General features: G+C 42.4%; 1 protein-coding gene across 1 annotated transcript; it reads left to right on the forward strand.

Moving 5' to 3' along the window:
- Positions 1–48,462: 48,462 nt before the first annotated feature.
- Positions 48,463–119,069, forward strand: UBE2E3 (ubiquitin conjugating enzyme E2 E3). The gene is made up of 6 exons (XM_069733229.1): positions 48,463–48,660; positions 49,987–50,212; positions 53,864–53,914; positions 113,549–113,681; positions 116,746–116,893; positions 118,454–119,069. Exons 2-6 carry the CDS (start codon positions 50,019–50,021, stop codon positions 118,549–118,551), a joined length of 624 nt encoding a protein of 207 aa, XP_069589330.1. The 5' UTR covers positions 48,463–48,660; positions 49,987–50,018; the 3' UTR covers positions 118,552–119,069.
- The last annotated feature ends 25,110 nt before the right edge of the window (positions 119,070–144,179 follow it).

Consider the following 144,179-nt stretch of genomic DNA (forward strand, 5'->3'; position numbering starts at 1 on the left):
CCCCCCCGATGGTAACAATTTCAGAATTTCCTAATATGCCATAACATTCAATGAGCAAATAAACAAAATAAAATTTTGGTCATCTCAATAGCGACTATCATCTGTTTATAAAGACATGAGAAGCGCTGAAAAACCTCTTTAATATGTAGTTATTGGGCAGCACCACCTTAGAAACAAGTTTGCCTTATGTTATTTAGGCTTTTAGAATAAAGGGAATCTGACAGCAGGTTTTTGATACGTAACCTGAGGACAGAATGAGGTAAAGGCTGAGATACTGATTTTAGGGATATGCCACTTTCAGGCTGTGTGATGTTGTTTCCATACAATGAATGTTTTATCACCAGGAGATTATCATTGCCTGGACTACAGCTTTGTGAGCTCTTAACTGACCACACCCCCTTCTCTAATAAGCAGCTCACTGTCAATAGACACAGATGGCCCAGTGTGGGCGGGGTTAGCTTTCTCAGCTCTGCTACAAGATAAATCTAAAAGCTCCGATTGTGTCAGAACTGCTGCACCGAGTAAACTAAGTGATACATCGTTGGATTCAGGGTCTCTGCCCCTAAATTATGCTGCTTTCAGATGAGGTAACAAAAACCTGGTGACAGATTTCTTTTTAAGACCACATTAAACATGAGGAAAGAAGTAAAATGAAAGATTGGCAGTAATAAAAAGAGGCTTTTTTTTCCTGCATTTACTATTAATATTTTTTTTACTAAAATATATTTCCTATGCGGGTAATCCCTTACATAACTATGGGGTACACAGGTCTAGAGAAGACGGTGGATTGCCATGTACATGAAGCATTTGTTTTGAGCCCTTGCTGTGTTATATTTTATATCGAAGCCGCCCCAATACATCATGGTTTTTCGTGATGTTAATTACGGAACATAGAAAAAAAATTCTGCAGCGTCCTTTTCCAAGCAGTTCTGCCCGATCAGTAGGAAACAAAGTAAATTGTTGGCTTTTTATGCACTGCTGATGCATTTCTCAGCGTGTCCCTATGTGAACCTGATTTCTAAGGCTGCCGTGCGAGTGATGCTGCTGACCTAGTCGAAGCTCAGGTGTTACTGACTATAAGGCTGCTGTCCTTGCAGACAATTGCATTTTACATTTATTGCTGTGAGTAGAAGGAGGTGGAGGCCATTGGCAGCCAGCAGGGCGATGCAGGCAGAGTTTCTCAGGAAGTAAACACATGTTAGGCTGCCCCAGGCACGGAGCAAGCGCAACGTATGAGGAGGCGGGGAGGATGATATACCGTAGATATGAGCACTGGGAATAAGTAACACGCAAAGTTTGGACAACGTTAGTAAAAATATTATCAAGCTCGTTGGCAACGGAATGATACTAATATACATTAATGTGGATGATCCTAGTAATATTCATAAGCTACTGAATGATCAGGTGAATTAATGAGGTTTTGATAAAAAAAATGACAGATTTAATTATATAGCTAGTACTTTAGATAAAAAAAAAAATCCTAAAATTTTCATCTGAAGTAGGTTATGCTGTAAATGTTTAATTTTGGGATTCTTTTTAAAGGGTTGTCCAGTAGTGTTGAGCGAGTGTACTCGTTGCTCTGGTTTTCCCGGGTGGTCTCCGACTATTTTGTAGTGCTCAGAGATTTAGTTTTCGTCGCCGCAGCTGAATGATTTACAACTACTAGACAGGCTGAATACATGTGGGGATTCCCAAGCAACCCCCACATGTATTCAGCCTGGCTAGTAACTGTAAATCATTCAGCTGCGTCAACGAAAACTAAATCTCTGAGCACTTACAAATACTCGGGAGACCACCCGAGCGTGCTGGGGAAAACCCGAGCAACGAGTATACTCGCTCATCACTATTGTCCAGGAGTGAGATATTGATGACCTTTTCTTACCTAACCTTAGGATAGGTCAATAATGTAGATTGGTGGGGGGTCTGACATATGGCACCTCCACCTATTAGCTGTTGCCAGGTCCTGTGGCCACCAGGAACTTCATAGCACACAGACACCAAACACCACAGCTCTGTATGCTGCATACTGGCCATTCCCATGTAGGTCAACTCCCTTTCACTTGAGCGTTCAGTGTCCCTCACTTTGTTACCTGGGGACTGCGGCCAAGAACCTCAAATACAATATCATAGTCCATGATACCACTCATTGTGGCAAGGATGACTCCGCAGCCGGTTTCTCAGGCTGGAAGCAGGCATGTAAGAAAATCTCTGCAGAACTCAGACATCCGTATTTCACAGTCCATGTATAGACCACGATACCAAGACCAATTTCAGGTCTCCTGAGCCAAAACTGGAGTCTAATAGACATATATGAGCTGGTCAGTTCAGGACAGGACACTTGAAGTCAGTGAAACACGGCTGCCTGAATTTACCCTCATAAGTGATCCTCCACAGTCGGCCATTAAAGAGCCTATTAAGTCCATAGCCTGGACTGTTCCGAATTAAATGGAGCCTTTTTTTTTCTTCGAACGCCATTCAAGAAAAAAAATATCACAAAGAATTCTGCATTTTAATAGTAACGCTGCAATAAAGCCACAGGGGCCGATTCATCAAGACCGGCATAGCGCACGGTCTTGCAACGTCAGCCTTCAAAGAGCACACAATCCCAGATTAATTGAGGCACATGCCAATTAATGAATTTGACGCCTCTAGTAAGTGGACTGTACTGGGGTAGCATTTTTCATGTAGCAAATGTCAGCATATTTGATGAATTTGATGGGCAGTATAGCCATGCCCCATACCTTTCCCAGCTCCGCCGTGAAAATGGCTAAAGTCACAATTTTTTGCGGAGCTACCAACTTTGCAAAGCTATTATGACATTCTATTGGGTTCAAGTCTGGAGACTGGCTAGTCTCAGCAAAGGAGATGTGCTCACTAACACAGATTTAGATACATTAGTGAATAATAGTGGTGAGAAAAAGTCTTAGATCATTGAGTTCGGCTCATGAAAAATGGGAGCAAAAACAAAAGTGAGTTTGTATTTTTGTTCAGTATATTTTGTCCTGATCTCTAGGTTTAGGTGTAGCGGTGCTTAGACCTGCGTATCTTGGCAATGCCCACCTTTTGGTACTATTAGAGGTGGTGTGTGCAGGGGTGAACCTAGCCTCTCTGCTGCCTGAGGGGAACGGAAAAATGGCGCCCCCCCCACACAGTCCCTGCTGAAGGGGGGGGGGGGGCAGGAAGGAGGGAGGAGGGGGGCGGGCACTTGACCCAGGAGTTTTATTAAAAAAAAACAAAACCTAGCAGCGCAAATCCAAATACCGTATATAATTGAGTATAAGCCGACCCGAGTAGTATAAGCCGACCCCCCCTAATTTTGCCACAAAAAACTGGGAAAACTTAATGACTCAAATATAAGCCTAGGGTGGGAAATGCAGCAGCTACTGGTAAATTTCAAAAGTAAAAATAGATACCAATAAAAGTAAAATTAATTGAGACATCAGTAGGTTAAGTGTTTCTGAATATCCATATTGAATCAGGAGCCCCATATAATGCTCCATAAAGTTTGATGGGCCCCATTAGATGCTCTATATTAAAATATGCCCCATATAATCCTGCATAACGGGTAATAAGGGCCCCATAAGATGCTCCATAGAGATATTTGCCCTATATAGTGCTGCACAAGCGTTATAGCCCCATAAGATGCTCTGTACAGTCACTTGCCCCTTATAGTGCTGCACAAGTGTTATGGCCCCATAAGATGCTCCATACAGCCACTGCTCCATATAGTGCTGCACAAGTGTTATGGCCCCATACAGATGCTCCGTACAGCCACTGCTCCATATAGTGCTGCACAAGTGTTATGGCCCCATAAGATGCTCCGCACAGTCACTTGCCCCTTATAGTGCTGCACAAGTGTTATGGCCCCATAAGATGCTCCGCACAGCCACTTGCCCCTTATAGTGCTGCACAAGTGTTATGGTCCCATAAGATGCTCCATATAGTCACTTGCCCCATATGCTTTTGCTGCGATAAAAAAAAAATCACATACTCACCTCTCTTCGCTCAGGACCCCGGCACTGGCAATATTTACCTGCTCCTCGTGCGGCTCAGTCTTCGGCACTGACTTTCAGCAGAGGGTGCGCACTGACTACGTCACCGCGCCCTCTGACCTGAGCGTCACTGCCAGAGGACGCTGAAGACGGAGCAGCACTGGAACGAGGAGAGGTAAATATCACGCAGCGCTGCGCTCCCCCTTCCCGTATACTCACCTACTGCTGGCACTGTGTCCCTGCTTCTTCCACCACTGCATCTTCTTCCTGTATTGAGCGGTCACAGTTACCGCTCATTACAGAAATGAATATGCGGCTCCACCTCTTTGGGAGGTGGAGCCGCATATTCATTTCTGTAATGAGCGGTACCATGTGACCACTCAGTGCAGGAAGAATCTGCAGCGCTGGAAGAAGCAGGGACGTCCAGGGAACGCGCCGGGAGTAGATAAGTATAATACTACAGAATCTGCTGTCCCCTCTCTTCTGTCGCCTGAGCCAAAGAGCTCAAATCGCCTCATGGTAGCAGCGTCACTGGGTGTGTGGTAGGACCACTAGCTTCAATATGTCAGCAGTGTGTACCTGAATAGGGGATATCCTCCCTGGACAAGCTCTGCTTCTATTTTAAAGGAGAATGTCCCTTTGTTGGATCATAAAGCATTTATGTATAGCGGGGTTGTGTCCCTGTCCTCATTATTTATGGAAAACATTCTGCAGAAAATAAAAAGGTTAGTTCATTTATGTTTGCTTTATGCATCATATTACAGTGTCAGAGGGGGCCCCTGTCCACAGTGCACAGAACACATGCTGCTCCATATTACATGTATGTTATGGGTTCCTTGTCCACAGCATATGGAAAAATGCTGCTATTTATAACATTTACATTACAGGGTCAAGGGGGTGCCCTTTTTTCAAGTTCTTCCAGACAAGTTGTTCTTACATGCCAAAGGAAACTACCATTCTCCTTAAGGAATTCCTGACCAAACAGATCTTAGGCTACGTTCACACATTCAGTATTTGGTCAGTATTTTACATCAGTATTTGGAAACCATATCCAGGAGTGGGCGAAAAATGCAGAAGTGGTGACTGACGTGTTTCTATTATACTTTTCCTCTGTTTCTCGCTTGGTTTTAGCTTATAAATACTGATGAGAAATACTGACTAATATACTCTCGTGTGAACATAGCTTTATCATCAAAATGGAAAATGAGTTTTTCCAGGGCTGAAACCCATGGTCGAAATCTTGTAGCCTAAAGACTTTATGATCAATCTAGACCTGTTGGACACCTATTTGCACATTCCTATTTCAGTGGAAGAGAGTAAATTTTTCAGGAATGATGTGATTCAGGGAAAAGTTTCCACTTCCAATTTAGAGCTCTCTTATCAGCGACAGCGCACGGTGAGAGATCAGAAAGGGAGTTCTGCCACTAGAGAAGGAAACAAGGGGCACTCCTGATTCTTTCCCTGTGCCACCCTCAGCTCCCCTGGCGTCTCTAGACTAGTTCATTCACCCTGTGCGGCGATCACGTTCTTATCCCTGTCTTACCCTAAGTATCACCCTGGCTAGTGAGTAGGATAGCAGGAACGCTAATCCTGCATTAATGTAAAGACACATAAGGGATCACACAAGGATAAAAGAAAACTGCAATCACAAAAAATACAAACAAATGAAATATAGCAAAGGAGAAGGGGAGGCAAACAAAATGGGAATAAGGATAGAGAGACACACACGAATCCATTTCAGGCAGATATCTCCTGATACAACTCCAAACGCCTGCTTCAATCTCGGCACACTCCTCCAACTCCAAACCAGGAAGTTGAAAGCTATCACTGGCAACTCCCAAGAGCAAGTGGTGAACACACAGTGGGAACAGAAAGTATTCAGACCCCTTTAGATTTTTCATTTTGTTTCATTGCAGCCTTATGGAAAAATCAAAGTTCATTTTTTTCTCATTAATGTACACTCTGCACCACATCTTGACTGAAAAAAAACTGAAATGTGAAAATGTTTGCAAATTTAATAAAAAAGAAAAACAAATATCATATGGTCATAAGTATTCAGACCCTTTGCTCAGGCACTCATATTTAAGTCACATGCTCCATTTCCTTGTGATCCTCCTTCAGATGGTTCTACTCCTTCATTGGAGTCCAGCTGTTTTTAATTAAACTGATAGGACTTGATTTGGAAAGGCGCACACCTGTCTATATAAGACCTCACAGCTCACTGTGCATGTCAGACCAAATGAGAATCATGAGGTCAAAGGAACTGGCCAAGGAGCTCAGAGACAGAATTGTGGCAAGGCACAGATCTGGCCAAGGTTACAACAGAATTTCTACAGTGATCAAGGTTCTTAAGAGCACAGTGGTCTCCATAATTCTTAAATGGAAGACGTTTGGGACCACCAGAAGTTTTCGTAGCGTCCAGCCAAACTGAGCAATCGTGGGAGAAGAGCCTTGGTGAGAGAGGTAAAGAAGAACCCAAAGATCACTGTGGCTGAGCTCCAGAGATGCAGTAGGGAGATGGGAGAAAGTTCCACTAAGTCAACTATCACTGCAGCCTCCACCAGTCAGTCCTTTATGGCAGAGTGGCCCAACGGGAGCCTCTCCTCAGTGCAAGAGATATGAAAGCCCACATAGAGTTTGCTAAAAAAAAAAACAAATGAAGGACTACCACACTATGAGAAATAAGATTCTCTGGTCTGATGAGACGAAGATAGACCTTTTTGGTGATAATTCTAAGCGGTGTGTTTGGAGAAAACCAGGCACTGCTCATCAGCTTCCCAATACAATCTCAACAGTAAAACATGGTGGTGGCAGCATCATGCTATGGGGGTGTTTTTCAGGTGCAGGGACAGGATGACTGGTTGTCATTGAAAGAAACATGAATATGGCCAAGCCCTGGATGAAATCCTCTTTCAGAGTGCTCTGGACCTTGGCCGAAGGTTCACCTTCCAACAAGACAATGACCCTAAGCACACAGCTAAAGTAACAAAGGAGTGGCTTCAGAACAACTCGGTGACCATTCTTGACCGGCCCAGCCAGAGCCCTGACCTAAACCAAATTGAGCATATCTAGCGAGACTTGAAAATGGCGTCCACCAACGTTCACCATCCAACCTGACGGAACTGGAGAGGATCTAACGGAAGAATGGCAGAGGATCCCCAAATCCAGGGGTGAAAAACTTGTTGCATCATTCCCAAGAAGACTCATGGCTGTACTAGCTCAAAAGGTGCTTCTACTCACTACTGAGCAAAGGGTCTGAATACTTATGACCATGTGATATTTCAGTTTTTCTTTTTTATTAAATTTGCAAACATTACTACATTTCTTTTTTTTTCAGTCATGATGGGGTGCAGAGTGTACATTAATGAGAAAAAAATGAGCTTTTTTGAATTTACCAAATAGCTGCAATGAAACAAAAAGTGACAAATTTAAAGAGGTCTGAATACTTTCCGTACCCACTGTATACACCACAGGAAAGTGGCAAACACATTACAACTGAGACAACTCAAGGCAGAGACCACCAGGAGACAAACAGAAGTGATTAACCCTTGCAAATAACAGAGCAAGGGAAACTTGCACTGCAAATAGGAAGGTCAAGCAGTTCTAATAAAGCAGACATTCATGTAACAAGATGCCATGATCATTTGGCCCCTCTCAGACGCAGTATCCCCGTGACATCGCCTCACTGAATTATCACCAACTTCAAGGGTGATTCCAAAAATGTCCATTGTGGTCATAACAGCTTTATGTCTTCAAAGACTATGTACAGTATAATTAGTGATGAGCGAATATACTCGGTACTCGAGATTTCCAGAGCACGCTCGGGGGTCCTCCGAGTATTTGTAAGTGCTCGGAGATTTAGTTTACCTCACCTCAGCTGAATGATTTTCATCTCTTAGCCAGCTTGATTACATGTGGGGATTCCCTAGCAACCAGGCAACCCCCACATGTACTTATGCTGGCTAACAGATGTAAATCATTCAGCTGCGGCGATGAAAACTAAATCTCCGAGTACTTACAAATACTCGGAGGACACCCGAGCGTGCTCGAGAAATCTCGAGTACCGAGTATATTCGCTCATCACGATGTATAATTCTTATTTAGATGATTGGTTGTTTATGACATTTTTCTGCAGTTTCACCTGTGAAGGACTCTCCATTTTCTCGAGAAACTCAGGTTCCTTTTCAACCTCATCTATATCGAGCAACCAAGAAATTGTTGCTTGATTTCATGGATTACTCCATATAGAACCTTCCTGAGGAAAAGATTTCTAAATTCAAGAAAGTTGGCCATTCTTACTTATTCTCCGTCTCTCCCAATACAATCTGCCCTCAAAGTTCTGGGGCAGACAACTGCTTCCATATTTTCAGGCTCTGCAGCAGGAAATTATTTCTGTCTCAGATTCTCCAAGTTTTCACAACTAGTGATGAGCGAGTATACTCGTTGCTCGGGTTTTCCCAAGCACGTTCGGGTGATCTCCGAGTATTTGTGACGGCTCGGAGATTTAGTTTTTGTTGACTCAGCTGAATGACTTACAGCTACTAGCCAGCATGAGTACATGTGGGGGTTGCCTGGTTGCTAGGGAATCCCCACATGTATTCAAGCTGTCTAGCAGCTGTAAATAATGCAGCCGCGCAATGAAAACTAAAACTCCGAGCACTCACAAATACTCGATCACCTGAGCGTGCTCGAGAAAACCCGAGCAACGAGTATACTCGCTCATCACTATTCACATCAAATCTACTATTGGTCCCGTTCCTCACTAGAGTTATTGTGGTGGACACAGCATACCAACCTAATCGAGCAGCTGGTGAGATATTCCTGGTCTTTTCTAAAATAGAATACATTCATTAATCCCTAAGAAATTAAGGACATAAGACTTCCTCCGTTTCACTTCAAGAATCATGCAAAGACGAGGTCTGGTCAGATCTGGACAGAATAAGCAGCTTTGTACTCTGCATCAATACGGGAGCATGAGAAGTCTGAGGGCACAAGACAAGACTGAATTGGACAGAGTGAAATCTGACTGAAGAAGCCAGCATTTATTAGGTCCTGTGATTATTAAGATGATTTTCAGAGGAGTCTGAACCCAGCAGAGTAACCTTTCCATGAAGGATTTCCTCAAATAGACCTATGGCTGACCAAGGAACATTGCAAACTGACTCTCTCAGAAAGATGTCATAGATGCATGTGCCATTCCTGGAAAGTCCTGCTTCCTCTCATCTTCCCGGAAGTTCCACGCCAGTAAAAAAAAGTTTTGGCCAAAATCATGCGTAAAATTCTAGTAGTCCCGTTCGGTCTCTGAGGAACCTGGCTTCAAGCACAGTCACAACTATGGATTAACGAACACTGGAATCGTCTTCAGTACGAAGATCTTCTAATCCAGTCGATTTATTTGATCACCACTGCTTAAAGGCTAATCAAGCTAGACCGAAGGAAAGAGATATCTCTCAAAAAATGATTAACTTGATGTCTACTAGAAAGCCTTCCACTAATACGGTAGTTTGTTGTCAATGCAGGATTATTCTTTACAAATCTACCCATTGTGCATGGAATTCAGCAAAATGATGTCCATAAGACCTCCATACAGATGTCCGAATGTTACGTGTTTTTCAAGGATAGCACTCGTACCTGTGAATGTCCGATTTTTTCTTTTTCCTCCAAGTGGTCCGCATAAAATATCAGACATGTCTAATTTTTATCCGAGGGCTGGATCAAAATCAGCAATGAAAGTCAATGGGTCCGTGAAAAAAATGGACTGCACTCGGATGACATCTGAATGTGGCCCAAATTTAATGGACTGTCAGAAAGCAGAAGGTGGAGAAATTTTTTATAAGAATTTCTCTGTGTACAAGAAAATCGGATGACACTCATACCACACTCTGATCAGAATAATTGTCCAGTTTTCTGCACAGCTTGCTCCCGTTTTTATTAAAAAAAAAATTTTCTCTGCTGCAGATGTAGCAGTTCTCTGAATGCTGAGCTCTGTATAGCTCCACCCACACCACTGACTGCAGCTTTGAGTGTACCTTGTGCATAGGCAGAAAGATGCCAATCAATGGTGGCGGCGGGGTTATACAGAGCTCTTGAATATGGAGGACTACATGGAAGCAGATTTAATGGTTCTCTAGTGATAATCTCCTGATCGGTCTACTTGCAGTAGTTTTGATAAAATAAGTGATACATTGCTGGAATTAGGGTTTCTGCCCCTACATTATGCTCCTCTCAGATTAACCCACAGATTCTCTGAAAGGTATGCTTACTCGCTATAGACCTCAACGCAACATACGGGTGACTCGCTATAGACACAACATACAGGCGACTCGCTATAGACGTCAACGCAACATACAGGTGGCTCTCTATAGACACTACCTACAGGCGACTCGCTATAGACACTACCAACAGGCGACTCGCTATAGACATCAACGCAACATACAGGCGACTCTCTATAGACACTACATACAGGCCACTCTCTATAGACACAACATACAGGCGACTCGCTATAGACACTACATACAGGTGACTCTCTATAGACACTACATACAGGCGACTCTATATAGATGAGAACACAACATACAGGCGACTCGCTATAGACGTCAACGCAACATACAGGCGACTCGCTATAGACGTCAACGCAACATACAGGCGACTCGCTATAGACGTCAACGCAATATACAGGCAACTCTCTATAGACACTACATACAGGAGACTCTATAGACACTACATACAGGCGACTCTCTATAGACACTACATACAGGCGACTCTATAGACACTACATACAGGCGACTCTCTATAGACACTATATACAGGCGACTCTCTATAGACACTACATACAGGCGACTCTAGACACTACATACAGGCGACTCGCTATCGACACTACATACAGGCGACTTGCTATCGACACTACATACAGGCGACTCTCTATAGACACTACATACAGGCCACTCTATACACACTACATACAGGCCACTCTCTATAGACACTACATACAGGCGACTCTCTATAGACACTACATACAGGCGACTCTATAGACACTACTTACAGGCGACTCTCTATAGACACTATATACAGGCGACTCTCTATAGACACTACATACAGGCGACTCTCTATAGACACTACATACAGGCGACTCGCTATCGACACTACATACAGGCGACTCTCTATACACTACATACAGGCGACTCTATAGACACTACATACAGGCGACTCTATAGACACTACATACAGGCGACTCGCTATAGACACTACATACAGGCGACACTCTATAGACACTACATACAGGCGACTCTCTATAGACACTACATACGGTCCACTCTCTATATACACTACATACAGGCGACTCTCTATAGACACTACATACGGGCCACTCTCTATATACACTACATACAGGAGACTCTCTATAGACACTACATACAGGCGACTCTCTATAGACACTACATACAGGCGACTCTCTATAGACACTACATACGGGCCACTCTCTATATACACTACATACAGGCGACTCTCTATATACACTACATACGGGCCTCTCTATATACACTACATACAGGAGACTCTCTATAGACACTACATACAGGCGACTCTCTATAGACACTACATACAGGCGACTCGCTATAGACAACATACAGGCGACTCTCTATAGACACTACATACAGGCGACTCGCTATAGACACAACATACAGGCGACTCTCTATAGACACTACATACAGGCGACTCTCTATAGACACTACATACAGGCCACTCTCTATAGACACAACATACAGGCGACTCGCTATAGACACTACATACAGGTGACTCTCTATAGACACTACATACAGGCGACTCTATATAGATGAGAACACAACATACAGGCGACTCGCTATAGACGTCAACGCAACATACAGGCGACTCGCTATAGACGTCAACGCAACATACAGGCGACTCTCTATAAACACTACATACAGGAGACTCTATAGACACTACATACAGGCGACTCTCTATAGACACTACATACAGGCGACTCTATAGACACTACATACAGGCGACTCTATATAGATGAGAACACAACATACAGGCGACTCGCTATAGACGTCAACGCAACATACAGGCGACTCGCTATAGACGTCAACGCAACATACAGGCGACTCGCTATAGACGTCAACGCAACATACAGGCGACTCTCTATAGACACTACATACAGGAGACTCTATAGACACTACATACAGGCGACTCTCTATAGACACTACATACAGGCGACTCTATAGACACTACATACAGGCGACTCTCTATAGACACTATATACAGGCGACTCTAGACACTACATACAGGCGACTCTCTATAGACACTACATACAGGCGACTCTAGACACTACATACAGGCGACTCGCTATCGACACTACATACAGGCGACTCGCTATCGACACTACATACAGGCGACTCTCTATAAACACTACATACAGGCCACTCTATACACACTACATACAGGCCACTCTCTATAGACACTACATACAGGCGACTCTCTATAGACACTACATACAGGAGACTCTATAGACACTACATACAGGCGACTCTCTATAGACACTATATAAAGGCGACTCTCTATAGACACTACATACAGGCGACTCTAGACACTACATACAGGCGACTCTCTATAGACACTACATATAGGCGACTCTAGACACTACATACAGGCGACTCGCTATCGACACTACATACAGGCGACTCTCTATACACTACATACAGGCGACTCTATAGACACTACATACAGGCGACTCTATAGACACTACATACAGGCGACTCGCTATAGACACTACATACAGGCGACTCTCTATAGACACTACATACAGGAGACTCTCTATAGACACTACATACGGGCCACTCTCTATATACACTACATACAGGCGACTCTCTATAGACACTACATACGGGCCACTCTCTATATACACTACATACAGGAGACTCTCTATAGACACTACATACAGGCGACTCTATAGACACTACATACAGGCGACTCTCTATAGACACTACATACGGGCCACTCTCTATATACACTACATACAGGCGACTCTCTATATACACTACATACGGGCCACTCTATATACACTACATACAGGAGACTCTCTATAGACACTACATACAGGCGACTCTCTATAGACACTACATACAGGCGACTCGCTATAGACACAACATACAGGCGACTCTCTATAGACACTACATACAGGCGACTCGCTATAGACACAACATACAGGCGACTCTCTATAGACACTACATACAGGCGACTCTCTATAGACACTACATACAGGCGACTCTCTATAGACACTACATACAGGCGACTCTCTATAGACACTACATACAGGCGAGTCGCTATAGACACTACATACAGGCGAGTCGCTATAGACACAACATACAGGCGACTCTCTATAGACACTACATACAGGCGACTCGCTATAGACACAACATACAGGCGACTCTCTAAAGAAACTACATACAGGCGACTCTCTATAGACACTACATACAGGCGACTCGCTATAGACACTACATACTGGCGACTCGCTATAGACACAACATACAGGCGACTCGCTATAGACAACATACAGGCGACTCGCTATAGACACTACATACAGGCGACTCGCTATAGACACTACATACAGGCGACTCGCTATAGACACTACATACAGGCGACTCGCTATAGACACAACATACAGGCGACTCGCTATAGACACTACATACAGGCGACTCTCTATATACACTACATACGGGCGACTCTCTATAGACACTACATACAGGCGACTCTCTATAGACACTACATACAGGCCACTCTCTATAGACACTACATACAGGAGACTCTATAGACACTACATACGGGCGACTCTCTATAGACACTACATACGGGCCACTCTCTATACACTACATACGGGCCACTCTCTATAGACACTACATACGGGAGACTCTCTATAGACACTACATACGGGCCACTCTCTATAGACACTACATACGGGCCACTCTCTATAGACACTACATACGGGAGACTCTCTATAGACACTACATACGGGAGACTCTCTATAGACACTACATACGGGAGACTCTCTATAGACACTACATACGGGAGACTCTCTATAGACACTACATACGGGCGACTCTCTATAGACACTACATACGGGCGACTCAATAGACACTATATACAGGCGACTCTCTATAGACACTACATACAGGAGACTCTATAGACACTACATACGGGCGACTCTCTATAGACACTACATACGGGCCACTCTCTATAGACACTATATACAGGCGACTCTCTATAGACACTACATACAGGAGACTCTCTATAGACACTACATACAGGCGACTCTCTATAGACACTACATACAGGCGACTATAGACACTCAATACAGGCCACTCTCTATAGACACTACATACAGGAGACTCTCTATAGACACTACATACAGGCGACTCTCTACAGACACTACATACAGGCGACTATAGACACTACATACAGGCCACTCTCTATATACACTACATACAGGCGACTCTCTATAGACACTACATACAGGCGACTATAGACACTACATACAGGCGACTCTCTATAGACACTACATACAGGCGACTCTCTATAGACACTACATACAGGCCACTCTCTATAGACACTACATACAGGAGACTCTATAGACACTACATACAGGCGACTCTCTATAGACACTACATACAGGCCACTCTCTATAGACACTACATACAGGCGACTTTCTATAGACACTACATACAGGCGACTATAGACACTACATACAGGCCACTCTCTATATACACTACATACAGGCGACTATAGACAATACATACAGGCGACTCTCTATAGACACTACATACAGGAGACTCGCTATAGACACTACATACGGGCCACTCTCTATATACACTACATACGGGCCACTCTCTATAAACACTACATACAGGCGACTCTCTATATACACTACATACGGGCCACTCTCTATATACACTACATACAGGAGACTCTCTATAGACACTGCATACAGGAGACTCTCTATACACACTATATACAGTCGACTCTCTATAGACACTACATGCAGGCGACTCTCTATAGACACACTACATACAGGAGACTCGCTATAGACACTACATACGGGCGACTCTCTATATACACTATATACGGGCCACTCTCTATAGACACTACATACAGGCGACTCTCTATATACACTATATACAGGCGACTCTTTATACACACTACATACAGGCGACTCTCTATATACACTATATACAGGCGACTCTCTATAGACACTACATACCGGCGACTCTCTATATACACTATATACAGGCCACTCTCTATATACACTACATACAGGCGACTCTCTATAGACACTACATACGGGCGACTCTCTATAGACACTATATATAGGCGACTCTCTATAGACACTATATACAGGCGACTCTCTATAGACACTACATACAGGAGACTCTCTATAGACACTACATACGGGCGACTCTCTATAGACACTACATACGGGCGACTCTCTATAGACACTACATACGGGCGACTCTCTATAGACACTATATACAGGCGACTCTCTATAGACACTACATACAGGCGACTCTCTATAGACACTACATACAGGAGACTCTCTATAGACACTACATACAGGAGACTCTCTATAGACACTACATACGGGCCACTCTCTATAGACACTACATACGGGCCACTCTCTATAGACACTATATACAGGCGACTCTCTATAGACACTACATACAGGAGACTCTCTACAGACACTACATACAGGCGACTCTCTATAGACACTACATACAGGCGACTATAGACACTACATACAGGCCACTCTATAGACACTACATACAGGAGACTCTCTATAGACACTACATACAGGCGACTCTCTATAGACACTACATACAGGCCACTCTCTATAGACACTACATACAGGCGACTATAGACACTACATACAGGCCACTCTCTATATACACTACATACAGGCGACTCTCTATAGACACTACATACAGGCGACTATAGACACTACATACAGGCGACTCTCTATAGACACTACATACAGGCCACTCTCTATAGACACTACATACAGGCCACTCTCTATAGACACTACATACAGGAGACTCTATAGACACTACATACAGGCGACTCTCTATAGACACTACATACAGGCCACTCTCTATAGACACTACATACAGGCGACTCTCTAGACACTACATACAGGCGACTATAGACACTACATACAGGCCACTCTCTATATACACTACATACAGGCGACTATAGACACTACATACAGGCGACTCTCTATAGACACTACATACAGGAGACTCGCTATAGACACTACATACGGGCCACTCTCTATATACACTACATACGGGCCACTCTCTATATACACTACATACAGGCGACTCTCTATATACACTACATACGGGCCACTCTATATACACTACATACAGGAGACTCTCTATACACACTATATACAGGCGACTCTCTATAGACACTGCATACAGGAGACTCTCTATACACACTATATACAGGCGACTCTCTATAGACACTACATACAGGCGACTCTCTATAGACACACTACATACAGGAGACTCGCTATAGACACTACATACGGGCGACTCTCTATATACACTATATACAGGCCACTCTCTATAGACACTACATACAGGCGACTCTCTATATACACTATATACAGGCGACTCTCTATAGACACATACAGGCGACTCTCTATATACACTATATACAGGCGACTCTCTATAGACACTACATACAGGCGACTCTCTATATACACTATATACAGGCCACTCTATATACACTACATACAGGCGACTCTCTATAGACACTACATACAGGCGACTCTCTATAGACACTACATACAGGCGACTCTCTATAGACACTACATACAGGCGACTCTCTATAGACACTACATACAGGCCACTCTCTATAGACACTACATACAGGCCACTCTCTATAGACACTACATACAGGCGACTATAGACACTACATACAGGCCACTCTCTATATACACTACAACAGGCGACTCTCTATAGACACTACATACAGGCGACTATAGACACTACATACAGGCGACTCTCTATAGACAATACATACAGGCGACTCTCTATAGACACTACATACAGGCCACTCTCTATAGACACTACATACAGGAGACTCTATAGACACTACATACAGGCGACTCTATAGACACTACATACAGGCCACTCTCTATAGACACTACATACAGGCGACTCTCTATAGACACTACATACAGGCGACTCTCTATAGACACTACATACAGGCGACTATAAACACTACATACAGGCCACTCTATAGACACTACATACAGGAGACTCTCTATAGACACTACATACAGGCGACTCTCTATAGACACTACATACAGGCCACTCTCTATAGACACTACATACAGGCGACTATAGACACTACATACAGGCCACTCTCTATATACACTACATACAGGCGACTCTCTATAGACACTACATACAGGCGACTATAGACACTACATACAGGCGACTCTCTATAGACACTTCATACAGGCGACTCTCTATAGACACTACATACAGGCCACTCTCTATAGACACTACATACAGGCCACTCTCTATAGACACTACATACAGGAGACTCTATAGACACTACATACAGGCGACTCTCTATAGACACTACATACAGGCCACTCTCTATAGACACTACATACAGGCGACTCTCTAGACACTACATACAGGCGACTATAGACACTACATACAGGCCACTCTCTATATACACTACATACAGGCGACTATAGACACTACATACAGGCGACTCTCTATAGACACTACATACAGGAGACTCGCTATAGACACTACATACGGGCCACTCTCTATATACACTACATACGGGCCACTCTCTATATACACTACATACAGGCGACTCTCTATATACACTACATACGGGCCACTCTATATACACTACATACAGGAGACTCTCTATACACACTATATACAGGCGACTCTCTATAGACACTGCATACAGGAGACTCTCTATACACACTATATACAGGCGACTCTCTATAGACACTACATACAGGCGACTCTCTATAGACACACTACATACAGGAGACTCGCTATAGACACTACATACGGGCGACTCTCTATATACACTATATACAGGCCACTCTCTATAGACACTACATACAGGCGACTCTCTATATACACTATATACAGGCGACTCTCTATAGACACATACAGGCGACTCTCTATATACACTATATACAGGCGACTCTCTATAGACACTACATACAGGCGACTCTCTATATACACTATATACAGGCCACTCTATATACACTACATACAGGCGACTCTCTATAGACACTACATACAGGCGACTCTCTATAGACACTACATACAGGCGACTCTCTATAGACACTACATACAGGCGACTCTCTATAGACACTACATACAGGCCACTCTCTATAGACACTACATACAGGCCACTCTCTATAGACACTACATACAGGCGACTATAGACACTACATACAGGCCACTCTCTATATACACTACAACAGGCGACTCTCTATAGACACTACATACAGGCGACTATAGACACTACATACAGGCGACTCTCTATAGACAATACATACAGGCGACTCTCTATAGACACTACATACAGGCCACTCTCTATAGACACTACATACAGGAGACTCTATAGACACTACATACAGGCGACTCTATAGACACTACATACAGGCCACTCTCTATAGACACTACATACAGGCGACTCTCTATAGACACTACATACAGGCGACTCTCTATAGACACTACATACAGGCGACTATAAACACTACATACAGGCCACTCTATAGACACTACATACAGGAGACTCTCTATAGACACTACATACAGGCGACTCTCTATAGACACTACATACAGGCCACTCTCTATAGACACTACATACAGGCGACTATAGACACTACATACAGGCCACTCTCTATATACACTACATACAGGCGACTCTCTATAGACACTACATACAGGCGACTATAGACACTACATACAGGCGACTCTCTATAGACACTTCATACAGGCGACTCTCTATAGACACTACATACAGGCGACTATAGACACTACATACAGGCGACTATAGACACTACATACAGGAGACTCTATAGACACTACATACAGGCGACTCTCTATAGACACTACATACAGGCCACTCTCTATAGACACTACATACAGGTGACTCTCTATAGACACTACATACAGGCGACTATAGACACTACATACAGGCCACTCTCTATATACACTACATACAGGCGACTATAGACACTACATACAGGCGACTCTCTATAGACACTACATACAGGAGACTCGCTATAGACACTACATACGGGCCACTCTCTATATACACTACATACGGGCCACTCTCTATATACACTACATACAGGCGACTCTCTATATACACTACATACGGGCCACTCTCTATATACACTACATACAGGAGACTCTCTATACACACTATATACAGGCGACTCTCTATAGACACTGCATACAGGAGACTCTCTATACACACTATATACAGGCGACTCTCTATAGACACTACATACGGGCCACTCTCTATATACACTACATACAGGCGACTCTCTATATACACTACATACGGGCCACTCTATATACACTACATACAGGAGACTCTCTATAGACACTACATACAGGAGACTCTATAGACACTACATACAGGCGACTCTCTATAGACACTATATAAAGGCGACTCTCTATAGACACTACATACAGGCGACTCTAGACACTACATACAGGCGACTCTCTATAGACACTACATATAGGCGACTCTAGACACTACATACAGGCGACTCGCTATCGACACTACATACAGGCGACTCTCTATACACTACATACAGGCGACTCTATAGACACTACATACAGGCGACTCTATAGACACTACATACAGGCGACTCGCTATAGACACTACATACAGGCGACTCTCTATAGACACTACATACAGGAGACTCTCTATAGACACTACATACGGGCCACTCTCTATATACACTACATACAGGCGACTCTCTATAGACACTACATACGGGCCACTCTCTATATACACTACATACAGGAGACTCTCTATAGACACTACATACAGGCGACTCTATAGACACTACATACAGGCGACTCTCTATAGACACTACATACGGGCCACTCTCTATATACACTACATACAGGCGACTCTCTATATACACTACATACGGGCCACTCTATATACACTACATACAGGAGACTCTCTATAGACACTACATACAGGCGACTCTCTATAGACACTACATACAGGCGACTCGCTATAGACACAACATACAGGCGACTCTCTATAGACACTACATACAGGCGACTCGCTATAGACACAACATACAGGCGACTCTCTATAGACACTACATACAGGCGACTCTCTATAGACACTACATACAGGCGACTCTCTATAGACACTACATACAGGCGACTCTCTATAGACACTACATACAGGCGAGTCGCTATAGACACTACATACAGGCGAGTCGCTATAGACACAACATACAGGCGACTGTCTATAGACACTACATACAGGCGACTCGCTATAGACACAACATACAGGCGACTCTCTAAAGAAACTACATACAGGCGACTCTCTATAGACACTACATACAGGCGACTCGCTATAGACACTACATACTGGCGACTCGCTATAGACACAACATACAGGCGACTCGCTATAGACAACATACAGGCGACTCGCTATAGACACTACATACAGGCGACTCGCTATAGACACTACATACAGGCGACTCGCTATAGACACTACATACAGGCGACTCGCTATAGACACAACATACAGGCGACTCGCTATAGACACTACATACAGGCGACTCTCTATATACACTACATACGGGCGACTCTCTATAGACACTACATACAGGCGACTCTCTATAGACACTACATACAGGCCACTCTCTATAGACACTACATACAGGAGACTCTATAGACACTACATACGGGCGACTCTCTATAGACACTACATACGGGCCACTCTCTATACACTACATACGGGCCACTCTCTATAGACACTACATACGGGAGACTCTCTATAGACACTACATACGGGCCACTCTCTATAGACACTACATACGGGCCACTCTCTATAGACACTACATACGGGAGACTCTCTATAGACACTACATACGGGAGACTCTCTATAGACACTACATACGGGAGACTCTCTATAGACACTACATACGGGAGACTCTCTATAGACACTACATACGGGCGACTCTCTATAGACACTACATACGGGCGACTCAATAGACACTATATACAGGCGACTCTCTATAGACACTACATACAGGAGACTCTATAGACACTACATACGGGCGACTCTCTATAGACACTACATACGGGCCACTCTCTATAGACACTATATACAGGCGACTCTCTATAGACACTACATACAGGAGACTCTCTATAGACACTACATACAGGCGACTCTCTATAGACACTACATACAGGCGACTATAGACACTCAATACAGGCCACTCTCTATAGACACTACATACAGGAGACTCTCTATAGACACTACATACAGGCGACTCTCTACAGACACTACATACAGGCGACTATAGACACTACATACAGGCCACTCTCTATATACACTACATACAGGCGACTCTCTATAGACACTACATACAGGCGACTATAGACACTACATACAGGCGACTCTCTATAGACACTACATACAGGCGACTCTCTATAGACACTACATACAGGCCACTCTCTATAGACACTACATACAGGAGACTCTATAGACACTACATACAGGCGACTCTCTATAGACACTACATACAGGCCACTCTCTATAGACACTACATACAGGCGACTTTCTATAGACACTACATACAGGCGACTATAGACACTACATACAGGCCACTCTCTATATACACTACATACAGGCGACTATAGACAATACATACAGGCGACTCTCTATAGACACTACATACAGGAGACTCGCTATAGACACTACATACGGGCCACTCTCTATATACACTACATACGGGCCACTCTCTATAAACACTACATACAGGCGACTCTCTATATACACTACATACGGGCCACTCTCTATATACACTACATACAGGAGACTCTCTATAGACACTGCATACAGGAGACTCTCTATACACACTATATACAGTCGACTCTCTATAGACACTACATGCAGGCGACTCTCTATAGACACACTACATACAGGAGACTCGCTATAGACACTACATACGGGCGACTCTCTATATACACTATATACGGGCCACTCTCTATAGACACTACATACAGGCGACTCTCTATATACACTATATACAGGCGACTCTTTATACACACTACATACAGGCGACTCTCTATATACACTATATACAGGCGACTCTCTATAGACACTACATACCGGCGACTCTCTATATACACTATATACAGGCCACTCTCTATATACACTACATACAGGCGACTCTCTATAGACACTACATACGGGCGACTCTCTATAGACACTATATATAGGCGACTCTCTATAGACACTATATACAGGCGACTCTCTATAGACACTACATACAGGAGACTCTCTATAGACACTACATACGGGCGACTCTCTATAGACACTACATACGGGCGACTCTCTATAGACACTACATACGGGCGACTCTCTATAGACACTATATACAGGCGACTCTCTATAGACACTACATACAGGCGACTCTCTATAGACACTACATACAGGAGACTCTCTATAGACACTACATACGGGCGACTCTCTATAGACACTACATACGGGCCACTCTATAGACACTATATACAGGTTACTCTCTATAGACACTACATACAGGAGACTCTCTACAGACACTACATACAGGCGACTCTCTATAGACACTACATACAGGCGACTATAGACACTACATACAGGCCACTCTATAGACACTACATACAGGAGACTCTCTATAGACACTACATACAGGCGACTCTCTATAGACACTACATACAGGCCACTCTCTATAGACACTACATACAGGCGACTATAGACACTACATACAGGCCACTCTCTATATACACTACATACAGGCGACTCTCTATAGACACTACATACAGGCGACTATAGACACTACATACAGGCGACTCTCTATAGACACTACATACAGGCCACTCTCTATAGACACTACATACAGGCCACTCTCTATAGACACTACATACAGGAGACTCTATAGACACTACATACAGGCGACTCTCTATAGACACTACATACAGGCCACTCTCTATAGACACTACATACAGGCGACTCTCTAGACACTACATACAGGCGACTATAGACACTACATACAGGCCACTCTCTATATACACTACATACAGGCGACTATAGACACTACATACAGGCGACTCTCTATAGACACTACATACAGGAGACTCGCTATAGACACTACATACGGGCCACTCTCTATATACACTACATACGGGCCACTCTCTATATACACTACATACAGGCGACTCTCTATATACACTACATACGGGCCACTCTCTATATACACTACATACAGGAGACTCTCTATACACACTATATACAGGCGACTCTCTATAGACACTGCATACAGGAGACTCTCTATACACACTATATACAGGCGACTCTCTATAGACACTACATACAGGCGACTCTCTATAGACACACTACATACAGGAGACTCGCTATAGACACTACATACGGGCGACTCTCTATATACACTATATACAGGCCACTCTCTATAGACACTACATACAGGCGACTCTCTATATACACTATATACAGGCGACTCTCTATAGACACATACAGGCGACTCTCTATATACACTATATACAGGCGACTCTCTATAGACACTACATACAGGCGACTCTCTATATACACTATATACAGGCCACTCTATATACACTACATACAGGCGACTCTCTATAGACACTACATACAGGCGACTCTCTATAGACACTACATACAGGCGACTCTCTATAGACACTACATACAGGCCACTCTCTATAGACACTACATACAGGCGACTATAGACACTACATACAGGCCACTCTCTATATACACTACAACAGGCGACTCTCTATAGACACTACATACAGGCGACTATAGACACTACATACAGGCGACTCTCTATAGACAATACATACAGGCGACTCTCTATAGACACTACATACAGGCCACTCTCTATAGACACTACATACAGGAGACTCTATAGACACTACATACAGGCGACTCTATAGACACTACATACAGGCCACTCTCTATAGACACTACATACAGGCGACTCTCTATAGACACTACATACAGGCGACTCTCTATAGACACTACATACAGGCGACTATAAACACTACATACAGGCCACTCTATAGACACTACATACAGGAGACTCTCTATAGACACTACATACAGGCGACTCTCTATAGACACTACATACAGGCCACTCACTATAGACACTACATACAGGCGACTATAGACACTACATACAGGCCACTCTCTATATACACTACATACAGGCGACTCTCTATAGACACTACATACAGGCGACTATAGACACTACATACAGGCGACTCTCTATAGACACTTCATACAGGCGACTCTCTATAGACACTACATACAGGCGACTATAGACACTACATACAGGAGACTCTATAGACACTACATACAGGCGACTCTCTATAGACACTACATACAGGCCACTCTCTATAGACACTACATACAGGTGACTCTCTATAGACACTACATACAGGCGACTATAGACACTACATACAGGCCACTCTCTATATACACTACATACAGGCGACTATAGACACTACATACAGGCGACTCTCTATAGACACTACATACAGGAGACTCGCTATAGACACTACATACGGGCCACTCTCTATATACACTACATACGGGCCACTCTCTATATACACTACATACAGGCGACTCTCTATATACACTACATACGGGCCACTCTCTATATACACTACATACAGGAGACTCTCTATAGACACTACATACAGGCGACTTTCTATAGACACTATATACAGGAGACTCTCTATAGACACTATATACAGGACACTCTCTATAGACACTACATACAGGCGACTATAGACACTACAAACAGGCCACTCTCTATATACACTACATACAGGCGACTATAGACACTACATACAGGCGACTCTCTATAGACACTACATACAGGAGACTCGCTATAGACACTACATACGGGCCACTCTCTATATACACTACATACGGGCCACTCTCTATATACACTACATACAGGCGACTCTCTATATACACTACATACGGGCCACTCTCTATATACACTACATACAGGAGACTCTCTATACACACTATATACAGGCGACTCTCTATAGACACTGCATACAGGAGACTCTCTATACACACTATATACAGGCGACTCTCTATAGACACTACATACAGGCGACTCTCTATAGACACTACATACAGGAGACTCGCTATAGACACTACATACAGGCGACTCTCTATATACACTATATACAGGCCACTCTCTATATACACTACATACAGGCGACTCTCTATATACACTACATACAGGACACTCTCTATAGACACTACATACAGGACACTCTCTATAGACACTACATACAGGCGACTCTCTATAGACACTACATACAGGAGACTCTCTATAGACACTACATACAGGCGACTATAGACACTACATACAGGCCACTCTCTATAGACACTACATACAGGCGACTCTCTATAGACACTACATACGGGCGACTCTCTATAGACACTACATACAGGCGACTCTCTATAGACACTACATACAGGCGACTCTATAGACACTATATACAGGCGACTCTCTATAGACACTATATACAGGCGACTCTCTATAGACACTACATACAGGAGACTCTCTATATACACTACATACAGGACACTCTATAGACACTACATACAGGCGACTATAGACACTACATACAGGCCACTCTCTATAGACACTACATACAGGCGACTCTCTATATACACTACATACAGGCGACTATAGACACTACATACAGGCCACTCTCTATAGACACTATATACAGGCCACTCTCTATACACACTACATACGGGCGACTCTCTATACACACTACATACAGGAGACTCTCTATAGACACTATATACAGGCCACTCTCTATAGACACTACATACAGGAGACTCTCTATAGACACTACATACAGGCGACTTTCTATAGACACTATATACAGGAGACTCTCTATAGACACTATATACAGGACACTCTCTATAGACACTACATACAGGCGACTCTCTATACACACTACATACGGGCGACTCTCTATACACACTACATACAGGAGACTCTCTATAGACACTATATACAGGCCACTCTCTATAGACACTACATACAGGAGACTTTCTATAGACACTACATACAGTCGACTCTCTATAGACACTATATACAGGAGACTCTCTATAGACACTATATACAGGACATTCTCTATAGACACTACATACAGGCGACTCTCTATACACAGTACATACGGGCGACTCTCTATACACACTACATACAGGAGACTCTCTATAGACACTATATACAGGCCACTCTCTATAGACACTACATACAGGAGACTCTCTATAGACACTACATACAGGCGACTCTCTATAGACACTATATACAGGACACTCTCTATAGACACTACATACAGGAGACTCTCTATAGACACTACATACAGGCGACTCTCTATACACACTACATACAGGAGACTCTCTATAGACACTACATACAGCCGACTCTCTATACACACTACATACAGGAGACTCTCTATACACACTACATACAGGCCACTCTCTATAGACACTACATACAGGCGACTCTCTATACACTACATACAGGAGACTCTCTATAGACACTATATACAGGCCCCTCTCTATAGACACTACATACAGGCGACTCTCTATAGACACTATATACAGGAGACTCTCTATAGACACTATATACAGGACACTCTCTATAGACACTACATACAGGCGACTCTCTATACACACTACATACAGGAGACTCTCTATAGACACTACATACAGGCGACTCTCTATAGACACTACATACAGGCGACTCTCTATAGACACTATATACAGGAGACTCTCTATAGACACTACATACAGGACACTCTCTATAGACACTACATACAGGCGACTCTCTATACACACTACATACGGGCGACTCTCTATACACACTACATACAGGAGACTCTCTATAGACACTATATACAGGCCACTCTCTATAGACACATACAGGAGACTCTCTATAGACACTATATACAGGCCACTCTCTATAGACACTACATACAGGAGACTCTCTATAGACACTACATACAGGCGACTCTCTATAGACACTATATACAGGAGACTCTCTATAGACACTATATACAGGAGACTCTCTATAGACACTACATACAGGCGACTCTCTATACACACTACATACGGGCGACTCTCTATACACACTACATACAGGAGACTCTCTATAGACACTATATACAGGCCACTCTCTATAGACACTACATACAGGAGACTCTCCATAGACACTACATACAGGCGACTCTCTATAGACACTATATACAGGACACTCTCTATAGACACTACATACAGGAGACTCTCTATAGACACTACATACAGGCGACTCTCTATACACACTACATACAGGAGACTCTCTATAGACACTACATACAGGCGACTCTCTATACACACTACATACAGGAGACTCTCTATAGACACTACATACAGGCCACTCTCTATAGACACTACATACAGGCGACTCTCTATACACAATACATACAGGAGACTCTCTATAGACACTATATACAGGCCACTCTCTATAGACACTACATACAGGCGACTCTCTATAGACACTATATACAGGAGACTCTCTATAGACACTATATACAGGCCACTCTATAGACACTACATACAGGAGACTCTCTATAGACACTACATACAGGCGACTCTCTATAGACACTATATACAGGAGACTCTCTATAGACACTATATACAGGACACTCTCTATAGACACTACATACAGGCGACTCTCTATACACACTACATACGGGCGACTCTCTATACACACTACATACAGTAGACTCTCTATAGACACTATATACAGGCCACTTTCTATAGACACTACATACAGGAGACTCTCTATAGACACTACATACAGGCGACTCTCTATAGACACTATATACAGGACACTCTCTATAGACACTACATACATGAGACTCTCTATAGACACTACATACAGGAGACTCTCTATAGACACTACATACAGGCGACTCTCTATACACACTATATACAGGAGACTCTCTATAGACACTACATACAGGCGACTCTCTATAGACACTATATACAGGACACTCTCTATAGACACTACATACAGGAGACTCTATAGACACTACATACAGGCGACTCTCTATACACACTACATACAGGAGACTCTCTATAGACACTACATACAGCCGACTCTCTATACACACTACATACAGGAGACTCTCTATACACACTACATACAGGCCACTCTCTATAGACACTACATACAGGCGACTCTCTATACACACTACATACAGGCCACTCTCTATAGACACTACATACAGGCGACTCTCTATACACACTACATACAGGAGACTCTCTATAGACACTACATACAGGCCACTCTCTATAGACACTACATACAGGCGACTCTCTATACACAATACATACAGGAGACTCTCTATAGACACTATATACAGGCCACTCTCTATAGACACTACATACAGGCGACTCTCTATAGACACTATATACAGGAGACTCTCTATAGACACTATATACAGGCCACTCTATAGACACTACATACAGGAGACTCTCTATAGACACTACATACAGGCGACTCTCTATAGACACTATATACAGGAGACTCTCTATATACAGGACACTCTCTATAGACACTACATACAGGCGACTCTCTATACACACTACATACGGGCGACTCTCTATACACACTACATACAGTAGACTCTCTATAGACACTATATACAGGCCACTTTCTATAGACACTACATACAGGAGACTCTCTATAGACACTACATACAGGCGACTCTCTATAGACACTATATACAGGACACTCTCTATAGACACTACATACATGAGACTCTCTATAGACACTACATACAGGAGACTCTCTATAGACACTACATACAGGCGACTCTCTATACACACTACATACAGGAGACTCTCTATAGACACTACATACAGGCCACTCTCTATAGACACTACATACAGGCCACTCTCTATAGACACTATATACAGGCCACTCTCTATAGACACTACATACAGGCGACTCTCTATAGACACTATATACAGGAGACTCTCTATAGACACTATATACAGGACACTCTCTATAGACACTACATACAGGAGACTCTCTATAGACACTACATACAGGCGACTCTCTATACACACTACATACAGGAGACTCTCTATAGACACTACATACAGGCCACTCTCTATAGACACTACATACAGGCGACTCTCTATAGACACTACATACAGGCCACTCTCTATACACACTACATACAGGCGACTCTCTATACACACTACATACAGGCGACTCTCTATACACACTACATACAGGCCACTCTCTATAGACACTACATACAGGCGACTCTCTATACACACTACATACAGGCCACTCTCTATACACACTACATACAGGCCACTCGCTATAGACACTACATACAGGCCACTCTCTATAGACACTATATACAGGACACTCTCTATACACACTACATACAGGCGACTCTCTATACACACTACATACAGGCGACTCTCTATAGACACTATATACAGGACACTCTCTATACACACTACATACAGGCGACTCTCTATACACACTACATACAGGCCACTCTCTATAGACACTACATATAGGCGACTCTCTATACACACTACATACAGGCCACTCTCTATACACACTACATACAGGCCACTCGCTATAGACACTACATACAGGAGACTCTCTATAGACACTATATACAGGACACTCTATACACACTACATACAGGCCACTCTCTATACACACTACATACAGGCGACTCTCTATATACACTACATACAGGCGACTCTCTATAGACACTACATACAGGCCACTCTCTATACACACTACATACAGGCGACTCTCTATAGACACTACATACAGGAGACTCTCTATAGACACTATATACAGGACACTCTCTATACACACTACATACAGGCCACTCTCTATACACACTACATACAGGCGACTCTCTATATACACTACATACAGGCGACTCTCTATAGACACTACATACAGGCGACTCTCTATACACACTACATACAGGCCACTCGCTATAGACACTACATACAGGAGACTCTCTATAGACACTATATACAGGACACTCTCTATACACACTACATACAGGCGACTCTCTATATACACTACATACAGGCGACTCTCTATAGACACTACATACAGGCGACTCTCTATATACACTACATACAGGCCACTCTCTATAGACACTACATACAGGCGACTCTCTATACACACTACATACAGGCGACTCTCTATATACACTACATACAGGCGACTCTCTATATACACTACATACAGGCGACTCTCTATAGACACTACATACAGGCCACTCTCTATACACACTACATACAGGCAACTCTCTATAGACACTACATACAGGAGACTCTCTATAGACACTATATACAGGACACTCTCTATACACACTACATACAGGCCACTCTCTATACACACTACATACAGGCGACTCTCTATATACACTACATACAGGCGACTCTCTATAGACACTACATACAGGCGACTCTCTATACACACTACATACAGGCCACTCGCTATAGACACTACATACAGGAGACTCTCTATAGACACTATATACAGGACACTCTCTATACACACTACATACAGGCGACTCTCTATATACACTACATACAGGCGACTCTCTATAGACACTACATACAGGCGACTCTCTATATACACTACATACAGGCCACTCTCTATAGACACTACATACAGGCGACTCTCTATACACACTACATACAGGCCACTCGCTATAGACACTACATACAGGAGACTCTCTATAGACACTATATACAGGACACTCTCTATACACACTACATACAGGCGACTCTCTATACACACTACATACAGTAGACTCTCTATAGACACTATATACAGGCCACTTTCTATAGACACTACATACAGGAGACTCTCTATAGACACTACATACAGGCGACTCTCTATAGACACTATATACAGGACACTCTCTATAGACACTACATACATGAGACTCTCTATAGACACTACATACAGGAGACTCTCTATAGACACTACATACAGGCGACTCTCTATACACACTATATACAGGAGACTCTCTATAGACACTACATACAGGCGACTCTCTATAGACACTATATACAGGACACTCTCTATAGACACTACATACAGGAGACTCTCTATAGACACTACATACAGGCGACTCTCTATACACACTACATACAGGAGACTCTCTATAGACACTACATACAGCCGACTCTCTATACACACTACATACAGGAGACTCTCTATACACACTACATACAGGCCACTCTCTATAGACACTACATACAGGCGACTCTCTATACACACTACATACAGGAGACTCTCTATAGACACTACATACAGGCCACTCTCTATAGACACTACATACAGGCGACTCTCTATACACAATACATACAGGAGACTCTCTATAGACACTATATACAGGCCACTCTCTATAGACACTACATACAGGCGACTCTCTATAGACACTATATACAGGAGACTCTCTATAGACACTATATACAGGCCACTCTATAGACACTACATACAGGAGACTCTCTATAGACACTACATACAGGCGACTCTCTATAGACACTATATACAGGAGACTCTCTATAGACACTATATACAGGACACTCTCTATAGACACTACATACAGGCGACTCTCTATACACACTACATACGGGCGACTCTCTATACACACTACATACAGTAGACTCTCTATAGACACTATATACAGGCCACTTTCTATAGACACTACATACAGGAGACTCTCTATAGACACTACATACAGGCGACTCTCTATAGACACTATATACAGGACACTCTCTATAGACACTACATACATGAGACTCTCTATAGACACTACATACAGGAGACTCTCTATAGACACTACATACAGGCGACTCTCTATACACACTACATACAGGAGACTCTCTATAGACACTACATACAGGCCACTCTCTATAGACACTACATACAGGCCACTCTCTATAGACACTATATACAGGCCACTCTCTATAGACACAACATACAGGCGACTCTCTATAGACACTATATACAGGAGACTCTCTATAGACACTATATACAGGACACTCTCTATAGACACTACATACAGGAGACTCTCTATAGACACTACATACAGGCGACTCTCTATACACACTACATACAGGAGACTCTCTATAGACACTACATACAGGCGACTCTCTATAGACACTACATACAGGCGACTCTCTATACACACTACATACAGGCCACTCGCTATAGACACTACATACAGGAGACTCTCTATAGACACTATATACAGGACACTCTCTATACACACTACATACAGGCGACTCTCTATAGACACTACATACAGGCGACTCTCTATATACACTACATACAGGCCACTCTCTATAGACACTACATACAGGCGACTCTCTATACACACTACATACAGGCGACTCTCTATACACACTACATACAGGCGACTCTATATACACTACATACAGGCGACTCTCTATAGACACTACATACAGGCCACTCTCTATACACACTACATACAGGCGACTCTCTATAGACACTACATACAGGAGACTCTCTATAGACACTATATACAGGACACTCTCTATACACACTACATACAGGCCACTCTCTATACACACTACATACAGGCGACTCTCTATATACACTACATACAGGCGACTCTCTATAGACACTACATACAGGCGACTCTCTATACACACTACATACAGGCCACTCGCTATAGACACTACATACAGGAGACTCTCTATAGACACTATATACAGGACACTCTCTATACACACTACATACAGGCGACTCTCTATATACACTACATACAGGCGACTCTCTATAGACACTACATACAGGCGACTCTCTATATACACTACATACAGGCCACTCTCTATAGACACTACATACAGGCGACTCTCTATACACACTACATACAGGCCACTCGCTATAGACACTACATACAGGAGACTCTCTATAGACACTATATACAGGACACTCTCTATACACACTACATACAGGCGACTCTCTATACACACTACATACAGGCGACTCTATATACACTACATACAGGCGACTCTCTATAGACACTACATACAGGCGACTCTCTATAGACACTACATACAGGCCACTCTCTATACACACTACATACAGGCCACTCGCTATAGACACTACATACAGGAGACTCTCTATACACACTACATACAGGCCACTCGCTATACACACTACATACAGGCGACTCTCTATACACACTACATACAGGCCACTCTCTATAGACACTACATACAGGCGACTATAGACACTACATACAGGCCACTCGCTATAGACACTACATACAGGAGACTCTCTATACACACTACATACAGGCCACTCTCTATATACACTACATACAGGCCACTCTCTATACACACTACATACAGGCGACTCTCTATAGACACTACATACAGGCGACTCTCTATATACACTACATACAGGCCACTCTCTATAGACACTACATACAGGCGACTCTCTATACACACTACATACAGGCGACTCTCTATAGACACTATATACAGGACACTCTATACACACTACATACAGGCGACTCTCTATACACACTACATACAGGCCACTCTCTATAGACACTACATATAGGCGACTCTCTATACACACTACATACAGGCCACTCTCTATACACACTACATACAGGCCACTCGCTATAGACACTACATACAGGAGACTCTCTATAGACACTATATACAGGACACTCTCTATACACACTACATACAGGCCACTCTCTATACACACTACATACAGGCGACTCTCTATATACACTACATACAGGCGACTCTCTATAGACACTACATACAGGCCACTCTCTATACACACTACATACAGGCGACTCTCTATAGACACTACATACAGGAGACTCTCTATAGACACTATATACAGGACACTCTCTATACACACTACATACAGGCCACTCTCTATACACACTACATACAGGCGACTCTCTATATACACTACATACAGGCGACTCTCTATAGACACTACATACAGGCGACTCTCTATACACACTACATACAGGCCACTCGCTATAGACACTACATACAGGAGACTCTCTATAGACACTATATACAGGACACTCTCTATACACACTACATACAGGCGACTCTCTATATACACTACATACAGGCGACTCTCTATAGACACTACATACAGGCGACTCTCTATATACACTACATACAGGCCACTCTCTATAGACACTACATACAGGCGACTCTCTATACACACTACATACAGGCGACTCTCTATATACACTACATACAGGCGACTCTCTATATACACTACATACAGGCGACTCTCTATAGACACTACATACAGGCCACTCTCTATACACACTACATACAGGCGACTCTCTATAGACACTACATACAGGAGACTCTCTATAGACACTATATACAGGACACTCTCTATACACACTACATACAGGCCACTCTCTATACACACTACATACAGGCGACTCTCTATATACACTACATACAGGCGACTCTCTATAGACACTACATACAGGCGACTCTCTATACACACTACATACAGGCCACTCGCTATAGACACTACATACAGGAGACTCTCTATAGACACTATATACAGGACACTCTCTATACACACTACATACAGGCGACTCTCTATATACACTACATACAGGCGACTCTCTATAGACACTACATACAGGCGACTCTCTATACACACTACATACAGGCCACTCGCTATAGACACTACATACAGGAGACTCTCTATACACACTACATACAGGCCACTCGCTATACACACTACATACAGGCGACTCTCTATACACACTACATACAGGCCACTCTCTATAGACACTACATACAGGCGACTATAGACACTACATACAGGCCACTCGCTATAGACACTACATACAGGAGACTCTCTATACACACTACATACAGGCCACTCTCTATATACACTACATACAGGCCACTCTCTATACACACTACATACAGGCGACTCTCTATAGACACTACATACAGGAGACTCTCTATAGACACTACATACAGGCCACTCTCTATACACACTACATACAGGCCACTCGCTATAGACACTACATTCAGGAGACTCTCTATAGACACTATATACAGGACACTCTCTATACACACTACATACAGGAGACTCTCTATAGACACTACATACAGGCCACTCTCTATACACACTACATACAGGCCACTCGCTATAGACACTACATTCAGGAGACTCTCTATAGACACTACATACAGGACACTCTCTATACACACTACATACAGGCCACTCTCTATATACACTACATACAGGCCACTCTCTATACACACTACATACAGGCCACTCGCTATAGACACTACATTCAGGAGACTCTCTATAGACACTACATACAGGACACTCTCTATACACACTACATACAGGACACTCTCTATAGACACTATATACAGGCCACTTTCTATAGACACTACATACAGGAGACTCTCTATAGACACTACATACAGGCGACTCTCTATAGACACTATATACAGGACACTCTCTATAGACACTACATACATGAGACTCTCTATAGACACTACATACAGGAGACTCTCTATAGACACTACATACAGGCGACTCTCTATACACACTATATACAGGAGACTCTCTATAGACACTACATACAGGCGACTCTCTATAGACACTATATACAGGACACTCTCTATAGACACTACATACAGGAGACTCTCTATAGACACTACATACAGGCGACTCTCTATACACACTACATACAGGAGACTCTCTATAGACACTACATACAGCCGACTCTCTATACACACTACATACAGGAGACTCTCTATACACACTACATACAGGCCACTCTCTATAGACACTACATACAGGCGACTCTCTATACACACTACATACAGGAGACTCTCTATAGACACTACATACAGGCCACTCTCTATAGACACTACATACAGGCGACTCTCTATACACAATACATACAGGAGACTCTCTATAGACACTATATACAGGCCACTCTCTATAGACACTACATACAGGCGACTCTCTATAGACACTATATACAGGAGACTCTCTATAGACACTATATACAGGCCACTCTATAGACACTACATACAGGAGACTCTCTATAGACACTACATACAGGCGACTCTCTATAGACACTATATACAGGAGACTCTCTATAGACACTATATACAGGACACTCTCTATAGACACTACATACAGGCGACTCTCTATACACACTACATACGGGCGACTCTCTATACACACTACATACAGTAGACTCTCTATAGACACTATATACAGGCCACTTTCTATAGACACTACATACAGGAGACTCTCTATAGACACTACATACAGGCGACTCTCTATAGACACTATATACAGGACACTCTCTATAGACACTACATACATGAGACTCTCTATAGACACTACATACAGGAGACTCTCTATAGACACTACATACAGGCGACTCTCTATACACACTACATACAGGAGACTCTCTATAGACACTACATACAGGCCACTCTCTATAGACACTACATACAGGCCACTCTCTATAGACACTATATACAGGCCACTCTCTATAGACACTACATACAGGCGACTCTCTATAGACACTATATACAGGAGACTCTCTATAGACACTATATACAGGACACTCTCTATAGACACTACATACAGGAGACTCTCTATAGACACTACATACAGGCGACTCTCTATACACACTACATACAGGAGACTCTCTATAGACACTACATACAGGCCACTCTCTATAGACACTACATACAGGCGACTCTCTATAGACACTACATACAGGCCACTCTCTATACACACTACATACAGGCGACTCTCTATACACACTACATACAGGCGACTCTCTATACACACTACATACAGGCCACTCTCTATAGACACTACATACAGGCGACTCTCTATACACACTACATACAGGCCACTCTCTATACACACTACATACAGGCCACTCGCTATAGACACTACATACAGGCCACTCTCTATAGACACTATATACAGGACACTCTCTATACACACTACATACAGGCGACTCTCTATACACACTACATACAAGCGACTCTCTATAGACACTATATACAGGACACTCTCTATACACACTACATACAGGCGACTCTCTATACACACTACATACAGGCCACTCTCTATAGACACTACATATAGGCGACTCTCTATACACACTACATACAGGCCACTCTCTATACACACTACATACAGGCCACTCGCTATAGACACTACATACAGGAGACTCTCTATAGACACTATATACAGGACACTCTCTATACACACTACATACAGGCCACTCTCTATACACACTACATACAGGCGACTCTCTATATACACTACATACAGGCGACTCTCTATAGACACTACATACAGGCCACTCTCTATACACACTACATACAGGCGACTCTCTATAGACACTACATACAGGAGACTCTCTATAGACACTATATACAGGACACTCTCTATACACACTACATACAGGCCACTCTCTATACACACTACATACAGGCGACTCTCTATATACACTACATACAGGCGACTCTCTATAGACACTACATACAGGCGACTCTCTATACACACTACATACAGGCCACTCGCTATAGACACTACATACAGGAGACTCTCTATAGACACTATATACAGGACACTCTCTATACACACTACATACAGGCGACTCTCTATATACACTACATACAGGCGACTCTCTATAGACACTACATACAGGCGACTCTCTATATACACTACATACAGGCCACTCTCTATAGACACTACATACAGGCGACTCTCTATACACACTACATACAGGCGACTCTCTATATACACTACATACAGGCGACTCTCTATATACACTACATACAGGCGACTCTCTATAGACACTACATACAGGCCACTCTCTATACACACTACATACAGGCGACTCTCTATAGACACTACATACAGGAGACTCTCTATAGACACTATATACAGGACACTCTCTATACACACTACATACAGGCCACTCTCTATACACACTACATACAGGCGACTCTCTATATACACTACATACAGGCGACTCTCTATAGACACTACATACAGGCGACTCTCTATACACACTACATACAGGCCACTCGCTATAGACACTACATACAGGAGACTCTCTATAGACACTATATACAGGACACTCTCTATACACACTACATACAGGCGACTCTCTATATACACTACATACAGGCGACTCTCTATAGACACTACATACAGGCGACTCTCTATATACACTACATACAGGCCACTCTCTATAGACACTACATACAGGCGACTCTCTATACACACTACATACAGGCCACTCGCTATAGACACTACATACAGGAGACTCTCTATAGACACTATATACAGGACACTCTCTATACACACTACATACAGGCGACTCTCTATACACACTACATACAGTAGACTCTCTATAGACACTATATACAGGCCACTTTCTATAGACACTACATACAGGAGACTCTCTATAGACACTACATACAGGCGACTCTCTATAGACACTATATACAGGACACTCTCTATAGACACTACATACATGAGACTCTCTATAGACACTACATACAGGAGACTCTCTATAGACACTACATACAGGCGACTCTCTATACACACTATATACAGGAGACTCTCTATAGACACTACATACAGGCGACTCTCTATAGACACTATATACAGGACACTCTCTATAGACACTACATACAGGAGACTCTCTATAGACACTACATACAGGCGACTCTCTATACACACTACATACAGGAGACTCTCTATAGACACTACATACAGCCGACTCTCTATACACACTACATACAGGAGACTCTCTATACACACTACATACAGGCCACTCTCTATAGACACTACATACAGGCGACTCTCTATACACACTACATACAGGAGACTCTCTATAGACACTACATACAGGCCACTCTCTATAGACACTACATACAGGCGACTCTCTATACACAATACATACAGGAGACTCTCTATAGACACTATATACAGGCCACTCTCTATAGACACTACATACAGGCGACTCTCTATAGACACTATATACAGGAGACTCTCTATAGACACTATATACAGGCCACTCTATAGACACTACATACAGGAGACTCTCTATAGACACTATATACAGGACACTCTCTATAGACACTATATACAGGACACTCTCTATAGACACTACATACAGGAGACTCTCTATAGACACTACATACAGGCGACTCTCTATACACACTACATACAGGAGACTCTCTATAGACACTACATACAGGCCACTCTCTATAGACACTACATACAGGCGACTCTCTATAGACACTACATACAGGCCACTCTCTATACACACTACATACAGGCGACTCTCTATACACACTACATACAGGCGACTCTCTATACACACTACATACAGGCCACTCTCTATAGACACTACATACAGGCGACTCTCTATACACACTACATACAGGCCACTCTCTATACACACTACATACAGGCCACTCGCTATAGACACTACATACAGGCCACTCTCTATAGACACTATATACAGGACACTCTCTATACACACTACATACAGGCGACTCTCTATACACACTACATACAGGCGACTCTCTATAGACACTATATACAGGACACTCTCTATACACACTACATACAGGCGACTCTCTATACACACTACATACAGGCCACTCTCTATAGACACTACATATAGGCGACTCTCTATACACACTACATACAGGCCACTCTCTATACACACTACATACAGGCCACTCGCTATAGACACTACATACAGGAGACTCTCTATAGACACTATATACAGGACACTCTCTATACACACTACATACAGGCCACTCTCTATACACACTACATACAGGCGACTCTCTATATACACTACATACAGGCGACTCTCTATAGACACTACATACAGGCCACTCTCTATACACACTACATACAGGCGACTCTCTATAGACACTACATACAGGAGACTCTCTATAGACACTATATACAGGACACTCTCTATACACACTACATACAGGCCACTCTCTATACACACTACATACAGGCGACTCTCTATATACACTACATACAGGCGACTCTCTATAGACACTACATACAGGCGACTCTCTATACACACTACATACAGGCCACTCGCTATAGACACTACATACAGGAGACTCTCTATAGACACTATATACAGGACACTCTCTATACACACTACATACAGGCGACTCTCTATACACACTACATACAGGCGACTCTCTATAGACACTACATACAGGCGACTCTCTATATACACTACATACAGGCCACTCTCTATAGACACTACATACAGGCGACTCTCTATACACACTACATACAGGCGACTCTCTATATACACTACATACAGGCGACTCTCTATAGACACTACATACAGGCCACTCTCTATAGACACTACATACAGGCCACTCTCTATACACACTACATACAGGCGACTCTCTATAGACACTACATACAGGAGACTCTCTATAGACACTATATACAGGACACTCTCTATACACACTACATACAGGCCACTCTCTATACACACTACATACAGGCGACTCTCTATATACACTACATACAGGCGACTCTCTATAGACACTACATACAGGCGACTCTCTATACACACTACATACAGGCCACTCGCTATAGACACTACATACAGGAGACTCTCTATAGACACTATATACAGGACACTCTCTATACACACTACATACAGGCGACTCTCTATACACACTACATACAGGCGACTCTATATACACTACATACAGGCGACTCTCTATAGACACTACATACAGGCGACTCTCTATAGACACTACATACAGGCCACTCTCTATACACACTACATACAGGCCACTCGCTATAGACACTACATACAGGAGACTCTCTATACACACTACATACAGGCCACTCGCTATACACACTACATACAGGCGACTCTCTATACACACTACATACAGGCCACTCTCTATAGACACTACATACAGGCGACTATAGACACTACATACAGGCCACTCGCTATAGACACTACATACAGGAGATTCTCTATACACACTACATACAGGCCACTCTCTATATACACTACATACAGGCCACTCTCTATACACACTACATACAGGCGACTCTCTATAGACACTACATACAGGCGACTCTCTATATACACTACATACAGGCCACTCTCTATAGACACTACATACAGGCGACTCTCTATACACACTACATACAGGCGACTCTCTATAGACACTATATACAGGACACTCTCTATACACACTACATACAGGCGACTCTCTATACACACTACATACAGGCCACTCTCTATAGACACTACATATAGGCGACTCTCTATATACACTACATACAGGCGACTATAGACACTACATACAGGCCACTCGCTATAGACACTACATACAGGAGACTCTCTATAGACACTATATACAGGACACTCTCTATACACACTACATACAGGCCACTCTCTATACACACTACATACAGGCGACTCTCTATATACACTACATACAGGCGACTCTCTATAGACACTACATACAGGCCACTCTCTATACACACTACATACAGGCGACTCTCTATAGACACTACATACAGGAGACTCTCTATAGACACTATATACAGGACACTCTCTATACACACTACATACAGGCCACTCTCTATACACACTACATACAGGCGACTCTCTATACACACTACATACAGGCGACTCTCTATAGACACTACATACAGGCGACTCTCTATACACACTACATACAGGCCACTCGCTATAGACACTACATACAGGAGACTCTCTATAGACACTATATACAGGACACTCTCTATACACACTACATACAGGCGACTCTCTATATACACTACATACAGGCGACTCTCTATAGACACTACATACAGGCGACTCTCTATACACACTACATACAGGCGACTCTCTATAGACACTACATACAGGAGACTCTCTATAGACACTATATACAGGCCACTCTCTATACACACTACATACAGGCGACTCTCTATAGACACTACATACAGGAGACTCTCTATAGACACTATATACAGGACACTCTCTATACACACTACATACAGGCCACTCTCTATACACACTACATACAGGCGACTCTCTATATACACTACATACAGGCGACTCTCTATAGACACTACATACAGGCGACTCTCTATACACACTACATACAGGCCACTCGCTATAGACACTACATACAGGAGACTCTCTATAGACACTATATACAGGACACTCTCTATACACACTACATACAGGCGACTCTCTATATACACTACATACAGGCGACTCTCTATAGACACTACATACAGGCGACTCTCTATATACACTACATACAGGCCACTCTCTATAGACACTACATACAGGCGACTCTCTATACACACTACATACAGGCGACTCTCTATATACACTACATACAGGCGACTCTCTATAGACACTACATACAGGCCACTCTCTATAGACACTACATACAGGCCACTCTCTATACACACTACATACAGGCGACTCTCTATAGACACTACATACAGGAGACTCTCTATAGACACTATATACAGGACACTCTCTATACACACTACATACAGGCCACTCTCTATACACACTACATACAGGCGACTCTCTATATACACTACATACAGGCGACTCTCTATAGACACTACATACAGGCGACTCTCTATACACACTACATACAGGCCACTCGCTATAGACACTACATACAGGAGACTCTCTATAGACACTATATACAGGACACTCTCTATACACACTACATACAGGCGACTCTCTATATACACTACATACAGGCGACTCTCTATAGACACTACATACAGGCGACTCTCTATATACACTACATACAGGCCACTCTCTATAGACACTACATACAGGCGACTCTCTATACACACTACATACAGGCCACTCGCTATAGACACTACATACAGGAGACTCTCTATAGACACTATATACAGGACACTCTCTATACACACTACATACAGGCGACTCTCTATACACACTACATACAGGCGACTCTATATACACTACATACAGGCGACTCTCTATAGACACTACATACAGGCGACTCTCTATAGACACTACATACAGGCCACTCTCTATACACACTACATACAGGCCACTCGCTATAGACACTACATACAGGAGACTCTCTATACACACTACATACAGGCCACTCGCTATACACACTACATACAGGCGACTCTCTATACACACTACATACAGGCCACTCTCTATAGACACTACATACAGGCGACTATAGACACTACATACAGGCCACTCGCTATAGACACTACATACAGGAGACTCTCTATACACACTACATACAGGCCACTCTCTATATACACTACATACAGGCCACTCTCTATACACACTACATACCGGCGACTCTCTATAGACACTACATACAGGCGACTCTCTATATACACTACATACAGGCCACTCTCTATAGACACTACATACAGGCGACTCTCTATACACACTACATACAGGCGACTCTCTATAGACACTATATACAGGACACTCTCTATACACACTACATACAGGCGACTCTCTATACACACTACATACAGGCCACTCTCTATAGACACTACATATAGGCGACTCTCTATACACACTACATACAGGCCACTCTCTATACACACTACATACAGGCCACTCGCTATAGACACTACATACAGGAGACTCTCTATAGACACTATATACAGGACACTCTCTATACACACTACATACAGGCCACTCTCTATACACACTACATACAGGCGACTCTCTATATACACTACATACAGGCGACTCTCTATAGACACTACATACAGGCCACTCTCTATACACACTACATACAGGCGACTCTCTATAGACACTACATACAGGAGACTCTCTATAGACACTATATACAGGACACTCTCTATACACACTACATACAGGCCACTCTCTATACACACTACATACAGGCGACTCTCTATACACACTACATACAGGCGACTCTCTATAGACACTACATACAGGCGACTCTCTATACACACTACATACAGGCCACTCGCTATAGACCCTACATACAGGAGACTCTCTATAGACACTATATACAGGACACTCTCTATACACACTACATACAGGCGACTCTCTATATACACTACATACAGGCGACTCTCTATAGACACTACATACAGGCGACTCTCTATATACACTACATACAGGCGACTCTCTATAGACACTACATACAGGCGACTCTCTATACACACTACATACAGGCGACTCTCTATATACACTACATACAGGCGACTCTCTATATACACTACATACAGGCGACTCTCTATAGACACTACATACAGGCCACTCTCTATACACACTACATACAGGCGACTCTCTATAGACACTACATACAGGAGACTCTCTATAGACACTATATACAGGACACTCTCTATACACACTACATACAGGCCACTCTCTATACACACTACATACAGGCGACTCTCTATATACACTACATACAGGCGACTCTCTATAGACACTACATACAGGCGACTCTCTATACACACTACATACAGGCCACTCGCTATAGACACTACATACAGGAGACTCTCTATAGACACTATATACAGGACACTCTCTATACACACTACATACAGGCGACTCTCTATATACACTACATACAGGCGACTCTCTATAGACACTACATACAGGCGACTCTCTATATACACTACATACAGGCCACTCTCTATAGACACTACATACAGGCGACTCTCTATACACACTACATACAGGCCACTCGCTATAGACACTACATACAGGAGACTCTCTATAGACACTATATACAGGACACTCTCTATACACACTACATACAGGCGACTCTCTATACACACTACATACAGGCGACTCTATATACACTACATACAGGCGACTCTCTATAGACACTACATACAGGCGACTCTCTATAGACACTACATACAGGCCACTCTCTATACACACTACATACAGGCCACTCGCTATAGACACTACATACAGGAGACTCTCTATACACACTACATACAGGCCACTCGCTATACACACTACATACAGGCGACTCTCTATACACACTACATACAGGCCACTCTCTATAGACACTACATACAGGCGACTATAGACACTACATACAGGCCACTCGCTATAGACACTACATACAGGAGACTCTCTATACACACTACATACAGGCCACTCTCTATATACACTACATACAGGCCACTCTCTATACACACTACATACCGGCGACTCTCTATAGACACTACATACAGGCGACTCTCTATATACACTACATACAGGCCACTCTCTATAGACACTACATACAAGCGACTCTCTATACACACTACATACAGGCGACTCTCTATAGACACTATATACAGGACACTCTCTATACACACTACATACAGGCGACTCTCTATACACACTACATACAGGCCACTCTCTATAGACACTACATATAGGCGACTCTCTATACACACTACATACAGGCCACTCTCTATACACACTACATACAGGCCACTCGCTATAGACACTACATACAGGAGACTCTCTATAGACACTATATACAGGACACTCTCTATACACACTACATACAGGCCACTCTCTATACACACTACATACAGGCGACTCTCTATATACACTACATACAGGCGACTCTCTATAGACACTACATACAGGCCACTCTCTATACACACTACATACAGGCGACTCTCTATAGACACTACATACAGGAGACTCTCTATAGACACTATATACAGGACACTCTCTATACACACTACATACAGGCCACTCTCTATACACACTACATACAGGCGACTCTCTATACACACTACATACAGGCGACTCTCTATAGACACTACATACAGGCGACTCTCTATACACACTACATACAGGCCACTCGCTATAGACCCTACATACAGGAGACTCTCTATAGACACTATATACAGGACACTCTCTATACACACTACATACAGGCGACTCTCTATATACACTACATACAGGCGACTCTCTATAGACACTACATACAGGCGACTCTCTATATACACTACATACAGGCGACTCTCTATAGACACTACATACAGGCGACTCTCTATACACACTACATACAGGCGACTCTCTATATACACTACATACAGGCGACTCTCTATATACACTACATACAGGCGACTCTCTATAGACACTACATACAGGCCACTCTCTATACACACTACATACAGGCGACTCTCTATAGACACTACATACAGGAGACTCTCTATAGACACTATATACAGGACACTCTCTATACACACTACATACAGGCCACTCTCTATACACACTACATACAGGCGACTCTCTATATACACTACATACAGGCGACTCTCTATAGACACTACATACAGGCGACTCTCTATACACACTACATACAGGCCACTCGCTATAGACACTACATACAGGAGACTCTCTATAGACACTATATACAGGACACTCTCTATACACACTACATACAGGCGACTCTCTATATACACTACATACAGGCGACTCTCTATAGACACTACATACAGGCGACTCTCTATATACACTACATACAGGCCACTCTCTATAGACACTACATACAGGCGACTCTCTATACACACTACATACAGGCCACTCGCTATAGACACTACATACAGGAGACTCTCTATAGACACTATATACAGGACACTCTCTATACACACTACATACAGGCGACTCTCTATACACACTACATACAGGCGACTCTATATACACTACATACAGGCGACTCTCTATAGACACTACATACAGGCGACTCTCTATAGACACTACATACAGGCCACTCTCTATACACACTACATACAGGCCACTCGCTATAGACACTACATACAGGAGACTCTCTATACACACTACATACAGGCCACTCGCTATACACACTACATACAGGCGACTCTCTATACACACTACATACAGGCCACTCTCTATAGACACTACATACAGGCGACTATAGACACTACATACAGGCCACTCGCTATAGACACTACATACAGGAGACTCTCTATACACACTACATACAGGCCACTCTCTATATACACTACATACAGGCCACTCTCTATACACACTACATACCGGCGACTCTCTATAGACACTACATACAGGAGACTCTCTATAGACACTACATACAGGCCACTCTCTATACACACTACATACAGGCCACTCGCTATAGACACTACATTCAGGAGACTCTCTATAGACACTATATACAGGACACTCTCTATACACACTACATACAGGAGACTCTCTATAGACACTACATACAGGCCACTCTCTATACACACTACATACAGGCCACTCGCTATAGACACTACATTCAGGAGACTCTCTATACACACTACATACAGGAGACTCTCTATACACACTACATACAGGCCACTCGCTATAGACACTACATACAGGACACTCTCTATACACACTACATACAGGCCACTCTCTATATACACTACATACAGGCCACTCGCCAGTGACTATTTTTCCCCCATTATCACAGCTCTACATCAGCAGGTGACAGACGAGTTGCACAGATGTTTGGCCGTGAGACACGTGCGGATCCAGACTAATAATGTGCATGGTCGGTTAATAAACGCGCCCTGATCGGGATCCCCCCTCTTCTCACCAGCTATAAGGGATTAATGAAGCCCCCTAGATCTGTATCCCTGTCTGTCCGGTGCTGTGGAGGGTTAATGCGCGCCCCCGGAGCCGCGCGCACACAGCACAGGCCCGTGCACGCTCGCAGGTGGACGCGCCGGGACTCGCTGACTTCACCGTTCTGCAGCGGGGAAACAATGGGCGGAGCTTTAGTCACCGGGAGAAAGCAGTAGGGGGCGGAGCCTGTTGATGGGCGTGGCTTGTTTCCCTTGATTCCTCTCGTTCTTCCCCCCGCCCATGTCTCCGCCCACCTCCGACTCGCCAGCGCCACCAGCAGCCCGTAGCGGCGCAGTACAGGCGGCTCCCCCTTCCCTCCTCCCCCTCCGCCTCCTCCTTCTTCTTTCTTCCGACTCCAATGTTCGGCAGCCGGCCGGAGCCTGCTCGTTTTCCCCCCCCGGGCTCGGTGTCTCCAGGATTCCCCCCCTTCCCCGGCACGGCGGCGGCGGCATCCAGCGGGCGCGAGAGCAGGGAAGGGCAGAGCTGCTGAGGTAAACGAGAAGCGGGGGAGGGATCCGGGGCAGAGCCGGAGCTTTGTTCTTGTTTTCAGCCCCGGAGAAGGCGACGAGGGGGGGGCCGGGACTGACTTCACGCATCACTTGGTACAGACGCCGCGGAGTGCCCCTCTCAGCGCCCCCGCCGTACCTGCCGACACCCCCCTCCCGGCCAGTGATAATGGTTCCCCCCAGGTCTGTCCTTACAGCGCCCCCTGTCCTCGGTGAGCGCCCCCACTCTGACACGGGGGGGAATCCCTGGTGGGACTGTGTGACCCGCGCTGCCCCCACGGACAGACGCCTCATTGTCAGTGACCCCACTCGGGTTCTCTCTGCTCCGTGGGTCCCCGCTGTCCCCGGCCGGGAAGGGGTTACACCGTCAGCCCACATTCCTCCGCTGCTGCTGCTGCTGTGTAAATATTTACATCTGAGACTTGTCCTATTTACACACATGTCAGAAGTTCTTCCTGGAGTCCCCCATACTTTACACTGCCATTATTATCTTCGCAGCACATGTGATTGTTGTGTGTTTATTCATTTTTTGTTTTTCTCTGTATAAATCCTCAGTATTTATCTGGCGGATTTCAGCGCTGTTCACACATCCGATTGTGATCGGTTTTTAAACGGATCCGGTAGGAAAAAAGAGAAATGGACGTGTAAAAAAAGAAAGAAAAAAAAAAAAAGATACCAAAGTCTCCGGTTTTGGAAGCTTTGTTTTTTTTTTATTTCTAGCGATGTCTCTAATGGTCGGGGCATGAACAGCTGTTATCACCAGCTTCCCATAGGCCTTAATGTTAAAAAAAATAAATAAATGACATCCGTCTTTTGAGGATGGACAAAAAAAGAAAAAAATTCTGCAGTCGGAGCGGATGCGTTTAAAGGAAACCTAAAAGCCCATGAATGTGTCGCGTAATGCTCCGGTTAATAAAGCACGCGTGTGAACACGGCCTTAAAGCTCGGCCCCGTTGCCAGCCTGTGAGCCAGAATTTGCCACATAGTGGCCAGTTGTCTTGTCCTTGTGCATATACTAAATAACCATTCCCCCCCCCCAAAAAAAGATAAATATTGATATTTAGAGGAGTGGGTAATTTTTGCACCGGATTTTTCCTCTGTACTTATTCCCAGAGTATTCTGTGTCACCAGGATCAAGGGTTTGATATCACAATCTTGGAAAGTTACAAGAAACTTTTCTCACTAGTTCCATTTGGAATTTCCAAGAGTTCTGGAACTTTTTTTTTTTACTTTTTTTTCGAATGGACTCTTTCATGTTTTCTTCAATCGCTGTCATTTTCATCTAAAATAATACAAATTTTATGTCCGCAGGATATCGATAAGGAATAAGTCAATCTCCCAAGATGTCCAGTGATCGGCAGAGGTCAGATGATGAGAGTCCTAGTACCAGCAGTGGAAGTTCAGATGCTGATCAAAGGGATCCCCCGGCCCCCGAACCCGAGGAGCAAGAGGAGAGGAAACCTTCCGCTGTCCAACAGAAGAAAAATACCAAATTATCCAGTAAAACCACTGCAAAGCTGTCTACTAGTGCTAAAAGGTAAAATCATGGCCTGGACGTGTAGTGAATAATATTACCATATTAAACAGTCACGGGGAATTGGGGTAGAAGTCCTGATTTTCTAAAAAAAAAAAAATCCTATAAACTATGCCTGTTGTAATGGGATGGGATCTGTTTGGTTATCAATGAGATTTTGTGTCTTTTTAATTTGCATTAAAGGGATTGTCACCCAACTTTCCTGAACGTCTGAATGGCTTGTTATATTAGTAGCTATATAAGAGTAAGCTATTCTACTACATAACTAACCAGACAGATGATATTCCAGAGCCTAGAGAAGGGTCTTTTGTGTAATGTGGCCATATCGGTAGTCATTCAGTTTATATAGATCACAGTTTTAACCAAGCAATATACTTAATGAGTTTACAAAATAGGGCATCGCTTTTATCTATGTTTGGTGGAAAACATTAGAGGTTTTCCAAGACTTTAACATTGATGGCCCATCCTTAGGATAGGTGATCACTGTCTGATCAGTGGGGGTGCGACACCCAGCATCCCCGCCGATCTGCTGTTCCTCTCCCTGGCAGAAGCAACTGCCCGACTGTACAGTGGCCGGGTACTGCACATCCACCCCCTATGGATTTGAACAGGGGCAGATGTGCAGTGGCCACTATACAGTCCATGGAGCCGTGCAGCTCCAGAACTGAGTAGTTTTGGACATCGGCAACAGCTGAATGGCGGGGTGCCCCCCCACCGGCCAGACATTGCTGGCCTAGTCTAAGGATGGGCCAACAGTGTTAAAGTCCTGGACAACCCCTTTAATTATGTGTTTACATATTTGAATTGATACCCACTTTTTCCATCTATGGAGCTCAATCATATATGAATAAACATTGCATATTAAGCTTTTAACCTCTGGTACCCTCTAACCTTATTGCACAGTATGTGCGATACCCTAGACCCTTTGGGCTTTAGATCTATAATTAAAGGGACTCTGTCACCTGAATTTGGCGGGACTGGTTTTGGGTCATATGGGCAGAGTTTTCGGGTGTTTGATTCACCCTTTCCTTACCCGCTGGCTGCATGCTGGCTGCAATATTGGATTGAAGTTCATTCTCTGTCCTCCATAGTACATGCCTGCACAAGGCAAGATTGCTTTGCGCAGGCATGTACTATGGAGGACAGAGAATGAACTTTAATCCAATATTGCAGCCAGCATGCAGCCAGCGGGTAAGGAAAGGGTGAATCAAACACCCGAAAACTCCGCCCATATGACCCAAAACCAGTCCCGCCAAATTCAGGTGACAGAGTCCCTTTAAAGGGGTTGTCTTGCATTAAAGAAATACATCTCCCTTTTTTTCCATAGGCTCTATTTGGTATTGCAACTGATCCATATTAACCTGAATAGGGATCAGCTGCAGCACATGGACAAGAGTGGCACTGTTTCTGGGGGAAAAACACTTTTTTTTTTTTTTTTTTACGCTGGTGGAATCCGCACAAAAAAACACGGTAATTATGCTGTAAATCCACAGTGCGGTTTTCCTCCTGATTTACTAAAATCAGTGCGGAAAAATCTGCGCACCATTTTGCAGCGTGTGCACATACCCTCAGAATGACTGTAGTTGTAAGTTGTATCACACTTGAGATTCACCAGATTGTCTGCTTCATGCTCGATTCCAGAACTATTCTACAAAGTCCGTTTCTGACTCAGACTCCATATTGTATCGGAGGGTTGTTAGTGGGAAGGTTTTATTTGTCATATTTCTGCTGATGTGTTATTACCTCTTATGGATGTGGATAGACATCCACTGAAAGTCTATTTACAGGCTAATCCATGTAGGATTTATCTGCTAGAAACCCTTCCTCTTCCTATTGATTGCTCTGGGGTTATTGATTGTGATAAGTAAGCAATACTTCACTATGGGGCTGTTGTTTGCACACTGTCACTTGCCTTATTGGCAGATTATGAGGTGGCTGGCCCACGGGAAAGTTTGGGGCTTTTTCTACCCAGGCTGGAATCCTCCCTTATGCCAGGGACCTTCTGATGTGTAGATGATTATTTTACATTTGAGTCCTGAATGTAACATTAGCCGATGAGAAAGTTATTCATGTCTCTCTAGGAAATTCTGAAAATGACACAGATGACAATATAATGAAAATAATTAATTGCCCATTACTGTCTTGTGCTTTTTCTTCTGACTGTAGTCTGAATTGTCCATTGTTTTTTTAGGAGAGAAATTCTACACTGGTGGCAAAACCCATAAGTTTATATGTGCGGGCTGATCTTATAAGGGTCACTTCTTGATGTTACTGTAAAACTTGGCGATGTGGAATTTTCTTATACTGTCTTAGTTTGGGAATAATACCATAACTGGAACATGATATGACTTAATTAATTTTGGAAATCCACATGCCAGAGTTTAATCTATTCTCCTTCATATTGGAGATGTATGGGCTCGAGATGCCTTGTGCATGCTGCTTAATCGGGAAGACCTCCTTTTGAGGTTAGGCTTTCACAAAAGCGTCTGTTACCTTATGTTTTTGTGTCTTTAATGCTTTGAGTAAAGACTCTTTAACGTCTGCACATAAGTGTGAATGCATTATTCCATTTTTGCAGGCTGTACGTGTAAACCAGGGAGATGTCTTCAGCTGTGATTGTGAATCATTTTGAGTTTTAGTGCAGTCACCCCTGCATTTCCTGACCATGATGTATTCAACAGGGGTCTGTGCAGCTAATATATGGCGAGACTTGCTAAAAAAAAAAATAATTACATTTATCCCGATAGAGGCAATATTGGGGAGTCTTATTAATATGGGGGCAGTAGAAAAGTGGTATAGTTGACCATAGTAATTTATCAGTTTCTAGCTCTCATCTTTCTTTCCGAATACCCTTAAAAAAATTCTTAAATAGATGTCATGTAGTTTATCAACAGAATTAAAATGTAGCTCATAGGACGAGAATGTATCTCTAGGGATGTCTATCATGTCCAAAAAGCAAATTGTGCATACATCTGTTTACTTCTAAAATCATCAATTATAGACTGAATTATAAATTGGATTTTTTTTTTTTTTTAGAAAGTTATAGATTCTCGTTAATTATTGTACAGAGATATGTTGCATTATTTTTTACTGTTTGTACTCCAATGAGATCTTACCAGTCGCTGTCAATAGTTGGGGAACTTTTTGATCAGATGTGTGGCTGCAGATCTGTCGGAGCTGGAAGTTTTTCTTGTTCTTCATGTTTATGGCCGAATGATGTGTAAAATGATCATGTACATGGAGCCTCGGTCACAGCATTGGTTTAAAGTCGTTGTAAAAAAAAAAAAAAAAAAAACCCGCTGGGGTTCACCCCTCCCTTCTCTGCCTCATTTGCATATTAGCTAGAAAGGGAATTCTCCCCTGTAAAAAGTGTCTGGCACCAAAACATTTTCACTTTTTCAAGGACGTGGTGGGCTCTCCTTGCTTCCTCCGGGGTCTACATGCGGCATTTCTGCCTGGTCGCCCCCTGGAATTGAGCCGCTAAGTTCCTGTGTTCTAGGATTTGGGTTATGCCTCTGAGAACAAAGAGGAAGCAGCCATGTTAGCGTTACTGAAGGCAAAGCCAATGTTGCATTTAACAACATGATGGTAGAGGGCAGTGTATTCCCTGATTCATTCCGCAGAGTGTCTGAAACCTTCTCATTTCACTTCCAGAATTCAGAAGGAGTTAGCCGAAATAACCCTTGATCCTCCTCCAAACTGCAGGTAGGTAACCATTCCTGTTTTGTAATTGCTTTGTTTCCACAAGAAATTAGCAATCTAATGGCCTCTTAGTTTAGCAGTAAAGGAGATGTTTGGGCTTTAAAACTGCTTTTGATGTGTAGGGAGAATCATTGATAAAGGAGATGGTGCAGCAGTAATTCACACCTTGCATGCTTTATCTCCTGACTCCGGCAAAGTTTTTTTTTTTTTTTAGTTTGTGAATTCAGTGGCGATGAGATCATTATTTTATATTTATTTTTTAATACGTGCAGTTAATTTCTACTGAACGCCTGCATCATTGTACTCGTATTAAAGGAAGCTTTATATGCTTTGTGTATAGTCTGCGTGCAAGGTCGAGTACTTCTTGTTGCAAAAAGAGGATTTTCATCGCTAAAAAGTTCTTGAATGCATGTAATAGAATGTACGGTATTATCGTCAGGGTTACAGTGTGAATAAGGGAAAGTTTTATAATTACTTTTGTTTCCTGTGTTTATACCTTGTTTGTCGTGTTTACAGAAAATATAAATATCCAGCAACTTGATACTGTTGTTTCTGTAAATGTGTTTTCTACGATCATCTTCTAAAATCCATATACGGTATACTATTTGTTTGTTTTTTATTTGCAACATTCTGCCACCTTGTACAACACAAAGGGAAGAATTAATTTCTATTTTCCTCTACCAGAATCAATTTGCCATCGACATCTTAATAGCCAGTCAACTCAAACGTTAATATGTAACAAAAATGTGCATTTTTTTTTTTCAATACATACATAGAAAAAAATTAAGCTCCAGTCAAATTTTTCAAACTTACTGATTACCTGTAATAATATACAGTATATTTTAAAAATATGATTTTTTTTTTTGTTTTTCTTTTTATGGTCAGTCTCAAAATAAACTACACCCTAAGGCTGTGTGTACACGTTCTGGATTTTTCGCTATAAAAACTCGATAAAACCGTGAAAAAAAACGCATCCTATTAATAGAATGCAATCCACAATTTTTGTGCACATGTTGCATTTTTTCCACGCCAAAAAAAAGCATTGTGGTAAAAAACGCAGCATGTTCATTAATTTTGCAGATTTTTCGCGTTTTTCCCTCTATATTATACAATTGGGGAAGCTCTGGAAAAAATGTGAAAAATCTGTATAAAAAAAAAAAGCGCAAAAACCACGAGAAAAATGCAAAAAATACTCGTGCGGATTTCCTGCGGGAAAAAGTCAGTTTTTTTGTCAGGAAATTTCTGCAAACATTCCTGACGTGTGCACATAGCCTAAATGAAATTTAGAAAATTGGCGCAACTATAAGTTTAGTGAGACAAAAGTTTTGATCACACAATTATCAATGTCTTGTCTGTTGTACTAGATCAGTGGTCTTCAACCTATTGTTCTCCAAGTGTTTTGAAACTACAACTTCCAGCATGTACTGACAGCTGCTGAGTGTTGAGGCTTGCCGAGAGCTCGCCCATGGTCATTTTTCAATTTACATTTTTTTTTTTACTTTATCACAGTTTTTCTGAATTCTATTTTTTGGTCTTTTATGACAATATAAATATCACTGTCAGGTTGACTTTTCATAGTACATGATTGGTATGTGTTGTGTATGCGGTGTTTCAGCAGCGCTTGCCTTACTTTGTCGCTGTAACAGTTGATTTACTACATAGTAGTATAAGGCTTAAGTGAATGATTGTTTTAAGATGTAAAGCAGAGCTGGCTAAAGTTGCGATGTATTAAACTTTACTATAATTTTATGTTTTCACATGAGCGAGATTGTGTGTTTTATGTTGAGACTTGATTTTTTTTTTTTTTTAAATCCACTCTATGAAATCCCACCTTCAAGACAGAAAAATATTTAGAATTGAGAGTCCTCAGTGGTTGATACCTTTTTAATGGCTAACTGAAAAGATGGTAACTAATTGCAAGCTTTCGAGACTACATGGGTCTCTTCATCAGGCAAAGACTAAAACAAATTCTGAAGAATCACATATTTATGCACCTTCAAGACAGTATTTTAGAATATAATGTAACATGATTTTATCCTGAGCCCATGCTAATCACGGATGGTCGTATGATTTACCATATCACCTGTAAGGTATGGTATTACTTCAGATGACACATGCCTTTTACTGGACATAATATCTATTTTTTTTTTGTTTGTTTGTTTTTCCAGCTGCATTGAAGGCACCATTATTACTTTTTGGAAGGCTTGTGCTATTTTCTCGCAGTCCTGCTGCTTACATGGTTTCGCAATGTATTTCAATTTAGTCTATATTTCTCAGGGTTAAATGTTTTTGCCTTTGAAAAGGTAAAAAGACAACTGAGCATGGCAAAAAAAACATATTCTGTGCAAAATCCATCGTTTGGATTTTTGTAGATGATTATGTTCATGTTCAAACTTTTGAACGGGGGTTTTCACTAATCGTAAAACTCTTTCAAAGTGGTTGGCTTATCTCATGATTTTTTATTCATTTCTACAAAATGTTATCATTTTTATTTATGGGGGAGAAGAGGGTTTTCTACAAATGAAGTGGAACACATGTAGCCTTATAGTTAAAGATAATTGTAATTATTTTTTTTTTTCTCCTACTTTTAAGCCTGTAGAGCTTGCATGTAATAGACTACAGTTCATGCTGCTCAATGCCTCCCTGATGGCATTATCGACAGCCACTCTCTAACCGCTCCTAAAATTAATCTTTTCGGAATCAAATCTAAAAATGTAATATGCAAGTAACGCAAATAGTTTGTTCTTAGATTTTAATAGAAGGTGATTCTGAACATAATAGCACTTTATAAAAGCAAAGCATAATTTACTAGAGGTCAGAGACCGGTTGTAGCCATTCTTGGAGGACCAAGAACTGGATCTAGCTGCGTGGTGTATAACATGCAAGATTTACAAGCCACCTTTTATATGGGTTGCACAGTATTTTGACATTGATCACTAGTATATACTATGATATTGAACACTAAGTTGTGTACTGAGCTGATAACGGCTGGGTTGTTGGATACTTGATAATCTGATATTGATGGCTTGTGGCATCCTGTAGAGGTAAGTGGACATAGATGTACACTTGTGTGGCCACCTCTATTCACTCTGTGGCTCAATATGGCTGCTACCAACCACCTTGCCTCTAGAGCCACAATAAAAGTTTTGAAATGGGGGATCCCCTATCTTGTATTTCCTATTCACCTTGATGGACAATGGCCCTCACCTACATCAACTCTTTCCTTTTTGCGGAATGCCCCTCCAGACTAAGGTTTGTAAGGGCTATCCCAGTAATTCGCAAGTGAAACCATCAGCCATACAGTTAAAGGGAACCTGTCACCCTGAAAATCGCGGGTGAGGTAAGCCCACCGGCATCAGGGGCTTATCTGCAGCATTCTGTAATGCTGTAGATAAGCCCCCGATGTTACCTGAAAAAGGAGAAAAAGACGTTAGATTATACTCACCCAGGGGCGGTCCCGCTGCTGGTCAGGTCGGATGGGCGTCTCCGGTCCGCTGCGGCGCCTCCCATCTTCATTACAAGACGTCCTCTTCTGATCTTCAGCCACGGCTCCGGCGCAGGCGTACTTTGCTCTGCCCTGTTGAGGGCAGACAAAGTACTGTAGTGCGCATGCGCCGGGCCTCTGACCTTTCCGGCGCCTGCGCACTGCAGTACTATCCTCTGCCCTCAAGAGGGCAGAGCAAAGTACGCCTGCGCCGGAGCCGTGGCTGAAGATCAGAAGAGGACGTCTTGTAATGAAGATGGGAGGCACCGCAGCGGACCAGAGACGCCCATCCGACCTGACCAGCAGCGGGACCGCCCCTGGGTGAGTATAATCTAACGTCTTTTTCTCCTTTTTCAGGTAACATCGGGGGCTTATCTACAGCATTACAGAATGCTGCAGATAAGCCCCTGATGCCGGTGGGCTTACCTCACCCGCAATTTTCGGGGTGACCCTTTAACAATAGTGGAATTTAAAGAAGCTGTCAAGTTTAAGAAAAAGATAAAAAAAAAAAAAAAAAAAAAGGTTCTCGGCTACTTCTTTATTTACAGGGGAACAACAGCAGTGCGGGCTTCTTCGGAGTCACTGCTGACCTCTTTAAATATCACTTGCCATTCATTTATTACATCATTTTCTTATCAGTAGAACATGCCAGGTAAGATTTTTTTTCTTTTTCTCTTTTCCTTCTTTCAGCACAAGTTATTATTGTAGTGAACACACATTCTGCCTGTTGACACTGCAACCCTAGTAATAACAGACGTGGGACATAGTGCAAATACTTATACAGTGTGTTTGGGAATGTATCACCTGAGTGAACTTGTAAAGCTATCAGAAATTGTGTCTGGATTCTCACGCTGCTGCATGTGGAATATTAGGATTTATTTATTAATTTTATTTGTGCTGTAAATTTTAAAAGTTAAACACAAATTGCCCCTCGGCAGTAGCTGACACAAATAAACTATTCAGTTATCAGCCCTTCTACAGCCTGAGAGCTGAAAAGGGTATGGTCATGTCTTCATATTATCATTACAAGCCATGTAAGGACTTATGCACATACAGAACAGGCTCCTTCATACTCTTATTTGTACAGAGATCATTTTCCTCTATAAGCAATGCCTCCAGTAGAGCGAATAACAAGCGAAGTGTGGTGTATATGTATGTATTTTTATGTGGGTGTGTATGTATACACTGTGCAGAATTATTAGGCAAGTTGCATTTTGATCACATGATACTTTTTATACATGTTGTCCTTCTCCAAGCTGTTCAGGCTTGAGAGCCAACTACCAATTTAGTAAATCAGGTGATGTGCATCTCTGTAATGAGGAGGGGTGTTGTCTAATTACATCAACACCCTATATAAGGTGTGCGTAATTATTAGGCAACTTCCTTTCCTTTGGCAAAATGGGTCAGAAGAGAGATTTGACGGGATCTGAAAAGTCCAAAATTGTGAGATATCTTGCAGATGGATGCAGCAGTCTTGAAATTGCCAAACTTTTGAAGCGAGATCACCAAACAATCAAGCGTTTCATGGCAAATAGCCAACAGGGTCGCAAGAAGCGTGTTGGGCAAAAAAGGTGCAAAATAACTGCCCATGAATTGAGAAAAATCAAGCGTGAAGCTGCCAAGATGCCATTTGCCACCAGTTTTGCCATATTTCAGAGCTGCAACATTACTGGAGTAACAAAAAGCACAAGGTGTGCGATACTCAGGGACATGAGCAAGGTAAGGAAGGCTGAAAAACGACCACCTTTGAACAAGAAATATAAGATAAAACGTCAAGACTGGGCCAAGAAATATCTTAAGACTGACTTTTCAAAGGTTTTATGGACTGATGAAATGACAGTGACTCTGGATGGACCGGAGGCTGGATCAGTAAAGGGCAGAGAGCTCCACTCCGACTCAGATGCCAGCATGGTGGAGGTGGGGTACTGGTATGGGCTGGTATCAAAGATGAACTTGTGGGACCTTTTCAGGTTGAGGATGGAGTGAAGCTCAACTCCCAGACCTACTGCCAGTTTCTGGAAGACTTCTTCAAGCAGTGGTACAGGAAGAAGTCGGTATCGTTCAAGAAAAAACATGATTTTCATGCAGTACAATGCTCCATCACATGCCTCCAACTACTCCACAGCGTGGCTGGCCAGTAAAGGTCTCAAAGAAGAATAAATAATGACATGGCCCCCTTGTTCACCTGATCTGAACCCCATAGAGAACCTGAGGTCCCTCATAAAATGTGAGCTCTACAGGGAGGGAAAACAGTCCACCTCTCGGAACAGTGTCTGGAGGCTGTGGTGGCTGCTGCACGCAATGTTGATCGTAAACAGATCAAGCAACTGACAGAATCTATGGATGGAGGCTGCTGAGTGTCATCATAAAGAAAGGTGGCTATATTGGTCACTAATTTTTTGGGGTTTTGTTTTTGCATGTCAAAAATGTTTATTTATTGGAACAAGAAATGTTTATTTCTAAATTTTGTGCAGTTATATTGGTTTACCTGGTGAAAATAAACAAGTGAGATGGGAATATATTTGGTTTTTATTAAGTTGCCTAATAATTCTGCACAGTAATAGTTACCTGCACAAACAGATATCCTCCTAAGGCTGGTTTCACATTTGCGTTTTTTTTTTTTTTTTTTTTTTTTTTGCGGTAAAAACGCAAAAAAAAGCATGCGTTTTTTCCCCTATATTTAACATTAAAAACGCATGCGTTTTTTGCATGCGTTTTGATGCGTTTTTGCAACGCATGTGTTTTTTCTCTGCATGCGTTGTTGTAGAAATGCAACATGTAGTAATTTTTGCTGCGTTTTTTTTGCCGCAAAAAAAAACGCATGCGTTTTTTCGCGGCAAAAAAACATATTGATGTCTATGTAAACACATGCGTTTTTAAGCACATGCGTTTGCATGCGTTTTTATAGAAAAACACAAGAAAACACCCAAACCGTTTGGGTTTGGGTCCCTAGGTTTACTAGGGATTCTAACCCTAGGTATTTCTGTTTATAGTGGGTTTTCTAGTTGATTTTGATGATTGGCAGCTGTCACACACTTCTCATCATGCGTTTCAAAAACGCAAACGCAGGAATAAACGCGTCAAAACGCCGCGTTTGCGTTAAAGCATGCAAAAACGCATGCGCCTAAAAAACGCAGCGTTTAAACGCGTTTTTGCACCAAATGCGTTTAAATGCGTTTGCGTTTAAAACGCTGCAGATCAAAACGCAAGTGTGAAACCAACCTAAGATAGCCAAATCTAAGAAAACCCCACTCCAACTTCCAAAAATATTAAGCTTTGATATTTGAGTCTTTTGGGTTGATTGAGAACATAGTTGTTAATCAATAATAAAAATAATCCTCTAAAATACAACTTGCCTAATAATTCTGCACGCAGTATATATGTATATATATATATATATATATATATATATTTGTAGTTGAGCTTTTATAAAACATTTTGTTAAGTGTCAATCATCATTTATTCGAGATAGAAGCTAATATCGTAAAAACCATAGTTTTTTCATTCTTTACTGACTGCTTGGGTTTTTTATGTGTCACAAGTGATTGTGTAGAGCTACAACTCTGCGTTCATACAAATCTTTCAGATTACATATACATTTTTTTTTTTTTTTTTTTACATCTAATCTAAATTTTTACAATGTTTGCTAATTATCCTCCGACATAGTAACGACTAGCTTTCCATCTTGCTACTGTCTCACATAGAATATCGTATTTATATACAAATGTGGTCAGCAGTGGAGGAAGCCATTGGGGAGAAGAAGGCATTTGACCCTGCAGAAGAGAGGAGATTAAACTACTTTCACACTACCGTTTTCTGCAATCCGTCACAATGCGTCGTTTTGCAGAAAAAAACGCATCCTGCAAAAGTGCTTGCAGGATGCGTTTTTTTCCCCATAGACTTGTATTGACGACGCATTGCGACGGATTGCCACACGTCGCATCCGTCGTGCGACGGATGCGTCTTGTTTTGGCGGACCGTCGGGAGCAAAAAACGCTACATGTAACGGTTTTTGCTCCTGACGGACCGCCCCCACCTCCCCGCACCTCACAATGGGGCAGCGGATGCGCCGGAGAAATGCATCCGCTGCCTCCGTTGTGCAGTGCGTTAAACGCTAGCGTCGGAATCTCTGCCCGACGCATTGCGACGGGGAGATTCCGACGCTAGTGTGAAAGTAGCCTTAGTAGAGCCTATACTGTAGTCTTGCACTGTATCTTGATCATTCATTTGAGAAAATTGTCTGCTGGAATGAAGGGCTGTGGAGCTGAAGTTGGAATAGAGTCAGTATAAAATGGACCAACCTCGACTCCTAAAACATACAATACTGGGTACAGTGGTACAATGCAGGATGTGCTGTAAATGCTTTCATAAGAATTTGGGAAAGTTATGAAACTTCTGTTTTATCCCTGATCTAAGGCTCTGGGCTTTTAGTTGAGATGAATCTGCGCTGCACTTTATGTACACGCTCAGTAGTGACCAGTGCTGTGGAGCCAGAGCGGAAATGAATCTATGCTGCACTTTATGTACATGCTCAGTAGTGACCAGTGCTGTGGAGCCAGAGCGGAAATGAATCTATGCTGCACTTTATGTACATGCTCAGTAGTGACCAGTGCTGTGGAGCCATAGCAGAGATGAATCTGTGCTGCACTGTATGTACATGCTCTGTAGTGATCAGTGCTGTGGAGATGAATCTGTGCTGCACTTTATGTACATGCTCTGTAGTGACCAGTGCTGTGGAGCCATAGCAGAGATGAATCTGTGCTGCACTTTATGTACATGTTCTGTAGTGACCAGTGCTGTGGAGTCAGGGGAATTTAGGAGTCAGAGGTTTGGCTTACCGACTTCACAGCTGTGCTTGAATGTCCACAGAATAGGTGATAACTTTCTAACATGAGAATAACCCTCTCAAAGTTGATAATTTGACCCCCCCTGCCCACCCCGAGGTTTCGTTGAAGGAGGTTGTCTGGGCTTACTATCTATCAGATTAGTGGGGGTCCAACACCCTGCAGCTCCACCAAATAGGTTTCTTTCAGCTCCAGCAGTGGTCAGGTGTAGCAATGAACCTAACCAGGACATTACAACTCCCTTCACTGTACAGTGACCGCTGCCAAAATCTACACTTCAGCTTCTATAGAATTGAGTGGCAGCTGAGCCGTTCTTATAAACAGCTGATCAGTGTGGTGAACTACATGTTTGATTGCCTGTAATCTGATATTGATGACTTATTCAAGGGTTGGGCCATCAATGTCAACCACACTGTTACCAGATAACAAAAAGTGCCCAAATTTTGTTCTCAATTTATTCCTACTGCTCCCCTGAGTGTTCTGTTTTTGCCCTTTTTTTTAAATTAAATCTGCTGTTTAATATATGGGCCTTTACGGTGTTTTCCAAGGGGGCGTTGCTCACAGGGTATTGATAGAGCCATGTAAAGACCTGCCCAAGAGGATCCTGTAAGCACCACCCTATTGAAGACCATAAAAAGCAGCATTAAATAAAAAGGCCCATAACTGGGGAAGAAAAGGAAAACTCAGGAGAGCAGGAAGCACGAAACAAGAGTAAGATCTGACCACTTTTGACCTGGTGACCGGTCCTTTTTAAGCTGTTCTCTCTCCTATGAGAAGATCTCTTGGCTTATGGATATCCTTTAGGAGGTTTCTCAGCTCAGCACTGTTCTAGGAGTAATAAGAAGCCTACAGGTCTGGAAATTCTTCCTATGCTAAAGGGGTTGTTTATGCAGAGACCACCCGTTATTAATGTAACTAATTCTGTATAGGTATATATTGTACAAACTTTGTAATAGGCAGCTCATCCAGAATCCTTTACCTTGACTGTAAGTTATTTCATTTATCGTTTGCCGCTGTGCACCGTTCTCAGGCCATTGGTTATATATTGTCCCATGCAGGCAGTTTGTACGTATGCAACTCGCACTCGCTTTTACATCATCTCACAATGCACCAGTTCGCTCGTAGACTTTGGCCTTGGCTCCTAACTTTTATAGACATTTATCTACGACTGATTATTAGGTAAAATTAAATTTCTCCTGCTAATAGCCGGAGCAGACAATGCGCTTTCTGCTTGGCTGGAAAGTAAGGAACTAATGACAGGCCAGCGATAGCGGAGCAAATTGAACGTTAACCTCAGTGAATGCTCTCACCTAGTCCTTTCATCCTTTTGTCATTGTCACTGATCATGGATATTACTGAGCGGCCTTCTCACTAACAATGACTGGCTGTGGGTTAACTGGAGATAAATCACTGAATTGACATCAAATGGGTATTAATCTCAATTGTAAGTCCAGTCCTGGGAGATTCAGAGGAATATATTTTGTATTTAATTGTTCGGAATGCCAGCAGTTATAAAGAGATGAAGATCCACAAATATTTAATAAGAACTGTAAAGATTAGGGAAAGCTGAGGTTTAGGGTGTTCACCATTGATTCAAAGATTTCCTGCATGTGAATAGTGTGGATCTGCGGGTCAGATGGGGCCATTGTTTATGGTTGTACCTTGATATGACCCCATCTGGTGTCCTGAAAAATATTTGTCTGCTTAACCTTTTCATGATTGTGCCGCAATCTTCGTTTTGACCAATGGGGTGATTTTACGCCTATTATTTAACAAGGTGACATACATGTAGAAACCAGAAAAATAAAATGTAACTTTTTTTTTTTTTTAATGCTTGCTTGATCTTGGCCTTAGGGAGGATTTCAGACGCACCAATAAATCATAAGTTAATGCTCTTTCCTTGCCAAGCACGAGCTTAATTTATTTTGCTTGTTTCCTAACAAGATACTGCTACTAGGTCATATCATTGGTGCAGCCACACAGGGGCCCCAGGGATAAGAGGGACACATCCACCTCCAATGCAGTAGGGATTGTGCATAATGGTGAGCTTTTGGATGGCAAAGGGTCCATATATTCTTGCACAGGGGCCTCTTCTGTCTGTGTCTGCCAATGTGCTAGTGGGCGACTGCGCTGCCGCTCTCGGTTCATGTGGCTACTTCTGGTTTGTTGGACACTGTTTGCCAACTAGGTTTCTATGATTATATTGTCCATAAAATAAATAAATAAGAAGAGTTGTATGCTATTAGAGTAGTCATGGGTGAGCTAGACATTTTTTTTTTTTGAGCCTCCATATGGTAAAGAGGTTGAATGTTGGAAAAATGTACCCTATATACTCGAGTATAAGCCGACCCCCCCCCTAATTTTGCCACAAAAAAACTGGGAATTTATTGACTCGAGTATAAGCCTAGGGTGGAAATGCAGCATTTACCGGTGAATTTCAAAAATAAAAATAGATCATTATTTCCCCATAGCTGTGCCATATAGTGCTCTGCACCGTTCATTATTTCCCCATAGCTGTGCCATATAGTGCTCTGCACCGTTCATATCTCCCCATAGCTGCCATATAGTGCTCTGCACCGTTCATTATTTCCCCATAGCTGTGCCATATAGTGCTCTGCACCGTTCATATTTCCCCATAGCTGCCATATATTTCCCCATAGATGCTCCATTGAAAGCTCTGCCATTGCTGCTGCTGCTGCAATAAAAAAACAAACAAAACAAAAAAAAACACAGTCACCTCTCTTGCTTGCAGCTCCCAGCGTCCGGTCCCAGCGTCTCTCTGCACTGACTGATCAGGCAGAGGGCGGCGCGCACACTATATGCGTCATCGCGCCCTCTGACCTGCACAGTCAGAGGGGAGAGACGCCGGGAAGACAGAGCGGCGCCGGGAAGATGGAGCGGCGCCCGGCATGTGGATTGTCGACAGGTAACTATGCGATACTTACCTGCTCCCGGCGTCCGGCTCCTTCTCCCGCGCAGCTGGTCTTCGGTGCCGCAGCCTCTTTCTCGATCAGCGGTCACCGACACCCTCCCTCCCTATGGGAGGTGGAGCCGCCTATTCATTTCTCTAATGAGCGGTCCCACGTGACCGCTGAAGAGGGGGAGAGCTGCAGCACCGAAGACCGTGGGACGGCAGGGGGAGCGTCAGGATCGCTGGAAGCAGGTGAGTATGCCTCAGCGCCCTCACCCGCCGACCCTGCCACCCACCTTGACTCGAGTATAAGCCGAGAGGGGCACTTTCAGCCCAAAAATTTGGGCTGAAAATCTCGGCTTATACTCGAGTATATACGGTAATCCTAATTTAACTTTTTAAAAAGGACTGGTTGCAATTTTCTTTCAGATTTTTGCTGTAGTCTTGGAGGGGTTTTCTCAAGACACCACTTCTGCATATAATAGTAATAATCTTTTATTTTTATGTAGCGCTAACATATAGCGTAGCCCTTTACAGTTTTGCACACATTATCATCTCTGTCCTCAATGGGACTCACAATCTAGATTCCCTATCAGTATGTCTTTGGAATGTGGGAGGAAACCGGAGAACCCGGAGGAAACCCACGCAAACACGGAGAGAACATACAAACTCCTTGGTGGGATTGATAGCGATGCAAGCCTGCAGTGCTAACTAGTGAGCCACCGTGCTGCCTAATATGAGCTATTAGTGCACATGAATGTTATAGGGGAGGATCCTGAGGAAAAAACAAGATGGTTAATTTTCAGCCATTTTCGTATTATCGTGGGTGGGAAAAATACTTGTCAATCCAGAGCAAGCCACATTATACGAAACAAACAGTAATATTATTATTTATTATTATAGCGCCACTTATTCCATGGCGCTTTACATGTGAGGAGAGGTATACATAATAAAAACAAGTACAATAATCTTGAACAATACAAGTCACGACTGGTACAGGAGAGAGGACCCTGCCCGCGTGGGCTCACAATCTACAAGTATGAAAACTACCGAAATGTAGCAAGGAATGTAACTCGGTGCAATTCATAGTCTTTGTCGCTTCTTAGGCTGCTGTCAGGAGATCATTAGCCTAGTGGCGGATTCCTGTTATGCTGATGGTGAAAATATACAGACATTGTAATCCTATTTGTTGGAGGACTGTGCCAAGTTTTGTAGTGTTTCTTAGAAATCTAATGTCTAGTGGTTATAAACCCTATCCCAAGCTCTCATGACCAGATTTAATAATGAATGTGGGGCTATCCGACAGTCCCTCATCCATAGAGGTAACGTGAATGGTGAACATTACTGCAGATATTATGGTAGCCAAGTATTCAGTTTTTTTTTGTTGTTTATTTTTTTTTTTTTACATAATGGGGCATAAATAAGAAGGGGAAAAGGGAGACGAAATCAAACAGTTGCTAAGGCATCAAGTAAAGACAATGTTTGCATAGAATCATAGAATGTTAGAGTTGGAAGGAACCTCCTGGGGCATCTGGTCCAACCCCCTGCTCAAAGCAGGATTCACAAAATCATCCCAGACAGATGTCTTTCCAGCCAATACAACAAGTCTTCCAAACTATCTAAAGCGATATTCTTAAAGGGGTTCTCTACTACTAGGACAACCCCTTGTTCAAAATGTTTGGCCCATATATGATAAAGCCTATACTCCACTCCAGTGCCGGCGCCGTTCACGCGACGTTGGCATTTGTGGTCCAGAGTTTCTCGTGTGGTGATGTGACATACGACGCCCGTGCCCAATCAGTGCTGACGTCACTGTCCCAATCTTTGGACAAATCGAACATGAGAGGAAGTCTGGGTTGCATCTGATCTCGGACTTCCTCTTCATGTTTGATTTGTCCGAAGGTGAAGACTAACGCCAGCGCTGATCGGGCACCGGCATCACAACAACAGCAGCACGAAAGCCCAAGGGAGAGCAACTCTTGACACCGCGGGAACGGTGCCGGCACGGAAGGTGATTATAGGCTTTATTATTTTATAGGGGCCAGTCAAGGGGTATGACAAGAACTTTACCAAGTTGTGGACAACTTCTTTAATTACACTGCTTGCCTACAGTTCAGTGTGTGCTTCCTATACCCTCTCAGGTATGTGTAGTAAATGTCTCCTCGTTTATGCATAGGACTAATAAAGTGTGAAAAGAAAAAAAGTGCCAACTAAGGCTACTTTCACACTAACGTCGTACTCGGCCCGTCGCAGTGCATCGGGCCGAGGTACCGACGTTAGCAGTGAATGCGCCGCACAACGGGGGGGGCATTGGATGCATTTTTCCAGCGCATCCTCTGCCCCATTGTGAGGTGCGGGGAGGTGGGGAAGGAGTTCCGGCCGCGCATGCGCGGTTGGAAATGGCGGACCGTCGGAAGCAAAAAACGTTACATGTAACGTTTTTTGCTCCTGGCGGTCTGCCACAACACGGCGCAACCATCGCACGACGGTTGCGACGTGTGTCAATGCGTCGCTAAAGTTAATCTATGGGGCAAAAACGCATCCTGCAGACAACTTTGCAGGATGCGTTTTTCCCCCTAAACGACGCATTGCGACGTATTGAAAAAAACGCTAGTGTGAAAGTAGCATAAGCCTAGATGCTGCCTGCACACCAGTCTGCTCTGCTTACTCCTTCATACCTTGTACAAGCAGCAGTTTATATGTATCCACGTACGTATGAATGAGCAGAATGGCCTAATGGCTTATTTGAAAGTGTAACATGGAAGGGCTGGAGCTCCTCGCAGACTGAATTCCATTAGGAATTGCATCACTTGCTCAGCGTGTAAACAATACTAATTCCATTTATAGTCTGGACATCTCCGAGAACACATTTTCTGTGTTGTACTTTAGGCCACAGTTTATAGATCTACTGTGCATACAGATCTGGTTTTAATTTTTCTCTAATGTGAAGAAAAACATCAGCATCTGGAAAAAATGTGAATTAACTCTGTGACAACATCTCTCTGTAAAGGGAAAAAAAAACGGATTGGCAGACCTGTGGCGTGTGTGGCGGCTGCCTGATGATCTTTTTCTCCCTGGTACTTATTATTTCTGGTCTTTGGTGTACTTGGAAAGCATCACTTTATGGAGAGGCTTTCTAGTAAGCTTTGTGCCCCCTACCAAGTCTGATTAGTCTTAGTCATAGCTGACATTTCTTAACTATTAAAAAATAAATAATAAAAAATGGGTTCTTGCTTACTGCTGTAATGTCCTCTTCAACTCTTTCCTGAACCATGGATTGAATAACAGTTATGCTGTGAAATTCTGACACTCGCTGTGCGATTTGTGTTGGTCCGTCATCACACGGCTTTGTGGTTTTTCAGTATGCCGTTAATTACGCTAAAATAAAAGCTTGTCTGCGGCAATGCCTGGGTTCCGTGAGCAACACCCCCCACTAAATAAATATATCTTTTTTTTTCTGCCTAGAAAAAAGCATTTTAATAACCATTTTCTACTATTTTTCTCGTTTAGAGCTACAAACTGTAACTGAGAAAAAGGCTCAGTTTGGTTTATACTTATTGCACCCTCACTCACTTTTTGACCGGCTGTGGACATTTGGAGCAATACCACTAATGTTTAGGATTCTTTTTGTTGCCAACTGTAGAGATTTATTAGATTTTCTTATTCATGCGTCCAAGGCTCATGAAGATGTTAGTTTTCGTATACCATCTGTCATCTTTATGTAAAGGCTTGCCTTCATTCATTGACTGGAGCTTATTCCTAATATTATTAGCTAGTAAACAGAAGATTGGTATTTTCATATGTCCATTATATGAGCGTTATCGAACTTGTGTCCTTTCTGCCTTTTAGCCATACTTCTACTGGCATTGGGTATTGTAATGATCTATGAGGACAGTGACGATTAGGCTGGATTCACAAGCAGTCGTTTGGCTGTGCTTTTTTCCTTCTATAGCCAAAACCTGCTTTCTTGGCAGTAAAGACCATGCTTTCAAAACGCAAATTTTGCAATTTTTTTTTAGCTGCATTTTATTTTGTGCAGATAATATGTGATTTGTCTACTCTACATGTTTAAAATGATTTTTTGTTTTCCCCAAAAAGGAAACAAAAAATGCACAAAAAACATGCTTGTAGCTTTTTTATACTTTCTATGGTTGAAAAAACTGAAAGAATTGATGGGATGACAATTTTAAAAATATTCTGCAGTTGTCCAATTCGGTCAGGAAAAAAAAACAAAACCAAGCATGTGCATGAGATTTCCGAAATCTCATAGCTTTTCTCAATACTGTAAAATCCAGCTTATTTGTATGAAAAACCCACTGCATGTGAACATTGTAGTGACATGGGGACAGTGTCACCGGGGTTTAGGCCAGGGGCGCTAGCCGAGAACGCGAGCCGATACACACGGAGACAGAAGACCGAGGTGTGTAGAGCGCACAGGGCCTGAGCTAGGCAGATCACGTGATCACAGGGCGGAGCTAAGCCGGTCACGTGATCACAGGGGCGGAGCTACCCGTGAGTGGACGGAGAGCTGACCATGGAGCGGAGAAAGGTGCGCAAATTGAATATCGAAGTCAAAGCAAAGCCGAGGGTCAGAAGCCAGACAAGTACAAGGTAACCAAGGGCAAAGCAGACAAGTAAGGCTACTTTCACACTTCCTTCTTTTTAGATCTGTCAAAATGCGTTGTTTTTGGAAAAAAAAAACGCATACTGCAAATGTGCCCGCAGGATGCGTTTTTTTCCCATAGGCTTGTATTGCCGATGGATCGCTAGGCTTGTATTGCCGATGGATCGCGATGTATGGCCATACGTCGGGTCCGTCGTGCACTGGATGTGTTGTTTTTTGGTGGACCGTCGTCACGAGAAAACGTTCAAGGGAACGGTTTTTCTTACTTCACATCCTGTACTTTGGAGTGCGCATGCCCAGGCGGAGATCTCTAGCTCCTCCCCCAGACTTTAGAATGGGCAGCGGATGCGTTGAAAAACTGCATCCGCTGCCCACGTTGTGCCGAATTTTAACAACGTCCATCGGTACGTCGCGCCGACGCTTAGCGACTGCCGCGTACCGACGGAAATGTGAAAGAGGCCTAAGCAGGGCCGAGCCAACGGGTCAGAATACCAGGAGGGACAAAGCAGTACCAAGCAGGAAGACAGAGACAGTAGTAAAGGGACAAATCGGGTCATACACAGCGATACTCACACACGCAGGGGAACAGCGATTACAGAACAGTAATCTGGGTGAGAAATCTCTAGCCGAGTAAACAGAAGTATCACCGACACTGGACCCAGGAACTACCAGCATTAAATAGCCACCCCAGAACCAAAGAAAGGCAGCCAAACTTAACCCTGACCAGGACGGAGCAGAACCGCCTCGTCCTGAGTCATGACAAACATAGCCTAATGGAGCTGTTGGATGTTATGATCCATGGTAGGATAATGCCAACATAAACTAGGTCTTACCCTTCGAATTTGCTCTTGGAGAAGCTAAGCCCTGAGCATTTGCAAGAAAATGAAGACTCCTCTGTATCTGACACTATTACAGAACTTGCCAAGAAAAAGGATGGGATAAGTCTCCTTTATAAATCCGGATACCCCATATGAGGAGTCTTTACGCCAGTAATCTGTGTACAAATCAATAGTCCGATGGGCGATTTCTGGTGGTGTGCTGTACTTCTGTATCATACCCATCAGGTTGTTTTAGTTGTGATCTTATCTTGTTGTGACTGTCGAACTTCAAGATATTTGGGAAAGGTAAAGACTTTTCTGCCAAATGTAATTTAGCTTTAGCCTATTTATTCGTTATATTAATCATTTGGGCATTTAATTAAAGTAAAACCCACACCAAAAAAAATCCTTCCGCTTAATTCAAGACATTTATTTTCTGGGAGCTGGAAAAAAAAAATATTCTATTAAGCAGCATCTCAGGCAGATCCCGGCTCTTGCATTTTTCATGGGAAGCCTCTTCTGGTCAGGGCCGCGCTGGTTATTTCTAGCTTGCATTACTACCCCGAGGCAGGTGCTGCACAATCAATATCATTGCTCAATTTCCCACTAGGCTGTTATTTTAGAGGCTGTATTCATTGATAAGTGTGTACATAATAAATTCTGCATGCTATATATAATATAATATATGTTTATTGCCTTTTCCAGTGTTGCTAGTTCAGTGTTCTATGTGTTAATTTTTCTATAAAATATAAATGTAAAATTGTGATAGGATTAATGAGCATCTGTCAGCGAGACTTAGTGACTGTCTGCAGCCTACCTGACAGTATTAGCTAATTGCTAGGGATTTCAGCAGCTGTACATGTGGCTTGCTTCAGGGAAGTGGTTGCCCTCTTTTTAAATATGACCCGTCCGTTCTAATATCAAGTCCATTTTAGTAAATACTTGTATTTCCCACCAGATAACCATTCCGGATTATCTTTTCTTATTTTTATCGTAAGCCAAAGCATAGGAAGAAGTTGTAACTTACTTGAGGAGTAACCCTTTTTGGCTGTTCTAAAAACTTTTATACTGAATTGTTTCCACCATTTTCCCCCTTTTTTGTCCCCTCAATTTCTGTCAATATTCCCAGAGCTCTGCTCCAAATTTTGTGGAACCAAGATGCTATGTCTTCTTCCGTACACTAAGAAAAGAAGCGATCCCACTCCCCGGTATTCCTGATATTAACCTAGTGCCTCATATGTTCTGGAATTATATTGTGTCCTGGATAAAATGGAAATTATATATACGGTACCTGTAATCCAGATTCATGGCACCTTCTGATCAGATCCCGACATGGATGATGGATTATAGGACCAGAAAGAATCAAAATCTTCTCTACCTACCTGGGAGGACTCTGAATGAGCTCATAAGTAAAGGCTGAACACCTTCATTATTTCAGGTTATCAGAGATTTGTGTGTCCATCAGTAATAAGTGCCTGAGTCTACATCTCTGCCTTGTAGAGAAGCCATGTGGACAGTATACATGATTGCATTATAGAGGACGTTCTGGATCTGGTGTGACTGGCTCATATTCATCCACATTTATTCAAGGAGAGAAGACATCTCATTAAAGTTGGTGCGAGTTGATTTGCAGGATCCAGGTTAATCGGCCAGCTCGGTAATCTATGACCGGCACACGGGAGCCCTGAGAACTTCCTCTTGCCATCTGGCATCCATGGCTCTTTTGATTAGCCGGTTTGGCACGACATCATTGTTGCAGCGTGACTCGCATGTGACGGTGCAGTATGCAGGCTAATCAAAAGAAAAGCCACCGGTGCCGAAAGGTTAGAGGTGATTCTCATGTTTCCCATTCAGTGAGCACTAGTGATGGGTGAGTATACTCGTTACTTGAGATTTCCCGAGCATGCTTGGGTGTTCTCCGAGCATTTGGGCGTGCTCAGAAATTTAGTTTCCTTCCCCACAGCTGCATCATTTGCGGCTGATGGACAGCCTGAATACATGTGGGGATTCGTTAACAAACAGGCAATCCCTGCATGTATTCAGGCTGTCAAGCAGCTGTGGTGACGCAAACTAAATCTCCGAGCATGCCCAAATACTTGGAGAACACCCGAGCACACTCGGGAAATCTCGAATAACGAGTATACATGCCCATCTCTATTGGCCAGAAAAAAAAAGAAGCCTATTACCTGATGGATCATGTGACATTCTATTAGGAGGCTAATCAAAAAAGAGCCATGGACATTGAGAGGAGGATGGGCAGCATGGTGGTTCAGTGGTTAGCACTACAGCCTTACAGCACTGAGGTCCTGGGTTCAAATCCCACCAAAGATAGCATCTGCAAGGAGTTGGTATGTTCTCCCCATGTTTGTGTGGGTTTCCTCCGGGTTCTCTGGTTTCCTTCCACACTCCAAAGACATACTGTTAGGGAATATGGATTGTGAGCCCCAATGGGAACAGTGTCAATAATTTCTGTAAAGATCTGTTGAATTAATGGCTCTATATAAGCAATGCATAAAAAGCAAGGTAAGAGGCTGTTCTTAGACTTTTGTCTAGCAGCACTTTTGTCTAGTCAGATTACTGACTAGATAGATGGACTAGGTTCTGTGAATTGATTCGCACCATCTGTCACCAAAGCCTGGTTCACACGGTTTCTACTTATATGCCCTTGCTTTTCTAGTTACATTCTGTTTTTCTCTGCCTGTCTGGTTGAGTTGACCAATGTGTATTATTTGTGTGTATGCATATCTAAGAGAGGGATGTTCAAATGTCCTGTATCCTCCCAAGTGCTATGTGCCTGCATTGTGTGTCCACCCCTGACCAATGTAAGCCATTGCTGCGGTACTGGATTATGGCATAATGCCTGCCTTGGATGAGTGGCAACGCAGTCTCTGGAGTCTTTAGCTTTGATATCCTGTAAATTTCTGTCATCGGGGCCCGTACCTGTACACATATGTGGCACTAATCTGGTGTTCTGCAGTAATCATGTAAAAAGCCAAGAAATAAAAAAAAAACAAAAACTGGCATTTCTGTAATGCGTTTTGATAAGTGACTTGTCAGTATAATATGACGGCTTTTAATCTTTTTGCCTTTTGCATGGTAAAGGCTGTAGCTTATTAGATTCTAAAACTGATTTTATGTGTGCCAGGTTCTCTTTAAATTAACATCACTCCATTATCGAGTTCAGACTTGGCTGCCAAAATAGCCGTGTGTGCTGTCTAGCAGTGTGACATCGAAGGCCTGTCCCCCCTCCTCTACCCTACTGGCACTTTACCAGCTCTTTAATTGAAGTAATGTTTTCCGCATGTCACTCAAGCAGAGAAAAGACTTCAACAGCTTACAGAAGTGAATTTCAATATGCTACCATTTTTTAATAAGGGTAGACTGGGATTGTAAAAACACTACAGTGTTTTTATTCCCCAGAAATGAGACATAGTCTATCCCACGTGGACTCAAATTGGTGATGACGCTTTTCATTATAGGGGATCTTTCTAAAAAAAAAACAAAAAACAAAAAATAGATAATCTGCTCTGCGGCATTTATGTTGAAAATCAATTGGTAGCACATGATTGCACACTACGAGGCCATATACTGTATGTCAGAAGATATTCTCAGCATGTAGACCAAACTTAGTGAGCTGATCTTGTGTAGCGACTTTTGCTTGTACTGTAAACTGCAGCTGAAAATTTTCATTAAAAACGCAAAAACGCTTAGTGTGAACTTAGCCTTAAGGTACCGTTACACTAAACGATTTACCAAAGATCACGACCAGCGATACGACCTGGCCGTAATCGTTGGTAAGTCGTTGTGTGGTCGCTGGGGAGCGGTCACACAGACAGCTCTCCCCAGCGACAAACGATCAGGGGAAAGACTTCAGCATCGTTGAAGACAACGATGCCGAAGTCCCCCTGCAGCATCCGGGTAAACATCAGGTTACTAAGTGCAAGGCCGCGCTTAGTAACCCGATATTTACCCTGGTTACCATTGTAAAAGTAAAAAAAAAAAAAACAAACAAAAAAAAAAAAAACAGTACATACTCACATTCTGATGTCTGTCACGTCCCCGGCGTCCACAGGGATAAAACTGCTTTCGGCAAGAGCGCTGCTAATGCACGCACTCCGGCCGAGAGCTTCCCTGCACTGACTGTCAGCGCCGGCCGTAACAGCGGTGACGTCACCGCTGTGCTCTGCTTTACGGCCGGCACTGACAGTCATTGCAGGGAAGCTCTCGGCCGGAGCGCGTGCATCCAGCGATGACAGCGGGTGATCAGCGACCAAAAAAAGTCCTGATCATTCCCCAGCGACCAATGATCTCCCAGCAGGGGCCTGATCGTTGGTCGCAGTCACACATAACGAGATCGTTAGCGGGATCGTTGCTACGTCACAAAAAGCGTGACGTTGCAACGATATCCTTAACGATATCGTTATGTGTGAAGGTACCTTTTAAAGCAGGGGTGTCAAACTGCATTCCTCGAGGGCTGCAAACATGTCATGTTTTCAGGATTTCCTTGTACTGCACAGGTGATAATTTAATCACCTACACAAATAATGAGTTGGTGATTAAATTATCACCTGTGCAATACAAGGTAATCCTGAAAACATGACCTGTTTGCAGCCCTCAAGGAATGCAGTTTGACACCCCTGTTTTAAAGTATAGTTCAGGCTTTTTACTTCCCATTTTTGCAGTTTTCAGAGCTGAAATCTCGCAATTATCCCTGCTGTGTTCTCTATTGATAACACTGGATCGCTACAAAAAGAATGACCTCATATAACCAACAGGCCAGACCGCATATCAAATATAAGGGTTGGGGGTCACTTGGGGAATAGTGATCACAAAATAATAAGTTTTCATGTATCCTTCAATAAGATGTGTAGTAGAGGGGTTACACGGACACTAAACTTCAGGAGGGCAAATTTCCAACGGATGAGAGATGATCTTGGTGCAATTAACTGGGATGATATCCTGAGACATAAACATACACAAAGAAAATGGGAGACGTTTATTAGCATCCTGGATAGGACCTGTGCACAGTATATACCGTATGGGAATAAACATACCAGAAATAGGAGGAAACCAATATGGCTAAATAGAGCTGTAAGGTGCGCAATAAGTGACAAAAAGAAAGCATTTAGAGAATGAAAGGAAGTAGGTAGTGATGAGGCATTAAATAAATACAGAAAATTAACGTATATGTATATGCCATATAATATATAATAAATATATATTATATACATATACCGTATATACTCGAGTATAAGCCGACCCCCCCCCCCTTAATTTTGCCACAAAAAACTGGGAAAACTTACTACTCGAGTATAAGCCTAAAGTGGGAAATGCAGCAGCTACTGGTAAATTTCAGAAATAAAAATAGATACCAATAAAAGTAAAATTAATTGAGACATCAGTAGGTTAAGTGTTTTTGAATATCCATATTGAATCAGGAGCCCCATATAATGCTCCATAAAGTTCATGATGGGCCCATAAGATGCTCCATAAAATATTATGCCCCATATAATACTGCACAAAGGTTGATGGCCCCATAACATGCTCAATAGAATAATGTGCCCCATATAATGCTGCTCCATAAAGGTTGATGGCTCCAAAAGATGCTCCATAGAATATCATGCCTTATATAATGCTGCACAAAGGTTGATGGCCCCATAAGATGCTCCATACAAAAATATGCCCCGTCTGCTGCTGCTGTGATTAAAGAAAAAAAATACATACTCACCTCTCGTCTGCTGGGGGTCTGGTGCCGATGGTGCCACTGGCTCAGGCCCCGACACTTGCAATATTTACCTGTCCCGTTCCACTGCCGTGCGCCACTGTCTTAGGGGTCTCTGCAGTGACTGTTCAGGAAGATGGCACCCACTAACCACGTCATCGCGCCCTCTGACCTGAACGTCACAGCCAGAGGACGCAGAAGACAGAGCCCAGCGGTGGAACGGGGACAGGTGAATATCACATGGCTCTCCCTGCCCTACTTGCCCCCTGGCGCGCTCTCCTCCATGTCCCTGCTTCTCCGATGGTCTCTGGCGCACGCCAGCAGCTTGTTCCTGTGTTCAGCGGTCACATCGCTCATTAAAGTAATGAATATGCGCTCCACGCCTATAGGAGTGGAGTCGCGTCCATATTCATTACTTTAATGAGCGGTACCACGTGACCGCTGAACACAGGAAGAGCTGCAGGCACCAGAGACCATCGGGGAAGTAGGGACGAGGAGAGACCGCGCCGGGAGCAGGTGGTATGATGTGACAGCCGCCGCTCCCCCGCCGACCCCCTGGGACAATAACTCGAGTATAAGCCGAGCGGGGCACTTTTAGCCTAAAAAAAAAAATGGGCTGAAAATCTCGGCTTATAATCGAGTATATATGCAAGAGAAAAAGAATATATATGCAAAAAAAAAAAATAAAATATATATATATATATATATATATATATATATATATATATACATACATACATACATACATACATACATACATACATACATATATATATATATATATATATATATATATATATATATATATATATATATATATATATATATATTATATATATAATATATATATATATATTTTTTTTTTTTTTTTTTGCCCCCGTCTTCTTGTTATTGTGCCTTCTTTTTGGTTTTCCTTCCCCTCTACCATTTGGTATATTTATTTCTAATAAATCTATTTAATTTATTATTTGGACATTTGTTCGGTTTCTTTGTTCTTTTTCTTTTGCATATATCTCCTTCCGATTTGTCCGTTATTTCGTCCACTATGGGATATATATAACATCATATATACACAAATTGCATATTTTATGTCTACTAAGAATATTATGAATCTTTGTATCCCTTGCCTTGAGCTTTTATCCTAATCGAGTATATATGGTATATATTTTTATAAACCTAATAAACTCTTATTCCAGGTTAAATTAAAGCTATAAAATGGATTAAGAAAAAAAAAGTATGTATGCCAAAAAGACAAACAAAATACCCAGTGTATAGTAACTTGAATTTAAGAAAGTTTTTGTTTCTGTTGATATTCCAATTGTCCATTGGCATATGCCAGCAGGGCGATGGGGATAAGTAAGGATACAAATTCTCCCTTATAGAAAAGGAAATAATTCAGTTCAAGCTATTTTTGGTCAAGTGTGTCTACGTTAAAAATCCACTTTTCAATCAAATCCAGACTTTTATTTTTTTTAAGAAATTCCCTTTTCTTTTGCTGACAAAGATTTTTTTCCAAACCAAAAACAGATTTGCCTTTTTAACCCCCTTCCTTGTGTTTTAAATATCATGGAACCAAGAAACGTTTTCATAACATTATTAAAATGGTCTTTAAATGGAGTCTGTCAGTAGGATCAACCCTCTTAAGCCGTCTGTATGGGCATGTAGGTCATAGACAGTTACGGTAAATACATTGGTACTTGGGTATCTGCAATCCGATTATTATTTCAGAGAGATCGAAGTTTTTCTTTATATTTAAATGAGCTGTTAAGATCCATGGGCTGGACATAACCTCTAGAGCCAGATTCTCAAGGAGATCGATCATAGATGAAAGGAGGCATTACCAGTATGAGACATGTAATGACTGACAGTCTGCTCTCCTGATCTACATGTCTCACACTGTTAAGGCCTCCTTTCATTTAAAATAATCCTTGCGTGCACGTTCTCAGGGAGAGCTATGACCAGCCCATAGATATTAACAGCTCATTTACATATTCAGAAAATGTGGATTTCTCAGGAATAAATCAAAGGATTATAGATATCAAGGTATCATTCTGTTCAACTTCCTATGACCTACATGTCCATATAGATGGTGAAGGGATCAGTCAGGAGGCTGTATGAACTCAGACGGAGATCGCAACGCAATGCTCATACTGGCCTGGTGGGTCTCCCAACCTGAGCATGATGGCTGTATTGAAATATATGAACCTGCCACTCTCAGGATGGGAGAGCCACTGGCCAGTCCGAGCATTAAGTTCCGATTTCTGTACGATTTATATGGACGTCTGAATGCACCCGTAGGAGGGTTGAATATTCTGAAAGGTGCTCTTTGATTCTTCTCTGAATATTTTTTTTTTTTTTTTGTATTTATACAAAAACTTGAATAATGTCAACAAATGGCATAGAGTACACATTTTGTGTAAAGTGTGATTGTATCTTTGATAGTAACGAATACTTACAATCTATATCCCTTGTAAAGACAATGTGGTTTCTGAAAATGGTGTCAAATTTTGTACTGATTTTTTAATATATACTGTTTTCCCCAATTGCCGTATATACTCGACTATAAGCCGAGAATTTCTTCCTGTAGTGAGCGGTCACATGGTACCGCTCATTACAGTAATGAATATGGACTCCCATAGTGGTGGAGCCGCATATTCATTACTGTAATGAGCGGTACAATGTGACCGCTTACTACAGGAAGAAGCTGCGGTGCTGGGGGAACCAGGGACCGCGTCAGGAGCAGGTGAGTATAACGCAGTGCGCGATATTCACCTGCTCCTTGTTCCACTGCCGCCACGTCTTCCCCGTCCTCTGCACTGATGCTCAGGTCAGAGGGCGCGGTGATGCGATTAGTGTGCGCCGTCTGCAGGCGTACTTTGTCTGCAAAGTACTGCAGTGCGCAGGCACCGGGCCTCTCTGACCTTTCTGGCGCCGGCGCACTGCAGTACTTTGTTGTGCCCTCAACAGGGCAGAGCAAAGTACGCCTGCGCCGGAGCCGTGGCTGAAGATCAGAAGAGGACGTCATGGAAAGAAGATAGGAGGCGCCGCAGCGGACCAGAGATGCCCATCCGACCTGACCGCAGCGGGACCGCCCCTGGGTGAGTATAATCTAACGTCTTTTTCTCCTCTTTCAGGTAACATCGGTTGCTTATCTACAGCATTACAGAATGCTGCAGATAAGCCCCTGATGCCGGTGGGCTTACCTCACCCGCGATTTTCGGGGTGACAGGTTCCCTTTAACAATAATGCCTGCATGTTTAGGGGACTAATTCTCATACTCTGGGGAAAAAAAAGCGCACTGCCTCAGAGCCTTTCATCTGTTTATATAGAGGGAGGTGATGTCTACCGTCATCATTCACTCTGTACTCTCAGGAATCTCTAAAATGTGTGATCTGTCCTTGAGGAAGGCTAGCAAGCCCCTGATGCATTTTTGTAGATATAAGTCAATATATTTGGATAGATTTTCAGTTACTCACTCTTTCTACAAGTGTTAATAAAGTTATCTGATGACTTTACAAATCTTATCAGTGGGGTCACTGCCCAGCAATCGGTTTGTTTGTCTCTTGGTTTCTCACTCAGAATTCGTATGGATTAATTATAACCTTTCTTGTATGAAATTACTATCACATCGCCTTTGACAGCCATTCAGATTTTAATGTTGTTTTTCTGTAACACGATAATAGCATATTGTTATGAGAAAATAAGATTTAATTTTAGGGTATGTGCACACTAATTTGTTTTTGCTAAGTTTTTTGGAGCGGGAACTGAGCAGAATCTCCCAAGTTTTTGAGGATGATTTGGAAACTTTCCACCTAGTTTTTGCTTCAAAAACTCAGCAAAAAGACTTGATGTTCACGTAACCTTAAGTGAGTGCCGGCAGCAGCGTTGGGTATTAACATGCGAGACTCGGATGAGTCTCGCGCAAGTGAGCATGAGCCCTTACTTTGATTTTTTTCACACATCAGCAATGACTAAATTCTAGAAGGTCTTGAATGCCTCGGAATATTCATCCTGATGATTAAAGTTTGATTTTATTTGCTAGAGATGCTTGAATGTATTTTATTTTATTTACATTTTCTTTTTCTCTTTGGATGTACAATAACAAATTGTATGGTGGTACTGTGTTAGCCAGAAAAATCGATGTGAATACTTTTCTGCCCAAGGATGACAGAAGTATTCTAGGAGTGATACCTTTATTGGTTAACCAGTAAATATGTTTGCAAGCTTTCAGAGCACAGTGGCTCCTTCTTCAGGCATTTGTAATCTGCCTGAAGAAGGAGCTACTTTGCTCTGAAAGCTTGCAAACATATTATTTTCTGGTTATCCAATAAAGGTATCACTCCTAGAATACTTCTGTCATCATTGGGCAGAAAAGTATTCACATCTATTTTTCTTTTATAATTGTTATAAATTAAGTTTAAATTATGCATACATTTCAATATGCCCACAAACAGATCAAATTCATTAATCTTAGAGACCGGGAGGTTTTTCATTTTTTGCAGGACGAGTTGTACTTTCTGAATGATCCCATCCATTTTATCATGTGATGTAATGTAAAATGGGGACAATAAAATTCTAGGCGTGGTGAAGTGGCAAAGAAAAGGAAATTCCACAGTTGTTATGAAGGTCTTTTTATTTACAGCGTTCATTTTATGGTAAAAAATGTCCAAGCAATATGATTATCCAGGTCCGTACGATTACATGGACACCAAACATGCAAATACAGTTTTTGTTTTATTAATGTGGCGATAGCACTTTTTTACTTTTTATTAAGTGGCAATTTGTATGGCCTTTTACAAGGGCACATTGCCCATAGGGTAAGGGCTCATTTAAACATCAGGGTTTTTTCTATGTATGAGAAAAACTAGTGAATTTCATCAGTGATTTTCATCATTACTATCTGAACTTTCAGTGTTTGGTCCAATTTTTATCTATTTTTCTTGCATGTGAAAAAATTTTTTCGTCCCTCTGCTATCTAAAAGTCTGTGAAAATCAAGCCGCACTCAGATGTCATCCAATTTTTTTTTTTATTTTTTTTGTAATGGGCCCTTAGACTTGCATTGCCGATTTTGATCTGGCCCTTGGATCAATATCGGACGTGCCTCTACGATTTCACGCAGACTGGACAAAAATCAAAGACTTTGTCATCCCCATTCACTTATCATAAGCCTGATTGCTATCTGGAAAAAAATGTGGATAGCGCTTGAACGTAAAAACAGATGTGTGAATAAGCCCTAATGATGCAGAGCCGCCTAAAGCTATGTCTACAGAGACTCCTGTGAGCACCAGCCGCTAGGCATAAACATTATTAAAATCTGCACAAATTTAAAAGGCCCAGATCTCTGGAACACAAGCTTGCCACTTTGACCTTGTGGCACGTCCTCCAAGATTCTCCTTCCTCCTTTAACTAATACAGGTCCTTCTCAAAAAATTAGCATATAGTGTTAAATTTCATTATTTACCATAATGTAATGATTACAATTAAACTTTCATATATTATAGATTCATTATCCACCAACTGAAATTTGTCAGGTCTTTTATTGTTTTAATACTGATGATTTTGGCATACAACTCCTGATAACCCAAAAAACCTGTCTCAATAAATTAGCATATTTCACCCATCCAATCAAATAAAAGTGTTTTTTAATTACAAACAAAAAAACCATCAAATAATAATGTTCAGTTATGCACTCAATACTTGGTCGGGAATCCTTTGGCAGAAATGACTGCTTCAATGCGGCGTGGCATGGAGGCAATCAGCCTGTGACACTGCTGAGATGTTATAGAGGCCCAGGATGCTTCAATAGCGGCCTTAAGCTCATCCAGAGTGTTGGGTCTTGCGTCTCTCAACTTTCTCTTCACAATATCCCACAGATTCTCTATGGGGTTCAGGTCAGGAGAGTTGGCAAGCCAATTGAGCACAGTAATACCATGGTCAGTAATCCATTTACCAGTGGTTTTGGCACTGTGAGCAGGTGCCAGGTCGTGCTGAAAAATGAAATCTTCATCTCCATAAAGCATTTCAGCCGATGGAAGCATGAAGTGCTCCAAAATCTCCTGATAGCTAGCTGCATTGACCCTGCCCTTGATGAAACACAGTGGAGCAACACCAGCAGCTGACATGGCACCCCACACCATCACTGACTGTGGGTACTTGACACTGGACTTCAGGCATTTTGGCATTTCCTTCTCCCCAGTCTTCCTCCAGACTCTGGCACCTTGATTTCCGAATGACATGCAAAATTTGCTTTCATCAGAAAAAAGTACTTGGGACCACTTAGCAACAGTCCAGTGCTGCTTCTCTGTAGCCCAGGTCAGGCGCCTCTGCCGCTGTTTATGGTTCAAAAGTGGCTTTACCTGGGGAATGCGGCACCTGTAGCCCATTTCCTGCACACGCCTGTGCACGGTGGCTCTGGATGTTTCCACACCAGACTCAGTCCACTGCTTCCTCAGGTTCCCCATGGTCTGGAATCGGTCCTTCTCCACAATCTTCCTCAGGGTCCGGTCTCCTCTTCTCGTTGTACAGCGTTTTCTGCCACATTGTTTCCTTCCAACAGACTTACCATTGAGGTGCCTTGATACAGCACTCTGGGAACAGCCTATTTGTTGAGAAATTTCTTTCTGGGTCTTACCCTCTTGCTTGAGGGTATCAATGATGGCCTTCTTGACATCTGTCAGGTCGCTAGTCTTACCCATGATGGGGGTTTTGAGTAATGAACCAGGCAGGGAGTTTATAAAAGCCTCAGGTATCTTTTGCATGTGTTTAGAGTTAATTAGTTGATTCAGAAGATTAGGGTAATAGGTCGTTTAGAGAACCTTTTCTTGATATGCTAATTTATTGAGACAGGTTTTTTGGGTTATCAGGAGTTGTATGCCAAAATCATCAGTATTAAAACAATAAAAGACCTGACAAATTTCAGTTGGTGGATAATGAATCTATAATATATGAAAGTTTAATTGTAATCATTACATTATGGGAAATAATGAAATTTAACACTATATGCTAATTTTTTGAGAAGGACCTGTATTTACTAAGGTTAAAGATCATTTGATCATCGATTCTGCTTGGATCGAAGTTTCACATTAGTGTTCGCTTTATTTGTAATAACCCTAATTGCTCTCTACTTTTGACCCTTCTGATCCCGTCTATTTCCAGATTATCAGGTCCTGCTTGGTCCCTCATTATTTCCACATTTTTGCTTCTTTTTTTTCATGATCTAATATCAGTAATTGATCTCTAGAGGTTCAGATCTATGAATTGTCAGGAAACATGGAGTATGTGTTTGTCGGTATTCTCTATTTTTATTCCCAATGTTTGTGTCTGCATTAGAGTATCTATCATTGTTCTTACATCTACTATATAATTGTCTACGGGTCACTTCCGTCTGTCTGTCCTTCTGTCACGGTTATTCATTCGCTGATTGGTCGAGGCAGCTGGCGAGACCAATCAGCGACGGGCACAGTCCGGAAGAAAATGGCCGCTCCTTACTCCCAGCAGTCAGTGTCCCCGGCGCTCCGCTCCACGCTTCCCGCAGTCACTGTCCCCGGCGCTCCGGTCCATACTTCCCGCAGTGTCCCCGGCGCTCCGCTCCATGCTTCCCGCAGTCACTGTCCCCGGTGCCCGCTCCATACTCCCCTCCGGTCACCAGTAACACAGGGTTAATGCCGGCCGTAACGGACCGCATTATGCCGTGGGTAACGCACTCTGTTACCGCCGCTATTAACCCTGTGTGTCCCCAACCTTTTACTATTGATGCTGCCTATGCGGCATCAATAGTAAAAAAAGAAAAAAGTAATGTTAAAAATAGTAAAAAAACAAAAAACCTGCTATACTCACCCTCCGTTGTCCGCTCGCGCCTGCTGCCATCTTCCTTTCCCAGCGATGCTTTGCGAAATTACCCAGAAGACCTAGCTAAGTCATCTCGGTAATTTCGCAATGCATCCTGGGAACGGAAGATGGCGGCAGCCGCACGCCCATCGACACAGCGCCGTTGGATCCCAGGAGGCGGAGAGACGGGATGCTGAGGAACAGCGACAAGAATGGTGAATATGTTAACCTACAAGGGGCCCTCGGATCGTTAGGTGAGTATATGTTTTTTATTTTTTAACCTGTGACATACGTGGCTGGGCAATATACTACGTGGCTGGGCAATATACTACGTGGCTGGGCAATATACTACGTGGCTGGGCAATATATTACGTGGGCTGGGCAATATATTACGTGGGCTGGGCAATATATTACGTGGGCTGGGCAATATATTACGTGGGCTGGGCAATATACTACGTTACTGGGCAATATACTACGTCGCTGGGCAATATATTACGTGGGCTGGGCAATATACTACGTCGCTGGGCAATATATTACGTGGACATGCATATTCTAGAATACCCGATGCATTAGAATCGTGCCACCATCTAGTCTAATCATAACCTGCTAGTGGTTTAGATGCTATAAGACCTTTTATATACGGGGTTATCCCAAAAGTTATTTCTCAAGCTTTGTGAGCGTGATTGTACAGACCCAAATACTTTATTTATTGAGCCCATAAACTGCTCTGTACATGCAGCTAATCCAAGAGCCGTGGACTTCAGAGCATTCTGATTGGTGGGACACTATACAGCACTTAGAATGTATAAAAGTTTTACTAAAATGATGATTACCATTTAACAAGTGGTGAAATCACTTTCGCTCCCCCACCACCGTGGGATATTTTGAATGTTCAAAGAAATGTTACCTATTCCTATTCCTATCCTTACGATCCAGCCATAGGTTGCATGAAGCCATAATTTTCACTAATGCATGTCCAAACGAGAGTAAAGGAGGCAACTAATGGTGGAAATAGTGTCCAAAGAAATACTAAATATGAAAAGCACACCCATTACACTAGTGCCACAATTACTAATCAATGAAAAAAAATCTAGGTGCAGCCTCTCTAGCCTGCTAAACCACACTGAAACGCAAGAAAAGTATCATTAAAAATTACCTGCTGCACCGTTACAAATTCCACAGTCATCATAAATGCTAGAAATAGGAGATAACAATGTAACAGCAATGTATTCCCAGTCTGATATGTATGTATTTTATTATTTTTAGCAGCAAAATATGTCCTATAGTAAATAAACACTGGACGGCTGTAGGAAAAAGTAGCAATCAAACCTGATAAACCTGATAAAGTATGCCTAAAGCCATTCCTTTGTTAATGTAGAAGCCCTCAATACCTGCATTCATATCCAGTGATGGCGGTTCTCGGTTCTTCGTGGATTATTACACAAGCTGATGTAGATCTTTATTTCTGTTAATGTTAATGATTATGGCTTACAGCCAATGAAAACCCAAACGTTATTATCTCAGTAAATTAGAATAATTAGGAAAAAAACACCTGCAAAGGCTTCCTAAGCATTTAAATAGGTCCCTTAGTCTGTTTCAGTAGGTTCCACAATCATGGGGAAGACTGCTGACTTGACAGATGTCCAGAAGGCAGTCATTGGCACGCTCCACAAGGCGGGTAAGCTACAAAAGGTCATTGCTGAAGAAGCTGTCTGTTTACAGAGTGCTGTATCCAAGATTATTAATGGAAAGTTGAGTGGAAGGAAAAAGTGTGGTAGAAAAAGGTGCACAAGCAACCGGGATAACCGCAGCCTTGAAAGGATTGTTAAGAAAAGGTCATTCAAAAATGTGGGGGAGATTCACAAGGAGTGGACTGCTGCTGGAGTCATTGCTTCAAGAGCCACCACACACAGACGTATCCAGGACATGGGCTACAAGTGTCGCTTTTCTTGTGTCAAGCCACTCATGACCAATAGACAATGCCAGAAGCGTCTTACCTGGGCCAAGGAGGAAAATAACTGGACTGTTGCTCAGTGGTCCAAGGTGTTGTTTTCAGATGAAAGTAAATTTTGCATTTAATTTGGAAATCAAGGTCCCAGAGTCTGGAGGAAGAGTGGAGATGCCACAATCCAAGCTGCTGGAGGTCTGGTGTGAAGTTTCAACAATCAGTGATGGTTTGGGGAGCCATGTCATCTGCTGATGTAGGTCCACTGTGTTTTATCAAGACCAAAGTCAGCGCAGCCGTCTACCAGGAAATTTTAGAGCACTTCATGCTTCCCTCTGCCGACAAGCTTTTTGGAGATGGAAATTTCATTCTCCAGCAGGACTTGGCACCTGTCCACACTGCCAAAAGTACCAATACCTGGTTTATAAATAACAGTATCACTGTTCTTGATTGGCAGCAAACTCACCTGACCTTCTATGGGGTATTGTCAAGAGGAAGATGAGTGACGCCAGACGCAACAATGCAGACGAGCTGAAGGCTGCTATCAAAGCAACCTGGGCTTCCATAACACCTCAGCAGTGCCACAGGCTGATCGCCTCCATGCCACGCCGCATTGATGCAGTAATTGATGCAAAAGGATCCTCGACCAAGTACTGAGTGCATTTACTGAACATACATTTTAGACCAACATTTCAGATTTGAAAATCATTTTTCAAGCTGTGTTAAAAAAAGTATTATAATTTACTGAGATAACGACTTTTGGGCTTTGCCATTAAATGCCTTCGCCTTAAGGAAGCAGTCTTGTGAATCTTTTTATCTTCTTTAAACCTGTGTATATAGTGTGAATGTATTATTGTACTCACTTACCACTGCTATCTCCGGTGTGAAGCGCTGTTCTGCCCCTCTTCAGTGATGTCACCACTCTTCAGTCTCTATGGATCACACTACACGTGAGCCTTAAGTCTATGGTGCCTCGTTCTGGCGCTCCATAGACTTAAATTGTAAAAACCACTTCTAGGTCACACAGAACACAGAGTGATCCTGATAATCTGAAGATCGCTGACGTCCTATAGAAAAGGAGCAGAACTCCACTTGATACCTGAGAGGCGGTAGGTGATTCTATTAATACTCTGACACTACAGTATATACACAAGTTTAGGGTAAAAGAAAAAGTTCATGATAGGGCTTCTTTAGTCATGGGTTCTGAAAATGAAACATGGGGAAAACGTACAAACTCCTTGCAGATGTTGTGCCAGGTGGTATTTGACCCGAGAACCCCAGTGCTAATCAATGAACCACCATGCTACCCTATATATTGAAGGTATACATCCTCCATATCAGTGTTCCTCAAGAGCCACCAACAGGTCATGTTTTCAGGATTTCCTTAGTATTGCACAGGTGATAATTGCATCACCTGGACAGGCAAGCATTCAATGACCTATGTAATACTAAGGAAATCCTCAAAACATGACCTGTTGGTGGCTCTTGAGGACCGGACTTGGGGAACACTGGTCTATATAAAGCTAGAATTTCAGGTACAGAACAGTCTATAATGCCCAACATCCATTCTATTTTTGACCATTTAGAAGTGGTTGTCAGACAATACGTGCCCATGCCTTCTATAGGAGGTCAGGCAAATTTGTCGCCATTGGTAAAAAGCCTTTATCATGTTCGCTTGCTATAACATGTGCATTACATCAAAAGTGCAGATCGTTCAAAGCAACTGCCTGGTTAATTTTAATTAGAGGATTTCTCAAGATAGAAGCTTTGTCATAATAATGTGGATTAACTTTGAGTGTTTCAGATATGAAGGCTATAAAACTCTCAGTGAATAGCAGGGGAATGATTGATACATTTTATTTTGGAGAAATTGCTTAAAGTAGGCAGCGAAGCATTAACCTCACTAATCCTTTGTGATTTTTAGCGTAATAGAAACACATAGTTTCGTCTTGCTTTAAATAACTCAAAAGGAAAATTTGCTTTATCCGGAATGGTTTGCGGATTATTCCATCATAGGAATGAGCCCATATTTTACATGGTAATGTGCCGCTCAGTAATATCCATAATGTCTATATCATTCATCTTAATGAGTTACTTAATCACTTCACACAAGCACTATGTCAAGGTCATTAGGAATCCCTTTTTCTCGGTGGTGGTGTATTATCTCCGATTATTTTTTTTAACAGAATACTAATAGTAAAATGTAAATGCGCTACAGAAATTGATGACTTTTTTTTTTTTTTTTTTTACTAAATGTACTCTTTTATTCCTCCGAGTGGTTTGATGCCCCAAGAGTCTTTTATTATTTTCAAGAGAAGTCCTGCTGCGATATGGCAACTTTCCCTGTATTTGGAAAATCAAATAATAGAAAACGTAATACCGCCTAATTAGAGGGAAGCCGTGCTTCATCCAGTCGGCGCAGTTTTAATACAGGGACTTCATTTTATAAGTGCTATGTTACCAGAGTCAAGTTACTTTTCTTCCCCCAGTTTAAACATTTTTAGTGGATAATAATTTGCTTGAGAAATCTAGGCTGTAACTGTAATTCATATTTTGAAATTGTTGTAGTATTAATATATCAAAGATAATCTTCCAATTATTTTATTAAAGAGGTTATGATTAGCAACTCGTGTAGGTACTTTCTATGTAGGTATGAGATTACATCAATGATTCAGTTCCTCTTGGACTCTTTTCCAAGCCTATATATCAAGGTTCTGTTGCAAAGAAACATATGTATATGTGTAAAGGGAATCTGTCAGTAGGATCTCTCCCCCCCCCCCAAGCCATCTATATGAGCGTGTAGGTCATAGCTGAATAAAATGATACCTTGATATCTGCGATCTGATGTCTTATTCCAGATACATCCACGGTTTTCTTTTCTTATATGTAAATGAGCTATTAAGATCTATGGGCCGGACATAAATCTCACTGAGAATCTGCCTCCAGAGCTTAGTTTAAAGTAATGTCTCTATGTATTGCTTTTATGCACAATGCAGTCTTTTTTTTTTCCCCCTTCTTATTATAAAGGCCTCCCGCCGATGTTAGGTTTGTGGGCATGGCATTTATTTTGTGGGCTGGACAGATGGTCATTTCCGGTTTCCTCGTGGTAAATATTAATTGTAACCGGTGAGCTGCACCGATTGCTAGACTCATGGACCCTGTATGTTAACCCCTTTCTGACCTCGGACGGGATAGTACGTCTGAGGTCAGATTCCCTGCTTTGATGTGGGCTCCGGCGGTGAGCCCACATCAAAGCCGCGACATGTCAGCTGTTTTGAACAGCTGACATGTGCCCGCAATAGCGGCAAGTGGAATCGCGATCCACCCGCCGCTATTAACTAGTTAAATGCTGCTGTCAAATGCTGACAGCGGCATTTAACTACCGCTTTCGGTTGCGCGGCCGGAAATGCGCTCATCGCCGACCTCCGTCACATGATCGGGGGTCAGCGATGCATTGGCATAGTAACCAGAGGTCACCTTGAGACCTCTATGGTTGCTGATGCCGGCCTGCTGTGAGCCCCACCCTGTGGTCAGCGCTTATAGCAAGCCTGTAATTCAGCTACATAGGAGCGATCTGATGATCGCTCCTATGTAGCTGAGCTGTTCAGGCTATGCCAGCTTCTAGCCTCCCATGGAGGCTATTGAAGCATGACAAAAGTTAAAAAAAAAATGTTTAAAAAAATATGAAATAAATAAAAAAAAAAAAAATTATAAAAGTTTAAATCACCCCCCCCCCCTTTCGCCCCATTCAAAATAAAAATAAAATCAAATATACAGATATTTGGTATCGCCACATTCAGAATCACCCGTTCTATCAATTAAAAAAAGGATTTACCTAATCGCTACACGGCGTAGTGAGAGAAAAATGTTGTTATGCCAAAATTACGTATCTGCACCAAAATGGTATCACAAAAAACGTCAGCTTGGCACGCAAAAAATAAGCCCTCAACCGACCCCAGATCACGAAAAATAAAGACGCTACGGGTATCGGAAAATGGCGCAATTTTTTTTTTTTTTTGCAAAGTTTGGAATTTTTTTTCACTACTTAGATAAAAAGTAACCTAGACATGTTTGGTGTCTATGAACTTGTAATGACCTGAAGAATCATAATGGCAGGTCCGTTTTAGCATTTAGTGGACCTAGCAAAAAAGCCAAACAAAAAACACACATGGGATTGCACTTTTTTTTGCAATTTCACCGCACTTGGAATTTTTTTCCCATTTTCTAGTACACGACATGGTAAAACCAATGATGTCATTCAAAAGTACAACTTGTCCCGCAAAAATAAGCCCTCACATGGCCATATTGATGGAAAAATAAAAAAGTTATGGCTCTGGGAAGGAGGGGAGCGAAAAACGAACATGGAAAAACAGAAAATCCCAAGGTCATAAAGGGGTTAAAGAACTAAGCGCATACAACAATATATAACTGATGTGACATTTTGCTTCTTTCTTCAACAAGCTGAGAATATTTTTACATCACAAGCACTTTTTAAATCGTGACATGCTCAATGCAAGAAATCTGCTGGCAGTGCAGAGAACTAGAGGCTCATTATTTGTGTATTGTATGGCTATAAGGGTACGTTCCCATGAAAAAGCGCAGCTAAATCCGTAGCCATAGATTGCAAAGAGTGAAATTCTTGGTGATCTCTTCTTCTTTATGCTAAAATTTACTTTTCCAGAGTGTGATTGAGATTTTCTGAATTCTGTACTATGCAATGGATTTTCTGCACGCAAATCTGTAGGAGAAAATCCATTAACCTCTGGGAATGTACAGTTAAAATCTAGGCTGCAGCTCACAAAATTCATGGGAAGTGAAACACTCTGTATCAGTATTTATAATTATGGATGCTAAACAAATGGTATGTGAGCCGCACATATACACATACTGCTTTTTACACATACAAAGAGCACATGTTTACAAAAAGCGCATACGAACATACAGATATATGTATACAGAGCACACACACACTTGTGCATGCACAGAGCGCACACACAAACACCCCCACACTCGTGAATGCACGTAGCACACACACTCGTGCATGCACGGAGCCCACACCCACGTGTGCATGCACGGAGCGCACACATACAGAGACTTAGTATAATTTGCCTCCACACAGCTCCACAAACAGTATAATGACCCCACCTAGCCCTACATATAGTATAATGGCCCCCACCTAACCCTACATCTATAATATAACGCTGGGAGCGTCACTCTGTCCGAAGCCTTTATAGACTGCGCAAGCGCCGGCGCAGTCTGGGCCTCACAGAGTGACGCTCCCAGGAGATCGCGGTATGCGTAAGCACTGAACGCACGCCGCGATCTCCACCGGAGGGTCAGGGACCGCCAGGAGGGTAAGTATGAGCTATATTCACCTGTCCCGTTCCACCGCTGCGCACCGCCATCTTCCCGGTCCTCGGCCTGTGACCTTCAGTTCAGAGGGCGCGATGACGCGCTTAATGCGCGCCGGTGCCGCCCTCTGACTGACCAGTCACAGCCAGAGGACCAGGAAGATGGCGGCGCGCAGCGGTGGAACGAGGCCAGGTGAGTATAGTAAGAGCTGGGGGGCCTGAACTTGCGACGATACCGGCACCTGACCCCCACAGCGCGCCGGTGTCCCCGCCTACTCAGGCCCCCCAGCACTCTGCGCCCAGCGACCATAGGTGAGTATGGTATTTTTTTTTTTTTATATATTGCATCAGCATACGGGGCATATAATACTATGGAGCATCTTATGGGGCCATAAACCATAATGGAGCATCTTATGGGGCCATCAACCATAATGGAGCAGTGTACGGGGGCATATACTATGGAGCATTTTATGGGGGCCATAAACTTTATGGAGCAGCGTATGGGGAATATGGATGGGAGCAGCAAATTAAAGAACGGTGGCGCAGGATGGGAGCAGCACATGACAGAACGGGGCGCAGGATGGGAGCAGCACATGACAGAACGGGGGCGCAGGATGGGAGCAGCACATGACAGAATAGGGCAGCACATGACAACGGGGCGCAGGATGGGAGCAACACATGTCAGAATGGGGGCGCAGGATGGGAGCAGCACATGACAGAACGGGGGCGCAGGATGGGTGCAGCACATGACAGAATAGGGCAGCACATGACAGAACGGGGGCGCAGGATGGGAGCAGCACATGTCAGAATGGGGGCGCAGGATGGGAGCAGCACATGTCAGAATGGGGGCGCAGGATGGGAGCAGCACATGACAGAATGGGGGCGCAGGATGGGAGCAGCACATGACAGGATGGGGACGCAGGATGGGAGCAGCACATGTCAGAATGGGTGCGCAGGATGGGAGCAGCACATGTCAGAACGGGGACGCAGGATGGGAGCAGCACATGACAAGATTAGGGCGCAGGATGGAGCAGCACATAACAGGATGGAGACCATATACCAATATAAATGCTCTCCACCCGGGCGTAGAACGGGTTCAATAGCTAGTACAGGTCCTTCTCAAAAAATTAGCATATAGTGTTAAATTTCATTATTTACCATAATGTAATGATTACAATTAAACTTTCATATATTATAGATTCATTATCCACCAACTGAAATTTGTCAGGTCTTTTATTCTTTTAATACTGATGATTTTGGCATACAACTCCTGATAACCCAAAAAACCTGTCTCAATAAATTAGCATATTTCACCCATCCAATCAAATAAAAGTGTTTTTTAATAACAAACAAAAAAACCATCAAATAATAATGTTCAGTTATGCACTCAATACTTGGTCGGGAATCCTTTGGTAGAAATGACTGCTTCAATGCGGCGTGGCATGGAGGCAATCAGCCTGTGACACTGCTGAGATGTTATGGAGGCCCAGGATGCTTCAATAGCGGCCTTAAGCTCATCCAGAGTGTTGGGTCTTGCGTCTCTCAACTTTCTCTTCACAATATCCCACAGATTCTCTATGGGGTTCAGGTCAGGAGAGTTGGCAGGCCAATTGAGCACAGTAATACCATGGTCAGTAAACCATTTACCAGTGGTTTTGGCACTGTGAGCAGGTGCCAGGTCGTGCTGAAAAATGAAATCTTCATCTCCATAAAGCATTTCAGCCGATGGAAGCATGAAGTGCTCCAAAATCTCCTGATAGCTAGCTGCATTGACCCTGCCCTTGATGAAACACAGTGGACCAACACCAGCAGCTGACATGGCACCCCACACCATCACTGACTGTGGGTACTTGACACTGGACTTCAGGCATTTTGGCATTTCCTTCTCCCCAGTCTTCCTCCAGACTCTGGCACCTTGATTTCCGAATGACATGCAAAATTTGCTTTCATCAGAAAAAAGTACTTGGGACCACTTAGCAACAGTCCAGTGCTGCTTCTCTGTAGCCCAGGTCAGGCGCCTCTGCCGCTGTTTATGGTTCAAAAGTGGCTTTACCTGGGGAATGCGGCACCTGTAGCCCATTTCCTGCACACGCCTGTGCACGGTGGCTCTGGATGTTTCCACACCAGACTCAGTCCACTGCTTCCTCAGGTTCCCCAAGGTCTGGAATCGGTCCTTCTCCACAATCTTCCTCAGGGTCCGGTCTCCTCTTCTCGTTGTACAGCGTTTTCTGCCACATTGTTTCCTTCCAACAGACTTACCATTGAGGTGCCTTGATACAGCACTCTGGGAACAGCCTATTTGTTGAGAAATTTCTTTCTGGGTCTTACCCTCTTGCTTGAGGGTGTCAATGATGGCCTTCTTGACATCTGTCAGGTCGCTAGTCTTACCCATGATGGGGGTTTTGCGTAATGAACCAGGCAGGGAGTTTATAAAAGCCTCAGGTATCTTTTGCATGTGTTTAGAGTTAATTAGTTGATTGTGAAGATTAGGGTAATAGGTCGTTTAGACAACCTTTTCTTGATATGCTAATTTATTGAGACAGGTTTTTTGGGTTATCAGGAGTTGTATGCCAAAATCATCAGTATTAAAAGAATAAAAGACCTGACAAATTTCAGTTGGTGGATAATGAATCTATAATATATGAAAGTTTAATTGTAATCATTACATTATGGTAAATAATGAAATTTAACACTATATGCTAATTTTTTGAGAAGGACCTGTATAGTATAATGGCCCCACCTAGCCCTACATATAGTATAATGGCCCCCACCTAGCCCTACATATAGTATAATGGCCCCCACCTAGCACTCCATATAGTATAATGACCCCCACCTAGCCCTCTATATATAGTATTATGGCCCCCACCTAGCCCTACATATAGTATTATGGCCCCCACCTAGCCCTCTATATATAGTATTATGGCCCCCACCTAGCACTCTATATATAGTATAATGGCCCCCACCTAGCACTCCATATAGTATAATGTACTCTTCATATTCCTGGATACCAGTACAGTTGAATGTGCAATGCGGTGCACACTGCTGACATTATGCCATGTGGACTCACTTGCCCCATAGCGGCTGCGTGGTCTGCAGCTCTTAGCGGCACACCACTGGGGAGGTGGGGTACAAATTTTTCTTCCTAATGCCGTCCCTTAATATAAGTCCAGACCAGCAGAAGTGTTTTTATCATGGCTGCAAGGACCTCAACAGCCAGAATTAATCTGATACTCATGACCGACGCTGATAACGAATTCTAATGAGTTAAATGTCCTTATGGGTATTTCCTTGAGATCATGGCATATAATGGTGCTGATTCATGGGCGTCACCTGTACGATTGATGTGAAGCTTTGTCACGTGGTTTTTGTTGCAGTTGTGGCGAGATGCAATAAATAATAAACCACATTCAACCTTCACACAAATCTCTAGTGGAAACTCCGGTCGTTGAAATGTTGAATTTTAACCCTGGATCTTCCATTGCAAAATGTGATTTGGCAAATAAAATGATTTTGTATTACGTTGCGGTAATAAACTGATCTGCTTGGTGAACACAAATTTAGTTTTATATTATTACCACATTTTGAATCGCTGTGTTTGCCAGAGCATATTACTGGCTGGAACGCGGTTTAACAACATATTTACAAAAACAATAAAATGAGTATAATGTGGATTTGTAGTCTGTGGAGACAAACGTCCCCTGCCCGAATGCCTTACAAATTAGGTACATTTGCTGCTAAATATATCATGCCTTCATTTCTAAAGAATTAGGGGTTTTCTGTGATAATTCGCCTCTAGTTCACTTTTTGATAACCAGTTTGCAAATCGCTTAAGATTGTAATCGAGCAACAATGTAAACCTCTTTATTTTTTACAACTAAACTGATGAGTTTGCAATAAGAGCTGAATCCGTTTTGATGTCTGAGTACTGTCCGAGAATTGGGCCAAATCAGTTCATGTTGCAATTTTCTCAGATGTTTATTTATTTCTTTATTATGCTTAGCTTATTTACCGCCATCAAGTTCCACAGCTCTTTACAGAGATTGTGAGTCCCAGTGGGGGCAGTGATGATCTAAAGTCATCTGTCCTAGCTGCCCATCATCTGTCGTGGGAAGAGTCTAGAGATCCCCATACGCATCAGATGGCCAAAAATTGGCACATTTTGTTGTCATCTAATGTGTCTATTATTTTGGGAATGACCCTTTATCCCCTATTCATAGAATATGGGGTAAATTCCTATTTGCTGAGGGTCTGATTACTATGACCCCCAGCAATCACCAGGACGGGTCCACTACATTCGTTGTTTATGGGACTGTCAAGGAAAGCAAAGTACAATCCTTGGCTCTTTCCAGCAGTCCCATAGACAATGAATAGAGCAGTTATTGAACATTTGCACCTAGGCATCATTCGAGACAGACCTCTCCAGACCCTCGATGTCTGAATAGCTGAGGTTGGCAGTCGTGAGACTCCTAGCAAATGGCAAGTTAGCCCCTATCCAAAGGCTAACGAATTTCATGTTATTTTGGTCACTTTAAATACATCTCTAGTTTTGCTAAAATCCACCGCTGGACGAGTTTAACTCCTGGATTACGTACAGGGGTAATGATGATGGTCTTTGCTCAGTTACTTGCATTGCGGTGAATGGTTTCCTGGTTTCATACAGCCGGTGATAAAACTTGCACCTTTTTGGCTGTGTGCACATGTTCAGGATTTTTTTGCATTTTTTCTGCAGTTTTCCGCTACGAAAAAACACGATAAAACCGCTAAAAAAGCTTACATTAAGCATCCTATTATTAGAATGCAATCCGCAATTTTTGTGCACATGTTGCGTTTTTTTTCCGCAAAAAAAACACCATGTTTAGGGTTGAGCGACTTTTACTTTTATAGGATCGGGTTGGGTTTCACTAAACCCGACTTTTTCAAAAGTCGGGTCGAGTGAAATCGGCTGATCCTATAAAAAAGTCGGGGTCGGCCGAAACACGAAACCCAATGCTGTGCATTGGGTTTCCAATGGTTCCCAGGGTCTGAAGGAGAGGAAACTCTCCTTCAGGCCCTGGGATCCATATTTAAGTGTAAAATAAAGAATTAAAATAAAAAAATATTGCTATACTCACCCTCGGACGCGCCCTGGTACTAACCGGCAGCCTTCCTTCCTTAGAATCAGCGCGTGAAGGGCCTTAGATGACGTCGCGGCTTGTGATTGGTCGCGCGACCGCCTATGTGACCGCTCGCGCGACCAATCACAAGCCGCGACGTCACCGAAGGTCCTTCAAGCGCTGATTCTTAGGAAGGAAGGCTGCCGGAAAGAAGCAGGGCGCGTCCGCGGGTGAGTGTATTCCTATTAGGCATATACTCACCCTCGGACGGTTAGTACCAGGGCGCGTCAGAGAGTGAGTATAGCAATATTTTTTATTTTAATTCTTTATTTTACACTTAAATATGGATTCCGATACCGATCTCCGATATTGCAAACATATCGGAACTCTGGATCGGAATTCCGATACCAGATTCAGAAGATCGCCGACCTCATGGCCGACCCCACACAGGGGTCGGGTTTCATGAAACCCGACTTTGCCAAAAGTCGGCGACTTCTGAATCTGGCCGACCCGTTTCGCTCAACCCTACTCATGTTCATTAGTTTTTTGCGGATTTTTCAAGTTTTTGCCACTATATTATTGAATTGGGGAAGCTCCGGGGAAAAAACGCGAAAAATCCGCACAAAAAACGCAAACAAAACACATGTGAATTTCCTGCAGAAAAGGTTTTCTGCAAAGAATCCTGACTTGTGCACGTAGCCTTAATGATCGAGCTTTGTGCACCTCGGGTTTGTCACCTTGCAGCTGAGCGATCAGACATATTTCCTTTTGTATTTTCACCATTCTGAAAGAGATGTCATTACGGATATTGCTGTCTGAATCTACCATAATTCTAGAGCACTTCTAGGGATTATCTGACAGGGCAGAACGTTTCATCCAAATTTGTAGTTTTGCTGGGAACCCAATTGTCATCCTACATAGGGTACTGGGTGACTCCAGATCTGCTCACTCCAATGTATGGGGAATTGTTTTATGGAAGTCTCATGATTTAGATCTATATCTGTCCAGCCGTTTACCCGCCATTAATTGCTAAATAGTAGGAAATGGTGGTGCTTCATTCACATCACATTTTAATAATTTGTTTTTCATGTTTCTTTCCTGCAGCTTTTCTTCTGCACATCTTAATAATGTCACATGAAAATGAATGAGAAATGAAAGAAAAATTACTAAATTATAAAATGAAATGAACATGGCTGTCTTCTTTCTGTATGATGGCTATGTCATCAGTTGGTTAAAGTGATCATTTTGTCGATGATTTTTAATTGAAATCATCCATCCTAAGCAACTTTGGACTAATGCATACAGCCACGGCGAGGAGCCTGGTACACAAGAGATAGTTGTCAGCTGAACGTTGGTTCACCCTATCGATCGGGCTGAAGCTGTCTCTCTCCAGCTCTCCTCCGTGCAGTGGAGCGCTCCTATGTTCTCTACTAGAGAGCAGCAGCTACACTCCTCTGGTAGCAACTTATCTTGCAAGAACAAAATGATTTGCCATTTCGAAATCACTAGACGGTGGCTCAATTCTAACGTATTGGGTATTCCAGAATATGTAGGTAGTATATAGCACAGGCTACGTACTATATTGCCCAGTGACGTAGTATATAGCACAACCGAAGTAGGTATAGCAGAGCTACGTAGTATATAATACAACCATGTAGTATATAACATAGCCACGTAGTGTATTGCACAGCTACGTAGTGTATTGCACAGGCACATAGTATATTGGTCAGCCACGTAGTATATAGCAGAGTCATGTAGTATATAACATAGCCACGTAGTATATTGCACAGTCGACGTAGTATATAACAGAACCGACACAGCCACATAGTATATTGCACAGCTACGTAGTATATAGCACAGAGCACGTAGTATATTGCACAGCCACGTAGTATATTGGACAGTCACGTTGTATATTGCACAGTCACGTTGTATATTGCCCAGCTGCATAGTATGTAGCACAGAGAAGTAGTATATAACAGAGCCCTATAGCATTGTGGGCACTATATGCGTGGTTAAAAAAGACTTAAAATAAAAAATTAAACATATACTCGCCTTTCGAAGACCCCTTGAAGTTCTGGCGCCTGTGTGCGGTGCATGCGGCAGCTTCCGGTCCTAGGGTTGGTATGAGCGCAGGACCTGTGATGACGTCGTGGTCACATGACCGTGACATCATGGCAAGTCCTTCTCGCATAGCATCCTTAGCACCGGAACCTGCCGCTTGCACTGCCGAGGACAGCAGTCGACGTTGGAGGGTGAGAATAACCTTTTTTTATTATTATTATTATTATTATTTGTAACATTAGATCGTTTTACTATTGATGCTGCATACGCAGCATCAATAGTAAAAAGTTGGTCACACAGGGTTAATAGCTGCGTTAACGGAGTACATTACACCGCGGTCCGTTAACACTGGCAATAACCCTGTGTGACCGCTCAGCGCTGACTGCAGGGCAGTAAAGAAGTGGCCATTTCGCTGCCAGACTATGGCCGTCGCTGATTGGTCGTGGGCGTTTTGCCACGACCAATCAGCGACTTGGATTTCCATGACAGACAGAGGCCGCGACCAATGTATATCCGTGACAGACAGAAAGACAGACGGAAGTGACCCTTAGACAAATATATAGTAGATACATGTGCCTTTTTTCAGTAGATAATTTTTTTAATGTGGTGTAGGTAAATCCTCAAGATAATGAGGACCCTTGACGTGGGTTTTGAGCTTCTGTATTTTGACCAAAATATCGACCAATACCTCATGCATTATATACATCTTTTTTTGCATGTTTTTTCTGCAGGGAGCAGGCTGGGTGTCTGGCCTGTGGGTGCACATATGGTATTGGCAGCCATGTAATAGGAGGGGCGTTGGTATAAGGCTGCTTTACGGATAGAGGTGCATCTCACGTAATGGTGTGAATTGCACCCTGTGCCACCTGTGTGCAGTTAGAATACTAGGCAGACACCCCACAGATATTTGGTGGGTTAGTAAGTGGTTGCTGTCAGTATTTTGCACTTGTTGTACCCCTACCTTTTATCTTGGCGGTCCTGCTGAATCCTGTTTGTGCATTTGTGTCTGGACATGGTATTACAAGTATGGCTGCTTTTTCTCTTTCAGTGATTTTGTTACATAATTCACACCAGTTTGAATCGGCTCCGCCAAAATTGGCAGATCTGGGAAGAAGCCAAGATGGGGCATGGCCCCATCTGCCCATCCAGCTCCTCAAAAGTTCTGGCCTGGCATTTTGCACTGCCCTGATGCTACTCTAATCCTAGACTGAAGTATCATTTCCATCACAGGTGCATACTATTCGTTTTATAATGTATTTTGACTGGTCAATATCAATACTGAGCAAATGGGAGAAATGAGCCGCGACTCATCAAGACCAGCATGTTTTTCTCTACTGTCTTGATGATGAAGTGTATTGGAGTCAGATGCTGCAGATTCATTAACCCCTTAAGCCCCGAGGGTGGTTTGCACGTCAATGACAGGCCAATTTTTACAATTCTGACCTCTGTCTCTTTATGAGGTTATAACTCTGGAACGCTTCAATGGATCCCAGTGATTCTGACACTGTTTTCTCGAGACATATTGTACTTCATGATAGTGGTAAAATTTCTTTGATATTACCTGCGATTATTTGTGAAAAAAAACGGAAATGTGAATTTTTATGCCCTTAAATCACAGAGATATGTCACACAAAATACTTAATAGGTAACATTTCCCACATGTCCACTTTACATCAGCACAATTTTGGAATCAAAATTTTTTTTTGTTAGGGAGTTATAAAGGTTAAAATTTGACCAGCAATTTCTCATTTTTACAACACCTTTTTTTTTTAGGGACCACATCACATTTGAATTCATTTTGAGGCGTCTATATGATAGAAAATTACCAAGTGTGATGCCATTCTTAAAACTGCACCCCTCAAGGTGCTCAAAACCACATTCAAGAAGTTTATTAACCCTTCTGGTGCTTCACAGGAACTTTTGGAATGTTTAAAAAAATGAACATTTAATTTTTTTTTTTTTAAAAATCAACTTCAGCTCCAATTTGTTTTATTTTACAAAGGGTAACAGGAGAGAATGGACCCCAAAAGTTGTTGTGCAATTTGTCCTAAGTACGCTGATACCCCATATGTGGGGGTAAACCACTGTTTGGGCGCATGGCAGAGCTCGGAAGGGAAGGAGCGCCGTTTGACTTTTCAATGCAAAATTGGCTGGAATTGAGATAAGACGCCATGTTGCGTTGGGGAGCCCCTGATGTGCCTAAACATTGAAACCCCCCACAAGTGACACCATTTTGGAAAGTAGACGCCCTAATGAACTTATCTAAATGTGTGGTGAGCACTTTGACCCACCAAGTGCTTCACAGAAGTTTATAATGTAGAGCCGTATAAATAAAATATAATATTTTTTCACAAAAATGAACTTTTCGCCCCCAATTTTTTATTTTCCCAAGGGTACCAGAAGAAATTGTACCCCAAAAGTTGTTGTCCAATTTGTCCTGAGTACGCTGATACCCCATAAGTTGGGGTAAACCCCTGTTTGGGCGCACGGGAGAGCTCGGAAGGGAAGGAGCACTATTTTACTTTTTCAATGCAGAATTGGCTGGAATTGAGATGGCGCGCCATGTCGCGTTTGGAGAGCCCCTGATGTGCCTAAACAGTGGAAACCTCCAATTCTAACTGAAACCCTAAGGGTACCGTCACACTATACGATTTACCTACGATCACGACCAGCGATATGACCTGGCCGTGATCGTAGGTAAATCGTAGTGTGGTCGCTGGGGAGCTGTCACACAGACAGCTCTCCAGCGACCAACGATGCCGAGGTCCCCGGGTAACCAGGGTAAACATCGGGTTACTAAGCGCAGGACCGCGCTTAGTAACCCGATGTTTACCCTGGTTACCAGCGTAAAAAAAAAACAAACAGCACATACTTACATTCCGGTGTCTGTCCCTTGCCGTCTGCTTCCCGCACTCACTGACTGCCAGCCGTAAAGTGAAAGCACAGCACAGCGGTGACGTCACCGCTGTGCTCTGCTTTCACTTTACGGCCGGCAGTCACTGAGTGCGGGAAGCAGACGGCAAGGGACCTGACGGACACCAGAATGTAAGTATGTGCTGTTTGTTTTTTTTTACGCTGGTAACCAGGGTAAACATCGGGTTACTAAGCGCGGTCCTGCGCTTAGTAACCCAATGTTTACCCTGGTTCCAAGAGAACGCATCGCTAGATCGGTGTCACACACACCGATCTAGCGATGACAGCGGGAGATCCAGCGACGAAAGAAAGTTCTAAACGATCTGCTACGACGTACGATTCTCAGCAGGATCCCTGATCGCTGCTGCCTGTCAGACACAGCGATATCGTAACGATATCGCTGGAACGTCACGAATCGTACCGTCGTAGCGATCGAAATGGCAGTGTGTGACGGTACCCTAACCCAAACACACCCCTAATCCCAACCACACCCTAACCCCAACCCTAACCACACCCCTAACTCCAACACACCCCTAACCCTAATCCCAACCGTAAATGTAATCTAAACCCTAACCCTAGCCCCAGCCCTAACCCTAATGGGAAAATGGAAATAAATACATTTTTAAATTTTTTTTTTTAATTTTTCCATAACTAAGGGGATGATGAAGGGGGGTTTGATTTACTTTTATAATGGGTTTTTTAGCGGATTTTTATGATTGGCAGCCGTCACACACTAAAAGACGCTTTTTATTGCAAAAAATATTTTGTTGCGTTACCACATTTTGAGCTATAATTTTTTGTTACTTTGCCCTGAGTGGGGGCTTCACATTATATTGACTGATCGCTGATCTGACACTTTGCTGTGCACTGTGTCAGATCAGCGATCATAAAGACACAGCACGGAGGCTTCCCGGCGCCTATTCTGAGCAGGCGCTTGTAAGCCACCTCCCTGCAGGACCCGGATGCAGCCCCGCCACAATTTTGGATTTGTGCCTGCAGGGAGGAGGAGGTAAGAGACCCTCGGAGCAACACGATCACATCGCGTTGCTCCGAAGGTCTCAGGAAAGCACGCAGGGAGCCCCCTCCCTGTGCGATGCTTCCCTATACCGCCGGAACACTGCGATCATGTTTGATCGCAGTGCGCCGGGGGTTAATGTGCCAGGAGCGGTCCGTGACTGCTCTTGGCACATGGTGCCGGATGTCAGCTGCGATAGTCAGCAGACACCCAGCCGCGAATGTGAGCGTGGCTGATCACACTGGACGTACTATCCCGTCACTGGGAATTAAGTTCCAGGTCGCCTTGATGGGATAGTACGTCCAATGGGATTAAGGGGTTAAAGGCACACAACTTCCATCAAAACTTGTATGCTATTAATATATTGCAGTCATCATATTATACAGCACTTTGTACTTACAAATGCTCCTTTTTCCTTTCTACACAGTTAATTATTCTCTTTTCCATTATGTCGATGACATTGTGATTAAAAACTGACTAGCTGAATCCTTCTAAAGGTACCGTTACACTAAGCGATTTACCAATGATCACGACCAGCGATACGACTTGGCCGTGATCGTTGGTAAGTCGTTGTGTGGTCGCTGGAGAGCTGTCACACAGACAGCTCTCCAGCGACCAACGATGCCGAAGTCCCCGGGTAACCAGGGTAAACATCGGGTTACTAAGCGCAGGGCCGCGCTTAGTAACCCGATGTTTACCCTGGTTACCATTGTAAATGTAAAAAAAAAACAAAAACAGTACATACTCACATTCCGGTGTCTGTCACGTCCCTCGCCGTCAGCTTCCCGCACTGACTGTGAGCGCCGGCCATAAAGCACAGCACAGCGGTGACGTCACCGCTGTGCTTACGGCTGGCGCTCACAGTCAGACCGGGAAGCTGACGGCGAGGGAACCCGATGTTTACCCTGGTTACCAGTGAACACATCCCTGGATCGGCGTCACACACGCGGATTCAGCGATGTCTGCAGGAGGTCCAGCGACGAAATAAAGTTCTGGACTTTCTGCTCCGACCAACGATGGCACAGCAGGATCCAGTTCGCTGCTGCCTGTCAAACTCAACGATATCGCTAGCCAGGATGCTGCAACATCATGGATCGCTAGCGATATCGTTGAGTGTGAAGGTACCTTTAGGTACAAGTCTGCCTTCACTTTCTATGACTGCAGACTTGGGAATCCTGACAGCACCCACACTCTGATGTGAGGATTCACTCGCTCCGGGAATGGAAAGTTTGTGACCGCACGTATGTGATTTGCAGACATGCGGTCACGTGCCAACTAGACGTGCGCGGCTTCACTCAATGCAAGTGAATTAAGCAAGAATGGACACGTGTATCGGAATGTGCCAGGAAGTAAGCAAATCGCGATGACAGCGGGTGATCAGCGACCAAAAAAAAGGTCCTGATCATTCCCAGCGACCAACGATCTCCCAGCAGGGGCCTGATCGTTGGTCACTGTCACACATAACGATTTTGTTAACGATATCGTTGCTACATCACAAAAAGCAACGATATCGTTAAAGAAATCGTTATGTGACGGTACCTTAACCCCTTCATGACCTTGGGATTTTTCGTTTTTCCGTGTTCGTTTTTCACTCCCCTCCTTCCCAGAGCCATAACTTTTTTATTTTTCCGTCAATTTGGCCATGTGAGGGCTTAATTTTTGCGGGACGAGTTGTACTTTTGAACGACATCATTGGTTTTAGCATGTCGTGTACTAGAAAACGGGAAAAAAATTCCAAGTGCGGTGAAATTGCAAAAAAAGTGCAATCCCACACTTGTTTTTTGTTTGGCTTTTTTGCTAGGTTCACTAAATGCTAAAACTGACCTGCCATTATGATTCTCCAGGTCAGTACGAGTTCATAGACACCTAACATGACTAGGTTATTTTTTATCTAAGTGGTGAAAAAAAATTCCAAACTTTGCTAAAAAAAAATAATAAAAAAAAAAAATTGCGCCATTTTCCGATACCCGTAGCGTCTCCATTTTTCATGATCTGGGGTCGGTTGAGGGCTTATTTTTTGCGTGCCGAGATGACGTTTTTAATGATGGCATTTCGGTGCAGATACGTTCTTTTGATCGCCCGTTATTGCGTTTTAATGCAATGTCGCGGCGACCAAAAAAACGTAATTCTGGCGTTTTGAATTTTTTTCCCGCTACGCCGTTTAGCGATCAGGTTAATGCTTTTTTTTAGTTGATAGATCGGGCAATTCTGAGCGCGGCGATACCAAATATGCGTAGATTTTATATTTTTTTTATTGATTTATTTTGATTGGGGTGAAAGGGGGGTGATTTAAACTTTTATATTTTTTTTTTTATTTTTTTCATATTTTTTTTTACTTTTTTTTTTTTTACTTTTGTCATGCTTCAATAGCCTCCATGGGAGGCTAGAAGCAGGCACAGCACGATCGGCTCTGCTACATAGCAGCGATCTGCTGATCGCTGCTATGTAGCAGAATTGCACGTGTGCTGTGAGCGCCGACCACAGGGTGGCGCTCACAGCTACCGGCGATCAGTAACCATAGAGGTCTCAAGGACCTCTATGGTTACAATGGAGACGCATCGCCGACCCCCGATCATGTGACGGGGGTCGGCGATTACGTCATTTCCGGCCGCCCGGAAGCGGTAGTTAAATGCCGCTGTCTGCGTTTGACAGCGGCATTTAACTAGTTAATAGGTTACCAGCAGATCACGATTCTGCCCGCACCTATTACGGGCACATGTCAGCTGTTCAAAACAGCTGACATGTCCCGGCTTTGATGCGGGCTCACCGCGGAGCCCTGCATCAAAGCAGGGGATCTGACCTCGGACGGTATAGTACGTCCGAGGTCAGAAAGGGGTTAAGCACTATGTAGAAACAGGAGGTCAATTTTCCCTGCATGAGTCATAAGTCATTGCAAAAGTTCCTGGCAGGAGGGAGAGGGAGCAGCTGGGTCAGTATTTGAAGAGGTGAATGATTTCTACAGGGACAAGAGACTTCCTGTTTCTACATAAATAAGAGAAAAGAGAAGAATGAGCTGCATAGAAAAGCAAATTGAGCAATTGTAAGTACGAAGTGCTATATAATATGATGATCGCAATATATTAAGAGGATAAAAACTTGATGGGAGCGCTGGTTTAAGAGGTTCACACATCTTAATGAATCAGGAATGTCTGACGAGTGGCGTATACCTCTGTGCACCACGCCAGAAATCTTACTCCATTCCATGCCTGGCGTAGGAAATTCCACAGTTGGGCATGAATTAGACCCGCTGTGGTGTGATGCCCCAGTTCTTCCCTAGCTCTACCCAATATTGACAGAGCTGCATAAAACTGGTGAGAAAACCCCAAAAGTACCGAAAGCTACATTTGTACACACCTTTCGAGCTGCTCGAAAATTTTGCGAAATTCCAAAGAATTTTATATCATAATAATCTTTTTATAATAATAATAATAATAATCTTTATTTTTATATATATCAGAAATTGCTTTGAATCTGGGCCATAATCTGCAAAATCTGGAGACTAAGAGTAGAAATATTTTAGCTGCATTCAATTGTGAATCATAATTAATTCCCAAATATTTAGACTCTTCTCAGTAGCAGTTTGGACTGAATTATGCCTTTTTTTTTTTAAGGCAAGAGTTTTTTTTGACACCGGATCTCTTAGTCAATTTCTGTATTGGATCGCTAATAACCGCATTATACTTTTGTACATGTTATAATGACTTTATAAGTGACTCCCAATCTGAGCGTGGCTCACGCGTGACATTAATGTATCGGTAAGCTCCCGTAAATGTCATCTGTTCAACATGCTGTAGAAATCCTTACCTTGATTTTTTTAGACATAATGCACCTCCAGCTGTAAAAACAAACACATTACGGAAATAATCTCCCACTTATGAGGTTTTTCAGAGCACATCTTCTCCAATTGAGGGAGACGATAAATAACGCTGGTCTGTCCTATATGAGGGGACAGTACAAAGACCTTTCTGATGATCTTTTTAATCATAGACCTGAGACAGGGACAAAGGGGCATCCTCTACGTCTGGAGGAAAGAAGGTTTAAGCATAATAACAGACGCGGATTCTTTACTGTAAGAGCAGTGAGACTATGAAACTCTCTGCCGTATGATGTTGTAATGAGTGATTCATTACTTAAATTTAAGAGGGGATTGGATACCTTTCTTGAAAAGTATAATGTTACAGGGGTATTTACCCTGTAACATTATACTTTTCAAGAAAGGTATCCAATCCCCTTTGGGGCAAAAAAGTATTTAGTCAGCAATAGTGCAAGTTCCACCACTTAAAAAGATGAGAAGCGTCTGTAATTTACATCATAGGTAGACCTCAACTATGGGAGACAAACTGAGAAAAAAAAATCCAGAAATTCACATTGTCTGTTTTTTTAACATTTTATTTGCATATTATGGTGGAAAATAAGTATTTGGTCAGAAACAAACAATCAAGATTTCTGGCTCTCACAGACCTGTAACTTCTTCTTTAAGAGTCTCCTCTTTCCTCCACTCATTACCTGTAGTAATGGCACCTGTTTAAACTTGTTATCAGTATAAAAAGACACCTGTGCACACCCTCAAACAGTCTGACTCCAAACTCCACTATGGTGAAGACCAAAGAGCTGTCAAAGGACACCAGAAACCAAATTGTAGCCCTGCACCAGGCTGGGAAGACTGAATCTGCAATAGCCAACCAGCTTGGAGTGAAGAAATCAACAGTGGGAGCAATAATTAGAAAATGGAAGACATACAAGACCACTGATAATCTCCCTCGATCTGGGGCTCCACGCAAAATCCCACCCCGTGGGGTCAGAATGATCACAAGAACGGTGATCGGGAAGTAATTTTTTTTTCCCCAATATGAAGTTACTGCTTTGTCTCAAACAGTTCTGACTTCAGGTGGACGTTTACGTTTTTTTTTTCTTCTAAGTTTCATAATTCTGTACTTGTAATTTAATATTAATTTATGGCTCCGTGCTACATTTTCCTACTAATGTTTAATTTTCTTCTTTATGGTACTGCTGTATATAGGACCTGAACAAGACTTGTAGCATATAGAATACTTTGTTATTGCAGTGTGTAGGGTTCGATCAGTGAACATAGGTTCAAGTCTCCCATGTGGGTCCCGAAGAAATAATAAAAACGTAATTAAATATTTTTATATTTTGATGGGTCAGATTTACATTTTTAACTCCTAGTGTAAACAAAATGGCATTATTGCTGTTTTTCAGTCACAATATTGTCCAACAAAATGCAGTGAAATGTCATCAAAACATCATATTTATACCATAATAATATTGATAAAAACTGCTCACAATGCAAAAAGCCGCTCCACCTAAAGGGGAAAAAAATTTACTGGTTTCAGAAAATGACTACGGTACTTAAAATATGGTTATAAAAACAAAAATCACACTGAAAGAGAAAAAAGCAGCCATACTTGTAATACCATGTCCAGTCACAAATCACAAACAGGATGCAGGCGGACCCCCATGATAAAGGTGGGGGGCAGCACAGGTGCACAATACTGAAAACTAACCCAACAAATATCCGTGGGGTGTCTGCCTAGTCTACCTGCATACAGGCTGCAATTCACACCATTACGTGAGATGCATCTCTATCCGAAAAGCAGCCTATTACCAACACCCCTCCTATTATATGGTTGCCAATATCATATGTGCACCCACAGGCCAGACACCCCACATTACCCAGCCACCACTGGAGTGACCCAGCATGCACCCTGCAAAAAAACATGCAAAAAAGATGTAAATAATACATGAGGTATTGGTCGATATTTTGGCAAAAATACACAACCCGTTAAGGGTCCTCATCATCTTACGGGAACAAACACAAATGGCTACACAAAAAAATAGTTTACTCTCGCCACAATCATACGTACATGGAAAATCATGTTGCAGGGTCATAACCCTTTTATAGCAGCAGATGGTATATATTATATCATGCATATTGCCGATGTGTACATGTAGTTTGTAGAGCATAAAATGGTTAACGGCAGAATTACTCTTTAGCATAGAACAGGCTTAAAAACAGGTGGCTACTCTTTTATTTCCTAGAACTCTTGTCTGAAACATTATTACTATATTTGACAAACGTAGAAGAAAATAATGATTTCTGTGGATGTTCTGTACATGCATTTGATGAAACATTTTGTCCATTCTTCAGATGGCAGCAGGAGGACTTATTATCGTTGAATGCCACTTATGTGGGTCACTTTCCCTAGAAGAGGAGCTGTGTTCCTGCCGGCACTCTGCCTATTACCGAGCGTATAGCACTGGTTTATGTGACTTGTTAATAGCCGCTCTTATCTATTACATTTTTGAGTGATTGAGTTACGTCTTATAAAACTCAGGAATGTTGTCATCTGATTTTATTGTGGTTGTTAATTTTATAGCGCAGAATTATGTTACTACTTGCTGGTGGTATGGATAAAAAATGGTAAAAATCTCATAAATACATCAGTGGCCGGTGGTGTGACCAATCTGTAGCTGAATTTTCTCTTCTCTCCCAGCACAATGCCGTATGGCGACGAGCTGAAATGCGGACATGTTGGTTGTTGGACTATGTTTCCCTATTAGGATGTCAGTCTTTACAATGGGACATTGAATTCCTAAAATTTAACGATGGTAATATTGTGTACGGTTATTAAAGGGAATTTTCAGGAGGAAAAAAAAATAAAAGCTTTTGCTCAAGAGAAAAATCTAATCCCTCTAGCCGGGCAGCTACACTACTTGCCTTGTCAATGTATTAAGAGGTCTTACTTACTGGGGCATTTTGGTAGACAAGTCAGCCACCTTCATGGTAGACTCCGAGAGAGGGTCAGTTTATTCAGTGAAGCAACATTATCTGTTTTTTTGGGGTTTTTTTTTTGTTTTTCAGTAGGCGGACAGACCCTGGTAGTCTTTAATTGCATAATTAATTTGATTGTAATGTAGTTAGGGCCCATTTACACTGACCTATTCAGGAATGAGCTTACATAAAAATGTTCGTTTCCCAATTCTCGACCTGTCCAAACAGACCGGCAACCACTTAACATATGCAAAAACATTTGTTCGGAAGGCAAAATGTTTTTTTAAGGATGCTTATAGAATTTTCACTCGAGACATCACCCTGTGTAAACAGGGTCTACTGAGAATACGATCGTTCTGCATGCATCGATCATGTTAACGTTTGTTCTGTGCACATGGATGTGCGCTTAGTCTGTCTAGTAGGCCATTATATCATTGTTCATTGGCTTGCTTGTTGCTGATCGACTATTGTTCAATGGTTGTTGTCTCCCAGTCTAAATGGACACTAATTCCCTGGGCTTACAGTCTTTCCGGGCTAATTTAAAGTGGAAGAATTATTATTATTTGTTATTAAACACCATTTATTCCATGGAGCTTTACATGTGAGGAGGGGTATACATGATAAAAACGAGTACAATAATCTTAAACAATGCAAGTCACGACTGGTACAGAAGGAGAGAGGACCCTGCCCGCGAAGGCTCACAATCTACAAGGGATGGGTGAGGATACAGTAGGTGAGGGTAGAGCTGGTCATGCAGCGGTGTGGTGGAAATGGAAACTCTTTGAGATGGAAACTCTTTGAGACCCATCTGAAAGGGGCCAGAGAGTGTGAGGATATGGAATTTGTTTCTGGACTTCATAATGTTTATACACAAGAACAAGTATAGATGTAGAAGTGGACACACAGCATTTGATGACTTCCAAGTCCAAAGGTGTTCGGGCACATTAGAACAAAGTTGAGTAAACCTGATGATTTTTTTGCAGGGCCGAATAAATATCTGTGTTCCGGGGCATGCAAACTTTACCCCAACAGATTATGCCAGAAGGATCTGTTATGTTACATTTAAACAGATCTTTTATACTCTCTGTAGAATTAAGTCCCTTCCAGAGGTCCACCGCTTATTCCCCACTTGTCAATAAAAATGTGTGCATCTTGATCAATTGAACGTGTGTCTTAGTGGCCAGGAGGAATCACTGTAATGTGGATTTATCCGATTAGTCAATTTTTGTACTGTGAACAATTGTTCCAACCTTGCAGCAGTCATGTGATACCCCTCTAAGGTACTGCTGATTCCTACAGATCCATGTGATTAGCCTTTTTTTTCAGAGAATCCTTGTAACTAAAATGAATTGTTAAGGGGTTGTCCGGTCTTCTGATAAGTCTGCAGTCAACTCTGTGACTGCCTACTTCTGAATCCTGACAGCGTGCCATGCTCTCACACTCAGGATTCACCAGTATTTCTGGTGAGAGCGGGTGTTCATGTTGCTGCAAGTATATGATTTACATAATTCCAGCCACATTTGAAATAGATGTGTGTGGCCGAGCACGTCTAGTCAGAATGTGACTTCGTGTATGCAAATCGTAGACTTGTGGTTACGCGACCACCTGCTTTCACTGGCAATGTCAGTGAATCCGTACAGCATGTGCGTCACACACTGTCAGGTTTCAGAAGTCTGTATAGAGTCACACAGAGTTGACTGCAGACTTTTATCATAAGACCGAACTTTCCTTTAAACCTTTTGCATTGAGCATGTTTTCACCTTCCTGACTTCTGACCAGATACATTTTTTCAATACTGACCAGTATCACTTTGAGGTAATAACTTTGGAATGCTTCAAAGTTTCCACGGATTCAGAATTTTTTTTTCTCGTGACATATTGTACTTCATGTTAGTGATAAATTTAGGTCAATATGTTTTTCATTTGTGTGAAAATGTTGCAATTTTCAAAATTTTTATATTTATGTCCTTAAACCAGAGTGTTACGGTATATCACACAAAATAGTTAATAAATAACATTTCCCACATGACTACTTTACATCAGCATCATTTTTTAAACAATTTTTATTGTGTTAGGAAGTTTGAAGGGTAAAAAGTTGATCAGCAATTTCTAATTTTTTCAACCAAATTTACAAAACCAATTTTTTTAGGGACCATTTTTTTGTAATAAAAAATGCGCAAGAGTGACAGGATTTTAAACATTGTCCCCCAAAGTGCTCAAAGGCACATTCAGGAAGTTTATTAGCCCTTCAGGTGCTTCACAGGAATTAAATAAATGTGAAAGAAAAAAGTAAAAATTTAACTTTTTCGCACACAAATGTTAATTTAGCCCCAAATTTTGCATTTTCGCAAGAATAACAGGAGGAAAATGGACCTTACAATTTTTTTTGTCCCAATTTCTCCCGAATATGCAAATACGCTATATGTGGAAGAAAACTACTGCTTGGGTGCATGGCAGGGCTCGGAAAGGAACGGCATTTAACTTTTGAAATGCAAAATTAGCTGAAATAGATTGCCTAAACAGTGGAACCCTCCTCACCACCATAAGGGATCACATTTTGGAAGCTACACCCCTCAAGGAATTTATCTAGATGGGTGGTGAGCACCTTGAACCCCCAGGTGCTTCACAGAAATTGATAACGTTGAGCAGTAAAAATAAAAAAAAATCACATTTTCCAACCAAAATTTTGCTTTTAACCCCAAATTTTTAATTTTCACAAGAGTAACTGGACAAAACGACCATAAAATTTGTTGTGCAATTGTTCCTGAGTACGCCGATACCCCATATGTGGTAAAATAAAAAAAAAAATTACTGTTGGGTGCACAGCATGACTCTGAAGGAAAGGAACAACATTTTGGTTGGAATAGATTGCGGATGCCATGTCACATTTGAATAGCCCCTGACATGCCAAAACAGCATAAACCCCCCACGAGTGACGCCATTTTGGAAACTACACTTCATGAGGAATTCAGCTAGGGGTGTAGTGAGCATTTTTAACCGTCAGGCGATTCACAGAATTGTATAACATTGGGGTGAATAAATTAAAAGTTACAATTTTTTTTTTCACTAAAATGTTGGTTTGGCTCCAAGTTTTAAATTTTCAAAACAGGTTTTATTTACATTTGACACTTTGATCGCGTGTTATTCCACTTTTTTGTGTGGTATTATGAAAAAGCATGGTTTATTTGGCATGCTTTTATTAACGTTTTTATGGCGTTCACTGTAGGGGTTAAGCAATGTGGCAGTTTTATAGATTGGGTTGTTCTGGATGCGGCGATACCAAATGTGTGTACTTTTTTGTTTTTACATAAACGTAAGTATTTACTGGCAACCCTCGGCTCTCACTTAATCACGTCTCAAGGGTTCCGCAAGGGTGAGAGAAGGGACCCATTCTCACAATCTTCTAAATGCCACAGTCGTTATTGATGGCGGCATCGAGAAGATAAAACAGGGCTAACCTTACCTGGATCTGAAACAATCAGGTCTCGATAATGTCACTGGTGCAGAGCTAGCGTTCTGCATCGAAATCCCAGCGCTTGGAGGTGTGCGAGGGTCCTGAGCGCTGCAAGATCGCCAACCATAGTCAAACGTTGGCGCTGCACTTAGCCAAGCAACCTCCAATGTTTATTTCAGGGCTTCAGAGTCGTGGAGTTGGTATAAAATGGACCGATTCCTAAAATATATAATTTTTTGGGTACTGTAGTACAATGATGAATGTGCTGTAAATGTTTTCATAATTTGGGAAAGTTATGAAATGTCCTATACATGTCTGTTCTGTTCCTGATGTAAGGATCTGGGCTTTTAGTTGAGATGAATCTGTGCTGCACTTTATGTACACGCTCAGTAATGAGGCACTGCTGTGGAGTCGTGGATGAGATGAATCTGTAAACTTTATGTACGTGCTCAGTAGTGACCGGTGCTGTGGAGTCGGAGTCAGGGAAATTGAGCAGTCGGGAAGGTTTTGCTTACCGACTCAACAGCCCTGGTTTATTTACAGTCGGTGGTTTGGAAGCGGTTAACCTAAACCACTCTTTCTCGGTTTCTTGACATGGTCCTTATGATTCCTAGCCACTTTTAATTATTTTGCTGAACTTTTTTTTTTAACATATCAGGAAATATAAAAATTGGTCAGGTTTTCTTTTACTGGTCCAGTTAAATTACATTTTTAATATATCCAGTTTTTACCATTGTTTGTGGTGATTACTCTATTAAATACCTTTATTTTCCTGTTTCTAGTGCTGGCCCAAAGGGTGACAACATATACGAGTGGAGGTCGACTATTCTGGGACCACCTGGATCAGTTTATGAAGGAGGCGTATTTTTTTTGGATATCACTTTTTCATCCGATTATCCATTCAAGCCACCAAAGGTAAATCGAGCTCTTCCGAGAAACCATGTCGTCACTTTCTATAAAATCGAGCTGGTCCAGTATTTCTGGAGACTGGTGTCATCTCTTGGAGCTTGTGCTGTGCAGTGACACCAGTTTTGGATGCCACCTCCTTTAATTAAAGCATGAGGCCATCTATCGCTGTGTTGCTTATATTTCAGACACTCATTTCAGTGACTTGGCCAGAAGTTTGCCTAGTGCAGACTTCTGCATGTCCCAGCAGATCAGTAACGTGGAGGCGTGAGACTGTAACCGGACTATTGACAGCAATACTAAATCTGACTCGGAGGAGACAAATATAAAATTGCAAGACCCGAGCTGACGTTTTACATCTAGGACAGCCAGAAATAAAATACTCTACTTCTCTGTTTTTAAAGAAATGACTACCATAAGTGAGCTCAGCCGTATTCTGCGAAGTCGTGCTTTCTTTTGGAAGACTCACAAAAAGTATTATTATAAGGAGAAACCAGGGATTAGGTCATGTTAATACTGAATTCTTATCCAACAGATATTTTGCCAGTATCTGCTCATAAAGCTTTAAATTGTGATGTCCAAAATATCATCTAACGAGTGTTATAGACACATTATAGTACGAGGAGCCACAGGACCTTTAATTTTTCCTTTCCATAAAATATGTTGGCTGAAATTATTCTTTTCCAGAAGTTAAATAAGAGAAATAGTATTATATGTTAACTTTTAATAGATGTATTTCTGTTATATGCATATATATAGCAAATGTTGGATTAGGCTCGTGTGGTTGGGGTCCATTTATAATGATTTTGTTTTGGATCCAGCTTTTGAAAACCTAAGTGATCAATTTTAGTCACTGCAGGGAAAATGTAGTATTGTATGGAAAATGTTCGGATTAGTAAACCTTGATGTAATGCTCGGACAGGCCCAATCTTCCAGAGGGAACCTAAACGGCTCTCAAACTTTTAATCCATAGAAAGTGGTCTCGAATAGGGGACACCCCTCTTTGTCCACATGCCCTTATAGAACATGGTGAAAGAAGAGACAACCCTTTAAAGTAAACCTATCACCAGGTTTTCCCCATATAAAGTAGGGTCAGAACCTGTACGCTCTCATATACAGCATTCTAAAATGCTGTATATAAGTCCCCAATGTGCTCTACATAATATAACACAAAAAAAATAGCTGTTATTCTTCTCCCCTACGGTGCAATCTACTCCTGTGATCATCACAGGTCTCGATCTAGCGCTTTCTCTCTTCTTGTGATCACCGTCCTCCATCTTGCTTCATGTGGATAATGTGTCCTATGTCGTCCATACAATGTTCCCCATCATGCTCCTGCATAGTTGTACTTCTCTTTGCTCTGCTGAGGGTTGAGCAAAGTATTTTGCATGCGTCGGCACTCTTTGTTCTTTTCCCCGCACATGCATATTTTTGCTCTGCTCTCTGCTGGGCAGAGAGAAGTAAGCCTGTGCAGAAGCACAATGGGGGACACAGTGTGGATGATGTAGGACTCATTATTAACATGAAGCAAGAAGGAAGTTGGTGATCGCAAGAAGAGAGGAGGTGCTGGATCACGTTTAGTAACGCCCATCGGACTGGGCCACCCCATGGATGAGTAAAACGAAAGCTATTTTTTGTTATGCAGAGCACATTGGGGATATATGTACAGTATTCTAGAATGCCCTTAACAGGAGGAGTACAAGTTCTGGCCATACATTATATGGGTAAAACCTGGAGACGAGTTCCCTTTTAATTAGAGAAAAAAATAAAAATGTTTAAGTGATCCCAACAAAACAAAAGTAAGGAAAACGCAGAGCAGCAATCAGCAATATTAACCAAGTTGTAGATTTTGCACACTTAAAGGAGTTGTCCCATGAACAAAAGATCATTTTAATCAGTAGATCTTGGCATGATAACAATTTCCACAATTGGATGTTTTAAATAAAATGTTTGTGGGAAACCCCCTTTAAGTTCTTCAAAATTGTGCAACATTTGTGGTTTTCTCTGTCACCCACCACTTTTCTAACTTGGCGATTCTAAGCTAAATGGACGTTTTGCCAATCACATTTCAACAAATTCACTATAATTTAGGATGGAAAGTGTCTTAAATTGTAGTGTGAATCGACTCTGGTCCATAACATTACATCAGCCCCAAAAGATGCACCAAAGTCATTAATGGGCGAGTGTTGGGCATCCTAATTAGTTTCTCGCTTCTTACTCCATCTGCTTTTTCTTTGACTCTTGATAAATCAGCCCCTAAATACTATATAAATAAAAGAGGGATTCTGGGTACATTGCAGGGGCAAACAATATTGGGCAGGAGAGCAATAACATTAGCAGGCTTGACAATTGGAGAATAAACCTGAAAATGACATGTTGACCTCCCAATCTGCTGCATAGCATTCATAATCAGAGGATTTTCCTAATTGATTATCTGTGTTTAGTCTTCTGCAAAATAATGTGGATTGAAGGAATTTCACTTTTTTTCTGTCAGTTCAGACCTAAACGGGTTCTTTGCTTTAGACAATCCCTTCTTTGTTAGAGTCCACTGTCAAAGAGCTGATCATACAGTATCCCTCCTGCAGGGAGCCTAGGGATCTGTGCCGAAACTTAGCAGTAAGTGTTCAGTTTCCCTGCAGCATGACCAGAGGAAAAATTAAGCATTACACAGGAGTTGATTGAATCCATGGCTAATCCATCTAATGCAGCAGAGACCGAGTCCTCTAGAGCTAGAGCGGAGATTTTTGTAACCGTGATCCATTCAGGACCAAAAGTCAATAAAGAAACCCTTTATCTCTAAATTTTGTATTACCGTAGTATATATGAAAGCTATAAAGTTTTATCAAATTGGACATTTCCATTAATATTTATGACCTGATGATTTCATCAAACCCATTTCCACCTATTTTCAGTTTTTTTTTTCTCCAACTGTGTCCAAATTCATAAAGATCGATCATTAATATTAGCACATAGGTGTGACACACTTTAAAAGTAAGGTATTGTGTCCTCAGCGTCTTAACAGTACATCCATTGTGTTTACACCTAATGCCCCCTTGTTTTTCTTGAATTTTAGGTCACTTTCAGAACCAGAATCTATCACTGTAATATCAACAGCCAAGGAGTCATCTGCTTGGATATTCTGAAAGATAACTGGAGTCCGGCATTGACTATATCAAAAGTTTTGCTATCTATTTGTTCCCTCTTGACAGACTGCAACCCTGGTAAGCCAATATATGAAGGAAATGGGGCGATTCAGCAGATCGTAGGAGTAATCCACTAATAGTTGCGTCAAAGGCTAGATATATGATGGAAGTGGTTGCATGAAGTCCTGTGGCCGCCATAGAATAGACAAGTTAGCAGTGGTCTCCAGACAGTGGTAGCTTCACATCTACTGCAGGTTGACAGTGAAAGTTTCCACTAACGTCCTACCCCATCGCCTAAAAAAGAGACGTCATTGAACAGACAACACCCAGGAGGCTGTAGTGTAACGTAACATCCATTACAACTGCCATAAAATGTAGAGATTTTGAACATCTAAGCCAGACTCCACTGTGTGCACAATTGTTAGGCTAGGTTCACATTGCGTTAGTGCAGTCCGTTCAACGCATACGTTAAACGGACTGCGCTAACGCAAGTGCTGACTTTGGCACAGCGCTAGCGCAGATGGAGCATCTGATAGCTCCATCTGCGCTAGCAGTGACGGACCCGGAAACGCTGCAGCCCGCATCTCGGGTCCGTCACTTAATGATGGCACATCGCTAGCGCATGCCCATTGTGGGTGTGCGCTAGTGATGCGTCCGACATTGCATTCAATGGCGGCATTAACTGACTACGTTATGCCGCGGTGTAACGTAGTCCGTTTAACAGAGACACTGAACGCAGTGTGAACCCAGCCTTAGGAAAATTGTGTTTTTGATTATTAATTTTATTATTGAAGAACTAAAGAGCTGTCGGTCAATCCAAAATGTTAATAAACCTGAATATTTAATAAAGTAAAATTGAGGTTTTGATCTGTGGACTATCAACTTTTTGGGCAGCACCAATCGCAGCCCCCCTCAGACACTCATCAGAGAGGTGACTGATTTCCTTCACCCTAAGGCTATATTCACATGTTGTGTTTTTGCTGCATTTTTTTATGCAAACTGAAAGCTGCGTTTTACAGTACCAGGAAAAGCTGTGAGATTTTGGAAATCTCATGCACACGCATTGTGTTTTTTTTTTTACTGATTGAAATGGAAAACTGCTGTGTTTTTTGAAAACTGCAGCATGTCACTACTTTAGCCTACTGAAGACACACACCCAGATGCAGTCTACTATATCTGAGTGTCCACCTCCGGAGGCATATATGCTAGGAATTGATGCACCTCAGAGCACACGTTGGCACCATTATAATCTATGGTGTTGTTTGTGCAAACGCCGAATCCTGTTTTGCGGGGGTTTCGGATGCAAGACCCAACGGGACAACTGAATGTGGGCAATAACGCAGTGTGAAAGGAGCATTGAGGAGAGCAGGCCTATGCGTGAGCTACGCCACGGTTACTTAGGGCAGCTTGGTTTTATCAGACTTTGCTTTAAAACTTATGTTGTCACTTCTTCCAAACGATTAATACGACTGAACACAAATTATATTTATAGGACACAAAACGGACTTGCATCTACAGCCCATTCATGGTTTATCCGTGCTTTTGAGGATGCTGCACTTGCTGGAGTTGTTTGCACACATTGGGTGTATTATGGTGAAATATCTTGCTGATGGAACCTCTTTCTTTTCTTATTTGTAGCTGATCCCCTGGTTGGAAGCATAGCCACTCAGTATTTGACCAACAGAGCAGAGCATGACAGGATAGCCAGGCAGTGGACCAAGAGATACGCTACATAAACTGTACAGCGTGAAGAAGCACAAGGCATCTGTACAACATGCAAGGAATCTTTATAGCCTTTACAATACGGACTTCTGTGTATATGTTAAACTGATTCTACTCTCTGCTTTTATCCTATATGGTTATACTGCCCCCCAATAAAGGTAAATGCTATCAAGAGTAGAAGTTTGTAGCTGTAGATTAGTCATGTTAAAATGCCTACTTGCAAGTCTTGCTTCTTTGGGATATCAAAATGTATTTTGTGATGTACTAAGGATACCGTTCCAAACCAAATATTATTATTATAGTGCATTTTAGCCTAATTCATTATCTGTATGACGACGTTATTAAAGTTAGCTGTAGATTACTAGCAAATGTCATTTGTATTAAACCCAGAAATATTTCCAATTATGTGGTACACGCTGTTGTGAATACTGTTTAACCTTTGTCAGTTTGTACTGAAGAATTTCCTTTATCCCTTTGTAGCTCAGAGAGCACCCAATGTATTACCCCCGAACACAATAAACATGTTCCCTAAGGTGTGCGTTTCTTTGCTCCCACGTGATGAAATCAATGTTCTTTATTGAGCGACTCACAACGGGGTTCTATTCGGATTTAACCCATCAATAATTTTATTACATTTTCTGATAATCTCTGATTTTGATTCCTAATGTAATTTATGGCTGAGCTTACAAAAAGGAATCATTATGCTTTGCTTCTTTTTTGCTACGGAATTGAGATAAATAGACAGATCTATGTAAACCATATGGAGAAAACTATTGGGACACATGTTTTTAATCATTGAATTCTGGTTTTCCCTCCAGTCCCATTGCCATAGATGTATAACCACCGGCCCCTGACCATGCCCTCTGCCATTTCGACCATTTGTGGAAGAGTGGCTTATTCTAAAGGGCTCACTGACACCAGCGCGATCATGTAGTGAAATGCCATCGTCGTAACAAATCTGGTCATGAAATTTCTTCCTTCAATAATCCACTATTACCTGAGAGTGATATTACTATACAGTGGAAGGAACTGCAACAACTCGGCCACGAAATGTAGACCACACAAAGTAACAGAGCGGGGTCACCGAGTGCTGAGGTGCAGAGGGCATAAACCTCTGCTGACTTCATAACTGCCGAGTTACAACCTACTCCGGCATCAGCACAGACAATCCTCTGCATATATAGTGACGTTTCAGACAGTCCTTAGGCCTTCATCAGAACTAGTGGTTTACAAAAAAATACATTTTATTCATAGTTTCACATCCGCCCCTGGCGTTCCAAGTCTATAACTTTCCCTATGTTTGGAGTGGAATCCTACTTGAGCACCTATCTTAGTAATAGAAGGCTGTGCGGAACTCTTCTATTAATATCAGGACAAACACTGCGCATCGTGAGCTTCATGTCCAAGCATCTACATGCAAGCCTTATATCACCAAGCACAATGTTTAGTATTGGATGAAGTGGTGTAAAGCATCTGGAGGAAATGTATTCTGTGCAATGACTGATCACTCTTCTCTATTTGGCATCTGATGGAAGAGTCTGTTGAATGCCAGGAGAACCTAATCTGCCTTACTGCATAGAAAAGTTTGTTGAAGTAGTTAGTGTTACCTACCTAATTGCGTTATACTTCCTCTACCAAACTTTTTTACAGTTGGCATATCACAGTCAGGCACAAAATGTTTTTCAGGGTTTGCCCTAGGCACCTTCTTTTCAGTAAAGGGAAATCTTAATGCTTCCGTATACCAGCACAAGCAAATTCCATGAATACATGGTTGGGAGAGTTTGGTGTGGAATAACTTAACCTGCCACAGAGTCTTGATCAACCCCATTCAACGTCTTTGGGATGAACTAGAAAAGACATCGCAAAAGAGATCAAAAATCAGTATCTGATCTCACAAATACTCTTCTGGATGATTGATTAAAACTTCCTACAGAGCCCTTACAAAATCTTGTAGAAATCCTTCCCAGAAGAATGGAAGCTGTTTTAGTTGCAACGTGGGACCAACTCCATATTAATGCCGCTGGATTTAGAACTGGAGGTCATGTACCTGCATGGTAAAAGTTGGGACTACACGTCTTACGGGCTATTTTTCTTGCCTGTTCCCACTCTTGTCATTGAATCAGGGAGGCAGATCTCTTTAAAAATGCTTGTGAAGGTTTCCATGATGGCAATTGTTTAATACAGCCCGAGGCTATGCGTACTCTGTGTCAGATGGTGGCGCAGCCACCAAATTTTCCCTGTCTAAGGCTACTTTCACACTAGCGTCGGTACGGGGCCGTCGCAAACCGTAGGCCCGACTTACCGACACGTTGTGCTAAATTTAGCACAATGTGGGCAGCGGATGCAGTTTTACAACGCATCTGCTGCCCTGTGATGAGCGGGGAGGAGGGGGTGGAGTTTCGGCCGCGCATGCACGGTCGAAAATGGCGGACGTGACGCACAAAAAAGTTACATGGAACTTTTTTTTTGCGCCGACGGTCAGCCAAAACACTATGCATCCGTCGCACAACGGATGCGACGTGTGGCCATACGTCGCAATGCGTCGCTAATGCAAGTCTATGGAGAAAAAACGCATCCTGCTGGCAACTTTGCAGGATGCGTTTTTTTTCTCCAAAAGGACGGATTGCGATGGACGTCACACGACGCTAGGGTGAAAGTAGCCTAATCCGCTTCGGCTGTGATAATTTTCTTGAGGTTGCTTCACTGTCGTTATTGCAGTGGCTTTTACTCTATACAGTTAGTATGGAAAGTGGGTGGTTTCCAAATGGAAGCCGCATAAGGAATGAGCATGCCACTTCTTTTTCCCCTCTCCAGGGTTTCCGAAGCCTATGATGTATGGCAGAACATGTGCCCAGCATTGTCGTTTTTGACATTGCTGTGCATTATGTACATTTTATGGAGCATTTTTGTGGCACATTTGCAGCGTGATTCCAGCCGGAATCAATTTATTTCTATCTCCGATCTCGAACATTTATGGCAAGATATATCTGTTAGATGCCGATCCTAAATGTACTGTAGTCGTTTTTTCAACCTCCTCTGTGTTGGTTAGACTATGAAATAATTTTGCTGTAGGGTTTTAAGTAACATCTGGCATTCATTTGCATTTGCCGAACCGGAGAGTAAAAGTTCTTTTTAAAACATGGAAAAATCACTACAGCACATAAAAGACTTTGCTTTTATTCTAACAGTCGGCATATATAAGTCTATAGTGGCTGTTTTTGACCTGACAGGTTCCCTTTTAACAAAATGCGTGTTACTGTTTAAGCGCTTGATTAAAATGAAGGGAGAATACTTTAACTCTGAATTACTCTGTTTTGTGTACTTAGAAGCTAAAATTACATAAAGGACGCCTTGATGGATAGAGAGAGGTTTGATTGCTTCAAACGAAGGTTTAAAAGGGAACATAAACATGTAAGTTGTTTCCTGCAAGAGCCGTGCACAGATTATTATTTGGAGAGGTTAGCAGTGTAGGAACAGTAAGTTATCTGTGTAATGTAAGAAAGCAATGGGACTAGTGATGAGCGAATATACTCGTTACTCGAGATTTCTCGAGCATGCTCGGGGGTCCTCCGAGTATTTTTTAGTACTCGGAGATCTAGTTTTTTTTACCACAGCTGAATGATGTACATCTCTTAAGGTACCTTCACACATAACGATATTGTTAACGATATCGTTGCTTTTTGTGACGTAGCAACGATATCGTTAATAAAAATCGTTATGTGTGACAGCGACCAACGATCAGGCCCCTGCTGGGAGATCGTTGGTCGCTGAAGAAAGTCCAGAACTTTATTTCGTCGTTGGATCTCCCGTGGACATCGCTGGATCGGCGTGTGTGACACCGATCCAGCGATATCTTCACTGGTAACCAGGGTAAACATCGGGTAACTAAGCGCAGGGCCGCGCTTAGTAACCCGATGTTTACCCTGGTTACCAGCGTAAACGTTAAAAAAAACAAACACTACATACTTACCTACCGCTGTCTGTCCCCGACGCTGTGCTCTGCACTCCTCCTGCACTGGCTGTGAGCGTCGGTCAGCCGGAAAGCAGAGCGGTGACGTCACCGCTCTGCTTTCCGGCCGCTGTGCTCACAGCCAGTGCAGGAGGAGTGCAGAGAAGCAGAGCGCTGGAGGACAGACAGCGTTGGGTAAGTATGTAGTGTTTGTTTTTTTTACTTTTAGGATGGTAACCAGGGTAAACATCAGGTTACTAAGCGCGGCCCTGCGCTTAGTTACCCGATGTTTACCCTGGTTACCGGCATCGTTGGTCGCTGGAGAGCGGTCTGTGTGACGTTGTCGGTATCGCTGCAGCGTCGCTTAATGTGAAGGGGCCTTTAGCCAGCTTGATTACATGTGGGGATTCCCTAGCAACCAGGCAACCCCCACATGTACTTATGCTGGCTAACAGATGTAAATCATTCAGCTGCGGCAAGAAAAACTAAATCTACGAGCACTAAAAATACTCGGAGGACCCCCGAGCGTGCTCAAGAAATCTCGAGTAACGAGTATATTCGCTCATCACTGGTTGGGCCGTCACCATTACGTGGTATTGTAATTATCCTATGAAAACTATCAAACCTGAAATTGTCCCAGTGTAAACCACGTGATTATTTTGTCTCTTACTATTCCGGTTGATATGATGCTTCAAAAGTACAATTGTCTAATATAAAACTCAAAGATAGACTTTTCAGCGGTTAGTTACATTGTTTTATATTGAAAAAAATGCACTTTGATCTGCCTAAGACAGCAGGCTTACCTCTCCTTGAAGGTATACATTAGGCCTAAGGGTACCGTCAACATTTAGCGACTTTACAACAATAACGATAGCGATCCGTGACGTTGCAGCGTCCTGGATAGCGATATCGTTGTGTTTGACACGCAGCAGCGATCAGGATCCTGCTGTGACATCGCTGGTCGTTGCTGAAAGTCCAGAACTTTATTTTGTCGCTGGATCACCCGCTGTCATCGCTGAATCTGTGTGTGTGACGCCGATCCAGCGATGTCTTCACTGGTAACCAGGGTAAACATCAGGTTACTAACCGCAGGGCCGCGCTTAGTAACCCGATATTTACCCTGGTCACCATTGTAAAAGTAAAAAAAAAAACACTACATACTTACATTCCTGTCACGTTCCCCAGCGTCCCCCAGTGTCAGCCGGCCGTAAAGCAAAGCACAGCGGTGACATCACCGCTCTGCTTTCCGGCCGGCGCTTACACAGTGCAGTGAAGCTGAAGGCGAGGGACGTGACAGGAATGTGAGTATGTAGTGTTTTTTGTTTTTTTTTTACTTTTACAATGGTAACCAGGGTAAACATCGGGTTACTAAGCGCGGCCCTGCGCTTAGTAACCCGATATTTACCCTGGTTACCTGGGGACTTCGGCATCGTTGGTCGCTGGAGAGCTGTGTGACAGCTCTCCAGCGACCATACAGCGACGCTGCAGCGATTAGCATCGTTGTCTATATCGCTGCAGCGTCGCTAAATGTGACGGTACCTTAAGTGCCAAAAGATGGCAATCTGCAGTTTGAGCTTATATAATAAAAGAAGGAATTCAGACGGAATCAACTCCTGTAGAAGATACATGGATAATCTCTTGCCCTCCGATGGGCGGCTTGTGCCTATGCACCGAATGTGTTCTCACAATGGAGATGTGTACAGAGCCCTTGTTTTCCAACTCTTTTCCAACCAACACTAGTCTGGCCTAAGTTTCGCTCATTTTACTAAACTACCTTATGTGCATCAGCACTAAGTGAGGAATAAGGAAGGGGAGTCAAAATATGGCCACATGATGGACCCCCCTCTCACACAACAAAAACGTCTTGCTCTAGCTATCATTTTGCTTGAGCTTTTCAAATAAATTAAAAGGGTTGTCAAAGATTAGAAAATAGGGATGAGCAAACGTGATTGGAGCATGCTCAGGTGCTAACTGAGTGTCTTCAGCGTGCTCAAATATGTTCGCGACCCCACGGCTGCATGTCTCACGGCTGTTATGCAATCCCTGCATGTGTCGTGGTTGTCTAACAGTCACAGACATTCAGCCACGGGGTCTCAAACATATTCAAGCACGCCGATGACACTGTTAGCGCCTGAGCATGCTCAGATAACACCTTATCCAATCACGTTCGCTCATCACTATCATAAAATCATGGCTGATTTTCAGAAATTACACCACCCATGACCATGGGTTGTGTCTGGTATTGCAACCTAGCCCAATTAAAATGAATTTGGCTGAGCATAATCAGGCATGGCACGGTTTCTGAAAGAAAGCGGCCATTAGTTTTTCTTAACCTGGACACTTTTTTTTTTTTTTTTTTAATATCAATAGTTCTCTCATCTTTTTAGCTACTTCCCCTGCTTTGTGGTCCAAATGCAGGAAAAGGGAGTCGAAAGGACTCCGTATTAATTGCCATTAGCGATGAGCCAACCTGAACTGTAGAAGTTCGTACCGGACAGTCGGGTACCAGAACTCCAACTGCTCATTCCTAATTGTCATATTATTATTATTTATTATTATAGCGCCATTTATTCCATGGCCCTTTACATGAGAGGAGGGGTATACATAATAAAACAAGTACAATAATCTTGAACAATACAAGTCACAGCAGGTACAGGAGGAGAGAGGACCCTGCCCTCGAGGGCTCACAATCTACAAATGTGCAGGAAATCTGGAAAAGCTAACATTAGCCAAAAGCAGCAGGGCAATGAGTGATGTGGGAGAGAAGGGACGTTTTGCAATATCCTATAAAGTCACGTAACATGAATCATTAGTTATTTGCCTGTTTTACCTGGAGCCTATAGTGATCAGATCAGCGTTGACGCTTGCATTTGTAGGACCAGACCTCTCCCTGCAGGGAGCCTGCACACGCACGAATGTCAGTCATGTTGCTGTGGGAATAATCCAAGTATGGCAGTGGTTCATAAAGTTTGCTGACTAGTAGGCTTTCCTCAGGCATAAACTAATGAAAATAGTTTTCAAGCACATGTAGAGTCTAGGTATAAAACCTGAATCGTTAAAAACTGTACTAGGAGGCCGATAAAGTTCTGCTAACACCTCCTTTTGGTTAAATCCTGTTTGGTTTCCTTTAACTGCCCTGGCATATTAAATAACGCTGTCTACTTTACCAATAATGAAAATAGATCGGCACCAAGAAACTGTTCTCTAGGTACTCGGCACCTTCCACCTACTTTTATTTTTTGCATCTATCTCTGGCATCCTGTTGAACAGTTTTTATTCTGTGCCCTTTCATTGCCCCTCTACTCCAATAAAGAAATGCATCTTTTACCTTCAACCAACTGGACGTATATTATTATTTATGATTATAGCACCATTCATTCCATGGCGCTTTACATGTGAAAAGGGGTATACATAATAAAAACGAGTACAGTAATCGTAAAAGTCACAACTGGTACAGGAGGAGAGAGAACCCTGCCCATGAGGGCTCACAGTCTACAAGATATCTGTGGGTACAGTCATGTTTTGATTTGTTAGTATCTAAGGAGAAACCGCAACCTTCCACAGAGAATTTCTGTGGCATATGCCCAGCCATTGGGAAAGTTTGCATCTTTATTGCCAAGGGCAATAACTATGAACTGGAGGGGATACTCGGATACAGCAGAATTTTCACTGGATTTTTTAAATTTGTTATTACTGGACTAGAGATTTTTGTCTATAGAAAATATTGACAATCTTGAATATAAAAAAAAAATGTTTTTTCTTCAGGTCTTTTTTTTATTTTACCAAAAATAAGGCAAGTCAAATGACCACCAGTACTTAAATGCACTGCTGGTGATAAGTTTGAACATATCTGTTCATGCAATAGTTTTGCTTGTTCTTATTGAATTGTGCACGTTATAGATTCATACTAAAGGTAGTAAAACCACAAAAGAACACATATGGAACCAAGAAGTAAAGAAACACTTGTGAAACAAACCAGACTGTGTTAAACCATGGATTCGTCAAAGTGCCCACTTTTATTCTGATTACAGCTTTGCATTTCCTTGGGGTTCTCAAAAGCAGATTCATCAGGTAGTCACCTAGAATAGCTTCCACTAAGCAAGTTGTGCCTCGCGAAGAGTTCATTTCTGGAATCACGAGTTTTCAATAAGTATTTGTGGTCTTCAAGTGTGTTTTGTAAAAGCAGTGTTGGTGCACAGTTTCTAAAAGGAACCACTCGACAAAGTAAAGAGAAACAATTGTCCATTACTTTGACATAAAATTAGTCATTCTGTAAAATTGCCAGAACCTTCAAGGTATCCTCAAATGCAGTTCTAAAATCCATCAATCACGATGAGGAAACTAGTTCTGATGAGAACCCCCCCGGGAAAGAAAGACCAATAATTACCGTACCTCTGCTGGAGAGGATATGTTCTTCAGAGTTACCAGCCTCAGAGCTGCAAATTGACAGCAGCTCAGATAACGGCCCTCATAACCGATGCACAGACATTAATTAGCAGACACATCTTAAAATCAACTGTACAGCGGAGACTGTGAGGAGCAGGCCTTTATGATCAAATTGACTCAAAGAAGCCACTATTGAGGACTGCAAACAAGAAGACATTTTAAATTATTGGAAATCTGTACTGTGGGATAATCAGCCAAAATGTTTGAGTTTTCGGAACAACCCATGTTTTTGTGATAAAAGAGATTTTTTTTTACATGTGGAGCTAACCATGAATCTTGGAGGAGGATGTGTGATGGTGAGAGGGCATTTGCTAGTGTCAATATTGGTAATTTATTCCAAATTCAAGGCATACTTACCTAGCATGTCTTCCACCACATTCTGCAACGACATGAGATGCATCTGAGTTGCACTTAGTGGGACCATTATTTGTGTTGGTACAGGGCAATGATCCAAAACACACCTTCAGGCTGTGTAGGGGCTATGTGATCAAGAAGGAGAGAAATGGAGTGCTGCATCTGATGATCTGGCATCCACAAACACCCAACCGTGAACAAATTGATAATGGTTTTGAATGACTTAAATAGTGAAGGCAAAACAGACAACAAGTGTTCAGCAACTCTGGGAAATCCTTCAAGACTATTGGAAAGCTGTTCCCGTTGGCTACCTGATGAAGCTACTTAAAGGGAACCTGTCACCCTCAAAATCGAAGATGAGCTAAGCCCACCGGCATCAGGGGCTTATCTACAGCATTCTGTAATGCTGTAGATAAGCCCCTGATGTATCCTGAAAGATGAGAAGAAAAGGTTATATTATACTCACCCAGGGGCGGTTCGGTCCAGGGCCTCCCATCTTCTTACGATGACGTCCTCTTCTTGTATTCATGCTGCGGATGAAGAGGACGTCATCCTATGAAGATAGGAGGCCCCGGTCCGTGACGCCCATCGGATTGGAGCGCCCGTCCAGGTGAGTATAATCTAACCTCTTTTTCTCATCTTTCAGGATACATCGGGGGCTTATCTACAACATTACATAATGCTGTAGATAAGCCCCTGATGCTGGTGGGCTTAGCTCATCTTCGATTTTGGGGGTGACAGGTTCCCTTTAAGAGAAGCTTATGGCTTCACTTCTTATTTACTTATGTGTTTCTTTGTGGTTTTACTGCCTTCAGTCTGAATCTAGAAGGTGCGTATGACAATAAGAACAGGGAAAAGAATAGCATGAACCAGTGTGACCTAGCTTTTAATGGGTACTTTTGTTACCATATACATTTTTTTTATCTGTCCTACATTGTCTGACTCAATACTCCGCTAAAGTGCTGTTTTTTTTATCTTGTGGATTATCTCTTAGGTGGATGATGTCGAGCAGGTTCTTCTGAAGCTTTGCACCACTTTAGTTCTCTATCTGCCCAGGAGTGCTGTCCAAATGTTCTTTTTCTTGTCTCTTCACTTAGTAGTAGTACAGTACTGTAGTTGTTGCAAGTCATGGTGTCCTCACTGTTGGAATGGCCACTTTACTTTGAATGACTTTCCACTCAAGACATCAATCAAGTTCGAGCCGTCTGCTAACAGAACACCATGACAAGTCACCACTCAGACAACTGTTAGTGGGCTTCATAAGTTTCAACAGTTTTATAAATTATTTTCCTGTCTAATAGTAAAACTATAGCCGAATGATTATAGTTTAATCACATTAGCTCTAGTCATAGGTTCCCTTTAATGTGTAATGTCGAATGATATGTAGTCTAAGGGGTAACGTTTCTCCTTATGGAGAGTGACATACCAGCTGGCTTGTCAAGGTAAGGAGGCTTATTCGCCGTGCAATGCTCCTCTGGGAAATTAAATATGCAAATTGCCTCTTCTGAGAAAAAGAGGACTTAAACTCTATAGCGCCAACAGGTGGCGCTATAGAGTTTAAGTTCTCTTTTTCTCAGAAGAGGCAATTTGCAATGATATGTAACAATGCAAAAAGCATCACCGTGACCTGCTGTAATTAGATCATGCACTGATGTAATAAATTCCAAAGAGGTAGTGTTGGCGGCTAACCATTGCATTGGAGAAGAAAAGGATGGCGGTGGCATTAGTTTGAAGAACATTACCACAATGAAGCTCAGCGACCAACTCTTCTGATTGAGCGCTGTTCCATGTGTGTATTTATAGCTATAAAGACCTACAGCTTGTTTCTCTTCAAAGGTTGCTGCTTGCCTTTATAAGCCTTGTCTCCTTAACCCCTATGGGTTGTATCAGTTTTAAGTTTTACATCCAGCCTGCTTTTCTGTAAACCGTTACCTTGCACTTTGAGATTGTGTTTGCAGTAATGGCAGCTTTTCCTCTTGATCTAGATAGGAATGTTCGACTGCTTTGAATCCAGCAACAACATGACAGATTTGTGTGCTAATATATCTGTAGTCAATAGTCTTAACATGACTTTTCCTGGTCAATAATCATTAAAGTTATTCTATAAAACAGATGTCATGATTTCACTTCCAGACGTCTGCTAAGAAACATTCCAAATAGTAAATTGGCTTGTGTGTTTACATTGGGTTAAAAGTGATGGATGCCAGGAACCTGTCAAGAGAATTGACAAAGAGAAGACTTGCTGTAGGGTGTAAGACTTGGCTTATCGAAAGGTCATCTAGAAAAAGTGGTGAAGAATGGCACGTATTGTCTAATAAACACAACACTTGAACAGAATTCTTAAAATGTGTTAACCTAATAGAACATGGAAAAATTTTCAGTACGTCATGGGAACAATATGGTTGGGTGGACATACTCGCTTTTTAACCCCTTTACGACCTATGATGTATATATACGTCATAGGTCATGTCCCTGCACTCCATGTGATCCGGCGCTGAGCCTGCTTGTTTTCCGGCACATATCAGTTGATCATCGGATTTTTTATTTGACTGAATTGGACAACTTCTGTGTTTTTGAAAACTGCAACATGTCACTTTCAGCATTTTTGTTTCTCCTATAGGAATGAGTAAGTGCAAAAAAGGCAGATATCAGGTTTTGATGCGTTTTTAGTGGGAAAAAAAAGCATGTACAGCAGGATGTGAAACCCATTTATTTTTGTGATTTTTCCAAGTTTAAACCATAATGTCTTGATCTCCTCACTTGAGAATGGCAGTAAGGATTAGCACAGTTTACGGTAATTAAATTAATGATAGGTGTAAAGTAAACATTGTCTGACCAAGGTGTGACATTGAACAATACTCAAGGGCCAACTAAAGTGTGAAAATAAACAGTGTCCTACAAACCCAATGTCCTAGGTAGACTATTCCCTACCAATTCAACTCCCCACCACTGTTATATTTGTAGTTGTGTATTTTTTCATGAACTCATGAGAACTTTTCTTGTTCAGAATAGTCACTATATTTTCAGACATAATAATCTTTTTACACTAATTTCGTCAAATTGCCTTTTTTTTCCCAAAATGGTGTCACATATATCTTGCATTTGTGACCTAACACCTTGCATTATTCATGCTTCTGTGGTGGAAGCAAAGCTGAACTTTAGGATCTTGAAAAACACAGAAAAAAAGAGCAAAAAAACACAGCAAAACCTGATTTTTGTAATCAGTTTCTTTACTGCCAAAAGAGCAGGTTTTGCCGGCAGAAAAAAATAAAGCAAAGACGCAACGTGGGAGCATAGCCTTATTGGTTCTTCTAATGCTGTAAAGGTAACGAATGCCGGCTGCAATATTTAAATATTTTTGTCCTTAAATCCTGAAAAATGTAAATGGAATTCTGGTTTGTGAACATCGGGCACCGGCAGGGAGACATCTGCGGGATCTCCCTGCTGTTCGGCTGGCATACTCAATAACTCTTTTTATTAATTCTATAAAAAAGGGGGTAAAAATATATATTTTTCTATCCATACAGAATTCTGCATTCTTTGACTGCATTTTACAGACCAGTAGATATTTTAAAGCAATTTAGGAGACAAATCTTATGCCATTCGTTATGCCAATGCCGTCATTGAGAGGTCGGGGCATGTAACACAACCCTTAGGCATAATACAATGCATTAGTTTTGTTCAGTGTCCCTTCAAAGTTAACATGGCTTGTATTAAGCTTTATTAAGTTGTACCTAAGTGTTACCGTAATTAATGAAGGATGAGAAAAAAAATAATCTGACTTCCTGAATGACAAAATAATTATATTGGCCTAATACTCGCTGCGCCAGAAGACGTTTAACTCATTGTCTCTCTATTTGATTTTTATATTCTCTACACATCATCCAGTGACATGATTGAAGTTGGTTAAAAAATGATTTCTCACATTCTTGGCTTTTACAATTCCTCTAATTCTTCCTGCCAAAAATGTTTCACTTCAAAAGTGCTGACGGCATTAAATCATACTTAATATATATCATTATGTTAAAATACCATAGAGCATTCTTATTACGCTTCATGACAGAGCCACAAAAAAGAAACGATACATTTACTTTAAATGTAATCACACAATTCATCTTTTGTACGTTCGTTGGATAATCCTGACGGTGGAGCAGATACATATTTGTCATTGTATTTATAGCATTAGTGTAAAATAAGGCTGAAAACAAAACAATAAACTGCATCATAAAACCATCATCGGGAGGTGAGATAAAGACTCATCTCAATGTTATTTGTGTCTGCTGCTGGAAATAATGAGACTACGGTAGTTTTAAGACATTCTATCAATTTGTTATATGGCTCAAGCAGACTCGAAAAAGACCCGTGAAGCAGTTTTTTTTGCTTAGAATTTATTAACACACTCACTATTTTTAGTTGCACAGCAGTATAACTATTTTGGTCTAGTAGGCCATCATCACTTTTCAAATCATGAAATCTTCACTTGGTTTTGGCCAAGGGTCTTCTCATTCAGCCAAATCAGATCTCATGCTTTGCACTAAGGAGAGGCAACACCTCAAAACATGTGTCTGCAAATTGAGATTTTAGGATTGCTGAATCCAATATGTGGCACTAGAGTTCAAGTCCTCTTCCTCTCTGAAGAGACAATTTTCATATTGAATTTTGCTGGATTTTTTTCTTTTTTTATGTCTAGTCCTGGGGTTACACAAGGATATTTGTCGAAGGACCCTGAAATTGCAGTGTCGCATTGCAACATCGTATCGAATGATTTCCAAATGGTGTTCCATTGTGATATCCTGCCACACAGATTCATAAATGTTTTTTAAATTTTTTGGCCTTTCTGTCGCAATCGAAAGCCACTCACTTACCGCAGACTTCAATACGAGTCACTTGCAACTTTTCGCAACTTGGCTGTTTTACTTGACAGCAGTATCAAAGCTCTAAAATATTCATTCTAGAATAGCTGCTGTGCGACAAACGTCGCCATGTAGCACCAGCCTAAGGGATCGTTTACACGTCCAGATAATAGGTGAAGCAATGAGTGATGTGATTGTAAAGGTACTGTCACACTAGACGATATCGCTAGCGATCCGTGACGTTGCAGCGTCCTCGCTAGCGATATCGTCCAGTGTGACAGGCAGCAGCGATCAGGCCCCTGCTGGGAGATCGCTGGTCGGGGAAGAAAGTCCAGAACTTTATTTCGTCGCTGGACTCCCCGCAGACATCGCTGAATCGGCGTGTGTGACACCGATTCAGCGATGTCTTTGCTGGTAACCAGGGTAAACATCGGGTAACTAAGCGCAGGGCCGCGCTTAGTAACCCAATGTTTACCCTGGTTACCATCCTAAAAGTAAAAAAACAAACACTACATACTTACCTACCGCTCTCTGTCCTCCAGCGCTGTGCTCTGCTCTCCTCCTGCTCTGGCTGTGAGCGTCGGTCAGCCGGAAAGCAGAGCGGTGACGTCACCGCTCTGCTTTCTGGTTGCCCGGCGCTCACAGCCAGACCAGAGAAGCAGAGCGCCGAGGACAGACAGCGGAAGGTAAGTATGTAGCGTTTGTTTTTTTTTACTTTTTAGGATGGTAACCAGGGTAAACATCGGGTTACTAAGCGCGGCCCTGCGCTTAGTTACCCGATGTTTACTCTGGTTACCGGGGACCTCGGGATCGTTGGTCGCTGGAGAGCTGTCTGTGTGACAGCTCTCCAGCGACCAAACAGCGACGCTGCAGCGATCCGGATCGTTGTCGGTATCGCTGCAGCGTCGCTATGTGTGACGGTACCTTAAGTCTCGACTAGCAAACAATGGCAGACAGGTGTTGATATAGGATGATAATCGTGAATAGTGATTGTTCCAGAACATCACTCACTGTGTTCACACAGGCTGCAGATAATCCAGATAATCTGAAGTGTAGGTTTCTTCAACCTTTAATCCCATAATAGATACTATTTATTTAGATTCTATAAATTCACAAAGTGTTGTACAAAGATTTCCATTGATTGTGTGCAAAAGGAATTTATTCAAATAAGCGATAAAATGTTTGCTACTCAATTTCACGGTTTTATATGAACAGCAGCATTTGCAATAACAACGTTGAACAATATGACTCAAAAATATATTTGTTCCAATATTCCAAGTGCTACTGAACAATCGCCTAGAAACACGATCAACCAGCCGGATTAATTGTTGAACGAGAAAATAATCTTCATTTACATTGTACAGTTTTAGAAAGGAATTTTTTTTTTCTCACAAACGATTTGATGCACAATGAACGAGCATTTTTGGACACATCGTTCACCTGGTCAGCCCATTCACATTACACAACTGGACAGCACCACACTCTATTGAAGCTCTCATCTTGTTGCTGATAGCTGTCGGATATAGTTCGCTCTTCCTCTGGTTTTACTTCTGCTTTTCAGCTGCTGTATTGTCTTTGGTTTATTGTTCTGACCTCTACCCATTTACTGACTATTCTTCTGTCCTATGGTTGTGTACCTTGTCTTCCCTCCTGGCTCTGAACTGGCTGACTATTCCTGCCCAGAAGGCCAGCACATAACTCTGTGGCCACAACCCAGGGTTCCCTGGGTATGTCCAGGTACTTGTATAGGAGTTAAAGGGTGAAGTCGAGGACAACCCCTGGTATTTAGTGAATGGAGTGGCTAGCACTAAACCATGTTTAGAGCTGTCAAGTAATCACTGACAGAGCTGCCTCGTTACTAGTGATGAGCATACAGGTCCTTCTCAAAAAATTAGCATATAGTGTTAAATTTCATTATTTACCATAATGTAATGATTACAATTAAACTTTCATATATTATAGATTCATTATCCACCAACTGAAATTTGTCAGGTCTTTTATTGTTTTAATACTGATGATTTTGGCATACAACTCCTGATAACCCAAAAAACCTGTCTCAATAAATTAGCATATCAAGAAAAGGTTCTCTAAACGACCTATTACCCTAATCTTCTGAATCAACTAATTAACTCTAAACACATGCAAAAGATACCTGAGGCTTTTATAAACTCACTGCCTGGTTCATTACTCAAAACCCCCATCATGGGTAAGACTAGCGACCTGACAGATGTCAAGAAGGCCATCATTGACACCCTCAAGCAAGAGGGTAAGACCCAGAAAGAAATTTCTCAACAAATAGGCTGTTCCCAGAGTGCTGTATCAAGGCACCTCAATCATAAGTCTGTTGGAAGGAAACAATGTGGCAGAAAACGCTGTACAACGAGAAGAGGAGACCGGACCCTGAGGAAGATTGTGGAGAAGGACCGATTCCAGACCTTGGGGAACCTGAGGAAGCAGTGGACTGAGTCTGGTGTGGAAACATCCAGAGCCACCGTGCACAGGCATGTGCAGGAAATGGGCTACAGGTGCCGCATTCCCCAGGTAAAGCCACTTTTGAACCATAAACAGCGGCAGAGGCGCCTGACCTGGGCTACAGAGAAGCAGCACTGCACTGTTGCTAAGTGGTCCCAAGTACTTTTTTCTGATGAAAGCAAATTTTGCATGTCATTCGGAAATCAAGGTGCCAGAGTCTGGAGGAAGACTGGGGAGAAGGAAATGCCAAAATGCCTGAAGTCCAGTGTCAAGTACCCACAGTCAGTGATGGTGTGGGGTGCCATGTCAGCTGCTGGTGTTGGTCCACTGTGTTTCATCAAGGGCAGGGTCAATGCAGCTAGCTATCAGGAGATTTTGGAGCACTTCATGCTTCCATCGGCTGAAATGCTTTATGGAGATGAAGATTTCATTTTTCAGCACGACCTGGCACCTGCTCACAGTGCCAAAACCACTGGTAAATGGTTTACTGACCATGGTATTACTGTGCTCAATTGGCCTGCCAACTCTCCTGACCTGAACCCCATAGAGAATCTGTGGGATATTGTGAAGAGAAAGTTGAGAGACGCAAGACCCAACACTCTGGATGAGCTTAAGGCCGCTATTGAAGCATCCTGGGCCTCCATAACATCTCAGCAGTGTCACAGGCTGATTGCCTCCATGCCACGCCGCATTGAAGCAGTCATTTCTGCCAAAGGATTCCCGACCAAGTATTGAGTGCATAACTGAACATTATTATTTGTTGTTTTTTTTGTTTGTTATTAAAAAACACTTTTATTTGATTGGATGGGTGAAATATGCTAATTTATTGAGACAGGTTTTTTGGGTTATCAGGAGTTGTATGCCAAAATCATCAGTATTAAAACAATAAAAGACCTGACAAATTTCAGTTGGTGGATAATGAATCTATAATATATGAAAGTTTAATTGTAACCATTACATTATGGTAAATAATGAAATTTAACACTATATGCTAATTTTTTGAGAAGGACCTGTACATGCTGGGATAAGGTGTTATTCAAGCATGCTCGTGCGATAACCCAGTGTCTTCGGCATACTTGAATATGTTCGAGTCCCTGCGCCTGCATATCTTGCGGCTGTTCAATAACCGCAACACATGTAAGGATTTCCTGTTTGTTAGGCTATCCCTGCATGTGTTGCAGCTGTCGAACAGCCACGAGATGTGTAGGCGCAGGGACTCGAACATATTATTCGAGCACGCCAAAGAAACTCGGTTGTTAGCACCTGACAATGATCGGATAGCACCTTATCCCAGCACGTTTGCTCATCACTACTCGTTACCTAGTCACTGTTATTCAGTTCTGTCCAAATTTATCAAACATGTTTGTCAATACAATTCCAGCACAGCATTTATCGCTATTGCAGCATAGCATTCCACGTCTGCTTACTCATGATGATTAGTAATTGCCCTTCAGCTTACTCAGTAATTGCATCTTGGGTAGATGTTTGATGTTTCAGCTAATCACTTCCAATTTCCAATCCAATAGATTCTTTTAATTTCCTCCTCCCTGTCCACACAATCCACCATGACTAATCGTCTGTGCGGATGCAAACATATGCACATGTATCATCTCTGAAGGGATGTGCTGCGTCTTATTGTCCCACAGCAGTACACACAGTATGTATTTATATTATCCAATATTATTAGCTGCGCTCAATGTTCTTGTTGGTCCGACGCATTACGGAGTATCACTCCTTTCTTTTTGTATGGCATAAACTGCCACCAAACCTTATTTTTGTATCTTTACCAAGCAGCACATAAGAGAGACATGAATTGAGGTATCACTTATGCGCTGCTGAGATGGAATATCCCTAGAATAAACACATTAGTTAAAACAGGTTAAAAGTCAACGCGTTTCAAGGTCACGCAGGACCTGAAGACATCAGGGCAAACCTGATGTCCCGATGAAGAGGTCCTGCGTGACCTCAAAACGCGTTGACTTTTTACCTGTTTTAATAAATGTTTTTATTCCAAGGATATTCCATCTCAGCAGCACGTAAGTGATACCTCCATTCGTTTCTCTTTTATTCCTGTGGTCGTCCTCTCGACCGGTATCTGTGCAGCAGCTGATACATGTCGTTTGTGTTGCCAATCAGCAACTCAGCAAGATGAGTGTATCTCCCCTTTTTCCCGACACCCCATTGTTATCGGATAAGACCCTATTGCGTTTTTTCTTTCCCAGTTTTTATTTGTAAAACAGCAAATAAACACACTTTGAGTGCCATGATATTTGAAAACATTAAGTATTTGAAAATTAAAGTGAATTTCTGCCATATAGTTTATACTTATAAAATTGATTTCCTTCCTTAGTACACAAATTGGCCAATAGGTTTGTGTCCATCATCCTTTCTTTGATGAGACCCTAACCATATTTTATAGACTTATCTCTTCTTGTCCAAAGCTTAAACAATTAAAGGACAGGTAAGATTAATAACAACATTAGACTGATGGGATGAGTGCTCAGCAAAATACAGGGGCAGTCAGTACCTCCAAATTTATGCTACAAGAAGCTATGAAAGGTCGTCTTTTCGCTTCTTCTGGTCAGGCATGAATTGGCCAACTTGCGCGCTAAGTATTTCCATTTTATTAGTATAGTTTTTATGGCAGTAATGAGGTATAAAATTCATATATTCAGTGTTTGCAGATATCTTGACAGTACTCTGATATGTAAATAATGCGCTCACAATAGGTTGCACTAGTTCACACTTGTTTTTTTTTTCTGCTAGTGATTGCTGATCAGATTAGTTTTTTGTAATCTCTGGATCCCCTTCTTCTAGCCTCCTAGCCGATGGAGACTGCCTTTATGTACAATCCGTGATCAATAGACATCTTTGGAGGCTGGAGACACTTTGGTCAATAAGTTGTAGCAAATGAAGTAAAATAATGCATGCACGTCATGTTCTTCTCCCCACTCAGCACTCTGTCTGAATACCTAAGAAAACATTATTCAGACTTTCCCCTGACATAGCCATTCACTTGAGCGAGGCAAACGGAGTCTATAATATAAAAAAACGGACTTCATTTCACTTTCTCTCTAGTAGTGTCTGTCCTTTTAGCCAAGCTGAATAATGAAGTCTATGACATTCTGATGGGTTAAAAGGATAGACACTGCCGAAAAGGAAGAATTGACGTTCCGTAGGACCCATTAATGTATTTAATGGGTGGACTTTTGCATTGGATTAATAATGACTCTTGTAGGGGTTGCTGGTAGGGAAATGTATGGCCAGTAGTGATGAGCGAATGTACTCGTTACTCGAGATTTCCCGAGCACGCTTGGGGGTCCTCCGAGTATTTTTTTAGTGCTCGGAGATTTAGTTTTCCTCACCTCAGCTGAATGGTTTACATCTGTTAGCCAGCATAATTACATGTGGGGATTCCCTGGCAACCAGACAACCCCCACATGTACTTATGCTTGCTAACACATGTTAGCTGCAGCGCTAAAAACTAAAACTCCGAGCACTAAAAAATACTCGGAGGACCCCCGAGCGTGCTCAGGAAATCTCGAGTAACGAGTATATTCACTCATCACTAATGGCCAGTGATGATATTTCTGCACCAAATATTCCTGGTGACTTTGATTTTAATGATGAAGCAATCTTGTTAAATCTTCCTGTGTTCTGTGCTTTTCAGTATTATTTTATCATTTAATCATAATAGACATAGAAGGAAAACAAGTCTTAAAAAAATTGGCAGATTTGCCCATGTTCAGCATTATGACATCCATTAATAAAGAATCTATCAGGTTGGGATTATTGTATGCAGTTGGCAAGTGCAGCATCTCTTTGCTTTGATTTTATGACTCTATTGCTTTATCTTGCTGTAGCACGTACAAGTTACCGAGATCTACAATGTAAGTTAAAGCTCTACAAGCACAAACATGACCCTACAATGCCAGCGTCATGACCTGTATATGCTTTGTGCTTTTATTCATGCAATTCACAAATGTAATACACTTTTTGTATAGTAACATTAAAGGTGTAGTCCGATACCTGTAATGCCCTTTTTACTTTTCTATCGTTTGTAATTTGCTTTAATTTTAAATTCCCCTCCATTCTCCATATCCTGCGACTCCCTATATCTGTTTATTTTTTTTACTTTACTTCCTGTGATGTTTCGTTTGAAGAGAATCTAAAATGGGACATCACAGGTCACTTCATCGCAGCTTCTGTCACTCCCCTGAAACATCACATCATCAGAGCACGACGCTGTGGTCACTTACCACTTCTGTCACCACCATACCCTGGTGATGTCCTGTTTTAGTAGCAGGGATGGAGACTTGACAGCAGCTTTTTCCCCCCACCGCTCGCATTGTCAGTCGCCACCGCCATAGTCGATGCTTCTGTTCACTGAAAGAAGACATCATCAAGGAGCGGTGATTAAGCAGGGTGAGTGATAGCAGTTCACCCCCACAGCTTTTGTTACCTAAATTGAATCGACATCATGGGGTGGTGCTGATCTCACTCACCTGCTTCTATGGCCGCCCCCTGATGACGTCTTGCTTCAGCTAACAATGCACAGGGAGCAGAAGCCATGACTGTCAAGGCAGCTACTGAAAATGTGAGCCGCAGGGGTAGAATCTTCTCCATTGCTGTAACAGGATGTTTTCAGGAGCAGTAGCTGTAGTAAGAGACTGTAGCTCCACCTCCTGATGATGTCCTGTTTTAGGGAGAGTGATAGAAGCTGTAGAGAAGTGCCTGCAGGGCCATCCTCCTGTGATGCACAAATTGAGATTCCCCTCAGAGGAAACATGGATTCAAATCCCACCGAGGACAAGATCTACAAGGAGTTTGTCTGTTCTCCCCATAATGCTTGTGTTTCCTCCTACAATCCAAAGACATACTGATAGGGAACTTAGATTGTGAGCCCCAATGGGGACAGTGATGATGATCTCTGCAAAGCACTGCAGAATATGACGGCACTGTATATCAAGTATAATAAATAAATAAGCATCGTCATATGAATTCCTCTTCAATTATATTTCCAAACTTTTAATTTTAATAATTTCAAAGTTTCACTAATTTTTTCAGATTTGAAAAACACGAACAAAAATACAGATACTGCAAACATAAATCATTTAAAGTGAAAGTAAACTACAGTGTCAGGTTGACCGTGCTAAACTGAAAAAAAAATCATACCTGTGGTGAAGAAATTCTTCTTGTGGTTCTTGTGTAATCAGTGTTAGAAGTTTTCAGTTATTGAGATAATTTAACTGAAAAATTCTAACACTGATTACACAAGAACTACAAGATGGATTTCTTTACCCCAGGTATCATTTTAATTGGTTTAACACTGCCCACCTGACAGTGTCTGTAGTTTACTTAGCAAAATCCTGACAGGTTCCCTTTAACCCCTTAATCCCATATGACGTACTATCCCATCAAGGTGACCTGGGACTTAATTCCCAGTGATGGGATAGTATGTCATATGCGATCGGCTGCACTCACGGGGAGCGTGGCCGATCGCGGCCGGGTGTCAGCTGACTATCGCAGCTAACATCCGGCACTGTGTGCCAGGAGCGGTCACGGTCCGCCTCGGCACATTAACCCCTGGCACACTGCGATCAAACATGATTGCAGTGTTCCGGCGGTACAGGGATGCATCGCGCAGGGAGGGGGCTCCCTGCGTGCTTCCCTGAGACTATCGGTACAAGGCGATGTGCTCACCTTGTACCCAGCGTCTCCTCCCTGCAGGCCCCAGGCTACTTGCGGGTCCTGCAGGGAGGTGCCTTACCAAGTGCCTGCTCATAGCAGGCGCTGGTAAGCCAGAAGCAGTGCACGTCAGATCGCTGATCTGACACAGTGCTCTGCAAAGTGTCAGATCAGAGATCTGTCACTATACAGTGATGTCCCCCCTGGGACAAAGTAAAAAAGTTTTAAAAAAGTTTCAAATATGTAAAAAAAAACAAAAATTCCTAAATAAAGAGAAAAAAAAATATTGTCCCCATAAATACATTTCTTTATCTAAATAATAAATAAAAACCATAAAAGTACACATATTTAGTATCGCCGCGTCCGTAACGACACGACCTATAAAACTGGCCCACTAGTTAACCCCTTCAGTGAACACCATAAAAAAAAACGAGGCAAAAAACAACGCTTTATTATCATACCGTCGAACTAAAAGTGGAATAACACGCGACCAAAAAGACGGATATAAATAACCATGGTACCGCTGAAAACGTCATCTTGTCCCGCAAAAGCGAGCTGCCATACAGCATCATCAGCAAAAATATAAAAAAGTTATACTCCTCAGAATAAAGCGATGCAAAAATAATTATTTTTTCTATAAAACATAAAAAAAATCTAAATGAGCTATCGCTGTAATTGTACTGCCCCAAGAATAGAACTGCTTTATCCATTTTATCAAACGTGGAATGGTATAAACGCCCCCCCCCCAAAAGAAATTCATGAATAGCTGGTTTTTGGTCATTCTGCCTCACCAAAATCGGAATAAAAAGCGATCAAAAAATGGCATATGCCCAAAAATGGTACCAATAAAAACGGCAACTTGTCTGCAAAAAACAAGACCTCACGTGACTATGTGGACCAAAATATAGAAAAATTATAGGTCTCAAAATGTGGTAACACAAAAAATATTTTTTGCAATAAAAAGCGTCTTTTAGTGTGTGACGGCTGCCAATCATAAAAATCCGCTTAAAAACCTGCTATAAAAGTAAATCAAACCCCCCTTCATCACCCCCTTAGTTAAGGAAACATAATGTTTTAAAAAAATGTATTTATTTCCATTTTCCCATTAGGGTTGGGGCTAGGGTAAGGGCTAGGGTTGGGGCTAGGGTTAGGGCTACAGCTAGGGTTGGGGCTAAATTTATGGCTGGGGCTAAAGTTAGGGCTGGGGCTAAAGTTAGGGTTGGGGCTAAAGTTAAGGTTAGGGCTACAGTTAGGGTTGGGGCTAAAGTTAGGATTAGGGTTGGGGCTAAAGTTAGGGTTAAGGTTGGGGCTAAAGTTAGGGTTGGGGCTAAAGTTAGGATTAGGGTTTGGATTACATTTACTGCTGGGATTAGGGTTAGGAGTGTGTCAGGGTTAGGGGTGTGGTTAGGGTTATGGTTGGGATTAGGGTTACGGGTGTGTTTGGGATAGGGTTTCAGTTAGAATTGGGGGTTTCCATTGTTTAGGCACATCAGGGCTCTCCAAACGCGACATGGCATCCGATCTCAATTCCAGCCAATTCTGCGTTGAAAAAGTAAAACAGTGCTCCTTCCCTTCCGAGCTCTCCCGTGCGCCAAAACAAGGATTTACCTTGGACAACAACTATTGGGGTCCAATTTCTCTTGTTACCCTTGGGAAAATAAAAATTTGGGGGGCTAAAAAAACATTTTTGTGGAAAAAAAATTAATTTTTATTTTCACGACTCTGCGTTATAAACTGTAGTGAAACACTTGGGGGTTCAAAGTTCTCACAGCACATCTAGATAAGTTCCTTGGGGGGTCTATTTTCCAATATGGGGTCACTTGTGGGGGATTTCAACTGTTTAGGTGCATCAGGGGCTCTGCAAATGCAATGTGACGCCTGCAGACCAATCCATCTAAGTCTGCATTCCAAATGGCGTTCCTTCCCTTTCGAGCTCTGCCGTGCGCCCAAATGTTTGTCTTCCCCCACATATGGGGTATCAGCGTACTCAGGACAAATTGACAACAACGTTTGGGGTCCAATTTCTCCTGTTACCCTTGGAAAAATACAAAATAAGGGGCTAAAAAATAATTTTTGTGGAAAAAAATTGATTTTTATTTTCACGGCTCTGCGTTATAAACTGTAGTGAAACACTTGGGGGTTCAAAGCTGTCAAAACACATCTTGATAAGTTCCTTAGGGGGTCTACTTTCCAAAATGGTGTCACTTGTGGGGGGTTTCAATGTTTAGGCACATCAGGGGCTCTCCAAACGTGACATGGTGTCCCATCTCAATTCCAGTCAATTTTGCATTGAAAAGTCAAATGGCGCTCCTTCCCTTCCAAGCTCTGCCATGTGCCCAAACAGTGGTCTACCCCCACATATGGGGTATCTGTGTACTCAGAACAAATGGCACAACAAATTTTGGGGTCCAGTTCCTTTACTTACTCTTGGGAAAATAAAAATTGGGGCGAAAAGATCATATTTGTGAAAAAAAATGATTTTTTTTTTACGGCTCTGCATTATAAACTTCTGTGAATCACTTAATTGGTCAAAGTGCTCACCACACATCTAGATAAGTTCCAAATGGCACAACAACTTTTGGGGTCCAATTTCTTCTCTTACCCCTGGGAAATAAAAAAATTGGGGGCAAAACCATTGGTTGTTCCTTCCCGGGGAAAGGCCTGGCTATTCACTGCCTGCGTTCAGAAACACGTGATGGTGTCTCCGCAGCTCCTCTTCATGCATTTGCATATTTGGGGGCAGTGTTCTAGATTACTGCGTTGAGAAACACGTGATGGTGTCTTCGCGGTGTTGGATGTTTTGGTCTCCACGAGGTCAATCATCCGTGCCTTTATAGACTTTCTACTAGGCACTGCTCCTGATAGCCAGTTTCCTACTCCACACTGATGAGGGGCAAAAACCCCGAAACAGCTGTCTGTGGATGGATACCATGCTTGGCATAGGTGGTTTTCCTTTATTGGATGTTTTCCTTTATTGGATGCTGCCCTTCCCTTGGTTGTTCCTTCCCGGGGACAGGCCTGGCTATTCACTGCCTGCCTTGAGAAACACGTGATGGTGTCCCGCAGCTCCTCTTCATGCATTTGCATATTTGGGGGCAGTGTTCTGGATCACTGCGTTGAGAAACACGTGATGGTGTCTCCACGGTGTTGGATGTTTTGGTCTCCACGAGGTCAATCATCCGTGCCTTTATAGACTTTCTACTAGGCACTGCTCCTGATAGCCGGTTTCCTACTCCACACTGATGAGAGGCAAAAACCCCGAAACAGCTGTCTGTGGATGGATACCATGCTTGGCATAGGTGGTTTTCCTTTATTGGATGTTTTCCTTTATTGGATGCTGCCCTTCCCTTGGTTGTTCCTTCCCGGGGAAAGGCCTGGCTATTCACTGCCTGCGTTGAGAAACACGTGATGGGGTCTCCGGAGCTCCTCTACATGTATTTGGTTAAATTAAGACTTGTTGAGCTAAGAAATCTGAAATCTAGGCTTGTCATCTACTTTTGACAGAAAAATGCTCAATAATTTCCCCTGTTGTGACCCTCTGCTCTGGTAAGTGGATGCCCCTTAGTGCCATATAAATGCAATAAATATTTACAAGCATGGTCTAACGTAGAATCATATTTTGTTAGGTCACTTAGTTTTTAGAAGTACAATGGTCCAGTTCTATGGATGATATATAATTATATAAACATGATACAAGAATTGTGCCTTTCACGCTTACTTTCTCAAACATTTTTCAGTATCTAATTCCTCGTTTACAAAGACAATTATTGTGGAAAATAAAAGACGATTTAGAAAACCTTCTACATTGTATTCTCTTGCTCTAAGAGATGAAAAATGAATAAGCCTTTATCAGTGAGTACATAACCTTGGAGTAACTAAT

The sequence above is a fragment of the Ranitomeya imitator genome, chromosome 7 (assembly GCF_032444005.1).
Source record: "Ranitomeya imitator isolate aRanImi1 chromosome 7, aRanImi1.pri, whole genome shotgun sequence".
Classification (NCBI taxonomy): domain Eukaryota; kingdom Metazoa; phylum Chordata; class Amphibia; order Anura; family Dendrobatidae; genus Ranitomeya; species Ranitomeya imitator.

Excerpts from the sequence above, each read along its gene's own strand:
- UBE2E3 (XM_069733229.1), top strand. The coding sequence starts at position 50,019 with ATGTCCAGTGATCGGCAGAGGTCAGATGATGAGAGTCCTAGTACCAGC. Across the intron at positions 50,213-53,863 it reads CTGTCTACTAGTGCTAAAAG|AATTCAGAAGGAGTTAGCCG; the intron begins GTAAAATCATGG and ends TTTCACTTCCAG. Across the intron at positions 53,915-113,548 it reads GATCCTCCTCCAAACTGCAG|TGCTGGCCCAAAGGGTGACA; the intron begins GTAGGTAACCAT and ends TCCTGTTTCTAG.